Source organism: Salvelinus namaycush, chromosome 2 (assembly GCF_016432855.1).
Source record: "Salvelinus namaycush isolate Seneca chromosome 2, SaNama_1.0, whole genome shotgun sequence".
In the NCBI taxonomy this organism is placed as follows: Eukaryota; Metazoa; Chordata; class Actinopteri; order Salmoniformes; family Salmonidae; genus Salvelinus; species Salvelinus namaycush.
The window spans coordinates 47,545,969-47,690,147 of record NC_052308.1 but is presented as its reverse complement, the minus strand read 5'-3'; the positions used below and the strand labels follow the sequence as shown (position 1 = coordinate 47,690,147).

The 144,179-nt window shown below is 42.5% G+C and overlaps 2 protein-coding genes across 2 annotated transcripts; one reads left to right on the top strand and one right to left on the bottom strand.

Moving 5' to 3' along the window:
- The first annotated feature begins 27,001 nt into the window (after positions 1–27,001).
- LOC120026351 (V-set and transmembrane domain-containing protein 2-like protein) lies at positions 27,002–94,861 on the top strand. Its single transcript, XM_038971195.1, has 4 exons — positions 27,002–27,326; positions 87,992–88,158; positions 93,633–93,677; positions 93,836–94,861. Exons 1-4 carry the CDS (start codon positions 27,209–27,211, stop codon positions 94,142–94,144), a joined length of 639 nt encoding a protein of 212 aa, XP_038827123.1. The 5' UTR covers positions 27,002–27,208; the 3' UTR covers positions 94,145–94,861.
- Positions 94,862–125,517: 30,656 nt separating this feature from the next.
- On the bottom strand, positions 125,518–143,864 carry LOC120064183 (protein-glutamine gamma-glutamyltransferase 2-like). Its single transcript, XM_039014581.1, has 13 exons — positions 143,766–143,864; positions 138,317–138,496; positions 136,960–137,178; positions 135,612–135,730; positions 133,642–133,770; positions 133,298–133,475; positions 132,949–133,084; positions 129,625–129,728; positions 129,110–129,349; positions 127,910–128,185; positions 127,461–127,621; positions 126,960–127,096; positions 125,518–125,896 (listed from the first exon to the last, which is right to left on the bottom strand). Exons 1-13 carry the CDS (start codon positions 143,773–143,775, stop codon positions 125,746–125,748), a joined length of 2,040 nt encoding a protein of 679 aa, XP_038870509.1. The 5' UTR covers positions 143,776–143,864; the 3' UTR covers positions 125,518–125,745.
- Between the last annotated feature and the right edge of the window lie 315 nt (positions 143,865–144,179).

The following is a 144,179-nucleotide window of genomic DNA, read 5'->3' as shown; positions in this document are numbered from 1 at the left end:
TTAGCTAGCTAACATTGAACCGAGTTTGTTAGCTTTAGGTACCTGCAGATTCATGCCACAGCTATGACAATGTTTGTATAGGTAGTAGTATAAGTCGGGATTATGCCGGTTCATTGTTTAACTAGCTAGCTAGCTAGCAACGTCTCAACAAAAGACTCCACTTTGGCTGGATTATTACATGACCCATCAAATTAGCCAGGTGTGTCTGGGGGTGATTATTGTCATTTATTGTATTTCATGAACAAGTGTACATGTCTAGAAAATAGTGATCCATCCACTTAACTAGATGTGGCTGGGAGGTGGTTAGAGCATTTCCTTCACATTACCCATCAATTTAGACAAGTGTGTCGGGTAAGCATAATTTAATAATTTAATATTTACAAAATATTTTTATCTCAACACTTTCTGTTTTTGATGTTGATACCATTTCACTGTATCATTTACACCTTCTGTATCCTGTGCATATGAAAAATAAACCTAGATTTTATTTTATTTAGCTTGTGTTTACCACATGGCCTCACATGTGAATCCTAAAAGAGATGGGTGGGGCTAAGGCTTACGAGGGTGTGAACGATGCTGAATGGATGTAGATAAATAATAGTTCTCCAGTAGGTGTACCAAAATATTCAAGGGCCTTTTTCTCAAAAGTAGGGTTATAAGTTTATCAACTTTCAAAGCAGAATTTAGGTGTACCAAAACATTCAAGGGCCTTTTTCTCAAAAGTAGGGTTATAAGTTTATCAACTTTCAAAGCAGAATTACTTTCCCATTGTTCCTCAACTGCAGTGTATGATATACTATTTTGTAGCTCAGAGTCTCTACTTTTATCCAATGTAAAAAACACAATTTCAAATTTTGCTACATACATTTTTTTTTATACCTAAAGGGGTCCTGAAATTCAAAATCAACTAGCTAAAAGATCCATAGTATGACCATCTTAAAACAATTCCATATGTCAGTCAAAAAATGAGCATAAGAAACAAGGTTTTGAAGCGTTTGTCCTTTGTCTATGAGATATAAGAAAGCTCAGGAAATATTTATATATTTTTTGTTAAACATATTTAACGCCTTTTTTGGGTATGCACAAAACTACCTTCCTTCTTCAATAAAAAAAATTCAACCGTACCGGTTACCTTCACATGAGTCCCGTGACCCTTGTGGGTCGTAGAGAAAAACGAAGAACACCATCGTGTTCATGAGAATCTCATTTTTTTCACATTAGTTTGTAGGTCAAACCATTCAGACGCTACATACGTTTTCGTGAGAAGACCGATTTTCGGGATGGCTTATGTTTTTAAGAATTTAAATGCTTGGAGGAAGACAGAGAATCACACAGCACATGAATTATATAAGCACATGCATTGACAACATGCCAGTTCATTACTACAACATAATGCAGTTTGCAGTTTCTAAGTATTTTAGCTCAGAAAATATTCAATTTCTTCATTTCAAATGAAGTGTTACAAAAAGTACAACAATATTGACTTATCAACAGTCAGTTAAGAGATTGACTCATTAACAGTCAGAGCCCCGCTCAGGTAATCCCTCCCATTATATCGCAGCGTTATCGTCGTACTGCTACAGATGACCATACTCCCATGGGTGTTGTCAGTCGTAATATGGACACAAGCCCTGATATTCTGGTTCTCTTAGAGACTTGGCTGAATGGTTCGGTCTCGGATAAGGACATTGAAATTGGTGGTTACAATATCTTCAGGTGTGATAGATTACAAAAAGAGGGAGGAGTGGCTATATATGTGAAAACAACATGCATGGCATCATGTTCTCTAAATATTACTCTTCCCAAGAAATTTCAGAAGTTGGTTGTAGATGTGGCCATAAGCCAAAATACGGATATATTTATCAGAGTGGCTGCGTTTCCGGATATTCTGGAACCCAAAAGTTCCGTGGCTTAAGATAGAGATTTCTGCTCATGTGCAGGATTTTGTTCCATAGCTGCAGCCCACTCCATTACCTACTTAGCTGTTGCTCAGTGCTCCTCCTCCTCCTTGATCGGCAAGTAGGCTATTTAGATGGTGGGCCGACGGTGAAAACAGTGAAGTTGATTGATCTACTTGAGGGAGAAGCTGATTTTTATTATATGACAATTAAATATTTGTATGATTACTGTAAAAGTTGTTCCCACCTTTAATTCTCACACATTTTCTACAAAAAAATATACTCCTGTAACGGCAGTCTAAGTCATCCTCCTCCTCAGACGAGGAGAGGCGAGAAGGATCTGAAAACCAATGTGCAGCGTGGTAATTTTCCATTATTTAATTAACACAAAACAAGACACTATACAAAATGACAAAACAAACTAACCGTCACAGTCCTAGCTGGTGCAGACAAAACACAAAGACAGGAAACAACCACCCACAATCCCCAACACAAAACAAGCCACCTATATATGATTCTCAATCAGGGACAACGATTGACAGCTGTCTCTGATTGAGAACCATATTAGGCTGGACACAGAAACAGACTAACTAGACACACAACATAGAATTCCCACCCAGCTCACATCCTGACCAACACTAAACAAGCAAAACACATAAGAACTCTGGTCAGGACGTTACAACTCCAACATTCTGCTCTGGCAAAATTGCAAACAGCTCAACTTTGAACCAATCACCATGAAATCGTGATCTGCAGTCAGTGTGCAAAGAGGAACTAAAATTAGCTTCCAAAGACTGAAATAAGATATGTTTTTCGAGTGCTCTTAAAAAATATGAAGCATGCAATACGAATGGTCTTGATCATATGAAGAGAGAACTCCGTTGACCAATTACCCAATTTATTGAAAGCTAGCCAAGGTTACAGTTGACTAGCTTGGGCAGCTTATACTGTAAATGTCTCTGTGCCTGTTTAGTAAGCTAGTGTTTCATTAGCTATCTCTCTGTCAGTTATTTAAATTTTGAATCCTGTTTTGGCATGATTGTCTCATTTCAAGTGACTAGCTGCAGGCTTAAAGAAACACTAAATCATATAATTTGCACATAGACACGCAAATAAAAGTGTATAGATAGAAAGATGTGTGTGTGTCCTATATGCTATAATGGAGATTTAAAAATGACAGCTGCATATGCATATTAGCCAATACATATGGAATAGCTGACACATATAGCATTCTTTGCAATACAATCTTCTCGAAAAAAAAGTTGTACAATGTGCTCTGCAATAAGATAACCAGAGTTTGATTTCTAAACCAGATGAGTTCTTAAATGGTAGCTGCCCAATACCATAGCGGGCATGCATGATGTTGGATGCATTGGAATATAAGGTATGGAGAATGATACAGAGCCTGTAGGATTATAGAAAAAGCAGTTGGAAAATGAACGTTAAAGTTTAAAATACAACATTTTCTGTGAATGTGAGTATATATTTAGGTGGTTTCAATGATTCACTTTCCTATTAACTTTATAGGAACGTTAAATCAAATCAAATCAAATGTTATTAGTCACATGCACTGAATACAACAGGTGTAGGTAGACCTTACAGTGAAATGCTTACTTACGAGCCCCTAACCAACAGTGCAGTTTCAAAAAATATGGATAAGAATAAGAGATGAAAGTATCAAGTAATTAAAGAGCAGCAGTAAAAAACAACAATATATACAGGGGGCTGCCGGTACAGAGTCAATGTGCGGGAGCACCAGTTAGTTGAGGTAGTATGTACATGTAGGTAGAGTTAATTAAAGTGACTATGCATAGATAACAACAGAGTGGCAGTGGTGTGGAGAGGCGGGGGGGGGGGGGGGGGCAATGAAAAAAGTCTGGGTAGCCATTTGAATAGATGTTCAGGAGTCTTATGGCTTGGGGGTAGAACCTCTTGGACCTAGACTTGACGATCCGGTATCGCTTGCCGTGTGGTAGCAGAGAGAACAGTCTATGCCTAGGGTGGCTGGAGTCTTTGACAATTTTTAGGGACTTCCTCTTACACCGCCTGGTGTAGAGGTCCTGGATTCACACTACCCTCTGTAATGCCTTGCGGTCAGAGGCAGAGCAGTTGCCAAACCAGGCAGTGATGCAACCAGTCAGAATGCTCTCGATAGTGCTGCAGTAGAGCCTTTTGAGGATCTGAGGACCATTGCCAAATCTTTGAGGGGGAATAGGTTTTGTCGTGCCCGCTTCACAACTGTCATGGTGTGCTTGGACCATGTTAGTTTGTTGGTGATGTGGATGCCATGGAACTTAAAGCTCTCAACCTGCTCCACTACAGCCCCGTCGATGAGAATAGGGGTGTGCTCGGTCTTCTTTTTCCTGTAGTCCACAATCATCTCCTTTGTCTTGATCACCTTGAGGAAGAGGTTGTTGTCCTGGCACAACACGGCCAGGTCTCTGACCTCCTCCCTATAGGCTGTCTCGTTGTTGTTGGTGATAAGGCCTACCACTGTTGTGTTATTGGCAAATGTAATGATGGTGTTGGAGTCGTGCCTGGTTGTGCAGTCATGAGTGAACAGGGAGTACAGGAGGGAGCTGAGCACGCACCCCTGAGGGGCCCGTGTTGAGGATCAGCATGGAAGATGTGCTGTTACCTACCCTTACCACTTGGGGGCGGCCCGTCTGGAAGTCCAGGATCCAGTTGCAGAGGGAGGGGTTAAGTCACTGGGTCCTTAACTTAGTGATGAGCTTCGAGGGCACTACGGTGTTGAACGCTGAGCTGTAGTCATTCTCACTTAGGTGTTCCTTTTGTCTAGGTGGGAAAGGGCAGTGTGGAGTGCAATAGTGACTGCATCATCTGTGGATCTGTTGGGGCAGTATGCAAATTGGAGTTGGTCTAGTTAGGGTTTCTGGGATGATGGTGTTGATGTGAGCCATGACCAGCCTTCATTGCTTCAGACGTGAGTGCTTCGGGTCGGTAGTCATTTAGGCAGGTTACCTTAGTGTTCTTGGCACAGGGACTATGGTGGTCTGCTTAAAACATGTTGATATTACAGACTCGGACAGGGAGAGGTTGAAAATGTCAGTGAAGACACTTACTAGTAGGTCAGCGCATGCTCGCAGTACACGTTCTGGTAATCCCTCTGGCCCTGCGGCCTTGTGAATGTTGACCTGTCTAAAGGTCTTACTCACATCGGCTGCGGAGAGCATGATCACACAGTCGTCCGGTACAGTTGGTGCTGTCATGTTTCATTGTTATTTGCCTTGAAGCGAGCATAGAAGTCGTTTAGTTCGTCCGGTAGGCTTGTGTCACTGGGCAGCTCTCGTCTGTGCTTCCCTTTGTAGTTTGTAATGGTTTGCAGGCCCTGCCACATCCGACGAGCGTCAGAGCAGGTGTAGTATGACTCAATCTTAGTCCTCTATTGACGCTTTGTCTGTTTGATGGTTCGTCGGAGGGCAAGCAGGATTTCTTATAAACTTCCGGGTTACGTACTGTCACTGTGGGGATCGATGCACTTATTTATGAAGCCAATGACAGATGTGGTGTACTCCTCAATGCCATTGTAGGAATCATATTACAGTCTGTGCTAGCAAAACAGTCCTGTAGCTTAGCATCTGCTTTATCTGACCACTTTTTAATTGATCTAGTCACTGGTGCTTCCTGCTTAAATTGTTGCTTGTAAGCAGGAATCAGGATGATGGAATTATGGTCAGATTTGCCAAATTGAGGAAGAGGGAGAGCTTTGTATGCATCTCTGTGTATGGAGTATAGGTGGTCCAGAGTTATTTTACCTCTGGTTGCACATGTAACATGCTGATATAAATTTGGTAACACTAATTGAAGTTTCCCTGCATTAATGTCCCCGGCTACTAGGAACACCGCCTCTGGGTGAGCGTTTTCTTGTTTGCTTATGATCATTTAGTGCTATCTTAGTGCCAGCCTCTGACTGTGGTGGTATGTAAACAGCTACAAAGAATATACAGTTGAAGTCAGAAGTTTACATAAACTTAGGTTGGAGTCATTAAAACCCGTTTTTCAACCACTCCACAAATTTCCTGTTAACAAACTATAGATTTAGAAAGTCGATTAGGGCATCTACTTTGTGCATGACACAAGTAATTTTTCCAACTATTGTTTACAGACAGATTAATTCACCGTATCACTATTCCAGTTGGTCAAAAGTTTACATACACTAAGTTGACTGTGCCTTTAAACAGCTTGGAAAATTCCAGAACATGATGTCATGGCTTTAGAAGCTTCTGATAGGCTTATTGACATAATTTGAGTCAATTGGAGGTGTACCTGTGGATGTATGTCAAGGCCTACTTTCAAACTCAGTGCCTCTTTGCTTGACACCATGGGAAAATCAAATGAAATCAGCCAAGACCTCCACAAGTCTAGTTCATCCTTGGGAGCAATTTCCAAATGCCTGAAGGTACCACATTCATCTGTACAAACAATAGTACGCAAGTACAAACACCATGGGACCACGCAGCCGTCATACCGCTCAGGAGGGAGACGCGTTCTGTCTCCTAGAGACCTCAGAAAAAATTGTAGACCTCCACAAGTGTAACGGCAGCCTTCCTCCTCTTCGTCTGAAGGTGTAGCAGGGATCGGACCAAGACGCAGCGTAGTTCGTGTTCAACATGTTTAATAAAAGATGATAACGTGAACACTATACAAACACAAAATAACAAACGTGGCAAAACCCGAAACAGTCCTATCTGGTGCAGAGAACACAAAGACAGGAAACAACCACCCACAAAACCCCAACACTAAACAGGCTACCTAAATATGGTTCCCAATCAGAGACAATGACAAACACCTGCCTCTGATTGAGAACCATATCAGGCCAAATGACAATCCCCACATAAAAACACAAAACATAGAATACCCACCCAACTCACGCCCTGACCACACTAAAACAAAGACAATACACAAGAACTATGGTCAGAACGTGACAACAAGTCTGGTTCATCCTTGGGAGCAATTTCCAAACGCCTAAAGGTACAACGTTCATCTGTACAAACAATAGTACGCAAGTATAAAAACCATGGAACCACGCAGCCGTCATACCGCTCAGGAAGGAGACGTATTCTGTCTCCTAGAGATGGACGTAGTTTCGGGCGAAAAGTGCAAATCAATCCCAGAACAACAGCAAAGACAAAAGTACAAAAGTATCTATATCCACAGTAAAATGAGTCCTATATCGACATAACCTGAAAGGCCGCACAGCAAGGAAGAAGCCACTGCTCCATAACCGCCATAAAAATGCCAGACTACTGTTTGCAACTGCAATGGGGACAAAGATCATGCTTTTTGGAGAAATGTCCTCTGGTTTGATTATACAAAAATATAACTGTTTGGCCATAATGACCATCGTTATGTTTGGAGGAAAAAGGTGGAGTCTTGCAAGCCGAAGAACACCATCCCAACCGTGAAGCACGGGGGTGGCAGCAACATGTTGTGGGAGTGCTTTGCTGCAGGAGGGACTGGTGCAATTCACAAAATAGATGGCATCATGAGGCATGAAAATTATGTGGATATATTGAAGCATCATCTCAAAAAAAGGCTCAAGAACAACAAAGTCAAGATATTGGAGAGGCCATCACAAAGCCCTGACCTCAATCCTATTGAACATTTTTGGGCAGAACTGAAAAAGTGTGTGCAAGCAAGGAGGCCTACCAACCTGACTCAGTTACACCAGCTCTGTGTCACGCCCTGTCCATAGTTTGCTTTGTATGTTTCTATGTTTTGTTTGGTCAAGGTGTGATGTGGGTGGGCATTCTATTGTTGTCTATTTCTGTGTTTGGCCTCGTATGGTTCCCAATCAGAGGCAGGTGTCAGTCGTTGTCTCTGATTGGGAGCCATATTTAGGTAGCCTGTTTTCCTTTGGGTTTTGTGGGTGGTTATTTCCTGTGTTAGTGTTTTCACCATACGGGACTGTTTCGGGTTGTTTGTTTTGTACTTTTGTTATTTTGTTCAGTGTTCTGTTTGATTGATTAAATATATCATTATGGACACTTACCACGCTGTGTATTGGTCCGATCCTTGCTACTCCTCCTCAGACGAAGAGGACGAAACCCGTTGCAGAACCACCCACCAACAACGGACCAAGCAGCGTGGTAAAAAGGAGGCATGGACATGGGAGGACATTCTAGACGGCAAGGGATGTTACACATGGGAGGAGATTCTGGCTGGAAGGGATCGCCTTCCATGGGAACAGGTGGAGGCAGCCAGGAGAGCGGAGGCAGCAGGAGAAAGGAACCGGCGGTATGAGGGAACACGGTTGGCAAGGAAACCCGAGAGGCAGCCCAAAAAATGTATTGGGGGGGAAGGGAGGCACACGGGGAGTGTGGCTAAGTCAGGTAGGAGACCTGAGCCAACTTTCCGTGCTTTCCGTGGAGAGAGGTGGTTCGGGCAGGCACCATGTTATGCGGAGGAGCGCACGGTGTCTCCAGTATGTGTGCTTAGCCCGGTGCGCTACATTGCCGCTCCTTGTATCGGCCGGGCTAGAGTGGGCATCGAGCCAGGTGCGATGAAGCCTGCTCAGCGTAGCTGGCCTCCAGTACGTCTCCTCGGTCCGTGTTATATGGCACCAGCCCCACGCACTGTGTCGCCCGTGGGTCTGCACAGCCCAGTGCGTCCTGTGCCTGCGCCCCGCAAGTGCCGGGCTAAAATCAACATCCAGGACGGGTTGTGCAGGTCCTTAGTTCGAGACCTCCAGTGTGCATCCACGGACCCGTCTATCCTGTGCCTCGTCTAAGGACCAGGCCTCCAGTAGATCTCTCCAGCCTGGTGAGTACTGTGCCTGTTCTAAAAACCAAGTCTCCTGTGTGTCCCTCCAGTCCGGACACTCCAGAGCGTCCAGTGTGTCATGAGCCGCCTGAGCGTCCCGTCTGTCATGAGCCGCCTGAGCGTCCCGTCTGTCATGAGCCGCCTGAGCGTCCCGTCTGTCCTGAGCCGCCAGAGCGTCCCGTCTGTCCTGAGCCGCCAGAGCGTCCCGTCTGTCCTGAGCCGCCTGAGCGTCCCGTCTGTCCTGAGCCGCCTGAGCGTCCCGTCTGTCCTGAGCCGCCTGAGCCGCCCGTCAGTCAGGAGCCGCCTGAGCCGCCTGTCAGTCCTGAGCTGCCCGTCAGTCCAGAGGCGCTCCTCAGTCCAGTGGTGCCCTTTATTAGGGTCCCCAGTTCAAGGTCGGCGGTGAGGGTCGCCGCTCCAAAGACGCCACTTAAGCGGGCTAAGACTATGGTGGAGTGGGGTCCACGTCCCACGCCAGAGCCGCCACAGCGGACAGATGCCCACCCAGACCCTCCCCTATAGGTTCAGGTTTTGCGGCCGCCGGAGTCCGCACCTTTGGGGGGGGGGGGTACTGTCGCGCCCTGACCATAGTTTCCTTTGAATGTTTCTATGTTTTGTTTGGTCAGGGTGTGATGTGGGTGGGCATTCTATGTTGTATGTCTAGGTTGTCTATTTCTGTGTTTGGCCTAGTATGGTTCCCAATCAGAGGCAGGTGTCAGTCGTTGTCTCTGATTGGGAGCCATATTTAGGTAGCCTGTTTTCCTTTGGGTTTTGTGGGTGGTTGATTCCTGTGTTAGTGTTTTCACCATACGGGACTGTTTCGGGTTATTTGTTTTGTACTTTTGTTATTTCGTTCAGTGTTCTGTTTGATTGATTAAATATATCATTATGGACACTTACCACGCTGCATATTGGTTCAATCCTTGCTACTCCTCAGACGTAGAGGACGAAACCCGTTACACTCTGTCAGGAGGAATGGGCCAAAATTCACCCAACTTATTGTGTGAAGCTTGTGGAAGGCTACCCAAAACGTTTGATCCAAGTTAAACAACTTAAATGCAATGCTACCAAATACTACTTGAGTGTATGTACACTTCTGACCCACTGGGAATGTGATGAAATAAATAAAAGCTGAAATAAAATCATTCTCTCTACTATTATTCTGACATTTCACGTTCTTAAAATAAAGTAGTGATCCTAACCAACCTAAGACAGGGAATTTTTACTCTGATTAAATGTCAGAAATTGTGAAAAACTGAGTTTTTAAATGTATTTGGCTAAGGTGTATGTAAACTTCCGACTTCAACTGCAGATGAAAACTCTCTCGGTAGGTAGTGTGGTCTGCAGAAACTCTACCTCAGGCGAGCAATAGCTCGAGACTTCCTTAGATATCGTGCACCAGCTGCTGTTTACAAAAATACGTATACCGCTGCCCCTTGTCTTACCAGACGTTGCTGTTCATACAACTCTCCTTCCGTGGCCTCCAACTGCTCTTAAATACAAGTAAAACTAAATGAATGCTATTCAACTGATCGCTGCCTGCACCTGCCCGCCTGTCCAGAATCACTACTCTGGACGGTTCTGACTTAGAATATGTGGACAACTTAAAATACCTAGGTGTCTGGTTAGACTGTAAACTCTCCATCCAGACTCACATCAAACATCTCCAATCCAAAGTTAAATCTAGAATTGGCTTCCAATTTCGCAACAAAGCATCCTTCACTCATGCTGCCAAACATACCCTCGTAAAACTGACCATCCTACCGATCCTCGACTTCGGCGATGTCATTTACAAAATAGCCTCCAATACCCTACTCAATAAATTGGATGCAGTCTATCACAGTGCCATCCATTTTGTCACCAAAGCCCCATATACTACGCACCACTGCGACCTGTACGCTCTCGTTGACTGGCCCTCGCTTCATACTCGTCGCCAAACCCACTGGCTCCAGGTCATCTACAAGACCCTGCTAGGTAAAGTCCCCCCTTATCTCAGCTCGCTGGTCACCATAGCAGCACCCACCTGTAGCACGCGCTCCAGCAGGTATATCTCTCTGGTCACCCCCAAAACCAATTCCTCCTTTGGCCGCCTCTCCTTCCAGTTATCTGCTGCCAATGACTGGAATGAACTACAAAAATCTCTGAAACTGGAAACACTTATCTCCCTCACTAGCTTTAAGCACCATCTGTCAGAGCAGCTCACAGATTCATGCACCTGTACATATCCCATCTATTATTTAGCCCAAACAACTACCTCTTCCCCTACTGTATTTATTTATTTATTTTGCTCCTTTGCACCACATTATTTCTCTTTCTACTTTGCACATTCTTCCACTGCAAATCTACCTTTACAGTGTTTTACTTGCTATATTGTATTTACTTCGCCACCATGGCCTTTACCTCCCTTATCTTACCTCATTTGCTCACATTGTATATAGACTTATTTTTCTACTGTATTATTGACTGTATGTTTGTTTTACTCCATGTGTAACTCTGTGTTGTTGTATGTATCGAACTGCTTTGCTTTATCTTGGCCAGGTCGCAATTGTAAATGAGAACTTGTTCTCAACTTGCCTACCTGGTTAAATAAAGGTGAAATCAAAATAAATAAATAAATGTATGTGTAATGAATGACAAAAGGTGTCTGACTTTATAGTAAGTACAGCATCATACGATATAAGGCATTTATGTGTGTGTGATGAATGACCAACGGTGTCTGACTTTATAGTAAGTACAGTGTCATGCGATAGAGTCTTTATGGATGTGTTATTAATGACTGAAGGTGTCTCACTTCAAACAAAGTCTCTGCTAAATGCTCTGCTAAATTATGAACGATTCCATAATCCACTGGTTACTGTAGGGTGTGAGAGATATTTAGATGTGTTGATGGACCTGCAAAGCTTGCGTTTGTGTGTGTGTGTGTGGGGGCGGGGGGGGGGGGGGGGGGGGTGTGTCAGAGCCAAGATGATTTGGAATAGTCCTACCTGAGACTGCCGAGCCACCAGGTATTCCTCTTCCGTTCCCATGCTGGAGACCAGGGATTAATTACAACCTGTTACAATAGTGCCAACATTTTGTGGCTGATCTTTCAGCAGGGGTGAATGTGTCAAAGCCCTGACTGGGCCCAGAACCGCATGGTATGGATTGTTATATTGTTGTGTGGGTGTTTGTGTACTGGGGAACATGTACCTTGGTTACAGAAGAAAGCCACTTTCAATGTCCTTATGTTGGAGGCTTTCATCAAGGTAACATGACTTTAGAGCGTGTGTGATCCTGCAGCACAACATGTCACCTTTCATAAAGCACATGTTTATGTCATATTCGACATAGTAGGTTATGTCACATTTGACATTGGTGATTATGTGACACACTTATGCCACATTTATGAACACTTTATAAAGCATGACATACGGTTATAGATTTGTGACACATTTATGAGACTTCAAAAGGGTGCGTCATCGATCACCGAGTCATATAGAGTCGATGTCAGCGCCTCCGCTGAAATCTAATTAGCGTAATAACAAAATCCCTATCAAAATCCATCTGTTTAAGCTAGAGATTCCTGTTTTTTTGCCCCCGGATCCGCCAATTTAGACCTTCCTCACCTGCGGTAAAAGGTGGCAGAGTTACAGCTGTGTTTATCAGACCAGAAGACTAATCGAAAATTGGTCTTCTCACAAAAACGTCTGTAGCGTCAGTATGGTTTGGCCTACAAACTAATGAACCCTCTATGGAAAGATGAGACTCTCACGAACACGATGGTGTTCTCCGTTTTGTTACGACCCCCCCCCCCCCCCCATGTTGACTCCAATGCTTTCCACAGTTGTGTCAAGTTTGCTGGATGTCCTTTGGGTGGTGGACCATTCTTGATACACACAGGAAACTGTTGAGTGTGAAAAACCCAACAGCGTTGCAGTTCTTGACACACTCAAACCGGTGCGCCTGGCACCTTCTACCATACCCCTTTCAGAGGCACTTAAATATTTTGTCTTGCCCATTCACCCTCTGACACATTTCTCAATAGTATCAAGGCTTCATTTTTTTTTTTTTTTACTGCACCTAATGTCTCATCCCATAATGTCTCATTATGTACTTACAGGGGTACTCAAATTCAAAATGAAATATCCAAATGATCCTTGACATAACCTTCTTAAAACAATTCCATATGTTAGCTTAGTAGAAACCCAGCCCCAGGCCGTTAGACCTTAGGGGGTTGGTTGTACATTAAGTGCAGTAATCAGGCACAGCAGTGTAGGAACAACTCCAGTTACCACCATAATGCACATACTGTATCAGTGCATTTGTCTCTTGCTTGTCAAATGCAAGTCTCGTAAGATTCTGTGTCTGTTGAGAGCTATACATCCATCCATCCAACTGCCAAATGCATAGGGATACACTGCTCAAGGGATGATCTGTGGCAAGGCTTCAATGGGGCCTAAAGTGTTTACGATCATTCATATATGGACAAACAAGACCATACAGGTCTCCCCAATGCAGTTGATATGATGGAATGCCAATTGTGATGAATAATGTTCCCCAAACCGCCAGAGACATCATGCCGGATGCATGTCATGTGTGGCCCATTCATCACAACCAGTGGCCTCTTTTCATAGCCATATCCATATTAATGTCATGTCTCTGTCAAGCCATATTAACCCTTGGGAGGAATGCTAAAGTCAGTTCATGTTCAGAAACTCCAGCTGTTGGGTGGCTAGTTGACATCTCCGCTCTCCGAGGCAGCGAGTTGAAATTGCTCTGGAAATGAACAGCGAAAGATCTACTGGAGCAGGAAGTTATAGTCAGTGAACCAGGAAACGGCGGCGAAGTTTCACCATCATATCATTTTTCCTGAACGGTCAGCCCGATGACAGGTGGAGACACAGGAAGGGGCTGACTGGGGTGTGAAAAAAACCATGTATTCCTTCTGTTGAAAACTTGTGTGAAAATACAACGTTATTTAGAGGTCATTTTGGCAAATGCAACACCGTAGCCAGGACTGCAATGCAGCAGTAGACACAGCCTATATGGTCTGTCAGCTGGACGGCCCTACAATACAAAATACATTGTTTGTTTAGCATGTAGTTGTAATTGGTTATAGAATTATATCGCTACAACTGACATGTTATGGTGAATACAGAGTAATGAATACCGATTTAGTCTTACAAGTGCTGTTTTAGTGCTATCAAAACAATGTACTGCCACTTTCCTTGTATTGCAAGTCATACTTCCCTCCTAGGTTCCAAAATAGAAAACCAGGCCTCCACACATTTACCCGTTTCTGTTCCATTATGCTTTTTCAGTCTCTCACTGACCCGAGAGAAACTCTCCTCAAAGCATAATCCCTGCACATCCTTACTGTGCAAAGTTACATTTCCCACTCCCTACATTTGACTCACAAAATAGTCTCAGTTTTGGGGGGGATACCCATGTCATTTACAGTAACTTCATAAAGTATTTATACCCTTTGACATTTTGTTGCGTTAGTCTGAATTCAAAATGTATTATATATATATTTCACCCATCTACACACAATACCCTATAATGACAAAGTGAAAACATGTTTTCAGAATTTTTTACAAATGTATTGAAAATGAGTACAGAAATAATTTACCAAAGTATTCACACCCCTGAGTCAATACATGTTAGAATCACCTTTGGCAGTGAATACAGCTGTGAGTCTTTCTGGGCTCTAAGAGCGTTGCACACCTGGATTGTACAATATTTGCCCATTATTATTTTCAAAATTCTTTAAGCTCTGCAAATTTGTTGATCATTGGTAGACAACCATTTTTAAGTCTTGCCATAGACTTCAAGCAGATTTAAGTCACAACTGTAACTCGGCCACTCTGGGAACATTCACTGTCTTTTTGGTAAGAAACTCCCGTGTAGATTTGCCTTTGTGTTTTAGGTTGGTGTCCTGGTGAAAAGCAGACCAGGCTTTCCTGCTTAGCTACATTCCGTATCTTTTTCATCCTGAAAATAAGTGCCCTTCTTTGGAAGGCATTGGAAAACCTCCCTGGTCTTTGAGGTTGAATCTGTGTTTGAAATTCACTGCCTGACTGAGGGACCTTACAGATAATTGTATGTGTGGGGTACAGATATGTAGTCATTCAAAGGGATTGAAGACTTATTGACTCAAGACATTTCAGCTTTTCATTTTAAATGAATTTGTCAAAATTTCAAAAAGCATAATTACACTTTGACATTATGGGGTATTGTGTGTAGGCCAGTGACAAAAAAATATAAATGCAATACATTTTAAATTCAGACTATAACACAACAAAATGTGGAAATAGTCAAGGGGTGTAAATAATGTACTTTCTGAAGCCACTGTACATGTTAAAGAGCTTTAGCCATTGGAGAAAGTGAAGCCCAGGGAATTAAACGCCTCCGGATCTAAATCCCTGCTGATCTTATAAAGGATAGCAGCGGCTTCACGAAACAGCCTCATAACACTGGCAACAATTGAGCACGCAAACATCTTCACCCACATTAAGCCATTACCGCTTGCAGTAAAGCTCCGGATATTTGGTTTCTCCAAAGCTCGGAGCATGGTTTAATATTCATAAAGGTGTCGAGGTCTCTGGTCACATGGGAGCTAATATATATTTTGTTCTACCGGCATTAAAATGGTGGATGAGGTAAACAACAGTGGTGAAAAAGTAACTACACAGGAGAGAAGCCATTTTCAAGACAAAGTACAAATTCCTTTGCCTTTTTGGAATATCAGCAGATGTAACAGAACTTCAAAGCCATCAGAAATCCATCAGAAAATGCTTACAAGTTCCATTACTTAGCAGAAAGTCTAACATATAGCCAGACACATTTATGCCTACACATACTGACAACCTGTCTTTGAGAAAGTCAATTATTGATTCCATCATGAACAATGCCTACAATCATATTTCTTTCATGACAGAGTACAAGTAGAAGAAGTATGCATGGTTGAGAGAACTCAAGAGAATAGCCATTGTGTTCTACCTGTTGATGGTGCACTGGCCTTCAAAGTAAATTGGCCTCATAAATGTATAATATTGTATTCAAATGCAGCAGTTAAACAGTCAACCTATAGTAATGTGTCAGAAACTCAATACATTCTGAGTTTAAAGACCATGGAAAAGCCACAGCTTTGACATTCTTCCAGTTCTACACACACACGAACACATACCTTCCACATCTCTGGATGGGCTGTCTAAAGCATTTAGTGCCGGGGAGGTGTGGAGCTCAGGGCTGCCAGGCGGGTGTTGTGTCCTTCTCAGTGCCTCACGTCTGCATACATCAGTTTCACATCCCCCACAGCTCCCCCGGCTGCAGCCTGGACATGACACTTCCAGGGAGAGAGCAGAGAGGAGTGGAGCTCCTGGAGAGAAGAAAAAAAGACATGGACCTGACAAAAAGTCAAAATGAGAGAGTTTCTGCAAGACCCTAAAGGTTAACTGCTTTACAAGTCCTTGACAGGATTTCTGACTTCTCTTCAAAGGGGATGTTGAAATCCTACTGTATGTCTTCTTGAGAGAAACAAACATTTCCAGGTTTGATATAACATAGAGTGCTGTATGTTAATTAAATGCTCAAATAGATGATATTCAAACTGAAAAATGTATATCATGTACTCAGATAAAGCTAAATATAGAATATACACTGAGTATACAAAATGTTAGGAACACCTTCTCTTTCCATGACATAGAATGACCAGGTGAATCCAGGTGAAAGCTATGATCCCTTGTTGATGTCTCTTGTTAAATCCACTTCAATCAGTGTAGATGAAGGGGAGGGGACAGTTTAAAGAAGGATTTGTAAGTCTTGAGACAATTAAGACATGGATGATGTACTTGTGCCATTCAGAGGGTTAATGGGCAAGACAACATTTTTAAGTGCCTTTGAACGTGGTATGGTAGAAGGTGCCAGGCGCACCGGTTCGAGTTTGTCAAGAACTGTAACGCTGTTGGGTTTTTCACGCTCAACAGTTTCCTGTGTGTATCAAGAATGGTCCACCACCAAAACGACATCCAGCCAACTTGACACAACTGTGGTAAGCATTGGAGTCAACATGGGCCAGCATCCCTGTGGAACACCTGTAGACACCTTGTAGAGTCCATGCCCAGACGAATTGAGGCTGTTCTGAAGGCAAAGGGGTCTGCAACTCAATATTAGGAAGGTTCCTAATGTTTTGTACACTCAGTGTAAATTAAACCACTTCATTCTCATTGACAGGAATATTTTCATATTGCTCTCTGAAGTTCAACCTCATATGAAATCGGAAGTTCAAAAAATGAAATTAGATGGGAAAAATTATGAATAATCTTAATCTGCAAATAATACTACAGACTCATAACTGCATAATTGTCAATGTTCCTAGCAGTTTGTCGCCCACATTGAACATTGTACCACAGATGGAGTTTTGTCAACAGGATAAATAGTCCTCCTTAGTGTTAATGGTAATTAATAGCCACCCATTGCCTTGATGAGAGCTTTGCAAACTCTTGGCATTATCTCAACAAGCTTCATGAGGTAGTCACCTGGAATGCATTTCAATTAACAGGTGTGCCTTGTTAAAAGTTAATTTGTGGAATTTATTTCCTTCTTTATGCATTTGAGCTAATCAATTGTGTTGCGACAAGATAGGGGTGGTATACAGAAGATAGCCCTATTTGGTAAAAGACCAAGTCCATATTATGGCAAGAACAGCTCAAATAAGCAAAGAGAAACAACAGTCCATCATTACTTTAAGACATGAAGGTCAGTCAATGCGGAAAATGTCAAGAACTTTGAAAGTTTCTTTAAGTGCAGTCGCAAAAACCATCAAGCGCTATGATGAAACTGGCTATCATGATGACCTCCGCAGGAAAGGAAGACCCAGAGTTACCTCTGCTGCAGAGGATAAGTTCATTAGAGTTACCAGCCTCAGAAATTGCAGCCCAAATAAATGCTTCACGGAGTTCAAGGAACAGACTGCCTGATGCAGGCCTTCATGGTTGAATTGCTGCAAAGAAACCACTAATAAAGGACACCAATAATAAGAAGAGACTTGCTTGGGCCAAGAAACACAAGAAATGGACATTAGATCAATGGACATCTGTCCTTTGGTCTGATGAGTCCAAATTTGATATTTTTGGTTCCAACCGCTGTGTCTTTGTGAGACACATAGTAGGTGAACGGATGATCCCCACATGTGTGGTTCCCACCGTGAAGCCTGGAGGAGGAGGTGTGATGGTGTGGGGGTGCTTTGCTGGTGACACTGTCAGTTAATTCAAGGCACACTTAACCAGCATGGCTACCACAGCGTTCTACAGTGATACGGCATCCCATCTGGTTTGCGCTTAGTGGAACTATCATTGGTTTTTCAACATGACAATGACCCAACACATCTCCAGGCTGTGTAAGGGCTATTTTAACAAGAAGGAGAGTGATGGAGTGCTGTATCAGATAACCTGGCTTCCACAATCACCCAACCTCAACCCAATTGAGATTGTTTGGGATGAGTTGGACCGCAGAGTGAAGGAAAAGCAGCCAACAAGTGCTCATATATGGGAACTCCTTCAAGACTGTTGGAAAAGCATTCCTCAGGAAGCTGGTTGAGAGAATGCCAAGTGTGTGCAAAGCTGTCATCAAGGCAAAGGGTGGCTACTTTGAAGAATCTCAAATATGAAATATATTATGATATACAATATATATTTAGATTTGTATAACACTTTTTTTGGTTACTACATGATTCCATATGTCTTATTTCATGGATTTGATGTCTTTACTATTATTCTACTTTGTAGAAAATAGTAAAAAAGTACAGTAGGTGTGTCCAAACTTCGACTGGTACTGTACTTCTTAGAAACATATAGAGCTAAATAGGTTTAATGTCTTGTTAAGGCCTACTAGCAGGTCGGTATGTTTAGTTTGTTGAATTGTTAACAAGAGAATGCTGATTCCTCGAGATACATTATCAATACATGTATTATGGTATCCAAGCCTTGGTAAAGTATGTCAACTAGACTAGTAAGACAGCACATTTTCTGTTTTTGTGCCTGCCTACTGAACACAACCCTGTCGATGTCGATGTCAGCGCCTCCGCTGAAATCTAATTAGCGTAATAACAAAATCCCTATCAAAATCCATCTGTTTAAGCTAGAGATTCCTGTTTTTTTGCCCCCGGATCCGCCAATTTAGACCTTCCTCACCTGCGGTAAAAGGTGGCAGAGTTACAGCTGTGTTTATCAGACCAGAAGACTAATCGAAAATTGGTCTTCTCACAAAAACGTCTGTAGCGTCAGTATGGTTTGGCCTACAAACTAATGAACCCTCTATGGAAAGATGAGACTCTCACGAACACGATGGTGTTCTCCGTTTTGTTACGACCCCCCCCCCCCCCCCCATGTTGACTCCAATGCTTTCCACAGTTGTGTCAAGTTTGCTGGATGTCCTTTGGGTGGTGGACCATTCTTGATACACACAGGAAACTGTTGAGTGTGAAAAACCCAACAGCGTTGCAGTTCTTGACACACTCAAACCGGTGCGCCTGGCACCTTCTACCATACCCCTTTCAGAGGCACTTAAATATTTTGTCTTGCCCATTCACCCTCTGACACATTTCTCAATAGTATCAAGGCTTCATTTTTTTTTTTTTTTACTGCACCTAATGTCTCATCCCATAATGTCTCATTATGTACTTACAGGGGTACTCAAATTCAAAATGAAATATCCAAATGATCCTTGACATAACCTTCTTAAAACAATTCCATATGTTAGCTTAGTAGAAACCCAGCCCCAGGCCGTTAGACCTTAGGGGGTTGGTTGTATATTAAGTGCAGTAATCAGGCACAGCAGTGTAGGAACAACTCCAGTTACCACCATAATGCACATACTGTATCAGTGCATTTGTCTCTTGCTTGTCAAATGCAAGTCTCGTAAGATTCTGTGTCTGTTGAGAGCTATACATCCATCCATCCAACTGCCAAATGCATAGGGATACACTGCTCAAGGGATGATCTGTGGCAAGGCTTCAATGGGGCCTAAAGTGTTTACGATCATTCATATATGGACAAACAAGACCATACAGGTCTCCCCAATGCAGTTGATGTGATGGAATGCCAATTGTGATGAATAATGTTCCCCAAACCGCCAGAGACATCATGCCGGATGCATGTCATGTGTGGCCCATTCATCACAACCAGTGGCCTCTTTTCATAGCCATATCCATATTAATGTCATGTCTCTGTCAAGCCATATTAACCCTTGGGAGGAATGCTAAAGTCAGTTCATGTTCAGAAACTCCAGCTGTTGGGTGGCTAGTTGACATCTCCGCTCTCCGAGGCAGCGAGTTGAAATTGCTCTGGAAATGAACAGCGAAAGATCTACTGGAGCAGGAAGTTATAGTCAGTGAACCAGGAAACGGCGGCGAAGTTTCACCATCATATCATTTTTCCTGAACGGTCAGCCCGATGACAGGTGGAGACACAGGAAGGGGCTGACTGGGGTGTGAAAAAAACCATGTATTCCTTCTGTTGAAAACTTGTGTGAAAATACAACGTTATTTAGAGGTCATTTTGGCAAATGCAACACCGTAGCCAGGACTGCAATGCAGCAGTAGACACAGCCTATATGGTCTGTCAGCTGGACGGCCCTACAATACAAAATACATTGTTTGTTTAGCATGTAGTTGTAATTGGTTATAGAATTATATCGCTACAACTGACATGTTATGGTGAATACAGAGTAATGAATACCGATTTAGTCTTACAAGTGCTGTTTTAGTGCTATCAAAACAATGTACTGCCACTTTCCTTGTATTGCAAGTCATACTTCCCTCCTAGGTTCCAAAATAGAAAACCAGGCCTCCACACATTTACCCGTTTCTGTTCCATTATGCTTTTTCAGTCTCTCACTGACCCGAGAGAAACTCTCCTCAAAGCATAATCCCTGCACATCCTTACTGTGCAAAGTTACATTTCCCACTCCCTACATTTGACTCACAAAATAGTCTCAGTTTTGGGGGGGATACCCATGTCATTTACAGTAACTTCATAAAGTATTTATACCCTTTGACATTTTGTTGCGTTAGTCTGAATTCAAAATGTATTATATATATATTTCACCCATCTACACACAATACCCTATAATGACAAAGTGAAAACATGTTTTCAGAATTTTTTACAAATGTATTGAAAATGAGTACAGAAATAATTTACAAAAGTATTCACACCCCTGAGTCAATACATGTTAGAATCACCTTTGGCAGTGAATACAGCTGTGAGTCTTTCTGGGCTCTAAGAGCGTTGCACACCTGGATTGTACAATATTTGCCCATTATTATTTTCAAAATTCTTTAAGCTCTGCAAATTTGTTGATCATTGGTAGACAACCATTTTTAAGTCTTGCCATAGACTTCAAGCAGATTTAAGTCACAACTGTAACTCGGCCACTCTGGGAACATTCACTGTCTTTTTGGTAAGAAACTCCCGTGTAGATTTGCCTTTGTGTTTTAGGTTGGTGTCCTGGTGAAAAGCAGACCAGGCTTTCCTGCTTAGCTACATTCCGTATCTTTTTCATCCTGAAAATAAGTGCCCTTCTTTGGAAGGCATTGGAAAACCTCCCTGGTCTTTGAGGTTGAATCTGTGTTTGAAATTCACTGCCTGACTGAGGGACCTTACAGATAATTGTATGTGTGGGGTACAGATATGTAGTCATTCAAAGGGATTGAAGACTTATTGACTCAAGACATTTCAGCTTTTCATTTTAAATGAATTTGTCAAAATTTCAAAAAGCATAATTACACTTTGACATTATGGGGTATTGTGTGTAGGCCAGTGACAAAAAAATATAAATGCAATACATTTTAAATTCAGACTATAACACAACAAAATGTGGAAATAGTCAAGGGGTGTAAATAATGTACTTTCTGAAGCCACTGTACATGTTAAAGAGCTTTAGCCATTGGAGAAAGTGAAGCCCAGGGAATTAAACGCCTCCGGATCTAAATCCCTGCTGATCTTATAAAGGATAGCAGCGGCTTCACGAAACAGCCTCATAACACTGGCAACAATTGAGCACGCAAACATCTTCACCCACATTAAGCCATTACCGCTTGCAGTAAAGCTCCGGATATTTGGTTTCTCCAAAGCTCGGAGCATGGTTTAATATTCATAAAGGTGTCGAGGTCTCTGGTCACATGGGAGCTAATATATATTTTGTTCTACCGGCATTAAAATGGTGGATGAGGTAAACAACAGTGGTGAAAAAGTAACTACACAGGAGAGAAGCCATTTTCAAGACAAAGTACAAATTCCTTTGCCTTTTTGGAATATCAGCAGATGTAACAGAACTTCAAAGCCATCAGAAATCCATCAGAAAATGCTTACAAGTTCCATTACTTAGCAGAAAGTCTAACATATAGCCAGACACATTTATGCCTACACATACTGACAACCTGTCTTTGAGAAAGTCAATTATTGATTCCATCATGAACAATGCCTACAATCATATTTCTTTCATGACAGAGTACAAGTAGAAGAAGTATGCATGGTTGAGAGAACTCAAGAGAATAGCCATTGTGTTCTACCTGTTGATGGTGCACTGGCCTTCAAAGTAAATTGGCCTCATAAATGTATAATATTGTATTCAAATGCAGCAGTTAAACAGTCAACCTATAGTAATGTGTCAGAAACTCAATACATTCTGAGTTTAAAGACCATGGAAAAGCCACAGCTTTGACATTCTTCCAGTTCTACACACACACGAACACATACCTTCCACATCTCTGGATGGGCTGTCTAAAGCATTTAGTGCCGGGGAGGTGTGGAGCTCAGGGCTGCCAGGCGGGTGTTGTGTCCTTCTCAGTGCCTCACGTCTGCATACATCAGTTTCACATCCCCCACAGCTCCCCCGGCTGCAGCCTGGACATGACACTTCCAGGGAGAGAGCAGAGAGGAGTGGAGCTCCTGGAGAGAAGAAAAAAAGACATGGACCTGACAAAAAGTCAAAATGAGAGAGTTTCTGCAAGACCCTAAAGGTTAACTGCTTTACAAGTCCTTGACAGGATTTCTGACTTCTCTTCAAAGGGGATGTTGAAATCCTACTGTATGTCTTCTTGAGAGAAACAAACATTTCCAGGTTTGATATAACATAGAGTGCTGTATGTTAATTAAATGCTCAAATAGATGATATTCAAACTGAAAAATGTATATCATGTACTCAGATAAAGCTAAATATAGAATATACACTGAGTATACAAAATGTTAGGAACACCTTCTCTTTCCATGACATAGAATGACCAGGTGAATCCAGGTGAAAGCTATGATCCCTTGTTGATGTCTCTTGTTAAATCCACTTCAATCAGTGTAGATGAAGGGGAGGGGACAGTTTAAAGAAGGATTTGTAAGTCTTGAGACAATTAAGACATGGATGATGTACTTGTGCCATTCAGAGGGTTAATGGGCAAGACAACATTTTTAAGTGCCTTTGAACGTGGTATGGTAGAAGGTGCCAGGCGCACCGGTTCGAGTTTGTCAAGAACTGTAACGCTGTTGGGTTTTTCACGCTCAACAGTTTCCTGTGTGTATCAAGAATGGTCCACCACCAAAACGACATCCAGCCAACTTGACACAACTGTGGTAAGCATTGGAGTCAACATGGGCCAGCATCCCTGTGGAACACCTGTAGACACCTTGTAGAGTCCATGCCCAGACGAATTGAGGCTGTTCTGAAGGCAAAGGGGTCTGCAACTCAATATTAGGAAGGTTCCTAATGTTTTGTACACTCAGTGTAAATTAAACCACTTCATTCTCATTGACAGGAATATTTTCATATTGCTCTCTGAAGTTCAACCTCATATGAAATCGGAAGTTCAAAAAATGAAATTAGATGGGAAAAATTATGAATAATCTTAATCTGCAAATAATACTACAGACTCATAACTGCATAATTGTCAATGTTCCTAGCAGTTTGTCGCCCACATTGAACATTGTACCACAGATGGAGTTTTGTCAACAGGATAAATAGTCCTCCTTAGTGTTAATGGTAATTAATAGCCACCCATTGCCTTGATGAGAGCTTTGCAAACTCTTGGCATTATCTCAACAAGCTTCATGAGGTAGTCACCTGGAATGCATTTCAATTAACAGGTGTGCCTTGTTAAAAGTTAATTTGTGGAATTTATTTCCTTCTTTATGCATTTGAGCTAATCAATTGTGTTGCGACAAGATAGGGGTGGTATACAGAAGATAGCCCTATTTGGTAAAAGACCAAGTCCATATTATGGCAAGAACAGCTCAAATAAGCAAAGAGAAACAACAGTCCATCATTACTTTAAGACATGAAGGTCAGTCAATGCGGAAAATGTCAAGAACTTTGAAAGTTTCTTTAAGTGCAGTCGCAAAAACCATCAAGCGCTATGATGAAACTGGCTATCATGATGACCTCCGCAGGAAAGGAAGACCCAGAGTTACCTCTGCTGCAGAGGATAAGTTCATTAGAGTTACCAGCCTCAGAAATTGCAGCCCAAATAAATGCTTCACGGAGTTCAAGGAACAGACTGCCTGATGCAGGCCTTCATGGTTGAATTGCTGCAAAGAAACCACTAATAAAGGACACCAATAATAAGAAGAGACTTGCTTGGGCCAAGAAACACAAGAAATGGACATTAGATCAATGGACATCTGTCCTTTGGTCTGATGAGTCCAAATTTGATATTTTTGGTTCCAACCGCTGTGTCTTTGTGAGACACATAGTAGGTGAACGGATGATCCCCACATGTGTGGTTCCCACCGTGAAGCCTGGAGGAGGAGGTGTGATGGTGTGGGGGTGCTTTGCTGGTGACACTGTCAGTTAATTCAAGGCACACTTAACCAGCATGGCTACCACAGCGTTCTACAGTGATACGGCATCCCATCTGGTTTGCGCTTAGTGGAACTATCATTGGTTTTTCAACATGACAATGACCCAACACATCTCCAGGCTGTGTAAGGGCTATTTTAACAAGAAGGAGAGTGATGGAGTGCTGTATCAGATAACCTGGCTTCCACAATCACCCAACCTCAACCCAATTGAGATTGTTTGGGATGAGTTGGACCGCAGAGTGAAGGAAAAGCAGCCAACAAGTGCTCATATATGGGAACTCCTTCAAGACTGTTGGAAAAGCATTCCTCAGGAAGCTGGTTGAGAGAATGCCAAGTGTGTGCAAAGCTGTCATCAAGGCAAAGGGTGGCTACTTTGAAGAATCTCAAATATGAAATATATTATGATATACAATATATATTTAGATTTGTATAACACTTTTTTTGGTTACTACATGATTCCATATGTCTTATTTCATGGATTTGATGTCTTTACTATTATTCTACTTTGTAGAAAATAGTAAAAAAGTACAGTAGGTGTGTCCAAACTTCGACTGGTACTGTACTTCTTAGAAACATATAGAGCTAAATAGGTTTAATGTCTTGTTAAGGCCTACTAGCAGGTCGGTATGTTTAGTTTGTTGAATTGTTAACAAGAGAATGCTGATTCCTCGAGATACATTATCAATACATGTATTATGGTATCCAAGCCTTGGTAAAGTATGTCAACTAGACTAGTAAGACAGCACATTTTCTGTTTTTGTGCCTGCCTACTGAACACAACCCTGTTGACAATTGAAATGCTTTTAAGTAGATCTCCTCAATTAATTAGTATACTGAAACGGGACAAAGATCAAGGAAAATCTATCTTTGCAATGTGCTGTAAAGCTTTCACAGATAGCAGGTTGTGAGAGATGGAATGAAGAGGGTAGGCCACTGTGAGGAGACTTTATGTTAACCAAGCCACTGTTGTTTATGTGAGAGTTGGGACATTCAATGAATTCCAATTGTAAGGACACTTGAAGCTCAATCGTGTGTTGTGTGTGACTGTAACCAGAGAATCAGAAGGCCTTTGTTAGCTTGTGCCTTGGTGAGACCTCATGACTGTAGGAATTATGTTTGCTTGAGCAGCTGTACAGTACAGTAAGCAGCAAAAACGTGCCTTTTCTACAAGAGAAAGGATTGATTTGTCTCTATGTAGCCCGTACCCCCTTATTGTTCTCTTTCGCCTGACCTTCGGCTAGCAAGGTATGTTGTCCTTGGCTCCGAAATTGTTCAATAAAAAACCGTGGTAATGTTACACAATGTGCTGTTATGCAACCATACGTTTGTTACAATGTGGACAATATAAAGATTTATGTTAACAAGTTTCATCAAGCTCGCTAACTAGGGTACCTATTGTAACTTGTGAGTATTTGGGACAGTGTTTGAGTGAGTGTCCACGTGCTTGCGCAGGTGCCTGAGAGCTGTGACTGCGCCAGGGGCTAAAATATTGTGTGTTGTCTCTTCGTGTGCAGGGCAAATAAAAAGAATCCAACCGGCAGACCTGCAGTTGTGGCAGTGTCCTAATTAAAAGTACACAACGCAGAACGAACCACTCTACATCTATATGTGGGCAGAACCCTTATTAACTTGTACAGAAGCTAGTGTTGCCAAACGTAGCTCATTCAGTATGACGAACGAGGCTCACATGTTTTTTTAAATTAATGCCCTGTGTAGGTGTTCAACTACACTATGTGTTCAGCCACACGTGTCCCTTAATTAAGAGCCTGCGAGCTCACTGCATGCCAATACGAGCCCCATAGGAGGAAATGTACGGTTCGGCTAACAGCTGTAGTAGCGCTGAGTCCTAGGTTAATAACGCTATAATGCCCTGTGTTAGATGTGATGACAGCAGGTTAGTTGATGTGTTCCTCTAGTGGTTTGGAAAAGGACAGTCTCGCATAAAGTAACCTTTCTATGGGATCAATCTGTTTGCAGTAGGCTGAGAATCATATGTCTAACCCAATATCAGATTTGATCAAATATACCAAATATATCCATTATATTATAGTGGAATGATTTTGAGATGCTTTTTTTCCCGATGATTTGGGGAGATTTGAATGTCGTGGTCTTTCTTGAATAAACTGATGAATAGATAGATTGCTTTGCATTGCTAGGTATATGGAATGCAATACAGGCCAACTGCAATTGTAAACGTTGCCTATGCCCAGAAAAATACACATTAGGCTACCTTTTTGAGTTGCCTATATAGCAAGTAAAAAAACATTTGTAAAGAAGTAAGACTAACAGTACAGAAGCATTGACTATTGAACATATATTTTTTAAATGAGTATTCAGAATAAAGGATGTTAAAACTTCAGATCCCCGAATGTAACTTGTTATAAAAGTTAATAACAGTAGGCCTATAATTTTTCTAGATCCCTCCGCCTAATTTACTTTCTCTGCAAGCCACTGCACTTGCCCCCATGTATTTCTCCGTCCGCCTCTACTGGAGGTGCTTGCTTGCCGAAATACAGGAAACCAGTGGTGATAATATCCCGAAAGACGAATAGTTAACACCTCGCGCGTCATAGCGCAATTTTTGTCCGGTGCTATTTTGTATTTCCGAGGGTGCTGTCATCCAGGAAGGATTTGGATACTATTTAGTGAGCGTGCTCCGCCTAATATGAGCTTTTCGTCCACGACTTGAAACAAGAAACAAAAGCAATGGGAGCATTTGGAGTGATAATATGGATTTTACATTGTATGGGACTCTATATTCAACTTAACGCCGCTTACAAACCGACTGTGCGAACCGAGGTGGACAATCATATATCTGGAAATGGTAGGTTTAATTCCGTCGGTAATTATGTAGCCAATTCATTATGTTGCATATTTAAAACAACTGATACATTGTGCCATGCACTCGCGACTATTCTGACTGGGTGGGGTTGACTGATGTCAAGATGGTGATGATAGTTGCGACTATTGTTTAGAGTATAAAGTTATTTGGGACACATTAATAGTGTCTTGTAAGCCCATGTGGGCCGGGCACCGGTAGCTAGGTGTATGACACTTAAATTAAATAAATCATTCAATCATTAACATCTTTATGACAGAATATAATTTTTAATCAATTTGGCTCTTAAGACTTCCCTGGACTCTTTAGCGTGTATCTGTGAAGATTGCTTTGCTATTATAATACATTAATTATGTGTGATATTAATGAACGCAACAGTCCTTTATATGGAAAGTTGGAGTATTGAAAAGATGAATGAGTTCATGTCAACCTGAAACAACTGTTACATTAATCCAACAGTACAATACCATTTTATGACCTCAAAGACCATTTTGTGAGGGGCAGTTCCAACTTGATATCTGACACTGCTATATTCGGAGCAACTGTTTTGAGCAACTGCTGTTGGATTTCGTATATGGTATTTCCAGTTAGGTAGCAGTGCATCTTGGGCTAATTTACTGACAGAACAATACAGACAAGAGGAAAATCAATGTTCATGTCCCAAAGCTATAAATCATCCATGTCATTTTAAGCTTGTAGGAGGATATATTTTCTTTTTCAACTTTTGCTTCGTTTGCGTGCTGTGAAATCAAGGGTGGCAGGGGTGTGCATTGTTGGCAGAGGTGGGATTTTAAGGGGAGGATTTTTGGAGGGAAGGTGTAGATAGGTGGCAGGTGATTCAGACCCATATATGGCAGGTGTGAGGGCACTAGTCACGGTATGTTGAGGGTAAATGTATGACTTATTAGGAAGTTACTATGGGAATAACGGGTGAAAAAGACATCACATAGGAGCGCAGTGTGCAGAGTCTCATTTCACTTTCTAATATATATTTTTTTTGTAGCCAGCACCTGCTCAGAGACAATGGATGTGTGTAATCGTTCCCTGTTCTAAGGTCCTATGGGAGACATCGGTAATGGATTGGACAGACAAAGCAATAGTTTAAAATCTGTATTAATCAATCAATCATGTTATCTACAAAAATGAGTTTTCAAAATGTTAATGAGCCCACACCCTGAGACCCTGGAGTTAGGTTGGGAGGGAACATGAATAAACCAATCTATCTTATTAAGATTTCTGGACTTTTTTTTAATGATTTCAGGATTTTTTTCAGATTTTCTTTCAGATCCCCATTAGCTGTTGAAGAAGCAGCAGCTATTTATCCTGGGGTTGACACAAAACATAGAACATGACAAAATACAGGACACTAATGGACAGGAACAGCAATGACATGTTGATGCATTATTTTAACAGCAGTATCTTACCAGCAATGAGCGTGCTTGTACATTCTCAGATCAAATGTAGCTCAGTAGAAGCTTCCTAATTGGTGTGGCACTGCATTTTTGCCATATTACCTGTCACAAAGATGTTTCTACAGTATTTTGGCTCTAACTGCAGGCTGCTATACAATTTAATTTGATCGTCTGCGATAAACACTTTATCATTGTGTCTCTCTATTCTGTACCAGTCTCTCTCTCTCTCTCTCTCTCTCTCTCTCTCTCTCTCTCTCTCTCTCTCTCTCTCTCTCTCTCTCTCTCTCTCTCTCTCTCTCTCTCTCTCTCTCTCTCTCTCTCTCTCTCTCTCTCTCTCTCTCTCTCTCTCTCTCTCTCTCTCTCTCTCTCTCTCTCTCTCTCTCTCTCTCTCTCTCTCTCTCTCTCTCTCTCTCTCTCTCTCTCTCTCTCTCTCTCTCTCTCTCTCTCTCTCTCTCTCTCTCTCTCTCTCTCTAACTGCAATGTTCTCTCCCCAGTCTTACGTCTAACCAGCCACAAAAGAGAATGGCTCAGGTTCGGAATTTCATAAAAGGGGAAAGCTCATCAATTCAAAATAGGCTACTGTAGCGTAGCTATAACTCAGATCCTACTATCTTCATTAGCTGTTCTCTCTTTGGTGATCTGGAAAAAATTGCCTTTTGTTTCACTTTTGGAGGTGACAGGCTTCTCAACCGAAAGGAGAGCTGCATCCCATTGAGGTTAAGTCGTACCTCAACGTCAACTAAACAAATTAGCTGATCGTGGACTACGGGAGACAGCAGAGAGAGCATGTACCCCGTCCACATCGACGGGGCCGCAGTGGAGAGGGTCAAAAGCTTCAAGTTGCTCGGCGTGCACATCACTGACAACCTGAAATGGTCCTTTCACACAGACAGTGTGGTGAAAAAGCTGCAACAGCGCCTCTTCAATCTCAGGAGGCTACAGATGCACCATTGAGAGCATCCTTCCGGGCTCTATCACTGTACCATGTGGCTATTGAACAAGTTGAGGAGACTAAACTGGTGGGTGTAACCCTAGATAGCAAGCTGTCATGGTCAAAACATATAGACTCAATGGTTGCTAAAATGGGAAGAGGTCTGTCCATGATAGGGTGTTGCTCTGCCTTCATGACATCTCAGTTGATCAGACAGGCTGACCAGTACCCTGCCCTGAACCCTAGTTTTGTCGCAGCTGGGCCACGGCCCAGCTTTGTGGTCATGTGCAGCTAAGAAGGACATAGGTCAATTGCAGTTGGTCCAGAACAAAGCAGCACGTCTTGCACTTAGATGTATACAGAGGGAAAGTGTCCGTAACATGCGTGTCAGTCTCTCCTGGCTGAAAGTTGAGGAGAGATTGTCCGCATTACTGTTGGTCTTTGTGCAATGTATTGTTGTGTTGAAGGTACCGAACTGTCTGCTCAAGCAGTTGGCACACAGTTTAGACACTCTTCGGTACAACACAAGACATGCAACCAGAGGTCTCTTCACAGTCGTCAGGTCCAGAACAGAGGCTGGGAAACGCAAAGTATTAAATAGAGCAATGACATCGGCTAACGCTCTCGGTAGCCGATGTGAACAAAACCTTTAAACAGGTCAACATTCACAAAGCCGCTGGGCCAGACGGATTACCAGTACGTGTACACAAAGCATGCGCGGACCAACTGTCAAGTATCTTCACTGACATTTTCAACCTCTCCCTGACCGAGTCTGTAATACCTACATGTTTCCAGCAGACCAACATAGTCCCTGTGCCCAAGAAAGCGAAGGTAACCTGCCTAAATGATTACAGCCCTGTGGCACTCATGTCAGTAGCCATGAAGTGCTTTGAAAGGCTGGTCACGGCTCACATCAACAGCATCCTCCCGGACACCCTAGACCCACTTCAATTTGCATACCGCCCCAACAGATCCACAGATGACACAATCTCAATCGCACTCCACACTGCCCTTTCTCACCTGGACAAAAGGAACACCTATGTGAGAATGCTGTTCACTGACTACAGCTCAGCGTTCAACACCATAGTGCCCACGAAGCTCAATACTAAGCTAAGGACTCTGGGACTAAAAACCTCCCTCTGCAACTGGATCCTGGACTTCCTGACGGGCCGCCCCCAGGTGGTAAGAGTAGGCAACAACACGTCTGCCATGCTGATCCTTAACACTGGAGCCCCACAGGGGTGTGTACTTAGTCCCCTCCTGTATTCGCTGTTCACCCACGACTGCGTGGCCAAACACGACTCCAACACCATGATTAAGTTTGCTGACGACACAACAGTGGTAGGCCTGATCACTGACAACGATGAGACGGCCTATAGGGAGGAGGTCAGAGAACTGGCTGTGTGGTGCCAGGACAACAACCTCTCCCTCAATATGAGCAAGACAAAGGACCTGATGGTGGTCTACAGGAAAAGGCAGGCCGAACAGGCCCCCATTAACATTGACGGGGCTGTAGTGGAGCGGGTCGAGAGTATCAAGTTCCTTGGTGTCCACATCACCAACGAACTATCATGGTCCAAACATACCAAGACAGTTGTGAAGAGGGCACGACAAAACCTTTTCCCCCTCAGGAGAATGAAAAGATTTGGCATGGGTCCCCAGATCCTCAAAAGGTTCTACAGCTGCACCATCGAGAGCATCCTGACCAGTTGCATCACTACCTGGTATGGCAACCGCTTGGCCACAAGGCGCTACAGAGGGTAGTGCGAATGGCCCAGTACAGCTTCTAGCCCCCCCCTCCTCCCCTTGTACACTGCTGCTACTCGCTGTTTGTTAGGTACCTATGCATAGTCACTTCGCCCCCACCTACATGTACAGATTACCTCAACTAGCCTGTACCCCTGCACACTGACTCGCTACCGGTGCCCCTGGTATATAGCCTCGTTATTGTTATTCTTATTGTGTTACTTTTTAGTATTACTTTTTATTTTAGCCTAGTTGGTAAATATTTTCTTCTTCTTGAACTGCACCGTTGTTTAAGGGCTTGTAAGTAAGCATTTCACGGTAAAGTCTACACTTGTTGTATTCGGCGCATGTGGCAAATAAAGTTTGATTTGATTTGACTACATATAACTGCCACACCAGGTAACTCAAGCTAGAAATAAAAACAGTTTCAAAAAACAGGTAAAAGAACACCTGACTGCACAAACGGAACCGTGAAGAGACACAGGCATTTTATATATCTTGTATTGTAATTTGCATTGTACTATGTATTCAGTGGCGATTTTAGCATGTAAATCTTGGTGGGGCAAAAAAAAGTGGGATGCATGCCAGCAAAGCCACTACACAGAAAAACATAGCTGATATGGCAGACTTACTTAAACAAATGTGGATTCTACTGACCTTGAGCCTTCTTGGATGGGCACTTCTAAAATAACTCTATGGCAGAACTCAAGGGGCAAACATTTTTGAGCTCTAACCTTAGAATTGGGAATGACAGAAAACCAATCAGGTTCAACTCTGTATTTTCTGCTTCCCCATCACCACAGAAAGCACTGAGCTAGGCTGCCTTACTCAAGAAATCAAAAAAGAGGCCATGTTTGTATACGGCTTTATTAACTCAATGAATGTTTTTTTATACATTGTTTGCAAGCTGATATGTGACATGTATTAATGCCAAAATAACACGCAAAACAGACAAGCCCCCCAATTAATAAAAAAAAAATATTTATTTATTTTTAACCTAAAAGTTAAAAGTTAATTTATTTTTAACCTAAAAGGTGGGGCCCACCTGCCCTGAATGACGGGTCGCCACTGTATGTATTAGACCTAGATATTGGGTGTATGTTATGATATGTAGGCTATGTGTGACGTTTTAGATGTATGTTGTTACGTCTGTCGTTGGAATGAGACCAAAGCGCAGTGTGGAAAGTGTTCATCGTATTTTATTTGAATGAACACCCAAAACAACAAAGGGAAAAAAACGAATGTAAAGTTCTGCAGGGCTATACAGCTACTGTGCAAAAACAACATCCCACAAACTAGGGTGGAAAAACAGGCTGCCTAGGTATGATTCCCAATCAAAGACAACGACAGACAGCTGCCTCTGATTGGGAACCATACCCGGCAAACAAAGAAATAGAAAACTAGAATGCCCACCCAAATCACACCCTGACCTAACCAAATAGAGAAATAAAAAGGCTCTCTAAGGTCAGGGCGTGACAGTACCCCACCCCCCAAAGGTGCGGACTCCGGCCGCAAAACCAGACTCTGGGGGAGGGTCCGGGTGGGCATCTAGCCTCGGTGGCGGCTCCGGTTCGGGGCGTAAACCCCGCTCCGCTTGCTGATCCCTCCGCTTCCGTGGAACCGGACCGTGGATCGTCGCCGGAGGTTCCGGACCGTAGATTGTCGCCGGAGGAACCGGACTGTAGATTGTCACAGGAGGTTCCTGACCGTGGGCCGTCTCATGAGGTTCCTGACCGTGGGCCGTCTCAGGAGGTTCCGGACCGTGGGCCGTCTCAGGAGGTTCCGGACCGTGGGCCGTCTCAGGAGGTTCCGGACCGTGGGCCGTCTCAGGAGGTTCCGGACCGTGGGCCGTCTCAGGAGGTTCCGGACCGTGGGCCGTCTCAGGAGGTTCCGGACCGTGGACCGTCGCCGGAAGCTCTGGACTGGGAACCGTCGCCGGAAGCTCTGGACTGTGGACCGTCGCCGGAAGCTCTGGACTGGGAACCGTCGCCGGAAGCTCTGGACTGGGAACCGTCACCGGAAGCTCTGGACTGGGAACCGTCGCCGGAAGCTCTGGACTGGGAACTGTCGCCGGAAGCTCTGGACTGTGGACCGTCACCGGAAGCTCTGGACTGTGGACCGTCGCCGGAAGCTCTGGACTGGGAACCGTCGCCGGAAGCTCTGGACTGGGAACTGTCGCCGGAAGCTCTGGACTGGAGACTGTCGCCGGAAGCTCTGGACTGGAGACTGTCGCCGGAAGCTCTGGACTGGAGACTGTCGCCAAAAGCTCTGGACTGTGGAGGCGCACTGGAGGCCTGATGCGTGGGACCGGTACAGGTGGCTTCGGGCTGATGACACGCACCTCAGGGCGAGTGCGGGGAGGAGGCATAGGACGTACTGGACTGTGGAGGCGCACTGGAGGTCTGGAGCGTAGAGCTGGCACAACCCGTCCTGGCTGGATGCTCACTTTAGCCCGGCAAGTGCGGGGCGCTGGCACAGGACGCACTGGGCTGTGAAGGCGCACTACATACACGGTGTGTAGAACCACATAACATGGTGCCTGAACGGTGACACACACCCCAGGGTGAGTGCGCGGAGGCGACACAGGACGCACCGGACTGAGGAGGCGCACCGACGGCCAGATAAGTGAAACAGGTGCACATGACACCGGACTGGTGTCACGCTCCTCAGCACGCCCGCTCTGCAGCGCTCTCAATGCCAGCACCTCTCTCTGGAATCTTGCGTCGAGCTCCTCACTCGACTCCCTGACTGGCTCTGGTTCACCCCTCGGCTCCGCCGACCACTCTGTGTGCCCCCCAAAAAAATGTTTTGGGACTGCCTCTCGGGCCTCCGTCATGGTTGCGACTCCCGTGCTTAGCTCTATTCCATTTCTTTTCACGCTAAAGAACTCCCCAGTCTTTGCGAATGACAAGCATACCCATAACATGATGCAACTACCACCATGCTTGAAAATATGAAAAGTGGCACTCAGTGATGTGTTGTGTTGGATTTGCCCCAAACATAGAGTGCTTTGTATTTAGGTACATTTCTTTGTCACATTTTTTTGCCTTAATGCAAACAGAATGCATGTTTTGGAATAGTATTATGCTGTGCAGGCTTCCTTCTTTTTACTCTGTCATTTAGATTAGTATTAGTATTGTGAAGAAACTATGATGTTGTTGATCCATCCTCAGTTTTCTCCTATCTCTGTAACTGTTTTAATGTCATCGTTGACCTCATGGTGAAATCCCTAAGCGCATTCCTTTCTCTCCGATTAGGAAGGACTCCCGTATCTTTGGGGGATTCTAAGCTGACATGGAATTGTTTTAAGATGGCCATACCATGGATCATTTAGCTATTTGATTTAGAATTTTAGGACCCCTTTAGGTATCCCCCCAAAATATTAAACAATTATTTGATAACATGTTGAATTTAGCCTTTACTACTATAGCCCATAGAAACGTATTGAATAACACATTCATAAATGGCAAAAAAGACAGTCCAAAAATAAATCATAAGTGTCGGTCCTATATCTAGGACATAAACTCAGCAAAAAAAGAAACGTCCTCTCACTGTCAACTGCGTTTATTTTCAGCAAACTTAACATGTGTAAATATTTGTATGAACACAACAAGATTCAACAACTGAGACTTAAACAAGTTCCACAGACATGTGACTAACGGAAATCACAAGTAACAGTCAGTATCTGGTGTGGCCACCAGCTGCATTAAGTAATGCAGTGCATCTCCTCCTCATGGACTGCACCAGATTTGCCAGTTCTTGCTGTGAGATGTTACCCCACTCTTCCACCAAGGCACCTGCAAGTTCCCGGACATTTCTTGGGGGAATGACCCTAGCCCTCACCCTCCGATCCAACAGGTCACAGACGTGCTCAATGGGATTGAGATCCGGGCTCTTCGCTGGCCATGGCAGAACACTAACATTCCTGTCTTGCAGGAAATCACGCACAGACCGATGAAGATCTGTGAAGTTATTTGGATTTTTACGAATTATCTTTGAAAGAAAGGGTCCTGAAAAAGGGACGTTTATTTTTTTGCTGAGTTGATAAGATTTTTGTTTTACACATATTTAACCCCTTTTTTTGCGTAGACACAAAACTACCTCTATACTTACATTACATTTTTAAAGTCGGTACCAGTTACCTACAGACAAGTCCCGTGACACTCGCGAGAGTCGCCCCTTTCCATAGAGTGGTCATAATCGATTGTAGGCCAAACCGTTCGAAGGCTATAGACGTTTTCATGATAAGACCAGTTTTTGGGATATCTCATGGTCTGACAAACTCCACTGTAGCTCGGCCACCTTCCACCGCAGATGCAGAAGGCCGCGACAGGCAGATCCGGTGGATTATTAAACAGATATCTCTATTTTAAACTGATAGATTTTTATGTGGATTTTATTATCTTACTTAGATTGATGCACCGGTGTGTCAATTGACTCTAGAAGTCATTAATAACTTCACCACTGCTCAAAGGGATATTCAATGTCTTCTTTAAAAAATAATATATATATATTCATATTATAGAATTGTTTTAAGATGGTCATACTATGGATCATTTCGCTATTTGATTTTGAATTTTAGGACCCATTTAGATATACCAGAATTTTTTTTTTCAAAACCAGTGCGTCATTCGACTTTTAATAACTTCACCATGCTCAAAGGGATATTCAATGTCTGTTTTTTGACATTTTTACCCATCTACCAATATGTGCCCTTCTTTACGAGGCATTGGAAAACCTCCCTGGTCTTTGTGGTTGAATCTGTGTTTGAAATGCACTGCTTGACTGAGGGACCTTACAGATAATTGTGTGGGGTACAGAGATGAGGTAGTCATAAAAAAATAATGTTAAACGCTATTATGGAGTATTGTGTGTAGGCCTGTGACACAAAATCTAATTTTCATACATTTTACATTCAGACTTTAACACAACAAAATGTGGAAGAAGTCAAGGGGTGTGAATTATTTCTGAAGGCATAGTATACATATATCTCTCTCTCTTTCTATATATATATATATATATATATATATATATATATATATATTTACAGTACACAAGGGTTTTCCTTTATTTTTACTCTTTTTTACATTCTACATCGAAGCTGGTTGAGAGTGTGCAAAGCTGTCATCAAGGCAAAGGGTGGCTACTTTGAAGAATCTCAAATATAAAATATATTTTAACACTTTTTGGGCTACTACATGATTCCGTAAGTGTTATTTCATAGTGTTGATGTCTTCACTATTATTTTGCAATGTATAAAATAGTAAAAATAAAGAAATACCCTTGAATGAGTAGGTGTGTCCAAACCTTTGACTTGTACTGTATATATATATACTGTATAAATACAGCTCTGGAAAAGATTAAGAGACCACTGCAAAATTGTCCATTTCTCTGGTTTTACTATTTATAGGTATGTGTTTGGGTAAAATTATTTTTTTTGTTTTGTTCTATAAACTACTGACAACATTTCTCCCAAATTCCAAATAAACATATTCTCATTTAGAGCATTTATTTGCAGAAAATGACAACTGGTCAAAATAACAACAAAGATGCAGAGTTGTCAGACCTCAAATAATTTTAAACAACACAATACTAATGTTTTAACTTCGGAAGAGTTCAGAAATCAGTATTTGGTGGAATAACCCTGATTTTCAATCACAGCTTTCATGTGTCTTGGCATGCTCTCCATCAGTCTTTCACAATAATGTTGGGTGACTTTATGCCACTCCTGGCGAAAAAATTCAAGCAGCTCAGCTTTGTTTGATGGCTTGTGACCATCCATCTTTCTCTTGATCACATTCCAGAGGTTTTCAGTGGGGTTCAGGTCTGGAGATTTGGCTGGCCATGACAGGGTCTTGATCAGGTACTCCTCCATCCACACCTTGATTGACCTGGCTGTGTGGCATGGAGCATTGTCCTGCTGGAAAAACCAATCCTCAGAGTTGGGGAACACTGTCAGAGCAGAAGGAAGCAATTTTTCTTCCAGGACATCCTTGTACGTGGCTTGATTCATGCGTCCTTCACAAAGACAAATCTGCAGCACCCCCAGATCATCACCGATCCTCCACCAACTTTCACAGTGGGTGCGAGACCTGGAGAGGCCTACAAGCCACAGTGTCTCGCACCCAGTGTGAAATTTGGTGGAGGATCTGTGATATATATATAAACTCTCACATTGTTTGTTCTGATATTTCTTCATTTCTTTCTTTTTACTTTTTGGATTATGTGCATATTGTTTTGGTTGGTATTATTACTGCACTGTTGGAGCTAGAAACACAAGCATTTCACTGCACCTGCGATAACATCTGCAAATCTGCGTACACGACCAATAAACTTTGATTTGATTTATCAGGCCAGACACTGATTGGTTGATATATTGACCTGGCACTCAGCACCGGCACTTATGTGTGGCTCAGTGGGTAGTGTACCCTGCTTGCAAATGCCAAGGATTGAGGGTTTGATTCCCCATGGGTTCACCCATATGTAAAATGTGGGTGATGTATGCAGTTGTAAGTTGTGTTGGATAAAAGCATCTGCTAGATGGCATTTTATATTATAGAACACAGCAGCCAATGCAGTGTTCCATAGAGCGTGTGTTATGTTTAGCCTAGGCTCATTTGTATCCAGCCCCAGATAAGTGCATTTGTCCCGGGTTTCGTGGCCCTGCATGGCCACTGCTCATCCGATGTGTACAGGTCTGTAGGTCTAACACCTGTGCAGCTAGGCGGAACATTGCATGGCATCGGAAGGGAAGGTGAAGAAGTCAGGTCTAACAACACCTGGCTCCTTTGACACGTGTGTCTGGGTCTGCCCCGGTCCTGTCAATCTCACAGCATCAGGTCTCGGAAGGTTGCACAGAGAAAAGATGAGGGAAGGGGGGGGCAATGTTGAGTGTGTGTCCATGTGTACCTGGAAGAGCAATAATGAACACAGTACAAGACATAAGATCTACTCTAGTAGGTAAAATGCGACATGGGACGTCATAATTGTCTGGTTGTAAATTGGTTCCCTAATTGTAGAGGCATCAGCTTATCACAAGGAAAATATGTATATTTTGTTCACGATGACACCAAGACGTCTAGCAAAGATGGCACATCATTGTCTGGTAAGATATCCAGGTAACAACCGTCAGAACAAAAACACCAGACAACACCGGATGATCCAGATCAACACAACACCAAATGTAGGCCTATACAACCTGACGTTGACCTCACAAAATATGTTATTGTAGTCAGAATGACGCCATTAAATTCAGTTTGCCCTAGGACACTGTTTTGTTGAATATTCTGCACTGTGAAGGCATAGTCCAAATTTGGCACCGTTTGAAATCCCACCCAACAGAACGTCAATGTACTCTGATTGTTTCACCATGTAATCATTGTTCACACTAAATTTACCGTCTGGGCGTACTGTATAAGTTAATTACGCACAAAAAGTCTTTGAAATCCTCCTCCACACTCTGCTTGGTGTCCATTTAATGAGTCTCATCTGCCCAGGCAGTTTGCATTGGCTTTCAATTTAATGTGGCTCTGGCTGTGAGAGAGGGGCCAGCAGATTGGACACTTACACTGTCACAGCAGAGGGTCGTGACAGAAACCTGGTGAGTGAGTGGAGCAGAATGACAGGTCTGAAATGGATGAAGTGATGCACAGTGGTGTGTTTTGGAGGAGGACACCGGGGTAAGTAGAGCTCCACTTTGTAGCAAAGATTGAACCTTGGAGGGTCAATCCACAAGATTTATACACAAAAGTAGTTCTCTAAGACTATATGATTGGTCTGGGAATTTGTTTCTGTGGTAGAATTATACTGTTATTAGGAAATCGCATGTTTCCTGTCAAATGTTTACTGTTAGTCTGACACCAAAAAGAAGTCTGTCACCAACGTCACATTTTGTCACATTCAGTCTCAGGAAGTTGGAAATACTTAACATATAAATGTGTTGCATTTCAATATGACGGTCATCCGAGAGTCTTGTAGGACCAATACACGGATTCTGAAATAGGCACATGCTTCTCTACCATGTTATCAATTGAATGTGGTGTAATAACAATTAGGCTCCTGGGGAGTTTGGGGCTAGACATGGCACTGAATTTATGGCAAGGAATATCAAAAGAAATGCTCTGAGCCTTTGATCTGTTGAGAGGACTCTTCGGCAATCAAGATCACAGGCAGTGTAACATTTCGATAAATATGTAGGTCCACAGAACGTGACACTTAGCAGGGAGCCTGGGGGATTGGGCTTTGTGCAAGCCTGCAAGGCCTTATCTATTATTGGCTGCAGAAAGCCTGGATATCCCCCATGTGAGGTTCAAGATTCAAAGGGTTTACTGTGCAAAACTGGTGAAGAACTCACTCAAACAGGTGTATTGAAGGCTCCATATTCGCAGTTCTGAACTTTCATCTGTGGTAAAAACTGGTTCCATGAGATGGAATTCTTCACGTTTGACTCTCTGATACCTGTGGTATTTGCTGTAGGTACATGAACCATAGCATCCAAGTTGTGAATAACTCCTGAACAGCAAACTCTAAGTTCAACCATTAGGCAATGGAAAGGGTATAGAGACAGACATAACCTTAATGCTGATCACATTAGTAGAAGTGTAGCCATTCTGCACTGCACTAATCATTACAGCTCCTTAAAAGGTGAACCAGAAAAACCCTCCCAGGCAGGGTGTTGAGATGAAGACATGAAGTCCAATGTTAACTTTGTTCCCCTTGGTCTTCTGATGGAGGGAAGTGTTGTGGGGAATTAACATTGGGTCAAACTTATGTTAGCCTAAATGAGTAAATCCAATAGTAAGTGGTTTAAGAAAGTACATTTTAAACCACTACTTTCCGTGGGGCGGGACATTTTGATCGGATTCGTTTTCGTCTACGCTACCTTTCTCTCTCCGACCCCTTTTCCAAATGTGTAAAACAGCCTGACACTGGTGCAAAAAGGGATGTCATGGAAGAATATTTCATATAGGTGTATCTACAGTTAATTAAAATATACATATATAATAATCGCTCTAATTACCAGATCTGCATATTGAGATGTATTATTATTTTGCCCTACTTTGTGCATGACACAAGTCATTTTTCCAACAATTGGTTACAGACAGATTATTTCACTTATAATTCACTGTATCACAATTCCAGTGGGTCAGAAGTTTACATACACTAAGTTGATTGTGCCTTTAAACAGATTGGAAAATTCCAGAAAATGATGTCATGGCTTTAGAAGCTTCTGATAGGCTAATTGACGTCAATTGGAGGTGTACCTGTGGATGTATTTCAAGGCCTACCTTCAAACTCAGTGCCTCTTTGCTTGACATCATGGGAAAATCAAAAGATATCAGCCAAGACCTCAGAAAAAAAAGTGTAGACCTCCACAAGTCTGGTTCATCCTTGGGAGCAATTTCCAAATGCCTGAATGTACCACGTTCATCTGTACAAACAATAGTACGCAAGTATAAACACATGGGACCACGCAGCCGTCATACCCCTCAGGAAGGAGACGCCTTCTGTCTCCTAGACATGAACGTACTTTGGTGTGAAAAGTGCAAATCAATCCCAGAACAGCAAAGGACCTTGTGAAGATGCTGGAGGTAACAGGAACAAAAGTATCTATATCCACAGTAAAACAAGTCCTATATCGACATAACCTGAAAGGCCGCTCAGCAAGGAAGAAGCCACTGCTCCAGAACCGTCATAAAAAAGCCAGAATACGGTTTGCAACTGCACATGGGGACAAAGTTCGTACTTTTTGGAGAAATGTCCTCTGGTCTGATGAAACAAAAATGGAACTGTTTTGACCATAATGACCATCGTTATGTTTGGAGGAAAAAGGGGGGCGGCTTGCAAGCCAAAGAACACCATCCCAACCATGAAGCACAGGGTTGGCAGCATCATGTTGTGGGGGTGCTTTGCTGCAAGAGGGACTGGTGCAATTCACAAAATAGATGGCACCATGAGGCAGGAAAATGATGTGGATATATTGAAGCAACATCTCAAGACATCAGTCAGGAAGTTAAAGCTTGGTCGCAAATGGGTCTTCCAAATGTACAATGACCCCACGCATACTTCCAAAGTTGTGGCGAAATGGCTCAAGGAGAACAAAGTCTAGGTATTGGAGTGGCCATCACAAAGCCCTGACCTCAATCCCATAGAAAATTTGTGGGCAGAACTGAAAAGGAGTGTGCGAGCAAAGAGGCCTACTAACCTGACTTAGTTACACCAGCTCTGTCAGGAGGAATGGGCCAAAATTCACCCAACTTATTGTGGGAAGCTTGTGGAAGGCTACTCGAAACGTTTGACCCAAGTTAAACAATTTAAAGGCAATGCTACCAAATACTATTTGACTGTATGTAAACTTCTGACCCACTGGGAATGTGAGGAAAATAAATAAAAGCTGAAATAAATCATTATCTCTACTATTATTCTGACATTTCACATTCTTAAAATTAAAGTGGTGATCCTAACCGACCTAAAACAGGGAATTTTTACTCTGATTAAATGTCAGGAATTGTGAAAAACTGTGTTTAAATGTATTTGGCTAAGGTGTATGTACACTTCCGACTTCAACTGTATCTGCTGGTGGAATTGTCCGTAATCTGTTATCCAGGTTAGAGGGTGTGAAGTTTACTGAGGACCTTCTCTCCAAAATCCTCATTGGAATTACATGTGATTGTGCGTCTGTCATGCTGCGATGCAAGAGCGAAGTAGTAACAAGGCTCCAGGCCCTCTTCCCTAATATAACTGTTTGGCAATGCTCGGCACACAGGCTTGAGCTCGCAGTAGGCAATGTGGTAAAAGAGATCAGAGCAATCAATTATTTTATAATACTTACGGACAAGCTATATACGCTTCATAGCGTATCCAACAAAAAACGAATGGAGCTAAGGGAGTGCACAGAGAGTTTAGACATTCAGCTGTGCAAAAGCGGCAGGATCTTTGATGGGTGGCATCCAGTTTTCGAACTGTAGAGTCTGTGCGGAAAAATTACCTGGCTCTTCACAAGCATTTCACCACAGCAGCTGAGGATGCCCCCCAAGCTTTAGTGGCCTTGCCATGCAAATATCCTCGCATGCGTTTGTTAACAATCTCGGCTTTATGTTTGATGCACTTCAAGAACTATCTGAATTGTCACTCGAGCTCCAAAAGAGAGATTGCACAATTATTACTGCACACAGGGCAGTCATCAGGGAAGCATTGCAATGGCAGAGCAGCCAGGCCGACACACACACGACTCAGCCAGAGAGGGATTGAGGAGAACTCTTTCCAAGGCGTCAAACTGAATGATGGAAGACCCAGCGACAGAGTCCTTAATCAGAAGGAGTTTTTCGAGGGCTTGGTGAGGAACATGGAGGCTAGAATGTTATCTCAAGGAGGACGGGTGGTGGACAATACAGGATACAGCCAGTTCATCAAGGAGCTGAAGATGCTTTACGCGCAATACTGGGCGGAGGAAGCAGGAGCACTGTACAGAGAAACAGAGATAGAATCTCTCTGCCAGCGGTTTGGCATTGACAGTCCACTTAGGGTCATACAGGCCTACAGGCAGTACAGGTACTACAGGTACACTAATGGTAATGATAAAGGAGCCATTCTAGATGGACTTAAAGAGCTGTTGGTGGCAGTCAGCACCAATGTAGAATGCGAGTGGGGATTTTATCATATGAATCTGATTTGCTCCTCAACCTGCGCCCCTCTGCATACCTCCACCACATCAGGGCTTCTCTTTCTGAACCTTGTTATCCCACCCCTGATCAAATTCAAGCCAGTTCCCTATGTGAGATCATGGATTTCTAAAGGACACAGATGTCACAGACACCAGGAGCAAAACGAGAAGTAGGGAGAAGACGCACAAGGGAAATGTCTGTGTTGAGGGAGATTTTTGAAAACTAAAGGTAGGAAAATCTTTTTCCTTTATAAACTTGTTCTGTACTGTGAAGTTAATCTGAATATGCACTTCATGTTATCACATAAGTAGGAGGCCTATATATTCTGATATGTGTGTTCTGCTGTAGCCTACATTGGAGACTGAACAGAAATCGAAAACACAATGTGTAGTGTTGGTCAAATGTTTCATGAGCTGAAATTAAAGATCCCTGAAATTTTCCATACACACACAAAGCTTAATCCTCTCAAATTTTGTGCACAAATTTGTTAACGTCCCTGTTAGTGAGCATTTCTGCTTTGTCAAGATAATCCATCCACCTGACAGGTGTGGCATATCAAGAAGCTGATTAAACAGCATGATCATTACACAGGAGGGTTAAATGGTAGGATCCCAATTATCGGGATTTACCGCCCACAATCACTCCCTTTTCCCGGGAGAAACCGGTAAATTATAATAAATTATTTATATTAACAGCATGGTGTGAAATAGAACTATTAAATTATATGCAATGTCCAAATCTGGCTTCTCTATGGCCTCTGCATGATGAATCATCAAAGCTCAAGGTGGGGACAGACAGCCCATCTCAGTATGGAGCACAGTTCACAATGCATGTCGACCTATCATCTCATCATCATTCTTGTGACAGGTAGGCCTACATTTGTTACAGCGTAGCCTATGCTACAGGGATATAAAGACCGAATGCACGTCTAATTTACCCATCTCCATCTGACATTTGGGGGTCACCTTGGGCTTTAATTGTAATGATTTGTTTTTTGAATTGCAAATGCAGAGTTTTAAAACAGCCAATCACTTTAGCAGTCTTTCTCTCCATCAACTCCATTCAAATTGCATCCAAAATAGATCGTCCTGTTCTAGATTGATATACGGCCCTAAATATAGATGTCCAAGTCTACCTCTTTCAGGTAATAAATGCAATGTAGTATTAGCCTTATATTTAGCTAATTCATGATGGGTTATGCATAATAAGCTTCTAACGTATAGCCACTGCCTCTTGCGCAATACCTCTGCTCCACTGGCTTCTCCTTAAAAAAACACTCCTTAGCTCTTGAACTAGAATAGCTTGCTGGACATCATTTTTTTGTATTTCCTATACCAATAGACTATTCCAAGAGGGACGCAAGCTCAATGTTAAATACAGCAGCCAATAGAACTCATGGGTAGTTTGAAAGAAGAATTGAAAGCGCGATGGTGGTAGACTATAGCAGTTATTTATTCAAACCCATAACCAGAGCCCCACCTGTTTTGAGCCCCACATTTTTAGCATTTATTTTTGTGGGCTTGCCTGTTTTGCATGTTATTTTGGCATTAATACGTGTTACATATCAGTTTCCAAACAATGTAAAAAATTATATATATATATTTTCTTGAGTAAGACAGCTCCAAAAGGCAGGTGTTTCAGCCTAGCTCAGTGCTTTTGTGGTGGTGGGGCTAGCCAGCAGAAAATACGGAGCGTTGCACCGTGATTGTCTCAGTGTTCTGTCACTCATGGGGACTTTACGTCACTGCCAAGTGTAAGAGGAGACATTGAAAATTCTAGCCCTTCGGCTGCTGCCATAGAAGTGCCCATCCAAGAAGGCTCTAGGTCATTGGCCACAGATAAAATGACGACAAATCACTTTATATGTACAGTAGCTTTTATTGGAGTGATCATGTCAACATCACACTTTCACAATCTTAGCCTGATAATTTGGTCTATTTACCTCTTTAATTTCGCCTACTGTTCTACCGTAGCCTATAACCTGTTTAAGAGAAATGCAGTCATCGAAAATTGTAAGAGCTTTCATTGTCTTCTTATATGCCCCCTTTATTTATCCTACGGTTCTAACTTGGTGTACAGGGAGAGCACTGTAAGAACGGCCCATGTTCTGAATTCTGTCGCTGTACATTTCAAAAGTGCAAAACAAAGTTATATTGACTAACGTTACGTCTGTCCTAGCTCACTCATTGTCTGAATCGAAATTACGAATTGCCTCTTATGCGCATGTTGTCCCCTTATGCCATAGTTTGTACATCTCAATTGTCATTAGAAACCACATTTGCTAAAGCAAGTCAGCCATATCAGCTATGGTTTTTTTATTCAGTAAATGAGGTTGAATGAACTGTTTCGCTGCAAGATAAGGCTCCACTGATAACCATGTGTAGCAGTGGTAAGATGTTGGGACTGCTGTTGGGACAGCTTTATATAGGCCCCAACAGTTTGTGGGCACCGTTTGTCACAGTTATAGCGCAATTCATGTATTGTTTACTGTTGTGTTGTGTTGTGGCTTTGCTGGCATGCTTTCCACTTTTTTTTTTTTTCCCCTACCAAGCTTATATGCTAAAATGTAAGCTTGTCGTGTGTATTGTGCACTAGCCTATATCATATAGCCTATCCTATTGGATAACGACACAATCATTTTGGCTTTTTTGGGCTTGGGCTCGTTAAAGGTCCAATGTATTTAATGTATGTCTCATCAGGCTCAGGTAGCATCAGGCTTGCATTTTCGATCAAAGCTTTATTCAAATCCAGACCTCGGCCTATTTAAATGCTTTATAATGCTTTTGAATTACGCTTTTGTTTTTGGGACATGGAGCATTTGTAAAATACCGGAAAAGTATTAAACCTTATTACACAAGTGCACCTTGTGCTGGAGACAATATAAGGCCACTTTAAAATATGCATTCTTGTCACACAACACAATGCCACACGTTTTGAGGGAGTGTGCACTTTCTCTATCATAAGCCGCCTCCAATGTTGTTTTAGAGAATTCGGGAGTACAACTGGCCTCACAACCACAGACTATGTGTAACCACGCCAGCCCAGGACCTCCACATCCGGCTTCTTCACCTATGGCTTTGTCTAAGACAAGCGAACCTGGACAGCTGATGAAACTGAGGAGTATTTCTGTCTGCGATGAAGCCCTTTTGTGGGAAAAAACTAATTTTGATTGGCTGGGCCTGGTTCCTAAATGCGTGGGCTTATGCCTCCCAGGCCCACCCATGGCTGCGCCCCTGCCCAGTCATGTGAAATCCATAGATTAGGGCTTAATTTATTTATTTCAACTGATTTATTTCCTTATATGAACTGTAACTAAGTAAAATCATTGAAATTGTTTCATGTTGTATTTATATTTTTGTTCAGTATATATTCAGATATCAAATCAGATTATTGTGATATGTTTGTTCTACTGCTACATTGATGTCTTGAAAAGTATATGAAATTCGACTCTTGTAAGCCATACAGCTGAGTATGTGTGGATATGCAAATGGCGGGTGTTCAGTAGTGACATCTAAAAATTATGTACATTAATGGCTTGAAAATCAGGCTATAAGAAATTCTGACTTGTAAGCCCCAAAGCTGTATGCACTATATATTCAGTGGGGAGAACAAGTATTTGATATACTGCCGATTTTGCAGGTTTTCCTACTTACAAAGCATGTAGAAGTCTGTAATTTTTATCATAAGTACACTTCAACTGTGAGAGACGGAAACGAAAACAAAAATCCAGAAAATCACATTGTATGATTTTTAAGTAATTAAATTGCATTTTATTGCATGACATAAGTATTTGATACATCAGAAAAGCAGAACTTAATATTTGGTACGGAAACCTTTGTTTGCAATTACAGAGATCATATGTTTCCTGTAGTTCTTGACCAGGTTTGCACACTGCAGCAGGGATTTTGGCCCACTCCTCCATACAGACCTCCTCCAGATCCTTTAGGTTTCGGGGCTGTCGCTGGGCAATACGGACTTTCAGCTCCCTCCAAAGATTTTCTATTGGGTTCAGGTCTGGAGACTGGCTAGGCCACTCCAGGACCTTGAGATGCTTCTTACTCCTTAGTTGCACTGGCTGTGTGTTTCGGGTCGTTGTCATGCTGGAAGACCCAGCCACGACCCATCTTCAATGCTCTTACTGAGGGAAGGAGGTTGTTGGCCAAGATCTCGTGATACATGGCCCCATCCATCCTCCCCTCAATACGGTGCAGTCGTCCTGTCCCCTTTGAAGAAAAGCATCCCCAAAGAATGATGTTTCCACCTCCATGCTTCACGGTTGGGATGGTGTTCTTGGGGTTGTACTCATCCTTTTTCCTCCAAACACGGCGAGTGGAGTTTAGACCAAAAAGTTCTATTTTTGTCTCATCAGACCACATGACCTTCTCCCATTCCTCCTCTGGATCATCCAGATGGTCATTGGCAAACTTCAGACGGGCCTGGACATGCGCTGGCTTGAGCAGGGGGACCTTGCGTGCGCTGCAGGACTTTAATCCATGACGGCGTAGTGTGTTACTAATGGTTTTCTTTGAGACTGTGGTCCCAGCTCTCTTCAGGTCATTGACCAGGTCCTGCCGTGTAGTTCTGGGCTGATCCCTCACCTTCCTCATGATCATTGATGCCCCACGAGGTGAGATCTTGCATGGAGCCCTAGACCGAGGGTGATTGACTGTCATCTTGAACTTCTTCCATTTTCTAATAATTGCGCCAACAGTTATTGCCTTCTCACCAAGCTGCTTGGCTATTGTCCTGAAGCCCATCCCAGCCTTGTGCAGGTCTACAATTTATCCCTGATGTCCTTACACAGCTCTCTGGTCTTGGCCATTGTGGAGAGGTTGGAGTCTGTTTGATTGAGTGTGTGGACAGGTGTCTTTTATACAGGTAACGAGTTCATACAGGTGCAGTTAATACAGGTAATGAGTGGAGAACAGGAGGGCTTCTTAAAGAAAAACTAACAGGTCTGTGAGAGCCGGAATTCTTACTGGTTGGTAGGTGATCAAATACTTATGTCATGCAATAAAATGCAAATTAATTACTTAAAAATCATACAATGTGATTTTCTGGATTTTTGTTTTAGATTCCGTCTCTCACAGTTGAAGTGTACATATGATAAAAATTACAGACCTCTACATGGTTTGTAAGTAGGAAAACCTGCAAAATCGGCAGTGTATCAAATACTTGTTCTCCCCACTGTATATACAGTGCATACAAATGCACTATATATATATATACAGTACCAGTCAAAAGGTTGGACACACCTACATTGTAGAATAATAGTGAAAACATCAAAACTATGAAATTACACATATGGAATCATATAGGAACCCAAAAAGTGTTAAACATAATATATTTTATATTTGAGATTCTTAAAAGTAGCCACCCTTTGCCTTGATGACGGCTTTGCACACTCTTGGCATTCTCTCAACCAGCTTCACCTGGAATAATTTTCCAACAGTCTTGAAGGAGTTCCCACATATGCTGAGCACTTGTTGGCTGCATTTCATTCACTCTGTGGTCCAACTCATCCCAAATCATCTCAATTGTGTTGAGGTTGGTGATTGTGCAAGCCAGGTCATGCAGCACTCCATCACTCTCCTTCTTGGTCAAATAGCCCTTACACACGCTGGACGTGTGTTGGGTCATTGTCCTGTTGAAAATCAAATGATCGTCCCACTAAGCGCAAACCAGATGCGATGGGGTATCGCTGCAGAATGCTGTGGTAGCCATGCTGGTTAAGTGTGCCTTGACTTCCAAATAAATCACTGACAGTGTCACCAGCAAAGCACACACCATCATATCTCCTCCTCCATGCTTCACGGAGGGAACCACACATGCGGCGATCATCCGTTCACCTACTCTGCGTCTCACAAAGACACAGCGTCTGGAACCAAAAATATCACATTTGGACTCATCAGTCCAAAGGACAGATTTCCACCTGTCTAATGTCCATTGCTCTTGTTTCTTGGCCCAAGCAAGTCTCTTATTATTGGTGTCCTTTATTAGTGGTTTCTTTGCAGCAATTCAACCATGAAGTCTCCTCTGAACAGTTGATGTAGAAATGTGTCTGTTATATGAACTCTGAGTCATTTATTTGGGATGCAATTTCTGAGGCTGGTAACTCTTATGAACTTATCCTCTGCAGCAGAGGTAACTCTGTGTCTTCCTTTCCTGTGGCGGTTCTCATGAGAGACAGTTTCATCATAGCGCTTGATGGTTTTTTGACTGCACTTGAGGAAACTTTCAAAGTTCTTGACATTTTCCAGATTGACTGACCTTCATGTCTTAAAGTAATGATGGACTGTTGTTTCTCTTTGCTTATTTGAGCTGTTCTTGCCATAATATGGACTTGGTCTTTTACCAAATAGGGTTATCTTCTGTATACCACCCCTACCTTGTCACAACACAACTAGTTGGCTCAAATGCATTAAGAAGGAAAGAAATTCCACAAAATAACTTTTAACAAGGCACACTTGTTAATTGAACTGGTTGAGAGAATGCCAAAAGTGTGCTAAGCTGTCATCTAGGCAAAAGGTGGCTACTTTGAAGAATCTCAAATATAAAAATAATTTAATGTTTAACACTTTTTTGGCTACTGTCACGTCTACTCCCGCTCCTCCCCTCTGGCGTTCGACGTTGCCGGTATACTAACCACCAGTCCTGGGATCCATCATTACACGCACCTGGCATCAATCATTATGCGCACATGCACGTCATCATGAGGCACACATGGACTCCATTACCTCACTTATTACCTCCCCTATATCTGGCACTCCCTTAGGTTCCTTCCCCAGTCAGTATTGATCCTGTGTTTATGCAAAGACGCTACTGTTATGTTGTCTCTGTTGTTTTAGTAAAAGTTTCAGCTGCACCTGCTTCTCTACTAACAGCGTCTTCGTTACAGTTACTAAATTACATGATTCCATATGTGTTATTTCATAGTTTTGATGTCTTCACTATTATTCTACAATGTAGAATATAGTCAAAATAAAGAAAAACCCTGGAATGAGTAGGTGTGTCCAAACCTTTGACTGGTACTGTATATATACAGTGCATTTGGAAAGTATCAGACCACTTCACTTTTTCCACATTTTGTTACGTTACAGCCTTATGAATGTTTTAAATTAAATACATTTTTTCCACATCAATCTGCACACAATGCCCCATAATGACAAAGCAAAAACAGTTTTTTAGAAATTTTTGCAAATGAATAAAAAATAATAATAAAACAAATACCTTATTTACATAAGTATTCAGACCCTGAGCTCAGGTGCATCCTGTTTCCATTGATCATCCTTGAGATGTTTCTACAACTTGATCTACAACCTGTTGTAAATTCAATCGATTGGACATGATTTGGAAAGGCACACACCTGTCTATATAAGGTCCCACAGTTGACAGTGCATGGCAGAGCAAAAACCAAGCCTTGAGGTCAAACGAATTGCCCGTAGAGCTCCGAGACAGGATTGTGTTGAGGCACAGATCTGGGGAAGGGTACCAAAACATTTCTGCAGCATTGTCCACAAGAACACAGTTGTCTGCATCATTCTTAAATGAAAGACGTTTGGAACCACCAAGACTCTTCCTAAAGCTGTCCGCCTGGCCAAACTGAGTAATTGGGGGAGAAGGGCCTTGGTCAGGGAAGTGACTAAGAACCCAATGGTCACTCTGACAGAGCTCCAGAGATCCTCTGTCAAGATGAGAGAACCTTCCAGAAGGACAACCATCTCTGCAGCGCTCCACCAATCAGGCCTTTATGGAAGAGTGGCCAGAGGGAAGCCACTCCTCAGTAATAGGCACATGACACCCCACTTGGAGTTTGCCAAAAGGTACCTAAAGGACTATCAGACCATGAGAAACAAGATTTTTTGGCCTGAATGCCAAGCGTCACGTCTAGAAGAAACCTGACAACAGCAGCATCATGCTGTAGCGGCAGGGACTGGGATAATAGTCAGGATCGAGGGAAAGATGAATGGAGCAAAGTACAGAGAGATCCTTGATGAAAATCTGCTCCAGAGCACTCAGGACCTCAGACTGGGGCAAAGGTTCATCTTCCAACAGGACAATGACCCTAAGCACACAGCCAAAGCAACGCAAGAGTGGCTTCGGTACAAGTTGCTGAATGTCCTTGAGTGGCCCAGCCAGGGCCCGGACTTGAACCCAATCGAACATCTCTGGAGGGACCTGAAAATAGCTGTGCTGCGACTCTCCCCAACCATCTGAGCAATTGGGGGAGGACCTGCAGAGAAGAATGGGAGAAACTCCCCAAATCAGGTGTGCCAAGCTGTATACAGTGCCTTCAAAAAGTATCCACAAGTTGATTAAATTTAGATTTTGTATCACTGATCTACACACAATACCCCATAATGTCAAAGTGGAAATATGTTCTTCGAAATGTTTACAAATGAATAAAAAATTGAAATCTGTCTTGAGTCAATAAGAATTCAAGCCTTTTGTTATAGTAAGCCGAAAATAAGTCACATAATACGTTGCATGGACTCTGTGCAATGATGGTGTTTAACATGATATTTTAATTACTACCAGACTGAAAACGCCTCCATTAATTGCCACAGTTTAGACTACCGATAGATCAGTGTTCTAACTCCCTCTTGTGATAGTGTGGTGCAATGACAGAATGCCACCACCTACCACAAACGGTTGCGGCATAGACTCGTAACTTTTAAAGGAAGAACCACTGTAGCCTACATTTTACCAGCTAATAGCTTAACCACCGATCAAGCAACGTCATGGACTAAATGTTCAAATCCTGTTGCTGCAGGATTATTTTGCTGTGACAATAGGTCCTACGTCTCTAGATTTCTGAAAGCTAATTGTTAAGCTACCAATAACTTTCTTTACATGTCTTTTTTTGTTGTGCACTGCACGCTATACTTTAAGCATAACTACATGTTTCAGAACTGGTCTGTCGTAGTATAAGGTGTGATCAATGCAAAGCACCATGATCAACTATCCTACTTGTAATGCAGTAGTTGTAAATTAAAACTCCCAACATTACACTACACTGAACATGTTAACCTGTTTGGGCTGCAGCCCGACACCGGTACACTTATGACAACATCCAGCTCAAGTGCAGGGCGCGAAATTCAAAATATATTTTTTTTAAATATTTAGTCCAATACAGCATATGAAAAGGTACACATCTTGTGAATCAAGCCAACATGTCCGATTTTTAAAATGTTTTACAGGGAAGACACAATATGTAAATCTATTAGCTAACCACGTTAGCAAAAGACACCACTTTTCTTACTCCATCAGTTTTTTACTCCATCAGTAGCTATCACAAATTCGACCAAATAAAGATATAAATAGCCACTAACCAAGAAACAACTTCATCAGATGACAGTCTGATAACATATTTATTGTATAGCATATGTTTTGTTCGAAAAATGTGCATATTTCAGGTATAAATCATAGTTTACATTTCAGCTACAATCAGAAATTGCACCGAAAGCAGCCATAATATTTACAGACACCAACGTCAAATACCTAATTACTCATCATAAAACATTTCTGAAAAATACATAGTGTACAGCAATTGAAAGACAGGCATCTTGTGATTCCAGACAATATTTCCGATTTATCAAGTGTTTTACAGTGAAAACACAATATAGCGTTATATTAGCGTAGCCACAATAGCCAGAAACACATGGGCGCCCACGACCAGTTCACATGCACGACAGATATTAGAAATAGCATCATAAAATGTTTCTTACTTTTGGTGATCTTCCGTCAGAATGTTGGACAAGGTGTCCTTTGTCCAGAACAGTCGTTGTTTGGATCTGGAACGGCAATTTTCCCTCTTGATTTAGCATGGGCACTTGCCAAGTGGCACGGATCTCTCCAACGTCAACAAAGTCAGAGAACGGAACACGGCAAAACTTCCGAAAAAATTTCAATAATCTGATTAAACTATATTGAAAAAACATACTTTACGATGATATGGTCACATGTATCAAATAAAATCTAAACCGGAGATGTTAGTCGTCCATAACGACAGCTAAACAGAAGGCAAATCCATGTCCCCTTTCGCGCGCTCCAGAAACAGGAAATGGACGGTCACGTCATACAAAGAGCTTTAATTCCACCTCAGACCAAGATAAACACGAAATTTCTTCTCTCACCGCCTCTTGACAACCAGGGGAATGTGTATAAAGTGTACGTAGACTCTTACGTATCATGCCCATGTATAGGCAGGAAGTTGAACAGAGCATCGATTTCTGACATTCCACTTCCTGGTCAGGAAATGTGCTGCAGAATGAGTTCTGTTTCACTCAGAGAAATAATTCAAACGGTTTTAGAAACTAGAGAGTGTTTTCTATCCAATAGTAATAATAATATGCATATTGTACGAGCAAGAATTGAGTACGAGGCCGTTTGAAATGGGCACGATTTAACTGGCTACTCAATACTGCCCCTTGCAGCCATAAGAAGATAAACTAGCTATCTTGATACAAGAAGCAACAGTTTGTTACAGCAACTATCCCATTTGGACTGCCCTAATTATTAAACGTATTAATCCCTTTAGTGCACATTGTTCATTCCCAAAGGGTACTACTACTCAAGGGCTATACAGTATGCATTCACCTTGGTGGAGGTTTACATGGATTGTCTTTGTGCTGGGAATCCAGGATATACAGTATATCCCTTTTGTTATAGCACTATGTATCTTAGTTCTGTCTCTCACCATCCGGATGTGACTCAAATGTAAGCGATGAGTCAATGACCCTTTGACTCTGTCATCTCAAGCTGGTACATTTAATTTGACTTTTTTTTTGCATTTAACTGTGAGACGGATTCACCAGCTGTTTCCAGACACTGCAGTTATGACTGTCCTGTGAGGATCAGCCTGGCGGGGGTTGACAGTAACCAGGCCTCCCTCTCTCCCACAGGGGGATGGTCGACCGTTCACACCCTGTTGTAAATTACAGGAGAAGAAGACTTTCTTTTCCCCCTCCAGTATTTAACACAAGGAATGTGCTTTGTTAACAGAATTTTCCTGATGAAACTCAAACACAGTCAAATGTGAATACTGGAACAATAATTCTAACATAAGAATGTGGGGAATGGTCAGTGGGGAGCTATAGAAAACGAATGTCATATTGGTTTTCATTTTGTGATGTCATTAAAAATGGTATGGATGAAATACTGCAACTTGGAAAGTATATCCCCTTTATCTGTCAAGTTTCCATCCAATACATTGTGCATATGATATGGAAAATTATTAAAGTAGTTTATTAAGATATGAATGTGATTTTAGGAGTCATAAGAGATAATGTGCAAAAGATATGATTGGAAGTTAAGTAGCCACGCCCCTAGTTAGGTCAGAAGAGTGTGTCAGCCTGATGGAACCGTCCTTTTCGACCAAAGTGCTAAAAGGACTGGCTAAGAATTAACATTTGAGACCAGAACATTGCCAGGTTGCAGCTGTACATGTAAAGTGGTCTGAATCCTGAATAATCAACATGAGGTGCAGGCGAAAAGCTCACCTCCCAGACAATCACTGGTACGGCTGATTAGCTGTCCTAAATCAGATATCAAGAAAAGTTAATCTAAGAGGGACCATCACACTAGTCTTCAAACTATCCCATCCTACTAAGAGTCTCAAATCACTGTATCCTCCTACCATCATCACCAATGGGAACCGTTGACACGGCTGGCTATCTTCCAGAGTGAACAAACTACAGTAGAAGAGACGCGTCCGGACCATTTCGGAGAAGCAGAGCTTTACAAGCGTGCTGCTGAAAGGCCAACCCACATCCTTCCTAAGAAGGCCTGGTTCCAACAGAGATAAACGGTGAACAAAGGCTCTCACAAGTAAATACATTCATGATTTCTTATTCCAAATGTGCGGCGATTCGTATGCAATGTATATGATTAATTTGAGAATAGTTCTGAAATGTGTTAACAATAAGTGTCCCTTTTTTTCTCTCTCTCTCTCTCCCCCACCCCCTTCATTTTCGGTGTAACAAGCCACCATACTTTAAGCAGTCTGCTAGGGACCTTTGTCTCATGTAGTAAGTGTGTAACGTTATGTTTATTTTGTGTTAATATTTAGTTAGCTAGTAAAGAAATAATTAATCCAATTTGTGTAGTGCTGAATCATGAGTAAGGCTGGTGTTTTTGCAGATGCATGAGGTTACGACTGTTCAGAAGGATGATATGATAAGAGGTTATGATTAATATGTTGACCGTTTTATGGATGTTATAGGTAAAGACCTTTTAGAGCTTAATTCGGGAGATGGCATTTCTTTAAACAGCCTCTTCCGTGGTGCCCCAAATTCCTAATGAGTTAATTGTTACATGATTAATTTAATTGGGTAAAAATTAAACATATTTAGTGGATTAAATAATAACAGTCATCAGATTAATGAAAGTAATGTCATGACACTGCTGTTACATCACATACCTTACGCCATGTATCACTCAAAACCTCTCAGTATGTTTATATGTGGGATGATGGTGCTCTTAAATTACTCTCTGCATGTATAAGACTGACGACTGTGTAATATGATATTTTCAACAAATTACTCTACAAGCTAGTATCTATTTGTTAGTATATTTCCATGATATGACAGTTCAGTTACAAATTCACAAGCACAGTAACTACACACAATGGTCGAAGCGATCGGAACGTCCAGTGACTACAATCCTTACTCTTTGTTGACTACGGATGACCATTTAGGATTACTATTTAGGCCTGACAGAAAACAAGTGCAGGAAAAGAAGCAGGATGGATGGAAAGTGTTGAATGGAATGAGAGAATGAGCGATGACAACACATGACTTTGACAACACAGTGTTTTTTTGTTTTCTGTCACTGTTGTCCGTCTTTCGCCTGATCAGGCATCTGGTTCGCGGTTCCAGACCTAACGCATATGGCTCTAACCCATGGTAATTAGAGTACTGTGATTTGGCCAAACTCATCCAACTCCCTTTAGAAATACTGAAAGACTGAAAGAGAGAGAGGGAAGGGAGAGAGAGAGAGAGAGAAATAAAAAAAGATTGCCAGATCGACCTCACGCTGGTACTTCCTAGCTGAATTTATCTGTCTAATTTCATGTTGGACTCCCATGAGGAGGGAGTGAATTTTATAGAGTGCGGTCTCTCGAGATTGAGCTATATTACGTGAATTTGTTTAGATATTTATTTACTTAAAGCACTTTCCGCGTTATTTAATTATTTATCCCCTTTTAATTTTTAATGAGGCTTCAGTCGACAGCTGCCGGCAGTGTCTGCGTGTTAGGGCCACATTTCTATCATAGCACTCCAAGTCATACAGTGAAAATGCCATGTGTGCGTAGGGCGTTTAAAAATGCACGTGTTGCATCTTCAAACGAGCATCGTCTGCAACTGCCGGGGGAGGATTATGACACCACTGCCTTTATGAGTTTTCTGCTTGAAACTGCACAGTAGCAAATTTCAAATTGCTGGCTAGCAAGGCTGACTGTACATAACATTATTCAAGTTGACTGAACAAGAATGTTTCAATTTAGAAACTGCTCCCCTCTCCTGGAATGATTTTTGTGGTAGTACGAAATACCACAAAGGTGTCAGTATTGAAATTCAAATGTTGCCGTTTGAGTCCCGCTGTCGTTCTCTGTGGCGAGAGGCCAGTGAAGCGGACTGGAGGTATGCAACATGTTGACTTATCATCCAGCCAAGGTTAGAGGATTGATTTCCCACCACACTAATGTGATTTAAGTCACGAACGTGCTGAATGTTTGCTGAGCAGGCCTGTCAGGACCTGACGTTGGCACAAAGCACCCTGGGATATGGCCTGTTTGTCAACAAGTCATGTTTTATACTTCGCTGGAAGAAGGCACCTGCATACTGAGGTGGAAGGCAATTTGACATATGTCAGATCAATAAGGCAGGGAGACAGAGACAGAGAGAGAGAGAGAGACAGAGAGAGAGAGAGATAGAGAGACAGAGAGAGAGAGAGAGAGAGAGAGAGATGCAGAGCCCTTTTCCAAGCATTATTTGCTGGTGGTGATGATGTGTTGTAGATAGACGTGTGTGCTCAGCATGTGTTGATGTGATTGGGTGGATGGAGATGTGTGTGAGTGAGTGAGTTTGTGGTTGTATTGTATGTATTTATGTGTGAGTGTATAGGCAGCGCTATGATGATTGAAAGAAATATATACAGTGCCTTCAGAAAGGATTCATACTCCTTGACTTATTCTACATTTTGTTGTGTTGCAGCCTGAATTCAAAATCAATTAAACAGATTTTTTTTCTCTCACATCTACACAAAATTAAGTGATAAAGAGACAAGAGGCCGTGCTGTACAGTATGATGAATATAGTCACAGGTAAATGGCATTGTTCGGCCAGACGCGATAGCGGGAGGGTCGGTCAACCCATTTACCTGTGACTGTGTTCATGATACAGCACTGCCTCATGTGCCTTATTGCTTTAATAATGTGTCACCAACATATCAATAACATATTAATACCAATGAATTACATATTTTGAATGCAACTTAATTTTAATAAATACATTCATAAAATGTCATTATTCTACCAGAAGATATAGCCCAAAACAAAAATCATATAAAAATCTGGTTGTTTGTTATTTTGGTCATGTTGCTACAGACACGACCCAGTCATTCATTATTTTTGTATAGTTGCTATGCAAAACAAAATGGTTGCTATGTAGGCTGGGTAATGTTCTTGTTACTTGCTAGCTAGCTAGCCAACTTTTCAGCTAACTCATTCACGTCAAACATTGAACCTGGAATGACAGTACACAAGCTGCGTTTTCATTTGTTTGATCTTTTTTTCTATGGGCATTTACTTGGATTTGTCCCTGATAATGACGTTGCTGAGTGATTTCTAATGACGTTGTTGGTTGATTTCATCTAGCTTGGAAAAAGTTGTATTGTCTTGACACTCTGTTGAGTACAGAGATCAAAATTCAAAAGTGAAACATTGTTTTTAGGCTTATATTAACCCCCGCTGTACCAAACTAAATGCTAGGCTGGAAGCAAGGGGAAATAATGTGCGAGTTGAGATAAATACAAGAGATGATTCGGACAGCAGCATGAACATTATATTCTTATGAAGGCATGGGGATAATTTTCAGATGGAACTGTTAGCAGGCATAGTGTGCCTGTGCCAGCAAATACAGCGCGGCTTGGAATGCTGCTTGTCCAATTAGAATCCAGGGTCAAAACAACTAGTTTTATAATACCCCACAATGACAAAGTGAAAACATGTTTTCATACATTTTTGCTAATTTATTGAAAATGAAATACAGAAATATCTAATTTATATAAGTATCCTCACCCCTGTGTCATTACATGGCTGTGATTACAGCTTTGAGTCTTTCTTTTGTACAATATTTGCACATTCAAGTGTTATCAAGCTCTGTCAAGTTGGTTGTTGATCATTGCTAGACAGACATTTTCAAGTCTTCCATAGATTTTCATGGCGATTTAAGTCAAAACTGTAACCAGGCCTGAATCACGTTATCCTCTAGGATATACAGTTGAAGTTGGAAGTTTACATCCACTTAGGTTGGAGTCATTAAAACTTGTTTCTCAACCACTCCACAAATTTCTTGTTAACAAACTATAGTTTTGGCAAGTCGGTTAGGACATCTACTTTGTGCATTTTCCAACAATTGTTTACAGACAGATTATTTCACTTATAATTCACTGTATCACAATTCCAGTGGGTCAGAAGTTTACATACACTAAGTTGACTGTGCCTTTAAACAGCTTGGAAAATTCCAGAAAATTATCTCATGGCTTTAGAAGCTTCTGATAGGCTAATTGACATAATTTGAGTCAATTGGATGTGTACCTGTGGATGTATTTCAAGGCCTACCTTCAAACTCAGTGCCTCTTTGCTTGACATCATGTGGAAATCAAAAGAAATCAGCCAAGACCAGGAGAAAAAAAATTATAGACCTCCACAAGTCTGGTTCATCTTTGGGAAAAATGTCCAAACGCCTGAAGGTACCACGTTCATCTGTACAAACAATAGTATGCAAGTATAAACACCATGGGACCACGCAGCCGTCATACTGCTCAGGAAGGAGACACGTTCTGTCTCCTAGAGATGAACGTACTTTGGTGCGAAAAGTGCAAATCAATCCCAGAACAACAGCAAAGGACCTTGTGAAGATTCTGTAGGAAACAGGTACAAAAGTATCTATATCCACAGTAAAACGAGTCCTATATCGACATAACCTGAAAGGCCGCTCAGCAAGGTAGAAGCCACTGCTCCAAACCGCCATAAAAAAGCCAGACTACGATTTGCAACTGCACATGGGGACAAAGATTGTACTTTTTGGAGAAATGTCCTCTGGTCTGATGAAACAAAAATAGAACTGTTTGGCCATAATGACCATCGTTATGTTTGGAGGAAAAAGGGGGAGGCTTGCAAGCTGAAGAACACCATCCCAACTATGGAACACGGGGGTGGCAGCATCATGTTGTGGGGGTGCTTTGCTGCAGGAGGGACTGGTGCACTTCACAAAGTAGATGGCATCATGAGAAAGGAACATCATGAGGATTTATTTAAGCAACATCTCAAGACATCAGTCAGGAAGTTAAAGCTTGGTCGCAAATGGGTCTTCCAATTGGACAACGACCCCAAGCATACTTCCAAAGTTGTGGCAAAATGGCTCAAGGACAACAAAGTCAAGGTATTGGGATATGACTAAAGAGTTAATCAGGGTGATTTTTCCTCAAATAGACAGGTATTGCCCTTTCCATAGCAGCAAGATCTTCTCTTTTTGCTGACTTTCTATGAAAATGTATTGAAGTGAGATCATTTCTCCCTTTCGGAATGTAAATACTGATTGTAATCCAGAGCGGTTACAAAAATTCTGTGTGGCTGTGCAGCAATCCAAATTGCGGATATATAAAAAAAAGACATGAATCGTCAGCATACAATGGCACTTTTGTTTTTAAGCCCTGGATTTATAGCACCTTGATATTATTGTTGGATCTGATATTAATAGCTAACATTTCGATAGCCATAATAAATAGATATGCCTATGGTGGACAACCTTGTTGTACTCCTCTTGACAGTTTAATACTTTCTGAGAAGTAGCCATCATTTTTTTTGTACATCTGGGGTTACTATACATAATTTTAACCCATTGTATAAGAGATTCTCCAAAATGAAAATAGTCCAGGCATTTCTATATAAATTCCAAACGTACTTTATCAAAGGCCTTTTCAAAGTCAGCTATGGATACCAGGCCTCATTTCCCAGATTTTTCATAGTATTCTATTGTTTCCAGTACTTGTCTTATATTATCTCTAATGTATCATCAATGTAAAACACCTGTCTGATTAGGATTAATAATATCTGACAATACCTTTTTAATTCTGTACTCTATGCATTTTGCTCTCATTTTTGCATCACTGGATCTTTATTTACCACCTGGGTCCTGTTTCAGTAATAGTGAAATCAGACCTTCTTGCTGAGTGTCTGACAGTCTACCATTTTTATAGGAATGGTTAAAACATGCTAATAACAGACCCTCTGAGTACATCAAATAAGGTTTGATATACCTCAACTAGTATGCCATCCAGCCCTGGAGTTTAAAGCCTTTTATTGCATCATGAAGTTCAGAAAATAATCGGATAGGATCATTCTGACCCACATACAACAATATCAAGATCACAGAATCCGGATTTTCAGTGCTTTGAACAGGCCTACACCATGTCATCTACTGGAGAGGTTGTGGTACTACTTCCACACTGTCGTGGGGAAACAAAAAGTTAACTACATAAATTAAAGTAAGATAAAAAAAAATGTTACAGCTTTCATATCACTTATAAGTAAGTAGATGCATGTATTTGACATGTCTCAATATAACAACTGACCACATACCTATACTAGGGTCAATTTAACATAATGACCCTTTGGTTTTCAGATGTAAGAAAGTTTTTTAAACGTTGTGCCTTTCACCTTTCAAATCCCCCCTGAATCCACCCTTCCAGTGGGATCAAGATAGTTTTGATGCCGGAAATCTGAATTATCATAATAACTACCTTTGAGATTTGAAAAACTTAAAAATAACAATTAATCCTGCTTAAAGGTCAGATTGGACTACCAAATCCTTATTCCTTTTCAGAGGATCAGAATAAAAAATGTCAGTTTTGAAAAACCCAATTCCAACATTTAATCCTATCCGATTGCCGAAATCGGATGAATTAACTTTTAAAAAACTGGGCCCTGGTTTCCTGCACAATAGTAGAATAAATAAGAGACAAACAGGACAATAGGAGAAACAGTGACAAAAAGTGTTGCATTTTATAAGCCATGGTCCTGCTGGGTTTTTGACGCTCAACAGTTTTCCATGTATCAAGAATGGTCCACCACCCAAAGGTGTAGTGGGCATAATTATATTATTATATTATTATCTTTTTACCCCTTTTTCACCCCAATTTCGTGATATCCAATTGGTAGTTACAGTCTTGTCCTATCGCTGCAACTCCTATACAGACTCAGGAGAGGTGAAGGTCGAGAGCCATGCGTCCCCCGAAACACGACCCTGCCAAGCCGCACTGCTTCTTGACACACTGCTCACTTAACCCGGAAGCCAGCCGCACCAATGTGTCAGAGTAAACACCGTACGACTGGTGACTGAAATCAGCATGCATGCGCCCAGCCCGCCACAAGGAGTCGCTAGAGCATGATGTGACAAGGACATCCCAGCCGGCCAAACCCTCCCCTAACCCGGACGACGCTAGGCCAATTGTGCGCTGCCTCATGGGTCTCCCAGTCGCGGCCAGCTGCGACACAGCCTGCGATTGAATCCGGGTCTGTAATGACGCCTCAAGCGCTGCGCCACTTGGGAGGCTGGGAATTAGTATTTGACGTGTACATACAGTATATATATGTTGTCTTCCCAATACTTTAGGTGAGCTTGATATAACTTTTCTGGTGCACTTAAACCAATAGTCCTGTGTGTAAACCCTGCCCACTCAAGCCAAATCAAGTACACCTACAGTGGCAAGAAAAAGTATGTGAACCCTTTGGAAATACCTGGATTTCTGCATAAATTGGTCATCAAATTTGATCTGATCTTCATCTTCTGATCTGTCTTTATTGAACACACCATGTAAACCTTCACAGTGCAGGGTGGAAAAAGTATGTGAACCCTTGGATTTAATAACCTGGTTGACCCTCCTTTGGCAGCAATGACCTCAACAAATTGTTTTCTTTAGTTGCAGATCAGACCTGCACAACGGTCAGGAGGAATTTTGGACCATTTCTCTTTACAAAACTGTTTCATTTCAGCAATATTCTTGGGATGTCTGGTGTGAACTGCTCTCGAGGTCATGCCACAGCATCTCAATTGGGTTGAGGTCAGGACTCTGAAGCTTTTCTGTTGTTGGTTTACTTCTGTGTTTTGGGTCGTTGTCCTGTTGCATCACCCAACTTCTGTTGAGCTTCAATTGGTGGACAGATAGCCTAAGGCAGCAAAGCAGCTCCAAACCATGATGCTCCCTCCCCCATACTTTACAGTTGGGATGAGGTTTTGATGTTGGTGTGCTGTGCCTTTTTTTCTCCACACATAGTGTTGTGTGTTCCTTCCAAACAACTCAACTGTAGTTTCATCTGTTGCCAGTAGCGCTGTGGAACATCCAGGTGCACTTTTGCAAACTTCAGACGTGCAACAAAGTTTTTTTTGGACTGCAGTGGCTTCTTCCGTGCTGTCCTCCCATGAACACCATTCTTGTTTAGTGTTTTACGTATCGTAGACTCGTCAACAGAGATGTTAGCATGTTCCAAAGATTTCTGTAAGTCTTTAGCTGACACTCTAGGATTCTTATTTTTTATTTTTGTATTTTTTATTTCACCTTTATTTAACCAGGTAGGCTAGTTGAGAACAACTTCTCATTTACAACTGCGACCTGGCCAAGATAAAGCAAAGCAGTGTGACACAGACAACAACACAGAGTTACACATGGAATAAACAATAAACAAGCAAATAACACAATAAACAAGTCAATGACACAGTAGAAAAAAAGAAAGTCTATATACAGTGTGTGCAAAAGGCGTGAGGAGGTTGGCAATAAATAGGCCATGGTAGCGAAGAATTACAATTTAGCAGATTAACATTGGAGTGATAAATGAGCAGATGATGATGTGCAAGTAGAGATACTAGTGTGCAAAAGATCAGAAAAGTAAATTAAAAACAGTATGGGGATGAGGTAGGTAGATTGGATGGGCTATTTACAGATGGACTATGTACAGCTGCAGCGATCGGTTAGCTGCTCAGATAGCTGATGTTTAAAGTTGGTGAGGGAAATAAAAGTATCCAGCTTCAGTGATTTTTTGCAATTCGTTCCAGTCACTGGCAGCAGAGAACTGGAAGGAAAGGCGGCCAAATCAGGTGTTGGCTTTGGGGATGATCAGTGAGATATACCTGCTGGAACATGTGCTACGGGTGGGTGTTGTTATCGTGACCAGTGAAATGAGATAAGGCGGAGCTTTACCTAGCATAGACTTATAGATGACCTGGAGCCAGTGGGTCTGGCGACGAATACGTAGCGAGGGCCAGCCGACTAGAGCATACAGGTCGCAGTGGTGGGTGGTATAAGGTGATTAGGTAACAAAACGGAAGGCACTGTGATAGACTGCATCCAGTTTGCTGAGTAGAGTATTGGAAGCTATTTTGTAGATGACATCGCCGAAGTCGAAGATCAGCAGGATAGTCAGTTTTACTAGGGTAAGTTTGGCGGCGTGAGTGAAGGAGGCTTTGTTGCGAAATAGAAAGCCGATTCTAGATTTGATTTTGGATTGGAGATGTTTAACTTCTTGGCGCTACGGATCCCGTTACCGGGATCATTTTCCTAAACAACCACTGAATTGCAGAGCGCCAAATTCAAAAATAATCCTACAAATATTTATAATCATGGAATCACAAGTGAAATATATCAAAACACAGCTTAGGTTGTTGTTAATCCACCTATCGTGTCAGATTTTGAAAATATGCTTTACAGCGAAAGCAATCCAAGCGATTGTGAGTGTATCAGTCAATGCTAGAACAGTTAGCCTTATATTAGCTTGGTCACGAAAGTCAGAAAAGCAATAAAATTAATCGCTTACCTTTGATAATCTTTGGATGTTTGTACTCACGAGACGCCCAGTTACACAATAAATGTTCATTTTGTTCGATAAATATTAGTTTTATAACAAAAAAACGCCATTTGGGTTGCGCGTTATGTTCAGAAAACCACAGCCTCGTTCCGTTCCTGAAAGGCAGACAAATTCCAAAAAGTATCCGTAATGTTCGTAGAAACATGTCAAACGTTTTTATAATCAATCCTCAGGTTGTTTTTAACATACATAATCGATAATATTTCAACCGGACGGTAACCTATTCAATAAAAAAGAAAGAAAATGTTGAGCTACTCCTCTCGCCCGCAGGAACTAATCAAAGGACACCTGACTCGTTTTGAAAAATCTCGCTAATTTTTCAAAATAAAAGCCTGAAACTATGTCTAAAGCCTGGTCACAGCCTGAGGAAGCCATTGGAAACGGAATCTGGTTGATACGCCTTTAAATGGAAGGAGGGCAGGCAACAGAACAGGGATAAAAAAAATAAAAAAAGCACTTCCGGGTTGGATTTCCTCAGGTTTTCGCCTGCAGAATCAGTTTTGTTATACTCACAGACAATATTGTGACAGTTTTGGAAACTTTGGAGTGTTTTCTATCCTAATCTGTAAATTATATGCATATTCTACGATCTGGGCCTGAGAAATAGTCAGTTTACGTTGGTTTACGCTTGGCCCCTAGCGTCAAGAAGTTAATATGAGTCTGGAAGGAGAGTTTACAGTCTAGCCAGATACCTAGGTATTTATAGTTGTCCACATATTCTAGGTCAGAACCGTCCAGGGTGGTGATGCTAGTCGGGCGGGTGGGTGCGGGCAGCGAATGGTTGAAAAGCATGCATTTGGTTTTACTAGCGTTTAAGAGCAGTTGGAGGCCATGGAAAGAGTGTTGTATGGCATTGAAGCTCGTTTGGAGGTTAGTTAGCACAGTGTCCAAGGAAGGGCCAGAAGTATACAGAATGGTGTCGTCTGCATAGAGGTGGATCAGGGAATCGCCCGCAGCAAGAGTGACATCATTGATATATACAGAGAAACGAGTCAGCCCGAGAAATGAACCCTGTGGTACCCCCATAGAGACTGCCAGAGGTCCGAACAACATGCCCTCCGATTTGACACACTGAACTCTGTCTGCAAAGTACACTGCTCAAAAAAATAAAGGGAACACTTAAACAACACAATGTAACTCCAAGTCAATCACACTTCTGTGAAATCAAACTGTCCACTTATGAAGCAACACTGATTGACAATAAATTTCACATGCTGTTGTGCAAATGGAATAGACAAAAGGTGGAAATTATAGGCAATTAGCAAGACACCCCCAATAAAGGAGTGATTCTGCAGGTGGTGACCACAGACCACTTCTCAGTTCCTATGCTTCCTGGCTGATGTTTTGGTCACTTTTGAATGCTGGCGGTTCTCTCACTCTAGTGGTAGCATGAGACGGAGTCTACAACCCACACAAGTGGCTCAGGTAGTGCAGCTCATCCAGGATGGCTCATCAATGCGAGCTGTGGCAAGAAGGTTTGCTGTGTCTGTCAGCGTAATGTCCAGAGCATGGAGGCGCTACCAGGAGACAGGCCAGTACATCAGGAGACGTGGAGGAGGCCGTAGGAGGGCAACAACCCAGCAGCAGGACCGCTACCTCCGCCTTTGAGCAGGAGGAGCACTGCCAGAGCCCTGCAAAATGACCTCCAGCAGGCCACAAATGTGCATGTGTCAGCATATGGTCTCACAAGGGCTCTGAGGATCTCATCTCGGTACCTAATGGTAGTCAGGTTACCTCTGGCGAGCACATGGAGGGCTGTGCGGCCCCACAAAGAAATGCCACCCCACACCATGACTGACCCACCGTCAAACCGGTCATGCTGGAGGATGTTGCAGGCAGCAGAACGTTCTCCACGGCGTCTCCAGACTCCAGACTCATGTCACGTCTGTCACATGTGCTCATGTGCTCAGTGTGAACCTGCTTTCATCTGTGAAGAGCACAGGGCGCCAATGGCGAATTTGCCAATCTTGGTGTTCTCTGGCAAATGCCAAACATCCTGCACGGTGTTGGGCTGTAAGCACAACCCCCACCTGTGGACGTCGGGCCCTCATACCACCCTCGTGGAGTCTGTTTCTGACCATTTGAGCAGACACATGCACATTTGTGGCCTGCTGGAGGTCATTTTGCAGGGCTCTGGCAGTGCTCCTCCTGCTCAAAGGCGGAGGTAGCGGTCCTGCTGCTGGGTTGTTGCCCTCCTACGGCCTCCTCCACGTCTCCTGATGTACTGGCCTGTCTCCTGGTAGCGCCTCCATGCTCTGGACACTACGCTGACAGACACAGCAAACCTTCTTGCCATAGCTCGCATTGATGTGCCATCCTGGATGAGCTGCACTACCTGAGCCACTTGTGTGGGTTGTAGACTCCGTCTCATGCTACCACTAGAGTGAGAGCACCGCCAGCATTCAAAAGTGACCAAAACATCAGCCAGGAAGCATAGGAACTGAGAAGTGGTCTGTGGTCACCACCTGCAGAATCACTCCTTTATTGGGGGTGTCTTGCTAATTGCCTATAATTTCCACCTTTTGTCTATTCCATTTGCACAACAGCATGTGAAATTTATTGTCAATCAGTGTTGCTTCCTAAGTGGACAGTTTGATTTCACAGAAGTGTGATTGACTTGGAGTTACATTGTGTTATTTAAATGTTCCCTTTATTTTTTTGAGCAGTGTAGTTGGTGAACCAGGTGAGAGAGAAACCAAGGCGATTGAGTCTGCCGATAAGAATACGGTGATTGACAGAGTCGAAAGCCTTGGCCAGGTCGATGAAGACAGCTGCACAGTACTGTCTTTTATCGATGGCGGTTATGATATCGTTTAGTACCTTGAGCGTGGCTGATGTGCACCCGTGACCGGCTCGGAAACCGGATTGCACAGCAGAGAAGGTACGGTGGGATTCAAAATGGTCAGTGATCTGTTTATTAACCTCTAACGAGTCACAACCCCGGATCCGGGATCCCCCCATCAAAAAAGCTGACTAGCATAGCCTAGCCTAAAGCGACAGGGATATCATATAATAAAATTTTCATGAAATCACAAGTCTTAGACACCAAATGAAAGATAAACATCTTGTGAATCCAGCCAATATTTCCGATTTTTTTAAGTGTTTTACAGCGAAAACACAATATAGCATTATATTAGCTTACTACAATAGCCTACCACACAGCCCCATTCATTCAAGATAACGTTAGCGATAGCAAATAAACCAGCAAAAGATATACATTTTTTCACTAACCTTCTCAAACTTCTTCAGATGACAGTCCTATAACATCATATTACACAATACATATAGAGTTTGTTCGAAAATGTGCATATTTAGCGGCACAAATCGTGGTTATACAATGTGAATAGTAGCCAAACTTCAAACAAAATGTCGGGAGAAATCTTGGGAGAGGCACCTAATCTAATCAATAACTAATCATAAACTTGACTAAAAAATACAGGTTGGACAGCAAATTAAAGATACATTAGTTCTTAATGCAACCGCTGTGTTAGATTTTTAAAATTAACGTTACTACGACATACAGCGTGCGTTACAGCGAGACCGTGCCGAAATTAATGGCGGAATTATAGTTTAACATTTTTCAACAGAAATACGAATTAACAGCATAAATAGTTCTTACTATTTGATGAGCTTCCATCAGAATCTTGTGCAAGTTGTCCTTTGTCCAGAATCATCGTTGCTCGGTTGTATATTGTCGTCTTCAACTTTGGAATTAGCAGCAAACATTAGCTATGTGGCGCAGACGTGTCCAACTCTTCATAACGCAGCACAAAGAAGCATTCATTGAGCATTCTGGTCATCTTTACAGGACGGCCACTCCTAGGGAGAGTAGCATAAGTGCTGAACTTTTTCCATTTATAGACAATTTGTCTTACTGTGGACTGATGAACATCAAGGCTTTTAGAGATACTTTTGTAACCCTTTCCAGCTTCATGCAGGTCAACAATTGTGACGTAGAAGTCGGTCACTGGCCGCGGGGCAGTATTTGGTACTTTAACGCACGCACACATTCATCACTCCTCCCTGCTCCGTTATCAGATAAGTAAACAATGTGGGTCAACACACGTTAACTTCTCTGTCTTAGTACATACATTTCACACATATGTCAGTGTTCATATTTAATATAAGCAATATTTATTATACTTATCGATGTTGTGGATGAGCGCGTTGTTTGTTTGTTTGTTCTGTTCCTCTCTCTCTCTATCTCTGTAGCTTCCGGGTATGCTGGATAAGGACCCGAGCTAAGGGAATGGGCTGACTTTGTAGTGCCTGTCCCGAATGGCTCATTAATGTAAAGTAAATGGGCATATTGAAAGACACTGTCAGTAGTGATGTAATTTTGTAAATGTTATATTGTGATATTGTTTCATAAACGTGTTGCAATGTATATACTTTAGTATGTTTAGTTAAATGGAAAATGTAGGTTTGTATAGGTAATTGCCTAATTAATTAGTGTTAATTGTTCTGAGGGGAGGGGCTAGCCCTACAAAAGGAGCCTCTCTTTCGGTTCACAGGGAGGCATTTTGGATTGAGCTGTGGATGGGGTAGCATTGTTTTTTGTTTTTTTAAGCTGGGCCATAAGGTATATGTTTGATGGCAGTACTGTTGTTTTTGTTCCGGAATCACTTTGTAAATAAACACCCTTGCACAGAATAACTTTTTCGGCTCTACCATCTTTTTATTTTGATAGAGGTTATGTTTTCCAGTTTAGCCCTGGTATCTTAGGTCTTCTGAGATCTCTTTTGTTCGAGACATGATTCACATCAGGCAATGCCTCTTGTGAATAGCAAACTCAAATTTTGTGAGTGTATTTTTAATAGGGCAAGGCAGCGCTAACCAACATCTCCAATCTCGTCTCATTAATTGGACTCCAGGTTAGCTGACTCCTGACTCCAATTATCGTTTGGAGAAACCATTAACATAGGGGTTCACATACTTTTACCAACCTACACTGTGAATGTTTAAATGATGTATTCAATATAGATAATACAAAATACACTAATTTGTATGTTATTAGCATAAGCACACTATGTTTGTCTATTGTTGTAACTTAGATGAAGATCAGATCAAATTTGATGACCAATTTATGCGGAAATCCAGGTAATTCCAAAGGGTTCACATACTTTTTCTTGCCACTATAGTCACTGAAAGAAAACAAATACTTTGACCCATGTTTGTTCACAACCATTGCGCCATATCTATCTATCTTTCCATCGGGCTGTTTGTCTATCATCGCCGTGTGTCTGTATGTCTGACTGTCTGTCTTTTTAGCTGGATACTCTTTATCGACACGGAATATACAAAAGTATGTGGACACCCCTTCAAATTAGTGGATTCGGCTAGTTTAAAATCTAACACACAGCCATGCAATCTCCATAGACAAACATTGGCAGTAGAACGGCCTTACAGAAGAGCTAAGTGACTTTCAACATGGCACCGTCATAGGATGCCACCTTTCCAAAAAGTCAGTTGGTCAAATTTATGCCCTGCTAGAGCTGCCCCGGTCAACTGTAAGTGCTATTTTTGTGAAGTGGAAACAAGGAGCAACAACAGCTCAGCCATGATGTGGAAGGACACACAAGCTCACAGAACAGTACCGCCAAGTGCTGTAGTGCATAGCGTGTAAAAATCATCTGACCTCGGTTGCAACACTCCAAACTGCACTGGGAGCAACGTCAACACAAGAACTGTTCGTCGGGAGCTTCATGAAATGGGTTTCCATGGCCGAGCAGCTGCACACAAGCCTAAGATCACCATGCGCAATGCCAAGAGTCGGCTGGAGTGGTATGAAGCTCATCGCCATTGGACTCTGGAGCAGTGGAAATGCTTTCTCTGGCAGTCAAATCTGGGTTTGACTGATGCCAGGAGAATGCTATCTGCCCAAATGCATAGTTCCAACTGTAAAGTTTGGTGGAGGAGGAATAATGGTTTGGGGATGTTTTCATTGTTATGGCTAGGCCCTGTAGTTCCAGCATACAATGACATTCTAGACGATTCTGTGCTTCCAACTTTGTGGCAACAGTTTGGGAAAGGTCCTTTCTGTTTCAGCATGACAATGCCCCCGTGCACAACGTGAGTTTCACACAGAAATGTTTTGTCTAGATCGGTGTGGAAGAACTTTACTGGCTTGCACAGTGCCCTGTCCTCCATCCTATCTAACACCTTTGGGATGAATTGGAACACTGACTGCGAGCCAGGCCTAATCGCCCAACATCAGTGCCCGACCTCACGAATGCTCTTGTGGCTGAATGGAAGCAAGGCCCTGCAGCAATGTTCCAACATCTAGTGGATAGCCTTTCCTAGAAGAGTGGAGGCTGTTATAGCAGTAAAGGGAGGACCAACTCCATATTAATGCCCATGATTTTAGAATGAGATGTTCGACTAGCAGGTGTCCACATTCCTTTGGCCATGTAGTAATCGTGCTCTGTATTTTTAAGCCTGAAGCATTACTGATATGAAACCAGTTATTTCCACATTTCTAAAACAGGCATGAGCAAGCACAAACAAGATTATGAAACACATACAGTACCGTCAAAAGTTTGGATTCATTCAAGGGTTTTCCTTTATTTTTTACTATTTTCTACATTGTAGACATCAAATCTATGAAATAACACATATGGAATCATGTAGTAACCAAAAAAGTGTTAAACAAATGTAATACTTGAGATTCTTCAAAGAAGCCACCCTTTGCCTTGATGACAGCTTTGCACACTCTTGGCATTCTCTCAACCAGCTTCATGAGGTAGTCACCTGGAATGCATTTCAATTCACAGGTGTGCCTTGTTACTGTAAATGCTAATTTGATGAATTACAATAGCATCACATCAACAACCCTCTCTACCACTGCATGGTTAAGAAAATCAACAACTCTAATTAAGAACGTTACCATGTTGCTGATTTTGCAAAATAATTCACTGTTTCCTTGCATGCAGTCATTGCATAGAGAATTATTTTTTCTCTAGACGTCCTTTCCACTCTGCGCTCACTCACACACACCCACACACAGACACACATAAGGAGACACATTGGCACTAGTGCACCACTGAGAGCATCACTGTATGCCAGACAGGAGAGGAGGAACAGGGACTGCACACTCAGCGAGAGAGAGAGAAGAGAGAGAGATGGGGGAGTTATAGAGAGGGAGTGAGTGAGAAAGAGAGAGAGAACAGAGATGCAGTGGGGTATAGAGTGGGAGGAAGGAGTGAGAGAATAAGAGGAGAGGCAACAGCTCTCAGTAGAGGGGAACCAAGAGGGAGAAAGCTGAGGGTTTGTTTTAGAGGAAGAAAGCAACTCAGTGTGAATGTGAAAATGTAGGTGAGGGAGAGAAAGAAGGAACAAAAAATAAAGAGATACACACCACAGGAGGTTGGTGGTACCTTAATTGGGGAGGACTGGCTCGTGGTAATGACTGGAGCAGAATAAGTGGAATGGTATCAAATACGTCAAACACATGGTTTGATTCCATTGCATTCCCTCCATTTCAGCCATTATTATGAGCCGTCCTCCCCTCAGCAGCCTCCTCTGATACACACATATGAGAGAGTGAACGATAACAACCGAGAGAGAGGGAGGGGAATTCGAGAGAACATGCTTGAGTCTGCAGAATTAGTATTTTTAGTAAGTCTCTTTTGGGTTGGATGGATTTGAAAGAACAGGGTCTACCTCAAAGCTATAAGAAGGCAATTCCATGGTAACACATTTGGTTTGTATGGACTGGATCAAATCTGCTCCAATCAGAGACATCTATTTTCAAGTTTGGACATCACAGTACAGCACAGTCGAGTATAGTTCACTCTACTCTAGTGTGCACTACTGTACAGTACTGTAATGTATTGTACTGACTTATACTCTACTTTACTGTACTGTACTGTACTGAGCTGTCCAAACTTGTGAAAAATACATATATGATTGGTTCAGATTTGGACTGAACAAATTTCAACTACTTTTCAACGCCCATAGACATCCGGCGTCAGTCTGTGCTTAGTGGGTGAGAGGGCTGGTTACAGTAAATGGAAAGAGAGGGGGCTCATGGGTAGGTGTCAGTAAGAGCCGAGAGAGGTGACATTAACTGAAAAGAGAGAGACATGGGGAGAGAGAGGGACGGCAGTCCAGACTGTTTTCACACTTTTGCTTTGACCACCACGCAACAGAAAGAGAAAGAAAACAGTTATGAGCTAAACATAACAGTATGCCAGTAGCAGGTGACCCAACTGTGGTTTGTGACTACAATGAATTCCCATTGTAGCCAATTCAGTTGAATCATATAAAATCACATTTTATTTGTCACATGCGCTGAATACAACAGGTGTAGTAGACCTTACAGTGAAATGCTTTCTTACAAGCCCTTAACCAGCAATGTGTTAAGTAAAAAATAGAAAGTAAAAAATAGAGCAGCAGTAAAATAACAATAGAGAGGCTATATACAGGGGGTACCAGTACAGGGTAAATGTGCGGGGGCACTGGTTAGTCGAGGTAATTGAGGTAATATGTACATGTAGGTAGAGTTAAAGTGACTATAAAAAGATAAAAAACTGAGAGTAGCAGCAGCGTAAAAGAGGGGGGCAATGCACATAGTCTGGGTAGCCATTTGATTAGCTGTTCAGGAGTCTTATCGCTTGGGGGTAGAAAATGTTAAGAAGCCTTTTGGACCTAGACTTGGCGCTCCGGTACCGCTTGCCATACGGTAGCAGAGAGAACAGTCTATGACTATGGTGGCTGGAGTCTTTGACAATTTAGGGCCTACCTCTGACACCACCTGGTATAGTGGTCCTGGATGGCAGGAAGCTTGGCCCCAGTGATGTACTCTACTGAGCCATATGCACTACCCTCTGCATTGCCTTGTGGTCGGAGGCCGAGCAGTTGCCATACCAGGCAGTGATGCAACCAGTCAGGATGCTCTCAATGGTGCAGCTGTAGAACCTTTTGAGGATCTGAGGACCCATGCCAAATCTTTTCAGTCTCCAGAGGGGGAATAGGCTTTGTCGTGCCCTCTTCACGACTGTCTTGGTGTGTATGGACCATGATAGATTGTTGGTGATGTGGACACCAAGGATCTTGAAGCTTTCAACCTACTCCACTACAGCCCCATCGATGAGAATGGGGGTGTGCTCGGTCCTCTTTTTCCTGTAGTCCACAATCATCTCCTTTGTCTTGATCATGTTGAGAGAGAGGTTGTTGTCCTGGCACCACACGTCCAGGTCCACCTACCTATAGGCTGTCTCATCGTTGTCGGTGATCAGGCCTACCGCTGTTGTGTCATCGGCAAACTTAAAGATGGTGTTGGAGTTGTGCCTGGCCATGCAGTCATGAGTGAACAGGGAGTACAGGACGGGCCTGAGCATGCACCCCTGAGGGGCCCCCGTGTTGAGGATAAGTGTGGTGGATGTGTTGTTGCCTACACTTACCACCTGGGGGGCTGGTCAGGAAGTCCAGGATCCAGTTGCAGAGGGAGGTGTTTAGTGCTAGGGTCCTTAACAGAAGTCATTCAGATTTTTTGGTTATTCTGTTACAGATTTGGTAACAGAATGACGCATTTTAATCACTTAAATCTTAAACCAAATTTTTATCAGTAAAAACACTATAACTAATTGGTAGATCTATCTTGTTATGTGGTGGAATATTATATTCATTTGAGAGAGACTTTGTCATTTCTTCAAACAATAATCTTTATTCAATATCAATTAATTATTGCAATAATGAAACCGTCGACCCAACAGTCGTGCCTACCCTTTACAGACCATGCTGTTCCTTAAATACCCGTTGCCAAGATTGCTCAGTCATAGCTGGTTCAACCCCTTCCACATAGATTGGGGGCAAGATAAGCCACTTTGGGTTCATCCTGTGGTCATCTGCCAGGATAATTAGGAATACTGAGGGCTTTGTTCTGTTCCTCCAGGCTATCTCTATCTCTGTGACTCCCACCACATCTGAGCTATGGAATGCCAGCTGTAGGTTTTTGTTATCACCAAGCCATCACTTAATCAGTTGCCAGCCCAAGCTCCATAAAGACTCCTCTCAGTTAACTCAGAACCTTATTCTAATAAATAAAACAACCATTTGGTGCATAAATATAACATTATATTGTAATCCTGCTACCACATTCCCCCATTTTGAGAATTCTCTCAACTTAAAAGCAGAATTACACGGTTTAAAAAAAACATTTATTCCGGTTAGTGCCTAATGAACATGCCCTAGGACAAGTATCATGATTCCACCATGTATAAGGCGTCGCCTATGGACTCTAATGTGCCATTAGCAAGAACCTGCTATAGTTCCTGAGTATTATCATTATCAAAAATTACAATTTGTCAATGGATATAAATCCAATAGATTAGGATCAATTTTACTCTCAGGACGAGAGTTCACCTCTCCATTCACCAAGGCATGCTGAGAATAGTCATTGGTCAACATTTTCAGTACACAACAACTTCTTTACCTATGTCACAATCATCATAACAACAATCAAAACAATCAATCCATAATACATTAATTGCTGCGATTAACATACCAAAAATTTCTCCAATCAGGCAGTTTTAAAAAATCATTCAGCTTCCAAATCATAATTAAAACGCAAATAGTTATTCTAACAACATTTAGAATGACATTGCTCAGTGATTCACATTGGTTATATCACCCAAAATGAAAACCCTCAACTTAACACACTGACAGAATGTACATTTATATTACTACACAATATATTAATCTCATAATTCTAGTATTAAGTTTCTCATCAGGGTTATAATTGCAGATCAGTATCTCAATTCATTCTTAGCCTAAATCACTATACATTTTGCAGTGTATAAACCTCCTCAATCAACCTGATACCCCAAAATAACAATTTTAGACAAGTCTAAATCAATTACGGGCAGTGGTGATCAATCCCCTCCTTTTCCCGGCACTCAATCTTGTGGCATTTCTTAATTTTTCTTCTGCAGATAGCTTTACAGTTCAAAGTGGATGGCCCATGACAATGTCCCAATTTCAATGTCTCACCTGAACCCCACCACAACTCCTACTATGTCTTGTCCATTTGCCTGCCAGTATACCAGCAATATGAGAGACGTTTTGGAACGGATCTCTCCCCATGCTCACTCCATGTGGACTTCTGTTGTATTCCTGAGAGAAAAGGCAGTTGATATCTTCAACTGGTTGCTGTACACCGATTGTTAGGTTCGGACTCAGGTCACTCGATAGACGTGGTGCAGGACAGGGCCGTAGTGAACACCATTTCTTCAGCTGGTTAGAGGAGGTTTTGAGGTGGTTAGAGTAGGTCCACACCATTTGGTAAAATTACCCCTCCCGCGCATTTAGATAACATCTCCACCATAACCTTGAGAAAGGATAGATCAGAACAATAATTCAGTCCAGTGCATCTTTGATTCAGGAAATCCAAACAAATGATCTACTGTATGACACATTATTACTACAATCCAATATTCTTAATGCAAATCTCTAAAGCACGTCTTTGAAAAAAAAATAGCATCACATTCTGTTGAAACTATTTTTCCAATTAGCCTATACTTCCCTTATCACACTGTTAACCTCATCGCAGAGTCACAGGATCAGGAAATGGTTCCGATCATTCAGCAGACCCAATCTGGTGAGATTTATCGAAACAACCATTTGGTGCGTAAATATAACATAATCTTGTAATCCTGCGACCACAGTTACTTCTGTGAAATGTCATTATCTTCCCTCCTCATGAAGGAGAGAAATAAGAAAATATCTTAAAGATAGGTGAGTTTTTTGTAACAGAATGACAATTATTTCTTAAATTTACAGAAGGCAAATCATTTCTGCAAAGCTAAATATAAATGTTGATATTATTTGGCAGGGTCTTTAATTCAACATGAATGTGTTTTCATGTATTGTTAATAGCTTTAAAGACTTTTTATGCTCAATATTTTCTAAGACTGCTTTTTCATCTGATACCAGAATCAAAGTCTTTGCTTATTGCACATTTTTAGGATGGAAAATGGTTGAATAATGTATATGCCTTAATTTCTCAAAAATATAGAATCTTATCTTTCATTTTATGTGCTCCTATGCACTTCACGTTAGTGCTCGTGGGGATTTGTTACGTGGAAATGTCGAAGACCATCCTACTGTGGTGTGGAATCCCAAATCTAAGCCTCATACAGGACTCCCTGCATATCGCTGTCCTTGAGATGACTTTGCTTTTCTTTAGGGTTCCATCTGTTAGGCTATGGATACAGAAGACTGTGGGCAGCAAAGGCAGTTTGTCAAAATTAGACTTCACTGTCTGCTCACTCTCTTTCACGGCTCTTCTCAAGCTGTATGCCCATATGAAAGTGATCACAAACCAAAGCTGTAGTTCAATGTTAAAAAAAAACATAATTTTCATAACTTCGCTGTGATCCTTTTTGTTCATTTTCTCTCTGTCAACCACCATCCTTCACCTATTTATTTGTGGTCGTGTTTAGCTTCTTTTAAGTTCGATAATATGAGCAAACAACTGTCTGGTGTATGCTGTTGTCGGTAGACTGCCTCAAGCACTGTTGCTATCTTGGGTATGCCACACTTTAATTTGGATGTTCCAATAAACCACTTTTATAAAAGGAGGGTGGATGCCTTCACACTGTTCATAATTCAATGAAAGGTCAATGTTCGGGTCACTTTCTGTTCGGTGTAATATACCCTTTGGAGCATTTCAAGTGTGTGTAGGCACCCTTAAATTATATGTGTGCAGTTTTCAGCCAGTTTTATAATGTAGCATGTACCATGACCATTGCCCTCCATAAGTGTTGTTGGGTTTATCTCAGCGGTATAAAGTGGAGTATTGGTTTCCACATGTAAGATGGTGCTGACAGATATGGCAGCTCTGCTTCTAGCTTCATTTTTATTTTTTTGTTATTTCTTACATTATTAGCCCAGATCTTTTTGGTGTTGTCACATACAGCCGGAAATAACTTTTGAATATCAGAGCGGCGGTAACTCACCAGCATTACGACCAAGAATACGACTTTCCCGAATTGGATCCTTTGTTCGTACCCCCCAGGGCAATTTAACTTATTCCAGAGGCTGCTCCAAAACACCACTGGCGGAGAAGAGCTATTTGGAGTGGACCTCTAGTCCGACTCAGGAGGCGTGCACACTATCCACCACTTCGGAGTACAATAATTGCTAACGCTCAGTCTTTGGATAATAAAGTAAACGAGCTCAGGGCGAGGATCTCCTTCCAGAGACATCAGGGATTGTAACATACTCTGTTTCACGGAAACATGGTTCTCTCGAGATATACTGTTTCCGTCCATTCAGCCATCTGGGTTCTCAGTACATCGTGCAGACAGGAATTAAGAACTCTCCGGGAAGAAGAAAGGCGGTGGTATATGTTTCATGATTAACCACACTTGGTGTGATTGTGATAACAAACAGAAACTGAAGTCCTTTTATTCACCCGACCTAGAATACCTCACAATCAAATCAAGAGAATTCTCTTCGGTTATAGTCCCAGCCCTCAAGCCGATACCATGACGGCCATCAAAGAACTACGCTGGACTTTATGCAATCTGGAAACCACAAATCCTGAGGCCGTATTTATTTATTTTTAACAAAGCAAATGTGAGGAAAATGCTACCGAAGTTCTACCAACACATTGACTGTAGTACTCGCGCTGGTAAAACATTGGATCCCTGCTACTCAACTTTTCGAAATTCCTACAAGGACCTCCCCCGCCCTCCCTTCCACAAATTTGATCACGATTCCATTTTGCTCCTCCCTTCCTATAGGCAGAAACTCAAACAGGAAGTACCCGTGCTAAGGTCTATTCAATGCTGGTCTGACCAATCGGAATCCATGTTTCAAGATTGTTTTGATCACGCGGACTGTGATATATTCCAGGTAGCCTCTGAGAATAACATCAACGAAAACACGTTCATCAGGAAGTGTATAGGAGATGTTCTGTGACTATTAAAATCTACCCAAACCAGAAAATGTGGATAGATGGCAGCATTCGTGCAAAACTGAAAGCGCGAACCACCGTATGTAACCATGGCAAGGTGACTGGAAGTATGGCCGAAAATGAACAGTGTAGTTATTCCTTCCATAAGGCAATCAAACAGGCAACACATCAGTACAGAGACAAAGTGGAGTCGCAATTCAACGGCTTAGACATGAGACGTATGTGGCTGGGTCGACAGACAATCACGGACTACAAAGGGAAAACCAGCCACGTCGCGGACACCGATGTCTTGCTTCCGGACAAGCTAAACACCTTCTTCGTCTGCTTTGATGATAACACAGTGCCACCGACGCAGCCCGCTACCAAGGACTGTGGGCTCTCCTTCTCCGTGGCCAGCATGAGTAAGACATTTAAGTGTGTTAACCCTCGCAAGGCTGCCAGCCCAGACGGCATCCCTAGCCGTGTCCTCAGAGCATACGCAGACCAGCTGGCTGGAGTATTTACGGACAAATTCAATCTCTCCCTATCCCAGTCTGCTGTCCCCACTTGCTTCAAGATGTCCACCATTGTTCCATTAACATCTACGGGTCTGTAGTGGAGCGGGTCGAGAGTTTCAAGTTCCTTGGTGTCCACATCACCAACGATCTGTCATGGTCCAAATGCTCCAAGACAGTCCCCCTCAGGAGACTGAAAAGATTTGGCATGGGTCCCCAGATCCTCAAAAAGTTCTACAGCTGCACCATTGAGAGCATCCTGACCGGTTGCATCACCGCCTGGTATGGCAACTGCTCGGCATCTGACCTTAAGGCGCCGCAGAGGGTAGTGCTTATGGCAAAGTACATCACTGGGGCCAAGCTTCCTGCAATCCAGGACCTATATAATAGGTGGTGTCAGAGGAAAGCCCATGAAATTGTCAGAAACTCCAGTCACCCAAGTCATAGACTGTTTTCTCTGCTACCGCACAGCAAGTGGTACCGGAGTGCCAAGTCTAGGACCAAAAGGCACCTTAACAGCTTCTACCCCCAAGCCATAAGACTGTTGTACTGTTAATCAAATGGCCGCCGGACTATTACATTGACCCCCCCCCCCCCTACCTACATCTACAAAGTGCATAGTCACTTCACCCCTACCTACATCTACAAATGACCTCTAACCTGTACCCCCGCACACTGACTCGGTACCGGTACCCCCTGTATATAGCCTCGTTATTGTTATGTTACTTTTTATTATTTTTGTTTATTTGGTAAATGTTTTCTTAACTCTTCTTGAATTGCACTGTTGGTTAAGGGCTTGTAAGTAAGCATTTCACGGTAAGATCTAAACTTGTTGTATTCGGCGCATGTGATAACTAAAGTTTGATTTGATTTGAAAACCCTCACAAACTTTTACAGATGCACAATTGAGAGCATCCTGTCGGGCTGTATCACCGCTTGGTACGTCAACTGCACCTCCCGCAACCGCAGGGCTCTCTAGAGGATGGTGCCCAACATATCACCGGGGGCAAACTACCTGCCCTCCAGGACACCTACAGCACCTGTAGGTGCATCAACCACCCTAGCCACGGCCTGTTCACCCCGCTATCATCCAGAAGGCGAGGTCAGTACAGGTGCATAAAAGCTGGGATCAAGAGACTGAAAAACTGCTTCTATCTTAAGGCCATCAGACTGTGAAATAGCCATCACTAGCCGGCTTCCACCCGGTTACGCAACCCTGCACCTTAGAGGCTTCTGCTCTATATACATAGAATTGGAATCACTGGACACTTTAATAGTATAACACTAGTCACTTTGATTAGGTTTAAATAATATTTACATACTGTATTCTATTCTACTGTATTTTAGTCAATGCAACTCCAACATTGCTCGATCTTATATTTATATATTTTTTTATTACATTCTTTTACTTTTGGATTTGTTTGTATTGTTGTGAATCATGTTTAGATACTACTGCACTGTTAGATACTGCTGCACTGTTGGAGCTAGGAACACAAGCATTTCGCTACACCCGCAATAACATCTGCTAAATATGTGTATGTGACCAATAAAATTAGATTTGATTTGATTTCGACTCCTTTCAGATCAGTGTGAAGATGAAGGAGATGAGATGAGTAAAGGATGTCATCTCAAGACTATTGAGATACACCCATGGTCTGTGATTGTCAGTTGTATTGGTCCTTCAGTTGGTCTTGTACTTGGTGGGGTGAAAACTGGGAAGCTTTAATGCCAAAAAAGGTGTAAAAGGGGAAGGGTGATAACATAATATATTCCAAAAAACATAAACGAAACAAAAAATGTAACCAAAAAATTCCACGTTCTTTACATGTTGTCATGTTCTATTGGTTGACAAATATTCATTATGGGCTGTAGTGCATCCACTACCATCTCCTCAACCCAAGTGTCACTTGTTCTATCAATTATTTTGATTGCCCGCCCAAACTTTGGCCACCTCAACCTCTTTCACCCTTATAGGGCACTCCACAAACTCTGGGTCATGATCCCCACCACAATTGCAACACGGCCATTCTTCACTCCGATTTCTGTACACTCCACTCGTCTGCACACGCTTGAAACATGGCCAAATCCTTTACAGTTTTTACATTGTAGTGGTTTTGGGACAAATGCTCTTACCTCATATACCCTAAGTGCTCACTATCAAAAATGATATAACTGACATGCTTTCTTCCTTTTCTCCATCTACCATGCGGGTCAAGCGATGAGCACTAACCACACCTGGGATTCACGATGCAAGGTTTTCCGCCTTAACTTCCCTCAACACCCCTGGGATGACTCCCTTAACAGATGCCCAACTCCGTAGTTCGAAGCGCGATACTTCAGATGACACGATTCTTGTGAGGCCCGCTGTCCTCGTCCTCTATTCCTCAGGCACATAATTAATTATTAGGACAAGCCCGCTCCTGGTCACTCGGATTGATTTCACTTTTCCAGGCAAACGATTCACCGTCTTCATGACCCCAGATGGATCTCCCAGATAAACATCCTTGTTAAAAAAATCGCAGCCCAATAAGAAATGACCCCTTGTACGACATACACTTATCATACCCTTCCATTTTCGACACCTTCTTTTTCATTCCATTCTTCGACTACTACTGTTGTCTATTCATCTTCTCCAACTCTGCACTTCTCGTTTCAAATTTGACATCCACTTCCACCATGATTCCTCGTGGTCCTCGACCTACTATCGACGCCGAAAAAACCATGCATGTAACCAAAATCTACAGGTGTTTACTTGGTTTTGCGCATGTGCCAGTGAAATAAATGTAAACGACAGTACCGGTGTGATGAAATAACTTGTGCTCCATAAACCACACCCCAGTGGGCAGAGGCATGTTACTTGTTGCTTGTTCACTGGGACACATTTTACTACGAGAAAGACAGATAGCCCTCTCATTTTACAATGGTCTACGCTAGTTGACAAGACAGACCTGCTTGACATTCAATCTCTCGTCGCCCTCTGTCCCTCTCTCTCTCTCCTTCTCACAAATGAGGCTGCTCCCTGGCCGTGAGCAGTGGAGCGTCGAGGACAGACTTGTGGGAGCTCAGTCAGTCAGTCTGTGCTGAACCTCCCCCCGAAAGAAAATGCATTTCAATGAACACAATAGCATTTTCAGTAGTTTATGCAACTGTAGGCTATATGTGCAAAAGAATAAACACTAAAACACCACAATTCAAGTGTTAAAATCCATTAAATAAACAACATCGCAAGGACCATTCATTATTCATTTGTTAAGGGCAGGTCTTAAGGAATTCATTTATGAATTAAAAATGCATTTCAAAAGAACAGAATGTCAGATTTTGAGTTTAAATATATTACTGTGCTTTGAGTGTTGGAGAGCATGTGGGGAGCAGATGTAACAGCAGTCATTCTGCCCCCAAAAGATTTTGAAATATAGCTCATTTGTCAGAGTTGCTTGGCAAGCATAGGTGATTTGGAAACTGCAGAATCTGCTCTTTCTGATACTATATAGACATCAAAACGTCTTACCTGCTTGTGACACTGTAAGAGAAGTCACTTTTTGGCACTCCATTTCATTTCCCTGCCTCTGTTGTCCATTCCAAACTGCGCTGTTTATCAGATGATTCATATACAATCTAACAATTGATAATATTCTCACCCATTTGGACTGTAGTCAATTTAATGTTGTCTTTAGGCTAACTCTATTATTATAAGTGTGGAATTAGTTTCGATGTAGTTTAGATTTTGTTTCAATGGGCCGTCATTAGCTGCAGCTGCCTGACAGGCAGGGGGCAAACATTGATATGTCCTCTTAAAACTGCTTAGAACACAAATTATGTTTGTTATTAAGATTCTAACAACGATAGCGTGTTAGACGTGTTTAGCAAAAGTCAAGGACGAGTGGGACATAACTTTAAAAATGACAGGGTAATAAAAAAGTGCATGTGTTTTGAGTCAATATGACGCTCTCTGCTCTCCTAGTGTTAAATGGTTACATTTGTGGCCGCCTCGTCACTATCCCCTGGTCCCTGAGCCTAACCTACTACCTCCTGGTCCCTGAGCCTAGCCTACTATCTCCTGGTCCCTGAACCTAGCCTAGCATACTATCTCCTGAGCCTAGCATAGCCTACTATCTCCTGGTCCCTGAGACAAGCCTACTATCTTCTGGTCCCTGAGACAAGCCTACTATCTTCTGGTCCCTGAGCCTAACCTACTATCTCCTGGTCCCTGAGCCTAGCCTACTATCTCCTGAGCCTAGCATAGCCTACTATCTTCTGGTCCCTGAGCCTAGCCTACTATCTCCTGGTCGCTGAGGCAGTGAGATGTTGCCAAGCCTATTGGGATTATTACTGTTATAGGGCATTATGTTCCAGCCTCATAGTCTATTAATTACCGGCATATGGTTTACTATGTGTAGGTCTATGTGAGTTGCATGTTAAATGCAAGAGTCATGGATTTACATAGGCCTATAAGACTATTTTGTCTCTAATGCGAAATCACATGTTAGATGGTTTGTTGTGTGCTATCAATTACAGTCGGGTATACGATTACGGTTACGGTTATGCTTTTATGATGATTTAATGATGATTTGAGTGCCCACATTTTGACCCTTCTCACTTGTAAATCGATCTGTGGACACCATAGATCGAAATGGCTTACATTGAGCAATAGCCCTTGTTCCCAAGGACAGAGTAGCATATTTTCTGTGTGACATATGTTACGTTCCCCAGTTTCTGTGTTGTATTTGAGTGTGTGTGTTTCAGGAGATGGCTCCCCAACCAGCTGATTGGTCGACTCAATGGCTAATGGCTGATTAGAGAGCTGACCCCGCCCCCTCGTCAAGATGCAGCTGTATCCAATTAGACTCCTGAAGCTATATAAAAGCCAGTGTTCTGTTCAGGAGGAGAGAAATCATTAGAAAGAGATTAGAGAGAGAGAAGATTGAATATTTTGGAGAGAGAGAGAGAGAGAGAGAGAGAGAGAGAGAGAGAGAGAGAGAGAGAGAGAGAGAGAGAGAGAGAGAGAGAGAGAGAGAGAGAGAGAGAGAGAGAGAGAGAGAGAGAGAGAGAGAGAGAGAGAGAGAGAGAGAGAGAGAGAGAGAGAGAGAGAGAGAGAGAGAGAGAGAGAGAGAGAGAGAGAGAGAGAGAGAGAGAGAGAGAGAATATTTTGGAGAAATCATTAGAGAGAGAGGGAGAGATGATAGGCAGGCTGAGATCCTTGCTGGAGAATTAGATTGTGATATAGTGTTGGTTGTTTAACAGAAAGTGTGGTATGTAATGTGTTAGTTGTTGTTGGTAGCAGCTTTGATATGTTCTGTGTTTGTTGCTTTGTCAAAGCTACTTTAGTGGCCTGAGTTAGTTTACTCAGTTTTGTTGTAAAGTGTTTGTGAAATTGTTAATAATTATTCTGTTTCATTTGTTCCCAGGGGGGAAGGGGAAGGCACTTAGGGAGTGCTTAGGCAAGAGGCCCGAGGGCATACATATACCCGTAGTATATTCAATGTCTAGGCACACTAGGTAAGACCTGGGCAGACCACCCCCTGTATTTTGGTTAGGGCACCAGGTGGTGCTAAGTTAGATAAGTTAAGTGGGTAGGCAGGTTAGATAGGAGAGGGGGAGCTTTGATATTTACTTTCTTTCCTTTGGTTCCGTCCAGCCCCTTTTCCCCATATTACCGTGTAGGAAATAAATCCTAGTAAACGGTAAATTCTGCCTTTGTCGTCCTTTCTCGCACCTACAGTTCATACCTCTTTTCACTTCACAGGGTGTTGAGTTGTAGCAGGGTGTTGCGTTCCCTCTTCTTAGAGGCGTGCGTAACAACATAGGATGTGAAATCTGAAACCACTTGAAGCTGGAATGTCACTCTTAGCATTTCATTGGTTCTTCTGACAGTCCATCAACTCCTGTCTAAACCCTACATCGCAGACACTGACAAAGCACATGCCTGCAATCCATATATCGTAGTGCAGCAGGAGAGAGTGGTTTCACCACTGTAGCACATCTATAGCCATTCATCTAAAATAATGTGTACATTTTAAACAAAAAAACACTGTTTTTCACAGACGGGCAAGATTAATATGAGATGAACGGTGAGTGCCTAACGAGTTCAGGAAGCCAAGATAAAGCTCTGGGAGACATTCCCAGCAATGGGAGCAGGCATTTTGATCAAGAGAAACCATTTAGAAAATATGCAAATGTTCTCTTACACTAAACATATACATATGTATTTTACAATTATAAGGAAGGTGAAATCTTATACTTAGTAATTGTATCATTATATTGTACTATATTTATAAAGAATATAAGTCATTTCAAGGCTTATTTATACCATTTTGTTGAATAGGAAATACATCATATAAAATATTTAGTATTTTCATATTTGTACCTTGTACTTGAGCTTGTGTCCTCAAAAGTGACTACACCTCAGCAATTTATAACAATTTGTACCTGAAAGGTGAGATTTGAACCTTTCTTGGAATATGCAGCGTTGCTAGTTATTGTTTATGGCCCTCATGATAAATAATTACTTTTGGGGATTACGTAGATTGCATTTTGTTACATTTAGCTGTTTTAAAGGCACTGTTATCACCCTCAGAGGAGCTTTATTTCATAGACTAAAGCATGTTTGTTACCTCTCAGTCTAGCGCAATACTCGGTCTCTCTGGAGATAGATGTATCCTATCATAATAAATACACTACTTTGACAGACAGAACCTCCCCTAGCCTACTCTCTACCCACCACGATACCTCGTACTGGTCCGCTTTTCATGGTCAACTTTTCCTTTGAACCGTACTCCAGGTCGCAAGTTTTCAGTTCCCAACTTTCTTCCTCCCCACCATTCTCAGGAACAGCAGCAGCTGCACCTTCCAGACCCTCTGCTCTTTCTCCACTCATCGACTCACCCTTACTCTTTACAGCTTTCCCAATCTCCATTTCACTCCCTATGATCACTACCATCCAGAGGAGGCTGGTGGGAGGCGCTATAGGAGGACAGGCTCATTGTAATGGCTAGAATGGAATAAATGGAACGGAGTCATAAGTGGTTTTCATGTGATTGATTAGTTTGATGCCATTACATTATTCCAATCCAGCCATTACAGTGAGCCTGTCCTCCTATAGCTCCTTCTCCACTGCTACTATCAGAAGTAGAAGGATCAAGGTACTCAAGCTCAGTTTTATTTTATTATTCACGAAAAGCAGGAGGTGTATAAACCGGAGATGTAGGTTTCCTTTTTCGAGATCTGCTTCCGATTTTCCGCCATCTTTTTTTAGCTCGTCTTAACTTCGCTAGATCTAGCTTGCTTTGTGGTATACCACTCAGGTGTTTATGAGATGGACCCCGTATAGTTATAGTTCTAGACGCAGGGAATTCAGAACACAGCCTTTCCTCTCAATGTTAAAGCCTTTGGCTGCTGAAGTACAGCAGTGTTTATGTACCTTTAACATATTTACCATTTGCCCTCACCAAGAAGAGGTAATAGTTGATTATCCCTGGGTAAATGGGCAGATGTATAATCATTTAAAATACATTTTAACCATGAGGTTTTCATTCCATCTTGTATGCATACATTTAGCTATCTTTCGTATCCTGTGCAAAATTGAATTGTCTTGGAACTACTCTGCATGATCTGTTTATTGAGAAACAATATTTGTGCAAGAATATAAAATAAACAAATAGGAGAAACCCACTTGTACAGGACAAAGCACTTACTCCCAAAATAACTCACCACTGTAAGTACATAGTCATATAAAATCAATATGGAGAGAGAGTGAGCAAGAGAGAGAGAGCTCTTTATTGTAAAAAATGTGAGACTCAATGGGGTGTGATGAATGTACAATCACACATGACCTCAGGCTTCTACGCTGTGTAGAGCAGGAACTGAATGTACTGAACATACATCTAGTTTCACCACACATTATTAACCACCATCATTAGTGTGATGATAGATCAAATGAAGATAGATCAAAATGATCGATGTGAACGAAATGAACCAGTTGTCATTGTCCTGAAGAGCTACTGGGGATGCAGGCTTTCGTTCCAGCCCAGGACTGCCACACCTGATTTAACTTAGCATGGTCCAGATTGAAGATCATGATTAGTTGATTATTTGAAACAGGGGTGTTAATGCTAGGCTGAAGCAAACGCCTGCACACCATGAATGGGATTTGGAGACCCCTGGTATATACCTTGATTTAATAGAGGCATGATACGGTGATAATGTGTATTGTGTTCTCTAAGCTTTTGTCGTGCAGGGATGTTGGGACAATATTTTATCACAACACAAGACAAAGGCTGGTGTGTGACAGGTGTACTGTTTCTTTGCACGTTCTATACACAAGGGGTCGCTGCAGGAGAGATGGGAAAACAATAGACAGTCAGGAAGGATTGCGAAATGTAATGGACACAGAAATGCCTACAACACTTTAAATTATTTATCCATAGGGGCACATCTTTTCAGGGGTAAATCACTTAGATAAGACACAGATTTTCACAATCGTACTATCCACATCTATTGAAGTTATTTATTGTGATACATTTTGTACACATGCTTCTCGTTACCTAAAGGACAACATCCTTAAAAAGCATGACTCAAAAGGCAATTAGATGAGCCAGTCGAGTTGCATTTGTCTGAAACATCTGTAATGTCTTTAAGAATTTACTAAGACACACAAAACATCTCCCAACAGCATACAAGCAAATCCCCTCCAAAATCCCCAAAGTGCCCTTCAACTTAATTATCTTCATCCGCCTGTTGTTTCTTGCTGAAGTTTTATCCGCATAGCAGATGGTGCATCTTAAACAACAACACATCGCTTCAACAGAATACCAGTGGCTACCTTATCTTTCAAAGACTTGTCTATAAGACTGAAGCTCTTGGTGGAGGAAGCCTTTGTGGCGGTGAAGTTATAAAGGATGATTAGTCCATGAATTAGCCATGTGTTTTAAGGGAGCATCTAAGGGATGGTCTAATAGCTGGATGTGTAGGGATAGGGGATATGAGGGAGTGATGTCTTTGTTTGAGAGATGTCCCAGGCTACTTTGGCCCTCTGAATGATCAAGAAAACAAAAAAGCCCACAGCAAAGCTGGGTGGTATTCATTAGGTGCCAAATGGGAAACAAACGACTGAAACAGGGAGGGACTACCTGAAGATGTCCAATAAGAAACACTATTTTTCGTGTTACTGTTCTTTAGCAATTATTTTGCTAAGGTTTCACAGACAGGGATTTTTGACCCTTTTCGTGATTTAAAGGCACAGATGTATAACTTTTATTTCCAGTGCCACCCCTGGTTGGTCACTTTTTCTGTTCACTTTTCGGGTGTATAAATGCTCAGTCTCTTCACTCTTTCTCCACTCAGCTGTCTTCACGGAGGTCCCTCATGACACCACAACGCATAGCGGTCAGGATGTGGAGATGGCCTGTTCATTCCGGGGGGCGGGGCCCTCCTACTCCCTGGAGATCCAGTGGTGGTACATGAAGAACCACAGAGACTGGCCAGAGAAGCCCGCCTGGACCTCCAATCAGGTGAGCCGCTGAGAGGAAAGGTCGGAGGGTCGGGGAGAGGTACGGTCGGTACGGTCGGAGGGCGGGACTTGCCTTTTAAGGGGAGAATGTTTTTGGCCGTTGGGTGTTTGAGTGACACGTGAGTCAATGATCCGAGTTACTGTTCTGTGATTCTGTTTGACATAGAGTAGCAGTGGTTGTTAGCTCAGGACTTGATGAGCACAATTAAACAATGTAGATCCACCTACTAAATATTAGTAACTGTCAAACCTGGTTTGTCTGTTGAAAGGTTACAAATGGAGCCCCGAATCACTACTTGAGATACGTGTCGGTGTGTGTATAACCTCCTCCCAACCTCCTAGTGTCCATACAATATTCATTTGAGTTATTTTCTTGTTTCATAAAAGAGTAGCCCTGTATCTGATTATCATTATCATCCATATTTGATTAATTCTCAGCTAAGATATTTATTACTTTTTAAATGTATTCTAAATGTACAGCAGTCGGGTTTTAGACCAGGTCATAGAACTGTCTCTGCTGCATCCCTAGTTATAAATGATGTGGTTAACTGTATGGATAAAAGGCAACCTTGTGCTGCCTTCTTCATTGACCTGTCAAAGGATGTCGATACTGTTGATCACGCACTGATGATTCAGAGGCTTTCCTCAATTGGCCTAGACCAGTTAAAACCAGCAACTAGTTTTTAACCAGTAACTAGTTAAAAAGTACTATAGAGATAAAACTCAATGTACAGTACATTCTGAAAATATTTAGACCCCTTGAATTAAAAGATTTTTGGTGCGTTACAGCCTTATTCAAAAATTGCTAAAATAGTTTTTTCCCCCTCATCAATCTACACACAATACCCCATAATGACAAAGCAAAAACAGATTTTTAGACATTTTTGCAAATGTATTTTTTTTTTTAAATGAACTGAAATATCATTATTTACATACATTTTCAGACCCTTTACTCAGTACTTTATTGAAGCACCTTTGGCAGCGATTACAGCCTTGAGCATTCTTGGGCATAACGCTACAAACTTGGCACACCTATATTTGGGAAGTTTCTCCCATTCTTCTCTGCAGATCCTCTCAAGCTCTGTCAGGTTGGATGGGGAGCGTCGCTCCACAGCTATTTTCAGGTCTCTTCAGAAATGTTTGATCAGGTTCAAGTCCGGGTTCTGGCTGTGTGCTTAGGGTCATTGTCCTGTTGGAAGGTGAACCTTTGCCCCAGTCTGAGGTCCTGAGCGCTCTGGAGCAGGTTTTCATCAAGGATCTCTCTATACTTTGCTCCGTTCATCTTTCCCTCAATCCTGAATAGTCTCCCAGTCCATACTGCTGAAAAACATCTCCACAGCATGATGCTGCCACCACCATGCTTCACTGTAGGGATGGTGCCAGGTTTCCTCTAATTGAATTTACCACAAGTAGACTCCAATCAAGTTGTAAAAACATCTAAAGCATAATCAATGGAAACAGCAAAGTGTCTGAATACTTATGTAAATAAAATGTAACATTTCTAAAAACCTGTTTTCACTTTGTCATTATGGGGAATTGTGTGTAGATTGACGAGGAACATTTAATACATTTTAAAATAATGCTGTAAGGTAAGAAAATGTGGGAAAAAGGCAAGGGGTCTGAATACTTTTCGAATGCACTGTATATCTAGTGGTGTTAAATCAGGTTTCCTGGATATTACAAAAGGTGTCCTGCAGGGTTTGATTCTGGGTCCTGTACTTTTTTACATTAACAATATTGACTTATGTACAAAATTGTAACCTACACTTGTATGCCAATGATACTGTTGTGTATACTATTGTCCCCACGGTTGACCAGGCTCTATCTGAACTACAGTCCGCCTTCATTGTATTACAGAAAAACTTTATTGAGCTGAAATTAGTACTGAATGCAGGTAAAACTAAGTATATGTTCTCTAGAGTGCATAAAAATAAGTCTGATTTAAGCATACGTACTTTGGATGGTGTCCATATTGATTGTGTCTGTGTGTAACGAGTGCGCTGAGAGTCGGGAAGCAAGTTCAGGGAGTGAGGGTTTTATTAAATAAAATGAGGTGAGTGTCATGAGGTGAGTGTCATGAGGTGCAGGTGCACGAGACAATGGTGACAGGTGTGTGGGATAATCAGCAGCCTGATGACCTAGAGGCCGGAGAGGGAATATATGTGACAGTAGCCCCTCCCTGACGCACGGCTCCAGCCGCAGGACGCCCTCAAAGGGGACTAATCCGGGGATCAGGAGCGGACTGGTCACCCCTGCTGATGCGCGAGAACCTGTCACGCCAGGAAAACCTGTCACGGGAACCTGTCGAGTCAGCTGGGGCGCGGGAACCTGACAGATCGGTTGAGGCAGGGGAGACTGGCGATCCGGCTGAGGCAGGGAAGCCTGGCGATCTGGTTGAGGGCCTGTAGCAGTTCTCCGGACCCTTCGTCAATAATTTAATAAAAAAACACTCCCTGTTGCTTCCCTTAGGTGAGGCGTCATTCTGTAACAAGTGCGCTGAGAGTCGGGAAGCAAGTTCAGGGAGTGAGTGTTTTAATAAATAAAATAAAGACGAACCACAAACGCACCGACATGAAAACAGAGTCAATAACACCTGAGGAAAGAACCAAGGGGAGTGACAGATATAGGGAAGATAATCAAGTAGGTTATGGAGTCCAGGTGAGTATCATGAGGCGCAGGTGCGCAAGACAATGGTGCGGGATAATCAGCAGCCTGATGACCTAGAGGCCGGAGAGGGTTTATACGTGACACTATGCTTACAAATATCTGGGCATCTGGATAGATGAAAAGCTATCTTTTAAACAGCATGTTGATGAGTTAGTTAAGAAGTTGAGAATAAAAATGGGCTTATTCTATAGAAATAGGTCTTGCCTCTCGCTAAATAGTAGAAAGCAGATTATTCAGTCGATGTTCCTATCCATCATCTATATAAACACATTAAAGCCACTAGATGCAGTTTATCATAGCACATTCCGCTTTATTACGGGTGACAGTTTTAGTACTCATTACTGTATTCTCTACCAGAAAGTTGGTTGGCCTTCTTTGATGTCACATAGGTTGATACATTGCTAAGTTTTCATTCCTAAAGCCATTTTACAAAAAAGTCCCACTGTACCTAACATCATTACTAAACTTTAGACATTCGAGTTACCACATCCGGTCTCAGGGATGGCTAATTCTGGAAATTCCTTTGATCTCTATTGAGTTAGATAAATCAGCTCTTAGTTTTCGTGCATCTTATTTGTGGAACACTTTTTTTTAAATGTTCTGGTGCCTCTTAGGGCAATTCAGAAAGCTGATTGAGGACCTTATTACTGATGAATGTGTTTGTTTTCTATGACTGTGTTTTTCTTGCATTTTTGCATGCATTTTGTATTTATATTTTGTTATGTGTAATTTATGTAATTCATTGCTCATCTGTAAAGGAAACCTTGGTCTCAGTATGACTCCCTGATAAAAATAAAGGTTAAATAAAATACATTTAAAAAAAATGTAAAAAACATTCATTAAGCCCACATGGACTTTGTTAACACACTGTTACCATACAAAGAGACAATGTTCATTACTGTTGACAGAACTGAATCGACTGAATCCACATTTGTCTATAATACAGCACGCAGAAGAAATGCATTACCCGCAGCCCTTGGCATTGGAAATAATACATAATTGCTGATTAGCATTTTACTAGCACTGTGGGAGGAGGTTGACTACTATAACTTATGGAAACTCAAACCCCCTGCTGTGATGCTAGACACTATAATTGGCAGAAAGGAAGGAATAGATTTTCCAAATCTCTGTTTCGATGCATAATGCATACCTATGCCCCTAAGATCATTAACAACTTCATAGTTAAGAACACTATACTAATATGGAAGAAAATGAAACATATTCTACAAGAACCAATATCACTCCCTAAAAATACAACCTTATGGAACAATCCTTAGATAGGTTTTCAGAATAAATTGGTCCAAATGGAAAACTAAAGGCATAGAGACCATAAATGACTTGGTAACAGGAAATACATTTAGCTCCATGACAGAATAAAAAATACATTTTGGACTGACCAATGTATATAGTTTCAAATACATGCAACTTAAAGGTTACATATCACAAAATGTCGATTTGAAATCCTTTGGACACCAGAGCAATCTTGAGGGAATTATTTGAGTCAAAAAAGGATGTTCATATGATAGGGAAGATATACTGTACAAAACCTTGTAGAGAGCATATCCAACTGACAATCTCTTAGAAAGAAATATAAACTACTGGAACCAAGACTTAAAAAGAACTGATGTTGGCACAAGATGGAGGGAAAGTTGGAGCATAACCTACGAAATTACAGTTAACGAAAATGTACGCTTAATCAAGTATAAACGAATGTATAGAATTTATTGTACAAGAGACAAAATTCACAAATTCTACAGCACAACAGCAGAGTCACATCTTAAGTGTAAAACGAATAATGATTCAATAATCCATGCTTTCTGGGAATGCTATGAAGTCCAAAAGTTATGGGCGGAGCAAGAAAGTTGGCTGTCAGAAGTATTACAATGTAAACTTATTTGAATCTGTCTGTCTGCATATTTCAATACCCACTGATCTTGAAAAAAACGTATATTAAAACTTGGAAATCAATCAATCCGCCATCATTAACACAATGGAAAAAATCGAATGATTTATTATTGAAATAGCATTGGCGACCGAGGAAAACGAATTGGTACAATTAAAGGCCAAGTGGCAAACAATAATGCAGGCACTAGGGATGGGGGTGTGAGCATGCAGGTCTGTGCAAATGAGATGTGTCCATTGTTTGTGTGCGTCTGTAAGTTGTTGTTTGTATGCATAAGTTTGTATCTGGAGTGGGAAAAAAGACAGATAAAATATTATTTAAAAAAATGAATACCTTTCCCTCCCCAACTTTCCCAGACAGCCTCTTCAATTGACACCACGAAATAGCTAGCAGACATAACAACAGCAAAACATATATTATATCTCCCAGTATGGATAGAAACTAGTTGAGTGCTAAAGGTTTTGAATTGCAGATGTGCGAAGGCAAATATATGTACGCAGTATCACATTCCAATGGTTCAGGTGGTGGAGTCTAACACATTTTCATTTGTTGATTATCTGACGTGTAACATATTTGAAAGTATGTCGACATATACGGTATATACTATATATATATATTTACATTTATTTTAACAGTTTAACAGGGAGTCATGTTAATAGACCAAGGTCTCTTTCACAGTTGAGCCCTGTATATACATCAATACACATCAAACACATCAATATACTCGCTGCACATCAATAAACATCAATATACACATCAATATTCACATCAATAGACTAAAAGCAAAACACAATCATAGAAAAACATGTGAAGTCATGTTTGATTATATCTCAATTGATAATGTATGTCACTTGCTAATGTTATTTCAGCCATATGCCTGACTTATTTTAATACATCCCTTATAGGTGGGGCCAATGGAGGAGATGTCTAAGGATGCCACCAAAATAAGTGTGAGGAGACACATGTACACTATACAGTACTGCACTGTGAACTAAATGGACTCTTAACTAAAATTGATTAACTCATTATTAATCCAATTACTTCTGTTGAAACCCAGGAATATGATTCATATTCACGTGACTCACAAATACATGACCTCCTCCCACAGGTGGTGAAAGTGGCTGGGAGCAACATCTCCCACAAGCTCCGCCTCTCCAGCGTCAAGCAGTCAGACGAGGGCACATACGAGTGCCGTGTCATCGACTTCAGCGGCAGCGTGGCGCAGCTCCACCGCGTCCGGGCCTACCTCCAGGTGGAAGCCGAGAGATGGCTGGGCCACGGGTCAGCAGACACCCAGCCCCAGGAGCCCCGACACAAGGGGAGCCAGGTGCACCTCCGCCAAACAGAGGACCGGGAACTGAAGAGGCGATCGGCCGATGACAGCACCACGGACTGCACTGAGAGCTGTGTGCTCTAGAGTCTGGTTCTGTGTCCAGATAGGAATAACAGGAGTGCATGTTCCCGATTATCTTAAGAAGGATGATTATTTTTACACCAGCAGAGGCCTGGACAAAAACTGCTTAATATATATGTTAATTTATGAATCGATTTGTTTGGTTGTTTGTTAATCTGAGATTTGTTTCTGCTTGTTTGAATTCAGATTGTCACAGACCACCAGAGGGCATGATCGTGTTGTCTTGGTTCTTAAATGTAACGTTATTTCTCATCGCCTTTGTTAAATGCTTTGTCCATGATTTCTGACTCTGGGGTTGTGATGGGTGAAGATGAGGGTGTCGTTGGGTGGAAAGGATGCAGGGAAGGCCTGTATCTCAATAGTATGAAGTATCTTCCTTCCTTTGTCTCCTTTCCTTAATAAGCACTGATCTGAAATGAATGGAAAGGACAAAGCAATATATACTTTAGAGTGGCGCAGCGGTCTAAGGCACTGCATCTCAGTGATAAAGACGTCACTACAGACCCTGGTTTGATTCTAGGCTGTATCACAACCGACCGTGATTGGGAGTCCCATAGGGGGGTGCACAATTGGATTCCTGCATCATCCGGGTTAGGGTTGGCCGGGGTAGACTGAATTTGTTATTAACCGACTTGCCTGTTAAAAGGTTAAATAAATAAAACACTGAACAAAAATATAAAAGGCAACATGCAACAATTTCTGAGATGTTATTGAGTTACAGTTCATAGAAGAATATTAGTCAGTTTAAATAAATAAATTGGCCCTAATCTATGGATTTCACATGACTGGCCAGGGGCACAGCCATGGGTGGGCCTGGGAGGGCATAGGCCCACCCGTTTGGGAGCCAGGTCCACCTACTGGGAAGCCTGGCCCAGACAATCAGAAGTTTTTCCCCACAAAAGGGCTTTATTACAATCCCACAGGTGAAGAAGGCAGATGTGGAGGTCCTGAGCTGGCATGGTTACACGTGGGCTGCGGTTTTGAGGCCAGTTGGATGTACTGCTAAATTCTCTAAAATGATGTTATGGCTTATGGTAGAGAAATTAACATTACATTCTCTGGAAATATCTTTGTTGGATATTCCTGCAGTCACCATGCCAATTGCATGCCCCCCTCAAAACTTGAGATATCTGTGGCATTGTGTTGTGTGACAAAACTGTACATTTTAGAGTGGCCTTTTATTGTCTCTAGCACAAGGGGCACATGTGTAATGATCATGCTGTTTAATCAGCTTCTTGATATGCCACACATGTCAGGTGGATGGATTCCTGCTCTTGGCAAAGAATAAATGCTCACTAACATGTAAACAAATTTGTGCACATAATATATTTTTTTTTAAATGCGCTTTTTTTTTTTGCATACAGCATGAATCATTTCTGGGTTCTTTTATTTCAGCTCAAGAAAAATGGGGCCAAAACTTTACATGTTATGTTTGCAATTATGTTCAGTAAGGTAGCTACCAACCCAGGTATTTCTGTATCTGAAGTTATGAATTAAAGGAGACAATTAGAGGACGTGATTCAGGAGTATTTAGACCCCATAGTTCATCGAAAGATACATTTTGCTCTCCGTGACATACACTTTGAAATACCTTGTTTCCTAATGGTCTTTAATGGAAACGTATTCCAAAAAAAGCTGGCGTATTTACATGTAAATAACACTTTAACTGATCGAGCTCTGTGAAAGGACTTTGAAGGTTGTTCTTTGGTTTGTACTTACATTTTGCTTTGATGTTTTGTAAGAAAAATCTTGATCGAAATGTGTAACTTTCTAAACCACTTCTAGAATATCCAACGTAAACCCAAAACATACATGTATGCCTTCATCACATTGAATAAATTGTATATTATCTCCACACTGTACACACACTTTTCCTATCAGCACAACAATGTATTAAGTGCTAATTAACCAAATGAATCATTGCACACTATGGGCCAGTTTCCCAGCCCCAGATTAAACCTAGTCCTGGACTAAAATGCATTTTTAATGGAAATTCTCCATTGAGAATGATTGTTAGTCCAGAACTACGCTAAATCTGTGTCTGTGAAACCTGCCCTGAGAGTATGTTAATTCTAGCTTTCTTGTCTCAACTAGCGCTGGGTCGTTTTTTGTGCAATTATTTTGTCAATGGAGTTAAAATGACAAGTTGTGTTTTTTTTTTAACTCTTCTCATCCTCTTCTTGACTGTATTCGTTCCTCAATCTAAGTGATGTTGTTTGATAGCTATTCTGTTAAATACATTGATTTGATGGAGAAAAAAAACCTTGGTCTTTGGAATTATTTTCTTATTGTTCAGTTACAGGACTATGATGTCTGCGTGATCTCCCGTCAGAGAAAAATTGTTTCCCAAAAATCCAAACATTTCAACACGATAGTTGAAGAATCAGTTGTATCTCAATGGAGGTATTGAATGCACAACAGGGCAGTGGATGCTTCTGTTCTATTACATCTGCTTTGCTGTGATCAGGAATCTACCAGAAAATACCTTTTGAAGCATCTACAGTATCAATATACACTTGGTGTACAAAACATTACAAACCTTTGCCCTCAGACCAGTCTTAATTCGCTGGGGCATGGACTCTGCAAGGTGTCAAAAGTGTTCCACAGGGATGCTGGTCCATGTTGACTCCAATGCTTCCCACAGTTGTGTCAAGTTGGCTGGTTGTCCTGAGGCTGGTGGACCATTCGTGATACACAGGAAAAGCCCAGCACCGTAGGCAGTTCTTGACTCCAACCTTATTGATGTCACTTGTTAAATCCACGTCAATCAGTGTAGATAAGGGGAAGGTACCAACTACAGATCAAATCTACTTAAGCCATGAACTCACCGGTAGTGTTCAGTGCAGAGAGCCTTGTGTTCCTCAGTCGACAGTTTATCCTGTCTTTCTCATCTCAATAATGAAAAGGTAACAAGGTGTATGAAAGTAATGTATTCAAGTAAAAATTTGGGAACACCATTGAATAGAAGACAGGCAATTACTGTTACGCATTTTATGAATCTTTTTTTAAAGATTCTCCAATGGTAATAGATAGTAAAGGACAACAATTCATATTTTGATTTAGTCAAGTTGATTTTAACATACAGTACATACAACAATGGAATAATACTGCAAGGGTTATAAGCTAGGTTTAATAGAAGGGTTACAAGCCACAATAAAACTAGGGTTAATTGAACTAATTGAACACATTCTCTGTTTGTTCATAGCAGATTGGGATACAGTGCACTGATGCTACCTATAGTGATAACAATACATTACAATTACTGATGCTCTTCAGTCTGCCTAGCTGCACTTCTCTTGTACAGATGCTAGAGGTCAATGTAACACTATCCAATCACCTGACTCCTACCTGTTCTCCATTTCACAGTGATACATTAAATGCAACGTGTGATTTTAAGGCATTACAGTTCGAAGAGGGTTAATGTTTAGCAAACACACACATGACCTATATCAAGCGTTGTGTATATAAGCGGGACCCAGTTTGTTTAGAAAGGACTTCATGCTCAGACACGAAGCAGCTCCTTTCTTCAGCACCATGTCAATGGCGTCACGGGCCTTCTCTTCCCTCACACAAATCCCCTTCACTGCTTTCACATCACTGGCATTAATCCCTTTCTGTTACAGATGTCCATCCAGCAAAACATCAATAACAGGCTTTGACACTCGAGCCGCAAACTCCTTCCCCACAGAGCGCTGTGGTTAGCATACTGGTGACGTCGCGTGCCGGAGCAGGAGTGGACGTGACAATTGTTTGCATCTTCTTTGTTTATATCTATTGGTAATGTTTGCTTTTTGCACTATAATTTCCATTCTCAGATGTTCTTGCAGATTTTGCTCCTTTTATCCTTCCTCTCAAATCAAATCAAATTGTATTAGTCACAACAGGTAACTGATGTCCCTCCGAAAACTGCTACCTTTCATCTGTCCCCAATCCCTTTACCTTTTGCATTTCCCATCACTAATCCAACCATCTGTAATGTCTGCTTTACAGGGGCTTTGTTTATAGCATAATTTGGATGGTCGGATCAGTGGCAATTTTAGCATGTAAATCTTGGTGTTGCAAACTAAATTAAATGATACATGCCAGCTAAGCCACTACACAACACTAAACAATACATTCATTGCACTATAACGGTGACAAATTCACATGGAGTGAATCCTTACCACCGCTACAGCTGGCTATCAGCGGAACCTTGTCAGTTCATTCAGCCTCATTTACTGCCTTGACAATCGAGATGTACATACTATGGCATAAGGGAACAACGAGCGGATAAGAGGCAATCCGTAATTTCAATTAAGACCTTAATGAGAGAGCAAGGACGGACTTCATCAATATAACTACATGTTTAGCACTTTTGAAATGTACAGCGACAGAATTCAGAACACGGGCCGTTCTTACAGTGTTACAGCAAGTCAGAACTGTAGGATAAATAAAGGGTGCATATAAGCAGACAATGAAAGCTCTTACAATATTTGATGATTACGTTTCTCTAAAGAAAGCTATAGGTTACATGTGCACTATCAAGTCAGAACAGTAGGCTAAGTTTTGAGGGAGGAAAGGGACCAAATTTTTAGGGTGAGACATGGGCTACTAACAGCATACTACACAACATACACTTAGTATTACTTTCTTGTCTACAGGATTCATATCTCCCTGGCGTATTACATAATTTGTGCAGCAGCATACAATACATTTCTGGACTCACCTTGTTGTGCTGTGCTCACTTGAACAGGAAGATGGCGCAACGGTCCTTCTTGTGGGCTCTAGAAAGAGGCCTGAATCCATTCAAAATTATTTTCCGTATTTTCCAAGTCAGAGCTAGTTTATTCCGAGTTCCCTGTTGTCCTGAACTTACTGAAGTTTGAGATTTCCCAGTTCCAAGTTTCCAGTTGATTTGAACGCGGCAGAAATCATGCTGGATTGACAGCATGGCCAATGTATTCAAACTTTTCTGGCTTATGGCATTACCTCTTTTTTTGTGATAGTTACAAGCTTGTCTCATCGCTGCAACTATCCTATGGACTCTGCGAAGGTCGAGAGCCAAGCCAAACTGCTTCTTGACACACTGCTCACTTAACCCGGAAGCCGGCAGCACCAACGTGTCAGAGGAAACATTGTCAAACTGACGACCGAAGTCAGCTTATAGGCGCCCGGCCCCCCACAAAGAGTCGCTAGAGCATGATGAGACAAGGACATCCCGGCCGGCCAAACCCTCCCATAACCCGGACGACGCTGTGCCAATTGTGCACAGCCTCATGGGTCTCCCAGTCACAGCCAGCTGTGACACAGCCTGGGATCGAACCCAGGGCTGCAGTGGTGCCTTAGTTGCGATTTCCAAATTGTTGCATAATATTTATGTCCAATGGCCGATGAGCACCGATACGTTTTATCTATAATTTATTTTAATATGATCAGGGTTGAAAAGGATTTGCCAGTAGATCGCTGCCTTGATGCATGATGATGACTGCTTGTCTATCTTGGCAGCTAAGAATTTGAAAATATGATGTTGACATGATCAGTGCAATCAAATCTATGGTAGATATGTCATTTTATTTGTGGCAAATGACCTTGAGCCTTCATGGATGGGCACTTCGAAATCTAAGTCTATGGCAGCACCCAAAGGGCTTGAATTTTCGAGCTCTACCCGTAGATTTTGCGGTGACGCAGTGTCCCCATGAGTGACAGAACACTGAGCCAATCACAGTGCAATCGACTATATCCATCAGTAATTTCAGCTTTTTGCTCTTTGCAGATTCATTTGGATGATTAATTTAATCAAATGTTCTTGCAGCTTTTTCTGCACTCCTCCTAATGCCCCTGCTGTGGCTTCCCCAACTACTCCAGCCTGTAAACCAGCTGCTATCCGACCTGCTGCTCTACCTGATGCACCCCTCTTAGTTTAACTGATGTCCCTCCCAAAATTGCAACCTTTTCTCTGTCCCCAGCCATCTTATCTTTCCCATTTTGCCCCATACATATGGCTTCTTTGCTTCTGTCTGGGATCACTAATCCAACCACCTGTAATGTATGCGTTTCAGCTCCCAGTTCTACCCCAGCCTCTAAACGTACCAATTCCAATCCTGCTGCCCCACCAGCAACTCTACCTGCTGCCCCTGCATCTCTACCTGAACCTCTGCCTGCATCTGCCTGAAACTCTGTCAGACGTAATTTTTGGGGTGACAAAATAAATAAATACAATTTGGGGGGGTGTTACAGGTACAATATTCATAACAATTCATATATTACGTTTATATAACATGTACCCATGGGCTGCCACTCAAAATAAAAACAAAAGTAAGAAATACATCATATGATCACACAGGATTTTGTAATAGGTAGTTGGGTTTCTCAAGGGACTACATTGCTCCTGAGTGGCGCAGCAGTCTAAGGCACTGCATCTCAGTGCAAGAGGTGTTACATGTCCCTGGTTCAAATCCAGGCTGTATCACATTCAGCTGTGATTGGGAGTCCCATAGGGTGGCTCACAATTGGCCCAGTGTTGCTGGGGTAGGCCGTCATTGTAAATAAGAATTCGTTCTTAAACTTGACTTGCCAAGTTTAGGCTAAATTAAAAAAACATAGGCCGTAGAGAGAACACTGTGTTTCAGCGAGCTCCCGTGGCATTCGTAAATTTATATTTTTTCATTAATCTCCTAGCTTGAAAAAGTGGTAGAATTGGCTAAATAAGTTATCCTACAATGAGTCTTGACGGCTATTTCTCAAAAATCTCCGACAACATGCCCAGCAGAACTACTAAGAACTCGACCAAAACCACCACCCCTGTAGATGTGCAGGAGGAGCTAGCTAACGTTAGTGAAGCTAACACCATTGCGGATCCAGGCACAATGGACCTGGTGATTCAAAAGATGACGGATAACATTACTAAAGTGATCGATGTTAAGATAACCTTTTCTCAATAGGGGGTGCTGTTTGCACTTTGTAAAAATTTCGTTCCCAAATTAAACTGCCTCGTACTCAATTCTTGCTCGTACAATATGCATATTGTGCGAGCAACAACTTTATTGTACATATGGCTGGATTCACAAGATGTGTATCTTTCATCTGGTGTCTTGGACTTGTGATTTAATGATATTTAGATGCTAGTATTTACTTGTGACGCTATGCTAGGCTAGTCAGCTTTTTTACTGATGGGGGTGCTCCCGGATCCGGGATTGTGTGCAAGTAGAAGATAAGAATGGTATTGGAAGCAATAGCAGGCCATTCAGATGAACTACAGAGGGTTGTCAAACATGTTGAGGCAGAAGGAAGAATTGCTACAGTGGAAGCTTCAACTACATCTATGGACACTAAGATAAAAGCACTTGAGAAACAGGTGCGCGAAATGGCACATTGACGACTTGGATAATCGAGGACGCAGATGCAATATTCGTGTTGTGGGACTCCCGGAAAATTCTGAAGGGACACGTTCAGTACGTTTTTTTGAGGAATGGATCCCTGACTACCTACAAATGGACACTAAGTGTAACGGCATTCCTCCTCCTCTTCATACAAAGAGGAGGAGTAGTGATTCGACCAAAGTGCAGCGGGTTGTGAATACATAATGATTTAATAAAGCAAACGATGAAACACGAAAACAAACACTTGGAAGTATTACAAAATAACAAAAACTAATGTAGACTGACCTAAACCATGAAAACTTACATATAACACGAAGCACGTAGGAACAGGTACAGACTATAACAAACGAACGAACAAACGCTACAGTCCCGTGTGGTGCGCAGACACAGACACAGACGACAATCACCCAAACAAACAAACAGTGAGAACAACCTACCTTAATATGACTCTCAATCAGAGGAAACGTCAAACACCTGCCTCTAATTGAGAGCCATACCAGGCAACCCCAAAACCAACATAGAAACAGAAAACATAGACTGCCCACCCAAAACTCACGCCCTGACCAATAAACACATACCAAACAACAGAAAACAGGTCAGGAACGTGACAGAACCCCCCCCTCAAGGTGCGAACTCCGGGCGCACCCCTACAACTCAAGGGGAGGGTCTGGGTGGGCATCTGTCCGCGGTGGCGGCTCCGGCGGTGGACGAGGACACCACTCCACCACTGTCTTTGTCCCCCTCCTTAGCGTCCTTTGAGTGGCGACCCTCGCCCCCGACCATGGTCCAGGAACCTTCACTAAGGCCCCTCCTACATAGAGGAGACAGCTCAGGACAGAGAGGTAGCTCAGGACAGAGAGGTAGCTCAGGACAGAGAGGTAGCTCAGGACAGAGAGGTAGCTCCGGACAGAGAGGTAGCTTAGGACAGAGGGACAACTCTGTACTAATGGCAGCTCCGGACTGGGTGGCAGCTCCGGACTGGGTGGCAGCTCCGGACTGAGTGGCAGCTCCGGACTGAGTGGCAGCTCATGACTGGAGGGCAGCTCATGACTGGAGGGCAGCTCATGACTGGAGGGCAGCTCATGACTGGAGGGCAGCTCATGACTGGAGGGCAGCTCATGACTGAAGGGCAGCTCATGACTGAAGGGCAGCTCATGACTGTAGGGCAGCTCATGACTGTAGGGCAGCTCTGGCAGCTCCTGACTGGCTGGCGGCTCTGGCAGCTCCTGACTGGCTGGCGGCTCTGGCAGCTCCTGACTGGCTGGCGGCTCTGGCAGCTCCTGACTGGCTGGCGGCTCTGGCAGCTCCTGACTGGCTGGCGGCTCTGGCAGCTCCTGACTGGCTGGCGGCTCTGGCAGCTCCTGACTGACGGACGGCTCTAGCGGCTCCTGACTGACGGACGGCTCTAATGGCTCGGGACAGACGGGCGGCTCTAATGGCTCGGGACAGACGGGCGGCTCTAATGGCTCGTGGCAGACGGATGGCTCAGAAGGCGCTGGGCAGACAGATGGCTCAGACGGCGCTGGGCAGACAGATGGCTCAGACGGCGCTGGGCAGACAGATGGCTCAGATGGCACTGGGCAGACGGATGGCTCAGATGGCACTGGGCAGACGGATGGCTCAGATGGCACTGGGCAGACGGATGGCTCAGACGGAGCTGGGCAGACCGGCATTGCAGAAGGCGTTGGGCAGACGGCCGACTCTGACCCGCTGAGGCGCACAGTAGGCCTGGTGCGTGGTGCCGGAACTGGTGGTCCCGGACTGGAGACACGCACCTCAAGGCTAGTGCGGGGAGCAGGAACAGGGCACACTGGACTCTCGATGCGCACTATAGGCCTGGTGCGTGGTACCGGAACTGGAGGTACCGGGCTGAGGGCACGCACCTCAGGGCGAGTGCGGGGAGAAGGAACAGTGCGTACAGGGCTCTGGAGACGCACAGGAGGCTTGCTGCGTGGTGCCGAAACTGGCGGCACTGGGCTGGAGACACGCACCACAGGGAGAGTGCGTGGAGGAGGAACAGTGCGTACAGGGCTCTGAGGACGCACATGAGGCTTGGTGCGTGGTGCAGGCACTGGTGGTACTGAGCTGGGGCGGGAAGGTGGCGCCGGATATACCGGACCGTGTAGGCGTACTGGCTCCCTTGAGCACTGAACCTGCCCAACCTTACCTGGTTGTATGCTCCCCGTCGCCTGACCAGTGCGGGGAGGTGGAATAACCCGCACCGGGCTATGTAGGCGAACCGGGGACACCATGCGTAAGGCTGGTGCCATGTAAGCCGGCCCAAGGAGACGTACTGGTGGCCAGATATGTAGAGCCGGCTTCATGGCACTTGGCTCAATGCTCAATCTAGCCCTACCAGTGCGGGGAGGTGGAATAACCCGCACCGGGCTATGAACACGTACAGGAGACACCATGCGCTCTACTGCGTAACACGGTGTCTGCCCGTACTCTCGCTCTCCACGGTAAGCCCGGGAAGTTGGCGCAGGTCTCCTACCTGACTTCGCCACACTACCCTTTAGCCCCCCCCCCCCCCCCAAGAAATTTTTGGGTTGTACTTGCGGGCTTCCAGCCTTGCTTCCGTGCTGCCTCCTCATATCGTCGCCTCTCCGCTTTAGATGCCTCCAGCTCCGCCTTGGGACGGCGACACTCCTCTGGCTCTGCCCAGGGTCCTTCTCCGTCCAGAATCTCTTCCCATGTCCAATCCTCCTTGACCCACTGCTGCTGTCGTTGCTGTCCGTTAACCCGCTGCTTGATCTGGGTTTGGTGGGTGATTCTGTAACGGCATTCCTCCTCCTCTTCATACAAAGAGGAGGAGTAGTGATTCGACCAAAGTGCAGCGGGTTGTGAATACATAATGATTTAATAAAGCAAACGACGAAACACGAAAACAAACACTTGGAAGTATTACAAAATAACAAAAACGAATGTAGACTGACCTAAACCATGAAAACTTACATATAACACGAAGCACGTAGGAACAGGTACAGACTATAACAAACGAACGAACAAACGCTACAGTCCCGTGTGGTGCGCAGACACAGACACGGACGACAATCACCCACAAACAAACAGTGAGAACAACCTACCTTAATATGACTCTCAATCAGAGGAAACGTCAAACACCTGCCTCTAATTGAGAGCCATACCAGGCAACCCCAAAACCAACATAGAAACAGAAAACATAGACTGCCCACCCAAAACTCACGCCCTGACCAATAAACACATACCAAACAACAGAAAACAGGTCAGGAACGTGACACTAAGGCTGGTTGTGTGAAGCTGGACAGAGCCCATCGCTCTCAAGCACCGATACCCGGTGCCAACCAGCGCCCACGGCCAGTGGTTATAAAGTTCCACAACTTCACCGACAAGCAGCGCGTCATGGATGCGGCTAGAAACATCGGTTCTGACGGTAGTCAACGTAAAGGTCCAAAGGTCTCATTCTTCAATGATTATTCCACAGCGGTTGGACGAAGACGCAAAGGGTTTGATGAGGCGAAGGCTCGACTCAAGAGAATGAAGATGGACTACGCACTGCTGTACCCGGCCACATTGAAGATTATGGTCAACGGATCGCCTAAGAAACTCTACACACCTGAAGAGGCGGCTGCGTTTATTGACTCTCTCGGGTAAATAACTTTAAGCTGCACCTCCGCAGCATTGGATAACTTTTTTATTTTATTTGAATCTGATCATGAAACAGTGGTGTGAGTTCTCACGTGCTCTGGTTCAGTAATATTCATATTTTTATTATTTTTCTTGCTAAAGTAACTGCCGCTATAGCTCAGGCTGAGATATGGGTGAATCTATGTTGGTGCCCAGGCTTGGTTTTACGTGGAAGAGCCTCAATCTCCTATTGATTTTCATATATAAAGGATGAGGCTATTGAGTGGCAATGCAGACTTAAGAGTCTACATTGGAAAGTTGAAATCCCCTGCATGTTAGCTAGTGGGAAAACCCCCTTTTGGATCTTTACATGTTTAATTTTTGGGTTTAGTATAGTTCGAGTTCAGGGTTCATATCTTTTGTTTATGCTCGGTGAGATAGAAGAGAGTTCAACACATGGAAAAAGGCACTCGTCTGAGTGTGCCAGTGCGCATAATAACTGATGAATTTACTAACCCTCAACACCAGTTGAATATGGACGGTGTCAGTAAACGCCGGGGGAAAAAAGCATAATTCAATTGTTGCCAGCAGCACAGTTAGTCATCAACGCTCAGGTTAACATGAAAACAGCCTAACCAGCTCTGGAAGTAGCTAGCCAATGTTAGCTTGGGTGCTTGACTGTGAGGTCAGAACGTTCGGATCAACCCTACTCATCGGCCAGAGTAATGTTCAGTGAGCTTGATACACATGTCTCTTGGAGGGATTGCAACACTCAACTCCCCATGGAGTGAAAGAGGTATGTGATTGCAGGTGCGAGTAAGGATGACAGAGGCAGAGAATATTATAATTTACTGGGAATTTATTTCCTTAACATGGTAATGTGGGGAAAGGGGGCTGGACGGAGCCGAAGCAAAGAAAGTAAAAGTTAGAGTCCTCTCCCCTACCTTACTTGCCTACCCAGTACTTTACTAACCTTAACGCCACCTGGTGCACTAACCAAAATACAGGGGGTGGTCCGCCCAGGTCTTACCTAGTGTGTATAGACAGAGTATATACTACGGGTATGTGTATGCCCGCAGGCCTCTTGCCTAAGCACTCCCAAGGTGCCTTCCCCTTCCCCCCTGGGAACAAATGAAACAGAACACAAACTTAAAGTGAACAATTTCAATAATCAAAAACACTGAGTCCTATTGGCACACACATACCTCAGACGTTGCGGCTACAAAATACCTTCAACAAAACTGTCTCTGAGCAACACCCAACTCAGGACATCCAAGAAGCTCTCTCTTCCTCAAAGAAACACTGGCTTTTATCCAGCTGCAGAAGGAGTTTGTAATTGCCGACAGCTGTATCCCCTAACGAGAAGGTGGGATCAGAGCGCCAATCTGCAATGGGGCCAACCAATCAGCTGCTTGGGGGAATCCAGGAAGCCATTTCCTGAAATACACACATACATATACACAAACCTACAACACAGAAACTGGGAAACGTAACAGAGCTGTTCTCTCATTTGTGTCTGGAAGTTGCTATCAAGTTAGCTTGGGTGCTTGACTGCTATTTTTTATTATTATTATTATTATTATTACTATGAACAAAACAAATACAAAAACAGAAATATACAAACAAGAGTACAAAAACCTAACAGACAGGGGTATTACATATCGAGATACATTTATTATTTGATAGAAAGTTATGTATTGCTTTTTTGTTTTTACACTTACTAATAATTTCTAAATAATATTTAAATTCTATCTTAAACAATGTGAAGAGGGGTTTGTTCTCCACCCACTTCATTTTATGGATAAAGAATCTGCCATGAAAAATAAACAAATTAACAATGATAGGTAAATAAGGGTCCATATAATTTGGATCAAAATAAAACATCATATCAGTCTTTCAAATGAACATTAATAGTAGTTTATTTTAAAATAACATATTTTAACTCACTCCAAAATCTTCTGACATTAGAACAGTCCCAAAATAAATGGTCAAGAGTCTCTGTGAACAATGTTGAATGGTTGTAGACAAAGATGGGCTCTCCAGTAGTAGTACCAAAACATTCAAAGGCCATTTTCTCAAAAGTGAGTTTACAAGTTTATCAACTTTCAAAGAAAAATTGCTTTCCCATTGTTCCTCAAATGCAGTGTATGATATACCATTTTGTAGCTCTGAGTCTCTAATTGTATCCAATGTAAAACATTTACATGTAGGTAGCCTACTCTATTTCAATGAGACCACACATACTAGGTGCACTCTCACGCTCAACTAGGAGAGGTAGACTACTGAAGTTGAAGCAGCGAAATCTGAGTGTGTGAATAATGCGAAAAATATGTGCTTTTAATACAACAGGTAAGCTAACGCATACAAAGCAGAAAGAGGACCGTCTCCAAATAATCTGTGGGACAACAAAAATATTGTCATCCCAAAATCGAAAAATGCCTCCGCACCGCAATGATCTCTTTCTGGACCACAGGCATCCTGCAGGAATGCAGCCCTCGAGTGCAGTTAGTACACAACACTATGCTCATCATGTCTTAGCAGGACCAGATGGTGACAGGGGTCCAAGCAGGATCAAACAGCCACTCAGTACACAACACTATGCTCATCATGTCTTAGCAGGACCAGATGGTGACAGGGGTCCAAGCAGGATCAGACAGCCAGGGAAGACCAGTCTACGGAGCTCAGGTGAATTTTTCAGTATATTAACAATGTCAGTGAATGTTCCATCTGGAATTGATGGGTAGACCTAAAGTAGCTACAGGACAGCAGCTTAAGTTTATAACTGCAGTCTGTGATCTGGGAATAATGGTCATTTCAATTATTGAACCATTGATTATATTCTTGTATAATATAATGTATAAAAGTACACCAAGGTAATTCTTTGTCATGTCTCATTTTAGGAGGATCAGATTTTAAGGCAGTCTGACAAACCTCCGAAGTTGATTTCAAAACTGCAACAAGGGTTGATGGATGCTTTTCCCGATGACACAAACATGTAAAACAAAAATGTGAGGAAGACCTGGTAGAAGCTATTGATGATGATGAATGGATACAGATACTGTATGTTTGAATGCCTAGTCATGTCCATATAATCTCAGACATAAATTACTGCATAAATTAAGGCCATCCATAGAACGTTCTATATGCCAGTGAAACTGAATTACATGCACTCAGAAATGTCATTCCTGTGCTAAGGGTGTTAGAAACACAACAGGGGACATACTGTATTTGCAAATGGTATGGTCTTGTTAAGGCTGGTTGAATTCTGGCCGCAAAACGCCAGTCTCAAGGTCAACAGTGAAAAGGCGACACCGGTATGCTGGCCTTCTAGGCAGAGTTGCAAAGAAAAAGACAACTCTCAGACTGGCCAATAAAAAGAAAATATTAAGATGGGCAAAAGAACACAGAAACTGGACAGTGGAACTCTGCCTAGAAAGCCAGCATCCCGGAGTCGCCTCTCCACTGTTGACATTGAGAGTGGTGTTTTGCGGGTACTATTTAATGAAGCTGCCAGTTGAGGACTTGTGAGGTGTCTATTTCTCAAACTAGACACTAATGTACTTGTCTTCATGCTCAGTTGTGCACCGGGGCCACCCACTCTTCTTTCTATTCTGGTTAGTGCCAGTTTGCGCAATCCTGTGAAGGGAGTATTACACAGCGTTACCAACCTCAGAAAACGGCAAATAACCGTGTCAAAAACCATCAAGCGTTATGATGAAACTGGCTCTCATGATGACCGCCACAGGAAAGGAAGACCCAGAGTTACCCCTGCTGCAGAGGATAAGTTCATTAGAGTTACCAACCTCAGAAAACTGCAAATAACTGCACCTCAGATTGCAAATCACAGAGATCAAGTAATAGACATATCTCAACATCAACTGTTCAGAGGAGACTGTGTGAATCAGGCCTTCAATGTCGAATTGCTGCAAAGAAAACCTCTACTAAAGGACACCAATAAGAAGAAGAGACTTGCTTGGGCCAAGAAACACGAGAAATGGACATTAGACTGGTGGAAATCTGTCCTTTTTGAGATTTTTGGTTCCAACCAATGTGTCTTTGTGAGATGCAAAGTAGGTGAACGGATGATGGTTCCCACTGTGAAGCATTGAGGAGGACGTGTGATGGTGTGGGAGTGCTTTGCTGGTGACACTGTCTGTGGTTTATTTAGAATTCAAGGCACACTTAACCAGCATGGCTACCACAGCATTCTGCAGCGATACGGCATCCCATCTGGTTAGCGTTTAGTGGGACTATCATTTGTTTTTAAACAGGAAAATTACCCAAAAACACACCTCCAGGCTGTGTATGGGCTATTTGACCAAGAAGGAGAGTGATCCAGTGCTTCATCAGATGACCTGGCTTCCACAATCACCCAGCCTCAACCCAACTGAAATGGTCTGGGATGAATTGGACCGCAGAGGGAAGGAGATTGAGCTTTCAGAAGTTGATATTAAGAAAGCGGGTTGCCCGCATGAATTGAACCCTTAGTTAAAAGAAAATTGGTGCAGAGATCATTGCTGCCCATCTCACTCACATTAAATCTTAAAATTGGAATGTATTTAATATTTTTTAGATATTGTATTTGTAATATAATGTATTTTCTGTTTCTATGGCCTTTATAATCAGTTGTTTTAACTCGTGTATTCACTATTTTCCCTTTGTGTCAATTGAACTGTTTCTGATTGTTGATATATTTTTGTCCATATCTATGACTTCACAGTTAATTATTATTAATAATTAATCTTAGTGACCAATTCATTGTATGTTAAAATAAATATTGAATTCGCAAGTACAGTGTGCTAGTATATCTAGTCACCTCAAATTTTCACTTGTGGCACAGTAAGAGGCATACTTTCTTATAACTGGTGTTAAATTAGCAGAGGCAATTATTTTATTAATTAGTCTCTGAGTATTTACTTCCACCAGCACCCTTGTGTTCTTTAGGAGGTGGTTTGACTTATTTGTGTATTTTATTTGTGTACAGTGCCTTGCAAAAGTATTCATCCTTCTTGGTGTTTTTCCTATTTTGTTGCATTACAACCTGTAATTTAAAATGATTTTTATTTGGATTTAATTTAATGGACATACACAAAATAGTTCAAATTGGTGAAGTGAAAATTAAAAAATATAAAACGGAAAAGTGGTACGTGCATATGTATTCACACCCTTTGCTATGAAGCCCCTAAATAAGATCTGGTGCAACCAATTACCTTCAGAAGTCACATAATTACTTAGATTACACACAGGTGGACTTTATTTAAGTGTTACATGATCTGTCACATGATCTCAGTATATATACACTGAAAGGCCCCAGAGTCTGCAACACCACTAAGCAAGCGGCACCACCAAGCAAGCGGCACCGTGAAGACCAAGGAGCTCTCCAAACAGGTCAGGGACAAAGTTGTGGAGAAGTACAGATCAGGGTTGGGTTATAAAAACATATCCTAAACTTTGAACATCCCACAGAGCACCATTCAATCCGTTATTAAAAAGTGGAAAGAATACGGCACCACAACAAACCTGCCAAGAGAGGGCCGCCCACCAAAACTCACGGACCAGGCAAGGAAGGCATTAATCAGAGAGGCAACAAATAGACCCAAAGATAACCCTGAAGGAGCTGCAAAGCTCCACAGCGGAGATTGGAGTATCTGTCCATAGGACCACTTTAAGCTGTACACTCCACAGAGCCGGGCTTTACGGAAGAGTGGCCAGAAAAAAAGCCATTGCTTAACCTTTTCATGCGTGAGTTCCAAATATCTCTAACGGTCGCCCCAGCGTGAGTTTTTTTTTAATGCACGTGATGTTAGAACGTTCTCTCAATTCCAGGATGTGATTGTTACGCAACAGTACATTTAACCCTCAAACCAAGGCACGCAGCTTTTTTAAATTTAATTTATTTTTTCTGTTTTCAACTTGTCAAATTATTTTCCTACAAGTTATTTATTTTCTAAGAACAGTTTGAATTGAGGTGTGTTCTGCCTCATTCATTCACACAAAAGTTGTCATTTTTACTTTTGCGGACCAATTCATATTTTTTTTACATTTCTGACCCCGACAAAATTCCCCAAACACTTCCTAATTGTTTGTGCAGTTCAAGTCTGCGGACATTTGCTCATCTCCCGTCCTGCACACGTGTTCACATTTTCCGTCTGTTGCCTGCATTGCAGTCATAGTTGTTTTCGTTACCAATAATAACTTTGGAAATGTGTGCGTTTCTATCAAAGTAAGTGCCTTATTACATTATAATAGTTTCTGCATGTTGTGTTATGTCATTTCTACTGTAGCATAATATTTGTGTATATTCCTTATAACCGCGCGAGGTAACGTCAACGTAAACTCACGTAAACTCGTACATCGCCTTGGTCCGGACAATTGCCCTTATGTTAGCGCCCCAAAAACGTAATACTTCCAGATCAACTGTACTGTCAATACCATTGTAAAGCACAATTTCTCCCCTTTCCAACAGAATCAATTACATGACCTAAACGCTGCCCGTTTCTGCATAATTCAAGCAGGCAATGAGCCCCCGTCGGGTCTTTTTAAAAATGGCGGTGGGGAAGCGAAACTAATGCGTGATAGTGAGAAGGAGAGATGTTGTGTGGGAAAATTGCTTTTTTTCATTTGATCTGTCCAACTTATCACCTTATCGCATCTAAAATGTAAATAAAACACTATAAAGAGTTTATATCATTACATACCTATTTGAAGGTTTGTGTCGAATATGAATTGGGTTTTTAGGGTGGTGCTAAAGTGATCTTAGAAGTAAACAGCGGCTTTGAGAATGATGATCGCATGCAATGATGACGCAAAACATTACTAGGTATCCCCCCTTACCCCCGTCACTGTCCATTTCTTGTTTTTAAACGATGAGAGAAGTGCTACACCTGGCGGAGAGAGATTGTAAGACGGAAATAGTTGCTTTATGCGTGCTGTACGTTATGACACGTCACGATGTAACGGAGGGTCCGTTTTTTTCAACTTTTCTCCAATACTATAGAGCCATTACCATGTCGATCAACGCTTGAATAGAAACCTAGTTCACACCCCCGATTTTGAAGTCAACACAGTCGCTACAGTCCCATTAGCTTTATTTGTAGCCTCGTTTGAATGTTGCGGTTGCGCACATTTGTACGGAATGGGGTGAGTTTACGTTACTAATTTCATGACCTTTATGGTGTTATACTCAATGCTTAAGTAGCTAGCTACATTCTTCTATTAGCTCTGGAAAACAATGCTAATTGCGTTAGAGAAGTATTAGCATGTTTTGTATTTTGAAGATTTCCTGGCCTTATGACTCCCAAGTGGCACAGCTGTCTAAGGCACAGTGTCTCAGTGCTAGAGGCGTCACTACAGACACCAAGGTTCAAATCCAGACTGCGTTTCTATCAAAGTAAGTGCTGTATTATGTTATAATAGTTTCTGTATGTCGTGTTATACCGTTTCTACTGTAGCTCACTGTGTGTATGGAGCATAGTATATTTGTGTATATTCCTTATAATCGCGGACACGAGGTAATGTTACTCATGTCATAACCTTTATGGTGTTATATTCAATCCTGCTTATGTAGCTAGTTACATTCTTCTATTAGCTCTGTAAAACAATGCTAATTGCATCAGAAATATTGGCTTGTTGTATTTTGAAGCTACCCTGGAAAAAATTGAAAAATATCTTCTTATACTACTTGGTCGTTTTCTGAGTGCATTCCACAAAGCTGTTTATCATGTCCGCCTTATCCACTGCCCCCATTTTGAGGTTATAGTCAAGCACTACTTGACTGCCAGTTGTTGGCATTTCTTATTTTGTATAACGGCTCATTTAGGATGGCAGTAGCATTGTTGATGAAATGCCGTCATAACAGCAGAACTAGGAAGAAGTCTTGGGGGAAAAAGGATGTCAAAGAAGGGAGTTGCAAACATAGGATCTGTGCTCCAGTAATCTCTTAGGGAGTTCTTCACTATCGCCATGAGAAGGAATGTCACCAGAAAGGTATACATTTCACTAATTGTGGTTGGTCCCCCCCCCCACTCCTGGCTCTCTTCTCCTGTAGCTCCAAGGCATGGCAATTGGTCTCTGATATGTCTCCCACCAGCTCCTCTGTCAGAAAAAACTTGAAGCACTCTGCCTCAGATGGAAATGGCAAGGGGCGTTGCACTCCAGACTGGGACTCATCAAAGCGAACAGCAGGGCCAGGAGGGGTGAAATGGCTGGCGGCCTTCCCGCTACCACAGAACTCCTGTACTTCATCCACTGTCGGTCTGCCTCCATCACCACCAGCATCTTCAAAGGGAACTGGGACTTTGTCAATGGACAAAGGGTCCTCAGGTTCCGGGTCCTCAATGGCTGGGGGGCAGCTCCTCACTGTCACTGTCAAAATCTGATTCCTGACTTTCAGACTCATTGTCAGAGTTGTAAAAAATCTCCAGAATTTCCGCATTTGTGAGTTGTCTCCTTTTGAAAGACATTGCTAATGCTACAGCTTAGCTCACTAGCTACATACATAAACAACAACACTGAATGGCTCAGAGTGGGAGTGAGAGGTTATGTGATTGACTGCCTGCACATGCCATTTGTATCAAATCACTATCATAAAATGTTTTGTGTGGTAATTATTGATATATTTACTGTTTTATTCACATGTTTTCAAGTACCTGTGATAAATCATGCATTCCAATTCTTGCATAGATTGTAATGGGCACATTATTATGTGTGTAAAATACTTTTTTTAAGGTTGTACTGATTATGATGAGCTAAGCTAAATCCAGCTATGTGTGGAGCCATGTTTGTTGACATACAATGCATTCTGGGTTTCACGTAATCGTCTGTCAGACCAAAGATGCTATAACAAAATGAGGGAAGTAAGGGTTCACTAATTGTTTTAGAAATTCAGGAAGTGAATGGTGGGATGTGAACAATGGTAGACGACACACCCCTTCAACATGTATACTATAAACAGACCAAACTCATCTTGTCTTATCTTTGGTTTCTGTGAGGGGAAAAAAGCATGGCGGTGCGCTGAAACTAATCGTCGGATTAGATTTTGATTTCTAGAAGGTGTTTCACTCAATTAATTTGTTCAATGGTGAGTTCACCCGTGATGTGAGTAATTATAAATAGTAATTGCTATTAGCTAATTCATATTGTAGTTTATGTCAGCAGAGAGATATAAAATATGACCGCTTGTGTTGCATCAATCTTTCCTCAGTTAGCGCTAGGACAAATGTAGCCTACATTTGTCCAGTTTGGATGATTGTGTAATGCTATAGATACTTCTGTGAATATCTGAACATTGCAAAAATAAACTGCTCACATTCTGGACATAACTTTGTAAGGACTGTGTTTGTGTAAATAGTTTCTGAAAAAGGTGTGGCCAGCTCAAATGTTGAATGTTGCGTCGTTCGAAATAAACGTTCTAATCACACGGGTGTGATCGTACGCTTCAGGATCCACTGTAGAATGATCACACCCGTGTGATGGTACGTGTGAAAGGGTTAAAGAAAAAAAATAAGCAAACATGTTTGGTGTTTGCCAAAAGGCATGTGGGAGACTCCACAAACTTATGGAAGACTGTACTCTGGTCAGATGAGACTAAAATTGAGCTTTTTGGCCATCAAGGAAAACGCGATGTCTGGTGCAAACCCAACACCTCTCATCACCCCGAGAACACCATCTCCACAGTGAAGCATGGTGGTGGCAGCATCATGCTGTGGGGATGTTTTTCATCGGCAGGGACTGGGAAACTGGTCAGAATTTAAGGAATGATGGATGGCACTAAATACAGGGAAATTCTTGAGTGTAACGGCTTTCTTCCTGGGATGAAGGAGAGGACCAAAATGCAGCGCAGTTAGTGTTTAACATGTTTAATCAACAGAATAAACGGTGAACATTAACCAATAACAAAATAACAAACGTGAAAGCCGAGACAGTCCTATCTGGTGCAGAACACAAACACAGAGACAGGAAACAACCACCCACAATCCCCAACACAAAACAAGCCACCTATATATGATTCTCAATCAGGGACAACAATTGACAGCTGTCTCTGATTGAGAACCATATTAGGCTGAACACAGAAACAGACGAACTAGACACACAACATAGAATACCCACCCCAACTCACGCCCTGACCAACTAAACACATAGAAAACAACAGAAAACAGGTCAGGAACGTGACAGAACCCCCCCCCTCAAGGTGCGAACTCCGGGCGCACCCCTAAAACTCAAGGGGAGGGTCTGGGTGGGCATCTGTCTGCGGTGGCGGCTCCGGCGGTGGACGAGGACACCACTCCACCACTGTCTTTGTCCCCCTCCTTAGCGTCCTTTGAGTGGCGACCCTCGCCCCCGACCATGGTCCAGGAACCTTCACCAAGGCCCCTCCTAAATAGAGGAGACAACTCAGGACCGAGAGGTAGCTCAGGACAGAGAGGTAGCTCAGGACAGAGAAATTGCTCCGGACAGAGAGGTAGCTTAGGACAGAGGGACAACTCTGGACTAATGGCAGCTCCGGACTGAGTGGCAGCTCCGGACTGAGTGGCAGCTCCGGACTGAGTGGCAGCTCCGGACTGAGTGGCAGCTCCGGACTGAGTGGCAGCTCCTGACTGGAGGGCAGCTCATGACTGGAGGGCAGCTCATGACTGGAGGGCAGCTCATGACTGGAGGGCAGCTCTGGCAGCTCCTGACTGGCTGGCGGCTCTGGCAGCTCCTGACTGGCTGGCGGCTCTGGCAGGTCCTGACTGGCTGGCGGCTCTGGCAGCTCCTGACTGGCTGGCGGCTCTGGCAGCTCCTGACTGGCTGGCGGCTCTGGCAGCTCCTGACTGGCTGGCGGCTCTGGAAGCTCCTGACTGGCTGGCGGCTCTGGAAGCTCCTGACTGGCTGGCGGCTCTGGCAGCTCCTGACTGGCTGGCGGCTCTGGCAGCTCCTGACTGACGGACGGCTCAGACGGCGCTGGGCAGACGGATGGCTCAGACGGCGCTGGGCAGACGGATGGCTCAGACGGCGCTGGGCAGACGGATGGCTCAGACGGCACTGGGCAGACGGATGGCTCAGACGGCGCTGGGCAGACAGGCAGCTCAGACGGTGCTGGGCAGACGAGCAGTGCAGGCAGCTCAGACGGCGCTGGGCAGACAGGCAGCTCAGACGGTGCTGGGCAGACGAGCAGTGCAGGCAGCTCAGACGGCGCTGGGCAGACAGGCAGCTCAGACGGTGCTGGGCAGACGAGCAGTGCAGGCAGCTCAGACGGCGCTGGGCAGACGAGCAGTACAGGCGGCGTTGGGCAGACGGCCGACTCTGACCTGCTGAGGCGCACAGTAGGCCTGGTGCGTGGTGCCGGAACTGGTGGTACCGGACTGGAGACACGCACCTCAAGGCTAGTGCAGGGAGCAGGAACAGGGCACACTGGACTCTCGATGCGCACTATAGGCCTGGTGCGTGGTACCGGAACTGGTGGTACCGGGCTGAGGGCACGCACCTCAGGGCGAGTGCGGGGAGCAGGAACAGGGCACACTGGACTCTCGAGGAGCACTATAGGCCTGGTGCGTGGTACCGGAACTGGTGGTACTGGGCTGGAGACACGCACCACAGGGAGAGTGCGTGGAGGAGGAACAGGGCTCTGGAGACGCACTGGAAGCCTGGTGCGTGGAGGAGGCACTGGTGGTACTGGGCTGGGGCCACGCACCATAAGGCGAGTGCGGGGTGCTGGAACTGGAGGAAATGGGCTGGGGCGGGAAGGTGGCGCCGGATATACCGGACCGTGCAGGCGTACTGGCTCCCTTGAGCACTGAGCCTGCCCAACCTTACCTGGTTGCATGCTCCCCGTAGCCCGTCCAGTGCGGGGAGGTGGAATAACCCGCACTGGGCTGTGTTGGCGAACCGGGGACACCATGCGTAAGGCTGGTGCCATGTACACCGGCCCGAGGAGACGTACTGGAGGCCAGATATGTAGAGCCGGCTTCATGGCACTTGGCTCAATGCTCAATCTAGCCCGCCCAGTGCGGGGAGGTGGAATAACCCGCACCGGGCTATGCACCCGTACAGGAGACACCGTGCGCTCTTCCGCATAACACGGTGTCTGCCCGTACTCCCGCTCTCCACGGTAAGCATGGGAAGTGGGCGCAGGTTTCCTACCTGCCCTCGCCACACTACCCTTTAGCCCCCCCCCCCCCCCCCAAGAAATTTTTGGGATTTCCTCTCGGGTTTCCGTGCTAGCCGCGTACCTTCATAACTCCGGTTCCTCTCTCCGGATGCCTCTGCTCTCCTAACTGCCTCCAGCTGTTCCCATGGGAGGCGATCCCTTCCAGCCAGGATCTCCTCCCATGTGTAGCAACCCTTGCCGTCCAAAACGTCTTCCCATGTCCATTTCTCCTGGTCCCGCTGCTGCTGCTGCTGCCGTTGCTGCCCGTTGCTACGCTGCTTGGTCCGGGTTTGGTGGGTGGTTCTGTAACGGCTTTCTTCCTGGGATGAAGGAGAGGACCAAAATGCAGCGCAGTTAGTGTTTAACATGTTTAATCAACAGAATAAACGGTGAACATTAACCAATAACAAAATAACAAACGTGAAAGCCGAGACAGTCCTATCTGGTGCAGAACACAAACACAGAGACAGGAAACAACCACCCACAATCCCCAACACAAAACAAGCCACCTATATATGATTCTCAATCAGGGACAACGATTGACAGCTGTCTCTGATTGAGAACCATATTAGGCTGAACACAGAAACAGACGAACTAGACACACAACATAGAATACCCACCCCAACTCACGCCCTGACCAACTAAACACATAGAAAACAACAGAAAACAGGTCAGGAACGTGACATTGAGAGAAACTTGTTTCAGTCTTCCAGAGATTTGAGACTGGGATGGAGGTTCACATTCCAGCAGGACAATGACCCTAAGCATACTGCTAAAGCAACACTCGAGTGGTTTAAGAGGAAACATTGAAATGTCTTGGAATGGCCTAGACAAAGCCCAGACCTCAATCAAATTGAGAATCTGTGGTATGACTTAATGATTGCTGTACACCAACGGAACACATCCAACTTGAAGGAGCTGGAGCAGTTTTGCCTCGAAGAATTGGCAAAAATCCCAGTGGCTAGATGTGCCAAGCTTATAGAGATATACCCCAAGATACTTGCAGCTGTAATTGCTGCAAAAGGTGGCTCTACAAAGTAATGACTTTGGGGGGGTGAATAGTTATGCACGCTCAAGTTTTCTGTTTCTAGTTATTTTTTTGAAACAAGTTACTTTTTTCATTTCACTTCACCAATTTGGACTATTTTGTGTATGTCCATTACATGAAATCTAAATAAAAATCAATTTAAATTACAGGTTGTAATGCAACGAAATAGGAAAAATGCCAAAGGGGATGAATACTTTTGCAAGGCACTGTACAATTAGAGCAAAGTGAGTGAAGGTTATCTTCAAGTTACAGTTACATACTCTCTGAACATTTTAAAGGAGAGCAGGGATGCAACAAACACAAGGTTATACTGCCACTGGGAAATATTTTAGGATACACAAAACAATTCTGGTGTTTTTAATAAAATAAAATAAAAAAATACATTTGGCCCCTTTAGTTGGTCTATGTTGGTCTGGGGATACAACAAAGTAATAGGACCTTTTACACACAGCCTTTATCATTCTTCTCACGCCGTACTTATCAATACAGATTGAGATACAGTGCATTACTGCCGCACACAGTACTAACGAATACCGGTGCTCTTCAGCCTGCTTAGTTACACTTCCTTGTTTAAACAGTTGGGGTCAGTGTTACACCGGCCTATCCCCTGCTGACTGTAATAGGTCCTGAGCTTTCCCTGCTAAGCTCATAGGGTCAGGAAAAACTCGAACCATTAACCATTACACTTTATTTCTTAGACTACTTATCCCTTTGAAAACGTCTTTCTCAATAACTGCTCTTGTGCGGTTTTCGGCGGAGTGATGTTACATTCACAGACCATGTAAACCAGGTTGCACCATGAACCCTAGTCAAAAGGTTTTGGTTTGAGGTAATGCTGAGGCCAAAGTATCTGCTGTGAAAGATACAGTAAATTATCCTAGATAAGGGGGGAACCATATTGCCTTTGTTAATGTGTGTGAGGTATTTTACACATAGATATGAGGCAGCTCAGGTTTCTTCAGATGGTGGGAGACATGTTCCATTTCAGCAGAGCTAGTCCACCGTGGTGCTCGAAAGCAGAGGTTCCCAAACGTTTTGCGCTACGTCTATTTCTATGGGCACAAGCACTGTTCATGACACAAACGGTTCACACCCCTCTTGTTGGTGAAGAGAATTCAGCAGGTTTAAAGCTTCGGTCTTGCAATTCTACATTTTGCCATGTCTAATAGGTATTCATGTGATATTTGAGTGACTAAAAATATATCTCTGGGCTAAAAAACCTAAATAAGAAAACGTTAGCTGGGCTAGTTGATCTGGATATTTCTGACAAGTTATAAATAGCTCTCTAAGGTATGCAATGACTAACATGACAAGAGGAACTGATGATGCACTACCCAATTTCAAAATTGCACCTTGTGCATTCTACTATTACAACCTTCAAGAGTAATTTTAAAGCCGGACTGAGTTCCTTAAAAGTCGGACTGAGTTCCTGCACCCCACTGCCGACCCCTCGTGCCCCCTACACATTTTGGGAATCACTGCTCTAAAGCATGTCTGAAAATGCTGTAGCAATCCCAGCCTAGATGATCAGTGCACCAAAATGACACAAAAGCTCCAATGTTGTGAATGTGCTGAGGGCAGGTTAGAGTTATCTGAGGTCATTGGTATAACTACCTTCAGACTAAGTTGTTTGTGATTACACACTTGATCTACAACTTATACTTGCACTTATTTGGCTTGTTTTCAAACAATCGAACCATTGAAAAGCAAAACATGAAGTAAAATTGTACAATGTCTTCTATACCTTGAAGATCGAATCCGCATTTGGGGAAACAGTGCCACAGCACCTTTTTGTATTTGTTTTTTTGATGAATTGGAGGATTGTCCGGTAGCGTGGTAAAAAAATTATGCTATTTTATTGCGTGTGCAATGATGTCCGAGGGGGAAAAAAACAGTGTTCGTTATTTGCTGTTGTTGTAATATCCCAAACGGACGTAGCAGTTTGACCAAATAAGGATTCTAGCTTTAAAGGGGCATTTTGGGATTGGTACTATCAAAACTCCGGATAAGACCCAGATGCAGACAGCTCGAGTCACAAATGTTTATTGACCCAAACACGGGGCAGGGAAAAGACAGGTCAAAGGCAGGCAGAGGTCCGTAATCCAGGGCAGAGTCAGTAAGGTACCGAACAGCAGGCAGGCTCGGGGTCAGGACAGGCAGAGGTTCGTAAACGGGTCAGAGTTAGGCAGGTACAGGACAGCAGGCAGGCTCGGGGTCAGGGCAGGCAGAATGGTCAGAACCGGGGAAACTAGGAAACAGAACTTGATAAAAGCAGGGAGTCGGGGAAACACACTGGTGAGACCTGACAAGACAAACTGGCAGCAGACAAACAGAGAACACAGGTATATATACACTGGGAATAATGAGGAAGATGGGCGGCACCTGGAGGGGGGTGGAGACAAGCACAAAGACAGGTGAAACAGATCAGGGTGTGAGACAGACAGGTACACCCATTTGTGGGATTTAACATCTATTAATTAATAACATGTAATGTTTTGTCAAAGTCAACAATTAAATGAAAAATCAGGGCTAGAATGTCCCTGTGGCTAACTTTTCTATGCACAACGAAATGGAGGTTGTCGTGGAAATTCAGTACTGAGAGAGACTTGGTCATTTCTTCAAACAATCATCTTTATTTAATATTGATTAATTATTGCAATAATGAAACCGTCAGCCCAACAGTCTTGACTGTCGGATCGATTGCTTGAATCATAGAGAGAATACTGTGTCTTTATATACCAAACTTAAAAATGCTTCAACCATGGCTGGCTCCACCCTTCCCAGATAGATTGTGGGGCACCATGAGCCACTTTGGGCTCATCCTGTCTTTATTTGCCCCTGGCGTTATCTTAACACCCGACCCCGGCCTAATTTCCCAGGCCAGGATGTCTAAGGACCACTGTTCTACTCCTCTCTATCCCAGCTAAACATAAACAATATATTGTCTATGGAATGCAGGCTCAATCAGACCGGAGCCATATGTCTCACATACACCACTAATCATAGAATGGAATGTGGAATGTTTGGTTTCTTATCACAGAGACATCAATCAATTGTCAGCTTCAAGCCATTTCTAGTAAAACCCATATCCTTGACACCCAGACTAGCTGCAGGAAGCTAGAGTTGACACCATAAAACTCAGCATTAGCAGGACAGAAATACCTTACTGTTTGTTAAGTAAATAAAAATGTAATATCCACCAAATAAGGTGAATACATAATTTTTCTATCACAAGGTCCATTTGTAAGAACCAACTATCAGAACCTAACCAGAACCAGACCATTACATCCAGGTGTCCTGCTCAAAATGAATTATTGCATTTGTTTGCATTTTTCCCCTGGATCTGATTTACGTTAGCATTTTGCATGGTATGTAAAATTATGGATTACTACCTTTTCTCAATGAGGTTAAACCTCCCTGAAATAACTGAGCCAAGGCTGGGGGCATGTTTTTTAATCAGAATGCACATTGGCAGTATGGCGAAATGGCACCCCAATTCTTCATGGCATCATCATTCAATGGAAGAAATTAAGATGTACACTACCGTTCAAAAGTTTGTGGTCACTTAGAAATGTCCTTGTTTTTGTCCCTTAAAATAACATCAAATTGATCAGAAATACAGTGCAGACATTGTTAATGTTGTAAATGACTATTGTAGCTGGAAACAGCAGATTTATTATGGAATATCTACCTACACTAGGCGTACAGAGGCCCATTATCAGCAACCAACACCCACGTGTTCCAATGGCACGGTGTGTTAGCTTATCCAAGTTTATCATTTTAAAAGGCTAATTGATCGTTAGAAAACCCTTTTGCAATTATGCTAGCACAGCTGAAAACTGGCCTTCTTTAGACTAGTTGAGTATCTGGAGCATCAGCATTTGTGGGTTCGATTACAGGCTCAAAATGGCCAGAAACAAAGACCTTTCTTCTGAAACTTGTCAGTCTATTCTTGATCTTAGAAATGAAGAGAAATTTCCATGCGAGAAATTGCCAAGAAACGGAAGATCTCGTAAAACACTGTGTACTACTCCCTTCACAGGATTGCGCAAACTGGCTCTAACCAGAATAGAAAGAGGAGTGGGAGGCCCCGGTGCACAACTGAGCAAGAGGACAAGGACATTAGAGTGTCTAGTTTGAGAAACAGACGCCTCACAAGTCCTCAACTGACAGCTTCATTAAATAGTATCCGCAAAACACCAGTCTCAACGTCAACAGTGGAGAGGTTACTCCGGGATGCTGGCCTTCTAGGCAGAGTTGCAAAGAAAAATTCATATCTTAGACTGGCCAATAAAATAAAATATTAAGATGGGTAAAAGAACACAGACACTGGACAGAGGAAGATTGGAAAAAAGTGTTAAGGACAGACTAATCTAAGTTTGAGGTGTTCGGATCACAAAGAACATTCGTGAGATGCAGATTTTTTTTTTTTTATGCTGGAGGAGTGCTTGACGCCATCTGTCAAGCATGGTGGAGGCAATGTGATGGTCTGGGGGTGCTTTGGTGGTGGTAAAGTGGGAGATTTGTACAGGGTGAAAGGGATCTTGAAGAAGGAAGGCTATCACTCCATTTTGCATAGCCATGCCATACCCAGTGGATGGCGCTTAATTGGAGCCAATTTCCTCCCACAACAGGACAATGACCCAAAGCACAGCTCCAAACTATGCAATAACTATTTAGGGAAGAAGCAGTCAGCTGGTATTCTGTCTATAATGAATTGGCCAGCACAGTCACCGGATCTCAACCCTATTGAGCTGTTGTGGGAGCAGCTTGACCGTATGGTACGTAAGAAGTGCCCATCAAGCCAATCCAACTTGTGGGAGGTGCTTCAAGAAGCATGGGGTGAAATCTCTTCAGATTACCTCAACAAATTGACAACTAGAATGCCAAAGGTCTGCAAGGCTGTAATTGCTGCAAATGGAGGATTCTTTGACAAAAGCAAAGTTTGAAGGACACAACTATATTATTTCAATTAAAAATAATGATTTATAACCTTGTCAACGTCTTCACTATACTTCCTATTCATTTTGCAACTAATTGCATGTATATTTTCATGGAAAACAAGGACATTTCTAAGTGACCCCAAACTTTTGAACGGTAGTATACCTGTGGATTGTTCAATGTGAAGGGGCTAGTTATGTAAATAATTCCATGGTGTGCTAAGTGTTCATCGAGATTCATTCTACCACAGGGCTTTGTCTGTTCATGATGGACTGGACCAGTTTCCAGGTACAGGGAGTTTTTACATGGAGCCAATGTGCGTTCTCATGTCTTGAATCAGTCTTGTGGAATGATTTGTATCTCTAGCTTCTTCCAATAATCTCTAGGTTCTGCCAATGTCTTACTATTTCATTTTTGTCAAGAAGATGGAAGTGAACCTTTTGTCCTCCCTAACAAAATGCTCAGTATTTGCCAAAGGATTACTGATAGCAAGCCACATTTGGTAATGTTGCTCTTCTCATTGTACAATCACTGATGAAAGGTTTATATGCAAAAATATAAAAGTCCTACATTTCAAAGCTTTGCAGGCAAAAATGTATAAACAGAAACTCCTTTATTTACCAAGTATATTTACACATACTCAGAATTTTACTTGAAAGTATTCAGACCCCTTGACTTTTTCCACATTTTGTTACATTACAGCCTAATTCTAAAATGTATGAAATCGTTTTTTTCCCTCATCAATCTACACACAATATCCCATAATGAAAAAGCAAAAACAGGTTGTTAGAACTTTTGCTAATTTATAAAAAAAATACAAAATTGAAATATAACATTTACATAAGTATTCAGACCCTTTACTCAGTACTTTGTTGATGCACCTTTGGCAGTGATTACAGCATCGAGTCTTCTTGGGTATGATGCTACAAGCTTGGCACACCTGTATTTGGGGAGTTTCTTCCATTCCTCACCCTAATCTGAGGTCCTTAGCACTCTGGAGCAGGTTTTTAATCAAGGATCTCTCTGTACTTTGCCCCATTACCTTTGCCTCGATCCTGACTAGTGTCCCAGTCCCTGCCGCTGAAAAACATCCCCACAGCATGATGCTGCCACCACCATGCTTCACTGTAGGGATGGTGCCAGGTTTACTCCAGACGTGACGCTTGGCATTCAGGCCAAAGAGTTCGAATTCACACAATTATCAAGAGAGAAAGTCCCTTGTCATCCCTACTGCCTCTAATCTGGCAGCTCACTAAACACAAATGCTCTGATTGCAAATTATGTCTGTAAATTGCAAATTATGTAAGTAAATAAAAACAAGAAAATGGTGCAACCTGGTTTGCTTAATATAAGGAATTTGAAATTATTTGTACTTTTACTTTTACTTTTGATACTTAAGTATATTTTAGTAATTGCATTTACTTTTGATAATTAAGTATATTTCAAAACAAATACTTTGACTTTTACTCAAGTAGTATTTTTCTGGGTGACTGTCACTTTTACTTGAGTAATTTTCGATTAAGGTATGTTTACTTTTACTCAGGTATGACAATTGGGTACTTTTTCCACCATTGAATTCAATGGTTTCATCAGACCAGAAAATCTTGTTTCTCATAGTCTATAGGTGCCATTTGGCAAACTTTGGGTGCCTTTTACTGAGCAGTTGCTTCTTTCTGGCCACTCTACCATAAAGGCCTGATTGGTTGAGTGCTGCAGAGATTTTTGTCCTTCTGGAAAGTTCTCTCATCTCCACAGAGGAACTCTAGAGCTCTGTCAGAGATACCATCGGGTTCTTGGTCACCTCCCTGACCAAGGCCCTTCTTCACTGATTGCGCAGTTTGGCCGGTCGGCCAGCTCTAGAAAGTATTGGTGGTTCCAAACTTCTTCCATTTAAGAATGATGGAGGCCACTGTGTTCTTGGGTACGTTCAATACTACAGAAAGTTTTGGTACCCTTCCCCAGATCTGTGCCTTGACACAATCCTGCTTCGGAGCTCTACGGACAATTCCGTCGACCTCATGGCTTGGTTTTTGCTCTGACATGCACTGTCCTATATGCACTGTTATATAGACAGGTGTGGGCCTTCCAAATAATCTCCAATCAATTGAATTTACCACAGGTGGTCTTCAATCAAGGTGTAGAAACATCTCAAGGATGATCAATGGAAACCGGATGCACCTGAGCTCAATTTCGAGTTTCATAGCAAAGGGTCTGAATACTTATGAAAATATATATTTTTTTTTTATACATTTACAAAAATATCTAAAAACCTGTTTTCGCTTTGTTCTTATGGGGTATTGTGTGTAGATTGATGAGGAAAAGGCTATAACGCAACAATTTGGAAAATGTCAAGGGGTCTGAGTACTTTCCGAAGGCACTGTATAATCCTAACAAACAGAGAATTTGTTTATCTATAGGTGATAAAAGAGATCTTGGAGTATAGAGATATGCATATAGATTGTGAAACAACTGTAGGTCTTTGTCTTCACTGGGTTTTATGGAGTGCAGGCTCAGGGTGGGTCCTCTATTTGCCGATGATGACATTCCTGTAGCCCTTGACGTGACACAGCTCATTGCTGTCAAAGTCAACCACCAGTTTCCGTTGGCCTGAGTGGGTGGGCGTGAAGTAGATTTTGACCTTGGCATCTTGCCCGGGTTCCACCGTGGAGTTAAGTCTAAGGAAGGTACATATTTAGAAGTTACTCTATCGACATACTCTGTAACACTCTATCATGCTATATTCTCAGCATAACTGCTTAGAGAGTTGATCTTTTTTTTTAATGAATACATTGGCTATCAATGGATGTCTTTAGCTAGTGTGATTGTAATACTTTTGCTGAGTTGACCAGCCAGGACTGTGTATGTATTGCTTCACTGTCTACAGTAGGCTCTCATCCTACACCACCAGCCATATATATGTGTGTGAACTAGAAGTTACTTTGGATTAAAATATCTGCTAAATAACCATATTCATATATCCGTATAGGATATGTACATCTGTCATAGGAGCTTCTCAAACTCATTCAAAACTGTCTTTATGATCAAATCCCTTCATATTCTCTGCCTCTAGGCAGTTGTCTCAGTTGCGAAACACCACATTGAGTCAAACATCTGGGAATCGCAAGTCAACCAAACCCTATCATCACCACCATCTGAATGCTTGGAGATCCAACTCTGACAAAGCGATGCTCTCAGAATCCAATTATTTTATATATAGTGAATAAACCCAGACAAACATTAATTAACTGGTGATACAGCTTGCTTTTGTCTAGCCAACTCCCTAGTGTTTGATGTGAAAGTGTTACTTTTCAAATCAAAATACTTTTTTTGAGAAGCTTCATGAGTTGTGACCTTGGCAAGACACTTGGGTAGTTTTAGTCTGCTTGATTTGTAGATGGCCGGGAATTCAGTATCCATCTTAGCCCTAATAAGGCTGTTACTCTGCTTTTGACATGTAAGCGTTATTGTCTGCTACAGACATTTCTCTTATCATTGACTCCAACTACCAAAGCATGGACATACACCACTCGGTGACCAGATGATTATATGTGTATGAATTACATATGGTTATGGACATACCTGACAAACTACACTAAATGGCTATACGCTTTGACCTTTACTAACATGTCCTACACAAAAGCACATGTCCTGTTGTTAGTGTTTGATATACATGGACTTGATCTGTTATCAGTCCTTATTGGACATAACGTAGATGTCACACTGCCATGGTTGTCCTACTTCTCAGTGATGATCTGTCCTCCAGTGAGGTTGGAACCCTCCACGGTGAAACAGCAGTTCTGCAGTGGTACTGGCAGAGGGTTCCGTAGAGTTATCTCAGCCACCAGCTTACGGTTCTCTTTGGGTTCCCCAAGAATCTACAACGTAAGGGACATCACTTAATGCTCTGAGACGTTGCATTTCATCAGCTAGAGAAATGTTCCATCGATACAAATCTGACTCAAGCTTGCAATGCCAGCTAGAACCATTTCTTTCACATGGATATTGTGACCTCTGCCCTAGCATGAGTACTTCCAGGCAACTTTGTTTTCTTGGAACTGTGGTTAGTGTACTTGGCTTGGGACCAAATGTTTGAAACTTTGATTCCCAAGTCAGACTACCCCGCTGATTATGCTTTATTCATGCATTAATTAATAAACTATTCATGTTAACAATTGCATTTACACATTTTTATTGTATGCTTTATTCTTGTTTTGTAAAGTGTTACAGTAGTGACCGTACCCTGACTTTGATCTCAGGATTTTCCAGTACAACGTTCCTCACAGCGAGGTAGGCCTCTCGGGTGTCGTAGTCTAGGAGCAGAGCCACCAGCCGGATCAAATTGTCCTCAGTGAGCTTCTCGGCATACTTGGAATAGTTCATTCTCAGAGGAACTCGCTTCTCTGGAGAGAGACATAAAGCTTAGAAAGTGACACACTCACAAAATCACAACTTCTCACATGTTGACACGTTGACATAAGCAGAGACACAAAGCACTGTACAGTTTGCATTCATTGACATAGATACACAATTAGCATTAGACAATGAAAGCACATGAAAAGATACATCTGTACACAGGCTTATACCCTAAATGAGCTAGGTGTGAATGATAATCAAATCCAGAAATAGATACAGTATATCACACTCATACATTTTTACACCGAACACTCCATTCTACAAAGCCAACTGACCTTCTCCAGGTGCCAACTCTACGTTGAGCAGGTCTTTGAACCCACAGTTCTCTCCCAGAATGCCGTTGTAGGACACAGCTCTGGAGCCGAACACCAGACGGCATTTTTTCCCATTCGGTGTGTTATTCGTAACCACGGCGAACACGTCAAAGTCGCAGCCCTTCCTCATCTCCACAGAAACCTTGATAGCGATAAGCAGACCAGCATTTTCTTGCTGCTGCAGAAGTTTGTTCTGGTGGTTGGCTTTTGTAAAGGCCTCCCTTTCCTCGTCAGAACCTGGGGGCACAAAAAAACGAAAAGTTATACATGCTTTCATACTGTGTATAACCTCTGATCAACCCTGACACATTCAGGGAAGTATAAGAACTTGTTTCCAAACCGGAGTAGTCCTTATTGTCCTTCACCACAAATTTCTCCATACGCTCTCAGATTGTACATATAGTGAACAGACGTTTACAAATATTGATACATAATATGTGATTTTCCTATCTACTGTCTTGGTGGCATATCGTGGTGTAATGTGACAGTGTGTCCTGATGCCATGTTACAGTTGTGTGTTTGTTAGTTTGTCCATTTTCAGTCAGTGTAGTGCAGTGGTGTGTATATATCATCGACCCCCAAGCTTCCCGTTTCCTACCTCTCCTTCCCCTTATTATATCCCCGCCTTTTCACTCACAACCTGAGGCGAATTCAACAAGGCTTCTGTTGCGGCGAAAATGTTGCCAGAGTAACAATTTCAATTGAACGATTTGAATTAACATTCTAAAATGTTATGGTGAAACATCAAACAGCTACTTTTTGTAACGACTACTGTGGCTTTTTAGCGACAATATTCAAACAGTAAATGGCTTCGCTATCTCTACTACATGTAATAGAAAGCCTACATGTTCACTTGATTATTTGTAGTAGCAGTTTAGACCGAAACAGACACTTATGTTCGCCGCACACTACCTTCTCAAACGGTTCACTAATGTTATCGAACGGTCACGGCTAACACAAGACAAATGGAATATGTGAGCTAACGTTAGCGAACGTTAGCAAACAATTTCCCTTGTTGAATGCACCTCAGGTCAGCACTTGTCTGACTCTGTTGGTCACCCGACATAATAGGATGCCAGCCATGCCTGGCCCTATTGCCACACTGCAAATGCTTATCAAGTATTGGGGGTCCTTATTGTTTGTTGTAGCGAAGCTCCCTACCCTCAGGGTACTTGTACAGGTGTGTGATGTCCTCTCTCCTATCACTGCCCACACTCTTAGTGCTGATCTTCAGGCCCACTTGGACGGAGCTAATGATCTTCTCTGTGCTGCCGTCTTTGCGCTTCATAAAGGTGTGCACGTCAGCGTTGACCTCCGCAAACACAAATGGGGCATCATATTTATAGGTGAGCTCGCCCTCCTTGATGGCTTTCAGTGGGATAGGCCCACAGCAGTAAACTCCTGAAAGAACGGGATAGTGAGTGAGTGAAAAAGTCGGAGAATCTGTGAGAGAACTGAAAATGACATGTTTTTAAGACTTATCTTTAAGGCATATCGTTATCTCTACTAGTAAAATATGACGATTAGCGATTTAGCAGTTTCTACACCAAATCCTAATATGTAACTTTAATTGTATCAGGGGAATCAATACACATTTGAATTGGGGTCAGGCCCTTTTATGGGCTATTCTGTATTTGTTGGGGTTATTATAGTTGGTGTTATTCTCAATGCCTTACCTTCACTCTTCTCCTGTGGTGTGGGGTCCATGGCCTGCCAGCCATCAAAACCTGGTTTAAGGTCAGGTCTGGTCATCCAGTTCTCGACCCAGCAGTGGTAGTTCCTACAAAGAAAAAATACCAACTCTGGCATGTTCCCCTGGTGAATTAATCAGATGGACAAAAAAAGACGACTTTTCGATCCGAGTTGGAGCACACCAGAGTTGCGGACATTCCTTTCTATTTTGATATGTTCCTTTTTGCTTCTGTCCTGCAACTGATAAGTTGGATGTGTATATTTTTCTTTCTTTTTTTATAGGTCGTACAAGGACACAACAGCCAAATCAAATCAAATTGTATTTGTCACATGCGCCGAATATCGTGAAACGCTTACTTACAAACCAACAGTGCAGATCAAGAAATAGAGTTAAGAAAATATTTACTAAATAAACTAGAGTACATTTTTTTATAAAAAGTAACATAATAAAATAACAATAACGAGGCTATATGTGCAGGGGTACAGGTTAGTTGAGGTAATTTGTACATGTAGGTAGAGGTAAAGTGACTATGCAAAGATAATAAACAGCGAGTAGCAGCAGTGTAAAAACAAAGGGTTGGGGGGGGTCAATGTAAATAGTCCGGGTAGCCATTTGATTAATTGTTCAGCAGTCTTATGGCTTAGAGGTAGAAGCTGTTAAGGAGCCTTTTGGACCTAGACTTGGCTCTCCGGTACCGCTTGCCATGTTTGGCCCTCCTTTTCCTGTAGTCCACGATCAGCTCCTTTGTCATGCTCACATTGAGGGAGAGGTTGTTGTCTCTGACCTCCTACCTATAGGCTGTCTCATCGTTGTCGGTGATCAGGCCTACCGCTGTTGTGTTGTCAGCAAACTTAATGATGGTGTTGGAGTCGTGCTTGGCCACGCAGTCGTGGGTGAACAGGTAGTACAGGAGGGGACTAAGCACGCACCCTTAAGGGGCCCCAGTGTTGAGGATCAGATGTGTTGTTTCCTACCGGTACCACCTGGGGGCGGCACGTCAGAAAGTCCAGGATCCAGTTGCAGAAGGAGGTGATTAGTCCCAGGGTCCTTAGCTTAGTGGGCACTATGGTGTTGACATCGCGCACCAGCTGTTATTGACAAATAGAAACACACCCCCACCCCACTTCTTACCAGACATATCTGTTCTGTCCTGCCAATGGACAAAAAACCCAGCCAGCTCTATATTATCCGTGTCTTCGTTCAGCCACGACTCAGTGAAACATAAGATATTATAATTTTAACTTCTAATGGCTGCAGGGGCAGTATTGAGTAGCTTGGATGAAAGGTGCCCAGAGGTGCCCATAGTAAACTGTCTGCTCCTCAGTCCCAGTTGCTAATATATGCATAGTATTATTCGTATTGGATAGAAAACACTGACGTTTCTAAAACTGTTTGAATGATGTCTGTGAGTATAACAGAACTCATATGGCAGGCAAAAACCTGAGAAAAAATCCAAACAGGAAGTGGGAATTCTGAGGTTAGTCGATTTTTAACCAAGACCCTATTGAATACACAGTGGGATATGGATGAGTTTGCACTTCCTACGGCTTCCACTAGATGTCAACAGTCTGTAGAACCTTGTCTGATGCCTCTACTGTGAGGTGGGGCCGAAGGAGACAGGAATTAGTCAGGTCTGCCATGACCTGACGATGCTCTGACCATGCGCGTTCACATGAGAGGGAGCTCTGTTCCATCGCACATCTGAAGTCAATGTAATTCTCCGGTTGGAACGTTACTGAAGATTTATGTTAAAAACATTCTAAAGATTGATTCAATACATCGTTTGACATGTTTCTACTGACTGTTACAGAACTTTTTGAGATTTCGTCAGCTTTTAGTGAACGCGCTTCCTGACTTTGGATTTGTTTACCAAACACAAGTAGCTATTTGCACATAAATTATGGACATTACCGAACAAAACAAACATTTCTTGTGGAAGTGGGAGTCCTGGGAGTGCATTCCGACGAAGATCAGCAAAGGTAAGTGAAGATTTATAATGCTTTTTATGACTATTGTTGACTGCACAATTTGGCGGGTAACTGTATGGCTTCCTTTTGTGGCTGAACACTGTTCTCAGATTATTGGATATTGTGCTTTTGCCGTAAAGCTTTTTGAAATCTGACACAGCGGTTGCATTAAGAACAAGTGTGTCTTTAATTCTATGTAAAACATGTATCTTTCATCAAAGCTTATGATGAGTATTTATGTTATTTGACGTGGCTCTCTGCAATTTCTCCGGATATTTTGGAGGCATTTCTGAACATGGCGCCAATGTAAACTGAGGTTTTTGGATATAAATATGAGCTTTATCGAACAAAACATATATGAATTGTGTAACATGAAGTCCTATGAGTGTCATCTGATGAAGATCATCAAAGGTTAGTGATTCATTTTATCTCTATTTCTGCTTTTTGTGACTCCTGTCTTTGGCTGGAAAAATGACTGTGTTTTTCTGTGATTTTGCGGTGACCTAACATAATCGTTTGTGGTGCTTTCGCTGTAAAGCCTATTTGAAATCGGACACTTTGGTGGGATTAACAACAAGATTACCTTTAAAATGGTATGAGATATATGTATGTTTGAGGAATTTTAATTCTGAGATTTCTGTTGTTTGAATTTGGCGCCCTGCACTTTCACTGGCTGTTGTCATATCATCCCGTTACCGGGATTGCAGCATTAAGAAGTTTTAATGTTCCGTTGGTAGGATAATAGACCTTTCCAGATTGCTGTCTGGCAAAAGAGCAGGACATTTGCTCATGTATCCTCCGGAATGCTTTGACTATTTCCAGATTGTTGGCTAAAAGGCATGAGTAAATTTAATCTCTTCTACATAATCGGCAAGATGATTTTCATCTTAAAATCAGAAATTACTGTATTTTGATTTTGTCTTTCTATAGCATGACCGTTGAAAACTGTAAATATACAATGATTTACCCCAAAAATATACTATTTAGAATGTATTCATTCATTTACATCTTAAAACACATACCTTAATCAGAAATGACTGGTTTTTTTCTGTCATTTTAGCCTGCCAAAGCAGTTAATATCTGTTACCGTTTTTGTCACTCTGACTCTTAATGTAAATGTCTGTAATTTTAAGATTTTGACGACTTTTGATGTCTTTTTTCGGTTAATGTTTGGCACCCTGTCCTGCCACACTTTTGACCGTTTTTTTTATTTATTATTTTTTTTACAGTGAAAAACAGGATTTTCCGACTATGTACAGTACAACATCCTCTAGCTTTGTGTTGAATTTGTTTGAGTGGAAATTCAGTCACTCATCAATTTGATAGTCCTAAGTTCTCACCATATCATGTCTCTCGACTTCTGAACAAGTTGTCCGTTCTCATCCACAAACCGCTCTATCACCAGGTTACTGTTGGTGTCGTGGGCTGAATTGTAGTTGGTGACCACTCGACAAGGGATGCCCAGGGCTCGTGAAACTGATAGGGCAGAGAAATAATGTACAGTTAGCCAGTACTACTCAGGAACTATACTACTACAGGTTTAACATATGGCATTATAAATACATTGTACACAAGTAGTTCATAGAATGTGCAACTTAACATGTCTTGTGCAAAACAAAATGTTTTAATCCTACATCACGATACAGTATGTAAACATGCTGTTAGCGTTTCTATGCGTTCATGTCTAACCTGAGCAGGCCACTGCTGCAAACACCCAGCATTGGCCAAAGCGCACAGGTTGACAGGCATTTGTGTCCCAGTTCCGCAGGATCTCCACACTGCCCTTCCATGACAGGGGGCTCACCCCACCGTCATAGTCGTCAGTCCACCTGCCCAGCAAGACCCCTTTGTCGTCATTACAATTCACCTGAGGGACATGGACAACAATGGTCAGGCTCTTCATTTCACATTAAATTTGCTTTGTTATTTTGAGCGGTGCCATTTGCCATCTATGTTGAACTATTCTGCTGTACGCACTGTAGTGTGTAATGCAGTGCATGACAGGATGGGAAACCCATTTGATGTGATCTCACCATGGCACTGAGAACTCTGGACACGTAGATTGGGTTCTTCCTCCCTGAAGCGTCTTTCCCAGGGTTACGCAGGCACTTGGGGTTCATTTCCAGGATTCTCAGACAAGCTTCCAGGATCCCATCCTCAAACTACACAACACAGACAAAACAAACAAGGAAAGATTGACTACAGTTGTTGCATCTTAATTTGATCACTCTTTTGTTGCTCAAATTTTCCTACACCACAGGAAATGCAGATTATTTTTGTGATTTACAAAAAATGACTGAAAATTCACACTAACATGCAGTTTGTTATATTAACAGTATTACACTTTTCATGTAGCCTACTTTTGGTCAGCTAATATCCTAAATACCAATCAAACAACGTTATGAACTAAATGATCAAATTATGTTGCTGCAGGATTATTTTGCTATGACAATATACCTGTACTGTAGGTCCAATTTAAGGTCCTATATCTTTACATGCGGATATATTGAAGCAACATCTCAAGACATCAATCAGGAAGTTAAAGCTTGGTCGCAAATGGGTCTTCCAAATGGACAATGACCCCAAGCATACTTCCAAAGTTGTGGCAAAATGGCTTAAGGACAACAAAGTCAAGGTATTGGAGTGGCCATCACAAAGCCCTGACCTCAATCCTATAGAACATTTGTGGTCAGAACTGAAAAAGTGTTTGCGAGCAAGGAGGCCTACAAACCTGACTCAGTTACACCAGCTCTGTCAGGAGGAATGGGCCAAAATTCACCCAATTTATTGTGGGAAGCTTGTGGAAGGCTACCCGAAATGTTTGACCCAAGTTAAACAATTTAAAGGCAATACCACCAAATACTAATGGAGTGTATGTAAACTTCTGACCCACTGGGAATGTGATGAAATAAATAAAAGCTGAAATAAATCATTCTCTCTACTATTAATCTGACATTTCACATTCTTAAAATAAAGTGGTGAGCCTAACTGACCTAAGACAGGGAATTTTTACTAGGATTAAATGTCAGGAATGATGAAAAACTGAGTTTAAATGTATTTGGCTAAGGTGTATGTAAACTTCCGACGTCAACTGTATAAATATAATATAGGGCTGTAACCCAAACAAAAAGCGAGGTGTAAACCTCTAATAAATACAATGTACGAGACCCGTAAAAACAAGTGCACACTAACACGGTAACATGCAAACCGATACAACAGAGTACAGGAAATCCATTCCAGGTGACTACCTCATGAAGCTGTTTGAGAGCATAACAAGAGTGTGCAAAGGTGTCATCTAGGCAAAGGGTGGCTACTTTGTTTAACACTTTTTTGGTTACTACATGATTCCATATGTGTTATTTCATCGTTTTGATGTCATCCCTATTATTCTACAATGTAGAAAATAGTAAAAATAAAGAAAAACCCTTGAATGAGTAGGCTTGTCCAAACTTTCGACTGGTACTGTATATATTTTCTAAATGGAAGTAAACATGCAAGAGTGAGCAAAAGGTCAAATAATGATCAAAGGATTAGAAGTTAGCTTCTTGACTGATTCCCTCCTGAAAATAACAGGCACAAATGCTTAGTAAAGCTGGATACCAGTTACATGCAAAAGAAGTATGCAACTATGACACACACCCATTAAATACAGAGCTGTATCAACAATGGAATCTAGGTCTCAAAATCTCACAGTGGGATTATCATGATCTCTCAATCATACACTGATTGAACCAATGGAAGTGTCTAAATTTGGAAATCGATCAGCCTGAAATTGATTTTTCCAGTCAGCAGTTGACAGGATGTCCCACCCATCACAAGTTCCTCTGAACCCTATTTTACCTTTTTTACTTTATCAAACTTGTCAGGCCACTGATAAGTATATAGGCAACACTATCTCTATTCTGAATGTTAAGAGCACATATTTTGATAACGGACCATTTTTCCTTATTGGGGTAAGCTTGGGCCAAAGTGGAGCTGATAGCACTTGTGTTGGTGTTGGTACCTGGCCAAAGTTCCAAGGTGTAGGGATGAGGTATTTCCAGCTGCCTCGGAAAATGATACCATCTTGAGCCAAGACGTACTCCGTCAGTTTCTCCTCACTGTCCATGTACACCACATCGCCTGTTGCCAAGAGACATACAAATAATACAGTAATAAGGTATCGTCCTCCATAGAAAAAGACAAGCTCCCAGAATAGTAAATGGAATGAAGGATGCCGCATTATGTGCTTGCAGTGAGAAAACAGTATTTCAACATGCACAGGGTTTATTGAAGGTAGACTCCGTGATATAACGGAGATGAAGAAATAAACAGAATAGTGGGTCAATTTCCGCAACAACTAAGAGCGTCAAAGTGCGAAGCTCAACTTCTCCTCTGTTTTGGTGCCCTGGTTACCAGGCTGTGAACTGCACATAACTAACCATGCACACGTGCAGATACTGTGTCAGAGCGAAGTCTTGATTCTCGCTCATCTCAATATCTGCGGTGCTGCTCGTGGCAATGCCATTTGCTGAGTGTACCTTTAAAATGCCCTTTTTTGGCAATATTTATTTAACCAGGTAACTTGACTGAGAACACATTTTCATTTACAGCAATGACCTGGGAAATAGTTAAAGGGAAGAAAGTATGAACCAATTGGAAGCTGGGGATGATTAGGTGGCCATGATGGAATGAGGGCCAGATTGAGAATTTAGAACACCGGGGTTAACACTCCTACTCTTACGATAAGTGTCATGGGATCTTTAGTGACCACAAAGAGTCAGGACACCCTTTTAACTTCCCAACGAAAGACGGCACCCTACACAGGGCGATGTCCCCAATCACTGCCCTGGGGCATTGGGATATTTTTTAGACCAGAGGAGAGAATGCCTCCTACTGGCCTTCCAACACCACTTTCAGCAGCATCTGGTCTCCCATCCAGGGACCAAACAGCTTATCTTCAGAGGCAAGCCAGCAGTGGGATGCAGAATGGTATGCTGCTGGCTAAAACATGCATGGTTGAATTGTCTCTAATTAATGAGACTACCTGCTGTTTATTTACTTTGTTGCCCATGGGGACACAATTTCTAAGTGAAACATGTATTGTAGATACAGCACATAGTAGGGCAAAAATCCATCCCCATTCATCCCATTCATGATCATCTTATCCTCTCCCAAACTACCATCCATCCATCCTGTTCTCCACACTTTGTGATCCTTCCACTGCTAGAAGCCCGAATCTCTCCATTGATCATGTTCTCTGTCTATGTAATAGAGACATCTAAGGCATTCCCTCGCTGTAATGTACATAGGCCCCACTACACTGAATGGATACACTCGCAGACAGCATGACTCAAGGAATGTTTACTCACCTGTGCACCAAGGGTTATATAGCAGCACAAACTCCACCAAGCCCCCCTGACCCAGGGTCAAGCGCCAGCGTCCGATAGGCGCGTCCGGGGGGGAACAGATGGACAGGGACACCATGTACCCGGGGGGACTGGTGACTGCGGCACTCCAGCGGGAGGTGTCGATTTGGTCAATCAGACCAAAGGAGGCCCGTGTGCCATACTGATCACTGGGCTGGGGACCTGGGAGAGGACATGGAGGAGAGAAAGGGATAGGGATGGAATAGGCACCGTTGAAACACAGAACTGATGTTTGTGAAAAATAATACATTAACACCTTTCTGTTTTCTCAATGACATTCAATTCAGCATTGAAAATAGGTGCAAGTTTAAGTTTGTTCCATCTGAGCGAGTCTGACCACAAGTCAGAGACCACTATGATCACACACCAAATTAGTTTTATGGATCCTTGTTGTCTTCTAATGCCTCTAAAGGGGAAAGTAATCCAAAAGTAATGAAAACTAATCAGATTACATTACTGAGTTTGGGTAATCCAAAAGTTACGTTACTGATAAAAAGTTGGGACAATTAACTAGCAATTGTAACAGATTATATTTCGAAAGTAACATATCCAACCCTGAGGGTAAATAATGGTAGAGGAGGCAACTAACTATTCTGCTCAATACTGGTATCACTGACAATTGGACCAGGCTAAAACAGTTTCCCTTTCCTTGAAACAACATTAGACTTCACCATCATATTTTCTTCCTCCCTATCGTCTTCTAGATCACAATTGCCATTGGAGAAAATAAACAAGGTCCCAGTGCCAATAGAAACACACAATTATGCATTTCCATAGTACCTTTGACATTTCCTGACAGACAAGACCCAGTTAAAAAAAACTCTCAATTCCCTGTTCAAAATCTAAACAGAAACTTAGTTCCAAAATATGTAAGGACTTTTAAATAGCCACAGTGAATACCTGCTTAAAATGTTATTTGATTAAATTAAAACAGTCTATTGGGCATGGCAGCAACGTCTCCCCACTGTGCACAGACATCAGTTCAACATACATTTTTTATTTTCATTTGGTTGAGTTGTCAACTAATGTGAATTCAACATAAAATCAACAAAACCTGTCACCATGACATTGGATTTAGGTTAAAAGTTGGTTTTCTGTGTCGATTCAATATTTTGTATATGACATGGAAACGAAGTTGAGTGGGGATCAAGCTGCTCCTTAGTGTGTAGCATCATAACAGACTATGATCTATTTTTGTATTGTTTTAAACTATGATTTTTAATCCAAATTAAACAACATTGAGCTAGTGCCTTTCACACTGAATTGATGTTAGCTAACAATCCACTGAAAACACAGTTACCTGTCTCCACGGTGAGGTCGAGTGCACTGCCGCCAGGCTGGTATTCCCCCGAGCGGAGGTGCAGGTTGATGGTGAACGGCTGGCCCCTTCTAACGATCAGCTGCTCCACCCCGTTGAGCTCCGTACGGTGGTCTGTGTTGTTGAACTCACACTCCAGGTCCCATCTGGCAATTTCCAATGCTGGGAGATGGATGAGAGAGAGAGAGGACATAGTGAGTGGAATGACCTCTTAACAACTACCCAGCCAGTTACGAGGGAACAGAATTCTGCTCAAAAGTTCCTCTGTTTGTTCTTTGAGGGTGTACTGTAGGCCCACCTTCATTATAGTACGGTTTAACACTTTCTGACAAATGTGTTTGTAAAAAGCTATCTATCTTGGCGCCTCAGTGGTGGACCAACCCTCCCCTTGCTTTTAGGACAGTAGGGTCTATATAGGCTTTCTATGTCTTCAGCCATAGGCTGAGAACTTGACTCTTCCAATTGCTCCTGGCTCCCCCATCTCAACACTTTTCTTGCTTCATAAAAAAAGGGACGTTTTTCACAAGAGAGAAAATGAGACAACGTACATTTTCTGTCACTGCCTGCTAGGCGAAGTGCGCAAGCAACTATTGTACTCCTCCTTATCCCCCGGCCTCAGTGTGACTAAAGTCCCACATTTTGATTTCCTGTTTATACAGTAGGAAGAACTACAGTCCCCCTGCTTCCTCAAGACAAGACAGGGTGTTGTTAAACAATCTTGGGCATTGAAAAAACTTGATGGAAAATGAACGTGCGGTGCCAAAGGGTTATGCCCGTTTAAACACTGACTGACAAGTGTTTCTGTATGTTTGTTTTTATTTACATGGTGCATTACAGCTTGGTGTTTTAACACTGACCCCTGTTTAACATTTCAAGTGTTAAGCTAAACACACCATATTGGGTCGCATCCTAATTGCCTATAGGGCAACATAACATCTCTTTTTCACAGAAACAGCTAAGAAGATGAAGTTACATTAACCATGTTACACAATCAGAGATGTCTTCTTCACACTTTTTACGATTGCTTGCCAGGATGCTACTTCTTGAAGAACGTTAGGGCGCTAACATGTATGGAGTTCAGGACCCTCTGTATAGCATATCGTCTACATTTTACCGACAGCATGTTTCACACCTTGTGGTTTACGTTTACCTTTGAGTCGTTTAGCAGTCGCTCTTATCCTGAGCGATTTACAGTAGTGAGTGTGTACATTTTCAAACTTTTTCGTATTTGGAAAAGTGGGACTTAAAGGAGACAAACTCCAGTCGTCAGTCCAACCCTGGGGCATTATTAGCTCATCCTAAAGGGAAACGTAGTTCATAGTAACCCTATAGCTTGTGCTTTTGCACACCTCGAGGCGACAGGCCTCTAAATGGATCTATCAATGTCATAATCTGGAGACCATTACGAAGATTAATAGCAGATGAGAGGTGGTGAACCAAAATGTTGTTTTTTGACAACACAGGCAAAGGCTAAATCAATGTAATGGTAAACTGCAGTTTATTGCTGCGTGTCATAATCGCATTACATCACTGGTGTCAAATGAAATACATTTTTATTAGCCACTCTAGCATTGTGGTATGAAAGATAATGTGCCATCTGAATTGAGGGTTTCTGTAGGTAGGGTGTAGTTATTGTTGTTTTGGATTATTCCACTGTTTAATTGTAAATCAATGATATCACTGTATTACAGTCTGCTAAAATCATGAATTGACAAAGATTAGTACAAGCTATGTGTGTAGGGCATGTGTCTTCCCATTTGGGTTGTCACATAACCCCATTGAGTGAAGCAACAGTACTACTATGAGGTCGCCATCTCCATCATGCCATCACTCTTGGCTTACCCTCCCTTGTTTTGCTTCCAGTCGACTAACCATGACCACCCCAACGTCAAGGCCCGTGCTATAGGACTAGCAGAACTACTGGGCCAGCTTAAATCCAATAAGGCCAGTGCTATGAAGGATCCTAGTCAGTAACATTTTTACAGAGGCAGGTACAGTAAATCCCAGGAAAAATGAATTCCATTCTCTCAGCTATTACAAGCAACTTACCCAGCCTAGTCATGAATGAAGCAGGTCTCTCTCTATCCTCTGACAGTTGTAAAAGCACAACACTGTCACAAATGCCGGCCCACTCTCTGTTGGAAATGTGGTATTTAGTTTTTCCCCTCATACCGGCAGCGCTGTGCACTCCTGGGAGTCATCATAATCGCGCACTTTGTGCATGTGTAGAGAGAGACACATTGTAAACAGGTGACACTTATTCCCCATTCCCTAACTGTTTAATTAAAGCACATTGAACCAAACTGCCCTGCATGGCTCCAAAAGATGAGCGAATGCTGTAGTGTGCAGCATGCAGCTTAAGCTTAGAGGCATTTAACAATGTTTCCTTGTACTATCATGGCAATAAAAACAGAAATACTTTATTTACATAAATATTTCAGACCCTTTGCAATGAGACTCGAAATTGAGCTCAGATGCATCCTGTTTCCATTGATCATCCTTGATCCCCAAGAACACAGTGAACTCCATCAATCTGGAAGAAGTTTGGAAGCACCAACTCTTGGCCGCCTTGCCAAACAAAGCAATCGGGGGAGAAATAAGATTCTCTGGTCTAAAGAAACAAAGATTGAACTTTTTGGCCTGAATGCCAAGCATCACGTCTGGAGGAAACCTGGAACCATCCCTACGGTGAAGCATGGTGAAGGAAGCATCATGATGTGGGGGTGTTGTTCAGTGGCAGGGACTGGGAGACTAGTCGGGAACGAGGCAAAGATAAACAGAACAAAGTACAGAGAGATCCATAATGAAAACCTCAGGCTGGGGGCAAAGATTCACCTTCCAACAGGACAACGACCCTAAGCACACAGCCAAGACAACACATGAGTGGCTTCGGGACAAGTCTCTGAATGTCATTGACTGGCCCAGCCAGAGCCCGGACCTGAACCCAATCGAACACCTCTGGAGAGACCTGAGAATATCTGTGCAGCGACGCTCCGCATCCAACCTGACAGCGCTTAAGAGGATCTACAGAGAAGAATGGGAGAAACTCCCCAAATACAGGTGTGCCAAGCTTGTAGCATCATAGCCAAGAAGATTTGAGGCTGTAATCACTGCCAAAGGTGCTTCAACAAAGTACTGAGTAAAGGATCTGAATACTTTTGTAAATGTGATATTTACTTTTTTTTTAATCTGAAAAACTGTTTTTGCTTTGTCATTATGGAGTATTGTGTGTAGATTGATGATGGAAACAAATGTAATCCATTTTAGAATGAAGCTGTAACGTTACAAAATGTGGGAAAAGTCAAGGGGTCTGAAAACTTTCCGAATGCACTGGGTTGCAGTTCTTGACACACTCAAATTCTTGGGCCTGGGACCTACTATCATACCCTGTTCAAATGGCACATAATATACACAATCCATGTCTCAATTGTCTCAAGGCTTAACAATTCTTCTTTACCTGTGTCCTCCACTTCATCTATACTGATTGAAGTGGCTTTAACAAGTGACATCAATAAGGGATCATAGATTTCACCTGGAATCACCTGGTCAGTCTAAGTCATTGAAAGAGCGGGTGTTCTTAATGTTTTGTACACTCAGTGTATATGTCAATATATTAGGCTTAGGCATGGGTCAAACTCATTCCAAGGACAAAATGTAGTGTGGGACAGTTACTGATTGCATTTACAGCTGCTGTCATTTGCTATTAATAAAAGGCCAAATGTCCCTTAGCAACAATTAACTCCCCCCCCCCAAACACAAGGTTGGAACATTCTTCAGGTGTTTGCTATACGAAACAAAACTGACAAGGTACGAGACATCATTAGTGTCCTCAGAAATGGTCATTCAGAAAAATGAAATGTTGGTTTTTATATTTATAATAATCAAAGGATGATCTATATGCATAGCCACGGGAAGTAGGGCTGCTGAAGGTGCTGCAGTATCCCCTGATGAATTGAAATAATTTTGTCATAATGATATAATTACTCCTGTTTCAACACTGACTGAATTTGGGCAGCACACACACCAAACACAGCTTGTTGTGGCCTCTCACCCTGACAATTTGACTGGTAAACTCATAGGTATGCTCAAAATGGCTGCCAGTCCAGACTTGAATGGGCACTGTCATTCTCTGGATTCCATTTTTCTGGACTCTATTTCTCTTCACACTGTCAGTGAATAGCTAATAGGCCTTTCACCAATTTCAAAATATAATTGTGGGCAATACGTTTGGAAAGCAAACGCCTACTGCTAAAAAGAGAAGACTAATCTGTCAGTACACTAGACGCAAAAAAATTTTTTCTCAACAACTCAGACGAACACCGCTGTTTTTCAAAGTAGCTCAAGCCTATCTTGAGACCATCACCGGTATGGTGAGAAGCCTAAGCTATGCATATCCATGCTATCTTCATCGTTGTGTAAGTCAGTGTCACTGGAAAGTTGATTTAGTAGCCTACTGTAGCCTATATATACAGTATGTCCTCTTAATATTGTACAATCTGTATCTCCCTTCTTTTATTGACCCTGGGCCAGGTCAAGACAAGGTCGTTTTTATTGATCTGTTTGACAGTGTCAGAGACACTCATTTAGGTCATTTGGATAGTAGAAAAAAATATTATTAGAACGTCTCCTGTCATGTAAGCCTAAACGACTTAGAATTGCATGAAATGGCCATGTTTTTCTGGACCCTACTAAAAAAAATCCACATGTTTGTAAATCCTGTATGTCACTAGCAAATGCATGACAGAATGCGTTATTAGAGAAAAAATGTACCCCCTCCCCTCCCCCTAACTCAAAACATCTTCTCATAGCTATGTCTACTGTGTATGCACCATGTTAAGTTGGTAGTTATGGTTTAAGCATTGGCCATAGGAAAATATTTGTTGCTGGACTTTCACACCATTATAGCATATCCTAGGCCATCAAATGACAACTAACAAAGCTATTTGCTGTCATAATTCGTCTATGGTGGGGTGGGTCAGAGTTTACTTTGCCTCCAGTTTTTAGCGTTTTTTCTAAACAAAGCAATTATTCTCGAATAGCCTTATAAGGCAATATGGAAATAATCTAAATTCTTCAAATATTTAGGTACCAAGTTGTGGCTCAGCCCTGCATGGAGTGATTTATTTTTGGAAGCAATAACATAACATGCGCTATTTTAGTAGGATATGTTACTCGAGAATGAGTCTGAAACAAACAAAGTCTGCCACTGTGTAGAGTCATTTTTGTTGATATTGCAAAAAAATGCATTTGTTGTTTTAGCATACTGTTTATGAAACAAAAACATGTAATTCATAGTCGCTATCAAGTTTAAACACCACAAAAACATGTAATTCATAGTCGCTATCAAGTTCGAAGCACTACAGAAGAAGATTCGCAGATATACAATATTTTCAATATAACATTATAAATAGTCTCGCTATTAAAATCTTACCTTGAGCCATGATCGCGTTGATCTACAGCTGGGCAAGAGTCTGGGGTATGCTGGCTGGCAGGGGATATTGGATGTAGGTTATTCTCAATGACTGTCTACTACACTGTGCCGCGCTATTCAAACTGAACGAAGGTCTTATTTGGAGTGGTCATGCGCGTCACCGAAATTCCTTGGAACTGTAGGCTACTCTTGCCATCTTGCGCACCAAACTTTGCAGAAGGCGACAGACAGCATAATGCATCATTTCGGTTGGGGAGTGATTGGGCTTCCCTAGAACCCCCCGCATACGCGCGCTCACATACATGGAAAGGGTGCGCGCGCACGTAAACACACACACGGGACACACTCCACTGAGATCTCTACCTATAGTTGCATAATTTACTACATTAATTTGTGTGACAATAGGGAAGAGGG

Bases quoted from the DNA above. Each gene is read 5' to 3' on its own strand.
- LOC120064183 (XM_039014581.1), bottom strand. The intron at 135,731-136,959 runs GTGAGTAAACAT...TCTTGGCAACAG, and splicing joins ATATAACCCTTGGTGCACAG to GCGATGTGGTGTACATGGAC. The intron at 129,350-129,624 runs GTAAGGCATTGA...CCGTTCTTTCAG, and splicing joins ACCACAGGAGAAGAGTGAAG to GAGTTTACTGCTGTGGGCCT.
- LOC120026351 (XM_038971195.1), top strand. From the start codon at position 27,209: ATGGGAGCATTTGGAGTGATAATATGGATTTTACATTGTATGGGACTC. The intron at 88,159-93,632 runs GTGAGCCGCTGA...CATCCCTTATAG, and splicing joins CCGCCTGGACCTCCAATCAG to GTGGGGCCAATGGAGGAGAT. The intron at 93,678-93,835 runs GTGAGGAGACAC...CTCCTCCCACAG, and splicing joins AGGATGCCACCAAAATAAGT to GTGGTGAAAGTGGCTGGGAG.